Below are 144,179 nucleotides of genomic sequence, written 5' to 3'. Positions count from 1 at the left end.
ACAATCAGCAGGTGACTCCAGACCACTTTAGGAATGTTACCAAAAATAATTACCTCGGAAAGAATGAAGCAGGTTACATGCAAACTATGCTGTGCAATTAAATGTATGAGAGTAAAATAATAATGTATTTCATATTTAGAAGTTACAGTAAAACATTTGACCTGAACCTTTTAGTCAAACAGGATATACCAATAAACAAAATGGATCCATGTTATCCACCAAAGAAACAATTTCTCTCTCTCTTATATAACTATTAGAGGCCCAGAGAGAAGACATCTGATTTATCTTGTGTCTCTTTTAAGGCCCCTGTAAATTGGTAACTGAATTTTGTGGCTCATATTAAGGTGCTCTAAAGTTGGATTTCAGTTGCAGAACATTTACGTGTATTTTAGTATTAATACATTGTTGTATTGGTGTTTTTAAAGCATGTTAAATATACTGAAGCATCAGCAATTCATTCCAAAATATACATCTAATTTACAGCTGCAAACGCCCACTCTCTGCTACTGTGGTTTCCGTCCTCTTGCAGAGCCTTAAAAAGGCTTTGATTTTGTTTGAACAACATGTAAACAGAATCTTTCTGTCGCAGAAATATAAAGCTGTCAAACTTTAACAAAACAACAACATGCCTGACATGGGAAATGACTTTGTGGCAGAGATTAAGAATCTGATTCTTCCAGCTGTGACGCAGATATAAAGCATTGTTGACCACAAGGAGAGACAGACAGATAGAGACTCAGATGGACAGATAGATGGACAGGCTGGCAGGCAGACAGGCAGTTAGACTGTCTGGCTCCAAAGGATGACTGGACACACACACACACACACACACACACACACACACACACACACACACACATACAGACACACACACACACACACACACACACACACACACACACACACAGTAAGACAGGACAGGATCATCCACCTAGTGGACATACTGTTTCTCTGTCACAGCAGGTTTTTGCTGCCATCTTTTGGCACTAACAAGTCATGTAATTGTTTTCATGACATCCATTTGATAAGGAGTAAAAGCAGTATTTGTTGTATAATATTATATATTTATAAAATGTCAGATTCTGTCAGATGTTTCTGTGTATAACATCAGAATGCAACAATTGTGTATAAACACAAGAGAGCATTTAGATGTTCAAACAACACATTTGAGAGCATGCACAATGCTATTGTATGTGCTATGCTATGCTATGCTATTTACCGTGGCTGATGCACTCTTAAGTCAACATCTAAATTTCTAGAGTTGAGTTTGCAACAGATTAACAGTTAACAACAGAATAGAAGCAGTGTCTACACTGATTAAAATACGAATGTATCATTGAAAGACAAATACAAATGTAGACTTACACAAAACCTTGCATTCATTAAAAACAAAGCTTCAATCAATCAATCAATCAAAACCAAACTAACACATCAGCTTCATATAACCATGTCAGTAGGAGCCATTTTAGCATGTGTGCTATTGTTGTCTTGTGTAGTAAATAGTTTGGTGTTTATATTCATAGAATGCTTTAGTTTGACCCCTAGGGGGTGTGTTGTGTTGGTTGGGGTAGTTGGTCACATGATGAGGTCAGGTGTTTATAGGTCATAGGAAGTTAGTTGGGCATAGGTGGAGAGAAGATACATTGTTACAGTAAGCTGTAAACTTAAATGTAAACGCAGGATCACCGCAACAGAAACTGTACAATATCTCAACAAAACGGTAATCATTTTCTGTCTGGTTGATCATTCTGCAATAAACAGGAACATCACCTAAAGTCATTCTGGACATTAGTTTCTTTTTTGGATACGCATCAAGACCTTTCTATAGGCTACACCTATGCAAGTGACTAAGTTAGAACACTGGAACTTTGGATCACTTCAATCTCCCTTATTAGTACCTTTATTCCAAAACAAAGCCCTTTAATGGACATTTTTCCTGTGGGGACTGGATGTCTGGGAGCTGAGACATTCAGAGAGACATCACATCATTCGGAGAGCTTTGTGCAGAAACTCAGGAGGACTTTGCTAGAGCAGTGTTTGCAGATGTGGGGGTCAGGCCCACATAGGGTCCAAAAATATATTCTCATGGGTCAGGTTAATGTTTCTTTTGCTAAACATTATAATTTCCATGATGTTGTATACTTCTTGAAATTGAAAATTTAAGCGGTAAAATCAATCTTTGGTTGAATTACAGACAGCGTTATCCAGACCGTGGCTGAAACTGTGAGTTGCTTAAAGAGGTCACAATCCAAAAAGGTTTTAAACAACAGTATCCAAAAACCATCAGTTCAGGTTTAGTGGAAAGAACGTGCCACTACATTACAATAAGTTTGAAATTATGTGAAATATTTTTAAGATGATTGAGCTTTAATCCGTCCATCTGTTATCTTTACCACTTATCCTGTTAAGGGTCATGTGGGGGCTGGAGCCAATCCCAGCTGATTGGGCGAGAGGCAGGGTGCATCCTGGACTGATCACTAGTCAATCACAGGGCTGACACACAGAAAAAGACAACTTTTCACGCTCACATTCACAACTCTGGAAATGTTAGAGTCTAACGAGCATGTCTTATGGACTGTGGGAGGAAGCCGGATTACCCGGAGAGAACCAACACATGCACGGGGAGAACATGCAAACTCCACACAGAAAGGCCCCCTACGTCTGAACCGGGATCCGAACTCAGAACTCTCTTGCTGTGAGGCGACAGCGCTCACTGCACCACCGTGCAGCCTCAAGCTTTAATGTCATCATAAATTTCAGTTATTCCTGGTAATCCTGATTATCTCTTTACCTCTAAATGGCCAAATATACAGAATACAGAATCGAGTAAAAGGTGGAATAAATTGAGCTGAACTGTACAAATGTGAGTATCTCATTTCCATATTGTTCATAATACACAACTCTCATTTCCAAACAACATTAGCAGATCACATAGATCTCTTTGTTTATGCCCCTCTGATGATCAGCTGCAGCCATTTTTAAAGGCTCATGGAATTTTATAACAACTGCAGCAACAAAAGTGTTCCTCTCGCTCATATTGTTCAAGTGCAGCAATACAATGGTAGCCCAGGGACATTATTTGCATATTGTCAAGGGGTGTGTGAATAGGGCTTAGGAGAATGAGAAATTATATCAGGCACAAAGAAAAGCAATGGTCTGTGACCGAATGCTCGATCTTCTATGCATATGTTATCTGAGATTGAGGGCTTTTGTTGTCATATAAATGCAAATGGAAGACTGGTGTGCAGGGATGTAATGTGCAATTATGGTTCAAATGGGAATTTCATCCGATCTAATCCACTTTAGTGTTCGGTTAAGTATGATGTGCAGTGGACAGGATCATGTACAAATCCCACACAGGAGCATGATTTTATATGTAATCCGTTTAACAAAGCATGATCAGTAAGAAGCAGTGATCAGCACGGTGGTTCGTCTCTTTTAGAATTAACTTCAAAAAAGATTGATGGAGTCTAATAATTACTATGTTAATATGATAGTTTTGAAAATAGCTTTAATTTTGTTCAGTAAAGAAGTCAGTTAGGTCAAACTGCTCCTCTGTCTCAGGTGCAGGGAATTAAATATTCATGCGCAAATGCTTGTAATATAGCAATGTTAACACTGGGTGGCGCAATTTGACAGTATTTTCAAAAGACAACTCATTAGCACAGACAGACGAATATGGTACACCAGGTTCAGATGAGCGCAGCATCAAAGGAAACCTGAATAAATGAATGGAGGAGCTAGGGAATGCAGACGTTTTCACTGTGGGGTGTAATTAACAAATTAATATGCAATCAAGCTCTGTGACATGTTTAAAAATGGTGTGCAGAACCAGTTCATTCTGAGTTTATATCAAAAATGGCAAAGAAGATCTAAATGACTTTAAAGGGTCATTTGCATGCAAATCTATGAGAAACATTTCAGCACATAGGGACGGAAACTGTGGTGATAGGCGCTCATTTGATGACGTGTTGCGCGAAGTGTGAGGAAGAACTGACAAACTGTTCCTCTGTTAACTGAGAACATCAATGCAGGATGTGAGCAGAGTGTGTCAGCAAGAGCGGTCAGTCTACAGTTGCATACTGAAAGATGTGATTGCAGTTCTTTTGCTCCAATGAATGCACATTTAGAACTTCAGTAGTGTATAAACCATAGTTGGAAGAGATGTGGAAAAAAGCGATGGTTAAGCTAGTCTTTCCTAGTCTCGAAAAGTGGATGAGTTTATATGACGGGTACACGAAGAGAACAGTATCAGCCTGAATGCTTGACCCCCATGGTGATGGGATCTGGGGGCTCTGTTATTTTGTATGGGCATTTTGCTGGCATGTTTTGTGGTCACTTGTTGTCTTCTTAGAGGGAGGGGTCATTTCATATCAAAATAAAGTGGTTCTTGAGCAAGAGAACTGTTACTGCGCTTGAATGTGGTTAGTTAAATTGGCCCTTTGCACAACCCCCTCTGCCATCAGTGTACGAATCTCTGTGAAAGGGTCAATGTGACCTGTAGTGTAAAAGCACTTTGAGTATTTTAAAGACTAGATTTACCATTTGTCCATAGTTTGCCAACAACTGAATGTTTAGATCAGTATGATAATTATAGGAAACTTGCGTTATAGTCTTCACAGTCACAGTTTCTCAACCCAGCTCAGCAGCTATGGGAGGTTTTGGAACAATGTGTTAGATAGGGTTCGCCACCATCATCATCAAAATATCAAATCTTTAAAGCTGTTTCGGCAGCACGTGGAGGCCCAACAATTTACTTTCACCTTTAAAATTTGCAACAATTTACAAGGATATGTCAAATTCAAAAGAAGCAGCAAATACTGTAATTCTGTTGCTGGAATCATGAGTCGCAACTTGATTCATTAATGGCCTTTCAAAAGAATCACATCAGTTATGAACATAACATCACAACTGTTAATGGTTTTAATCGAGGCCTGCACAATGTGAGAAAAATCTGCGATGTGTGAGTACGTTGTTCAGTGTTGCGATAACGATAAGAAGTGCAATAAAAAAACATATTAAAGAGTGCATATTAGCTATAACTCTTAGTTTCTATGTCTGTCTGCTGTTCTGTTTAACACAATATCTGTGTTTGCAACACGTCCCTCCTGAATCCATCATAAATACATTTCACCAATAAATTGACACCAATTATTCTGATCTGAGGGTAGCTGAGTCTAGCTTGGGCTTTATCGTCGCATCATCGCACCCAAAGGTTTATTGTGAATGCTCATATTACAATAAAATAAATTGCGTTATATTGTGCAGCCCTAGTTTAACTGATGTCAGCAGGTTTTTCAGGATTCTCTTTGTACTTTATTAGATAGGACAGGGAAGAGTGACAGGAAATATGGGGAGGAGAGAGTGGGGATGACATGCACCAAAGAACTCGCTTCTGTACATGGGGTGCCTGCTCTACCGACTGAGCTAAACCGGCACCTGAATTCAGCCGTTTTAATCTTTATTTGTAAAGTAGCTTGTAACAAAAGCTGTCAAAGAATGTAGTGAGATAAAGTACAATCTTTCCCTCTTAAATGTTTTGAATAGAAGTACAAAAGAAGATACCTAGAATACCTCAAATTTGTAGTGAAGTAGAGTACTTGATTAAATAAACTTAGTTACATCTAGCCATGTCCCTCAGTTACTATACAGGCTTGAGTGCACTCGTCCTCCTGTCAAAGATGATTAAATTACAGACAGGAAGCTTTCATTGACCGTCTCAGCATAATGAAATCTGTGCACATGGACCCAGACTCATCAGTGAACGTGCTGTTGAATCATTTGTCGGAAGGATTTTGTCGGTTGTTCTTTAAGCAGCTGATTCTTATTTGAGCTCTTTCTCTACTACCTCACCAGTTTGTAACTTCAGCTGAATAAACATCCCCGAGTGACTCAGTCCAAGTGCTCCGATACACCATGTGTTGTTAAATGATACCAAATGACAGTCTCATATGTGGCACAGTCTTCTGCCTTCTTGCCTTCTGCACACCACCTCAAACTGAATGACCTCAACTCAATATCCTGTCTGCTATCAATGAGATTATGCAGGCATGCTAACAACAGGAAATTTGCTCTCACAGGGATTGACCAACAGCCGTTTATAGGGACTCGTGACTCAGAGGTAAGTCATGACAGCGGTGCCCCAGACCGCACTGTAAGACAAGCTTGTAGATATAATCAGTCATAGTGGGAGCACCAGGTTATCTGTGGGATTGTCATTTCACTCCATGAGTCACTGCTCAACGGGAGATAAACTGGAGGTTAAGTTTTCACTGCAGCTACAAAGATTACAGGCAACATGACTCTACAGGGACGAGAATAGACCTACCTGTGCTGTGAGTCATGTGTTTGTGTGACCCGCTCATGTGTTGTAGTATCAGGGAGAAGTCGCATCAGCAGAGTCACACAGAGGTGATGAGCAACACACGTATGACTCTTATGCTGTACCAGGCTGTTACAACAGGAAGTTCACACAGCGCTCACAGGAGGCCGCTTTACTCAAACCCTTCTTGAGTATGATAACAAAGTTGTGGCTGTAATATTTAAGTAATCACCATGTTTTTTGCTCTGGGGAGTCCAAAGATATATAAAAACACATAAGAGTATTCAATTGGAAGATCTTGCTGGTTTTAGCTCACTCTATTTAGATCATTTCTATATAGTTATTTTTAATGACTGCCTGCGGGGGGGTAGGTTTCAGATGAAGCGATCAACTGCACGCTGACTTTATTTACATTTTCCAGGACAAAAATTTGCAAGGAGATAAGAGACACAGCTTTGTCAACAGGATCCGCCAAATCAACACAAACCGAAAGTTCCTCACAGCAGCTTTAATGAGAACTAAAAGGACAAAATAGACAATACTTAGACCTTTGTTGGAAAATGTAACTTACACCAACTTAAAGTGAACACTTAAGTAAATTGATAAACAGAAACATAGAAAATCTTTTAAATTAAAACCATTATTGCATTTTCAATTGGAAAACCCTGGAAACACCAGATATGTCCATGTCATGTATCGTGGTGTTTCGTGTGTTTCCCCAAAAGACAGGCAAGTAGAATGCACCTTTACTTTGAATAAAATTACAGTTTTCTGTAGATTAAACACTGTTTGAAACATTTGGGATACTGTAAGTACAAAACTACATCTTTGGGCAGATTTGCTTTTAGGCATTTTGTGTTAACCTTACTATAAGGGCTAAAACTACACCCTACACTTGGGTTGTCATGACAACAGAATTCCAAACTTCGATACCATACTAGTAAGTACTCGCTCTCTTCACTTCCTGTCTATGTCGCTCGACCAGGAAAATCTGACTGTTGATCTGTTGTTCTTTTTAAAGCTTCGGTACCTTTCTGTTCTATCAAATGTAAAGATAATGGAGATTGTTGGTTGTAAAACACGTAGTATAGAAAATTATCAAACATTTTGACGACCCTACCCTACACCCAACGTTTTCTGAGGTTGTTAAAGATTTATTGACATAAAAAAAACAGTCCTATATTGCAATTATGATCAGGTGACTGATGCTGATTTTCTGATTCCTGAAGATTTTTTTTTGCTTTTGCCTTTATGTGAGAGGACAGCTGAAGTGAGACAGGACATGTGGGGAGTAGAGAGTCAGGGCTGACACACGTGATATGATCAGCAGACCAGGAGTCAAACCTGTGATCAGCGCATGGCGGACTGTGGCCTCTGTACATGGGGCGGCTGCTGCACCACCTGAGCTAAACCAGCGCCCTTGATTTTCCATTTCTAAGTAAGAAATTGTAACATAAAGCTGAAGTATATTTGTTGGTTATTAAGTTATACTGGCATTTCACAAATGTGACCTTCGCTTTCTGAGTATACTGCGTTCCCCAGCCCATCATAATAGGGAAAAAAATCTTGGAAGTTTATATGTCCAAAGATCATGTATGTGCTGTGTAATTTCAACCAATTCTACCTTTTATATTTGTGTTTTGCATTCATGCAGGCTGCCTCTGAGGGTTTTGCTGAGTGACAGGCAATTACAGCTGAAAGGAAAAATAACTTTCTTCCTGTTATTCATAGCAGAGCGAGTTGTGCAACTGCCTGAAGTTTCAAAAGGTTTGTCACTGAGGGCTCATGAACCAAGAATTGTTTCCGCTGCTTAAGTGGATCAACTGACGTAAACAATGGCGACATATAAACACACGTTTACAGAAATAAATCTGCATACATGCATAGGAAACAGGGTGTTTGTGAAGGGAGAGCAAACAAAAGTGAAAGAGAGAAGTGTCATCTATAGAGTAGTGAAGTGAGAAAGGAGGGGTTGACATGTGGAAGAGTGTGTTTTGTGTGTCTGTGTGTGTGTGTGTGTGTGTGTGGATGTGTGGGTACAGGGCGGTTGTGATGTCGGGCCTTCAGTACACCATGTGCTGCAGCAGTCGGAGGAGCTGTCAGGAGCTGTTGAGCGATTGATGGCGTTCTCAGGGAGAATACAGCGTGCCATGTTATTGCCAAGGAGATCAGTGAAAACACTTTTGCACTCGTCTCGCACATAAACGTTCTCACTTGAATTTCACAGGTACAGGTCAAACACACAAACACACACACCTGCAGGCAATTACACCCAAACTATTTACATGGCTTTAAGGAGTTCAGATGTTTGAATCTGCTGCTCAGGAACAAAAGAGGAAGTTGTGGCAACCCAACAGACTTATCTGTGGCTGTATATTATATATTAAACTTTACACTTATTTTTCTGAAAGAATCTCATAATTAACACATAATATTATATTTTTTATAGTGGTGGAATGTAGCTCAATATATTTAGTTGAGAACTGTATTTTACAGGAGTTAATTTGCTTTAAACTTTTGCAACATTACCAAATCTAACACTGTACTTTCTACTCTTCTTCATGTATTCCTTATCTATTGCATTATTGTAAATTAAACAGTGTCACACTATAGCATTAATTATTAACATTATTTCCACCTTCAGCAGCTTCATAACACTGCATACACATAATCGCGTTAGTAATTGCGTTCGTAAGGATAATAAAGTTAGCTATATTATAGAAAATTATATATCCCTTCTGCATAGTTATTTCAGATAGATCGGTTACTTACTTAGTCTCAGGGGGTTAGTTAGATATGATTTTACTCTTGATACACTAAGTACAACTTGCTTGCAGGACTTTAAATGTACATTGCTCAAGTGTTTTTGAATGTGGTACTGCTACTTTAACTTGTGTGAAGTGTCTAAACACTCATACAATCTTTTGTTTCTAAATCGGGAACTTTCCAGAGACACCCAGCAGTGCACATCATGGTTATCTACACTTTCATCTGTAAAACAATGCACACAAAATCTGTTCTTTTCTCTTTTATTTTATAAAGGGGTTTGACATTACATTTTATACAACAAGTGTGATATCATTTTCAAGTGTTGAGATACAACAGATAAATACTATACTTAAGTAAATGTGATGTAGCTACGTTAGACAACTTTAAGGTGATTTGGATTGAATTGAAGTCGGTAGTTTGCTTTATTAATACAGTTGGTCTTTTATTTCTACTAAAGATAGATTTTAAATGTTATGGTCAGCTGGTAAATGTATTTCCTCTTTAAGCTGGCCAAACATCGGTCATCTGCGTCCTTATCACATCCATCCACGCCCTCGGTTTCTATTCTTTGTGACCCTTCTGCTCCACTGGGACACCAGCTGACATCACACACACCCACGCACACACACACACACACACACTCCGGCCTAAGTCCCCTGAGGTTGCAGCCAGCACAATGTCATTATCATCCATCGGATTGCACGTGGTCACTGCCCATTCAGTCCTGCTGGAGTGCCTTTTGTGCTCAGTAATTCTTCTCACAGAAGACCCCCCACTCTCCTCCTCCTCCTCAGTCCCCCAGCGTCCACCCTGTCCTACCTCCAGTCTACTGCGGCCCATCTGTAATCCCATCCCCCCACCCTGCACCCCCATATCCGCCCCGTCTCGCCCTGCACTTCTCCAAAACAAACCAGCTGTCTTGGCCGGTCGTGTCCCCGGGGGCGTAAACAGGTGCCGAGAGAGCGAGCCGCAGGGCCTCAGCATGTGACACATGGCAGCACGCTCCTCCAGCTTCTCCTCCAACCTGCCAACACAGAGAGGAGACAGAGTGGTGTGTTTTACAGCTGGACACTTAATTGTTACCACAGACGAGGAGCTGCTGACGGCTCGTAGCACACAAACAACTGCATATTAACGTTTCTCTCTCTGTCAGTGATGTAACCTTAAAAAAAGTACTGGATTTGTACTTACACTGGGTGCAAGTCTGTGGATTTATATGCAAAACTGGCTAAAATTCCTCAATATTTAACTCAAGCTTACACATCTAAACGTTATTTTTAGAGTGTCTGGATGAGAGTTGTTCCTAAATATTTACCAATATTCTGTTTGTTTAAATATTCATATTTAAAGCACACATCGAGAGTTATTCTAAATGTAACTTAAATAAAAAAAAAAACACTTTACGAGCCATTTTTTGGGGGGAAATTTTCTTTTCTTGTTGGTTAGTCATTTTTGGAACCTTTTTTATAATAACTGAGTTTCGTAAGGGATCTTTTGTGCTTTATTTTTATTTCTGTAATCACTCTTGCTTCATTTTTTATTTTAGTACTTTGTTGAGCAGTTTAAATCTATTTAGCTGTAAGTACGAAGGAAGAACCTTGACATTCCTTCAGCAGATATAAAAATATACATCGCTGTGCAACCAAAATAGATCAAAGGACGGGGACTCTGTCCTGCTGAGGCTCAAGCCAGCAGTATTTTTAGCACAAACTACACACTGTGCTCAGAGAGGGGACTGCTGGCACAGGTCAATGCGGCTGTACACACATACCAAAATGGTAACCACAGGTTGATGCTACTATTTGTGCATGAGTGTGAACTGTCAATGGAGGCACTGATTAAAGGTTTGCACGGGACAGTTGACAGAAGCTCTTTAGGTTTAGACCATTTCTTTAAGAATTTGGTTTAAAAAAAAGAAACGTAACAGCCTTTTTCGGGCCTAAGATTGCAAAGGTTTTTTGTTTTGTCTTGCCCGCTCTGATTCCTTTTTTATTACACTACTTCGATGATTGTACGGCTTCTGAATGGAAGACGAGCAAGTACACCAGCCTCTTTGTTTGGAACATTTACAACTTCAACAACTCTTTCAAGCGCTTGCGAATACGGCACCGAAGTTCTCAAACTGCTTTTGAACGCAATAAAGTTTTTCCTTTTGAAGCCTGAAGAACAAAGACCGCCTCACACCCTAAACTATCACTCTCTGTGGTGAGCTCAGCTGTGCTTACACACTCTATTGTACATCTGGCACTTTGACTCCTTGACACCGTGTGTGTATGGACCAGAGAGCATGTTGTGTGAGAGGGAGGGGTGTATATATATATATGTATGCTTAATGCGTGTGTGCATAAGTTGTGGTTTCAGGGGCTAAACCGCCCTTCGAACCAAACTACCGCCTTGTTGAGTAGGCGTCCATGAGTGTTCGTACCACTAACAAGCTGAGGCAAGTTTGTGGCTCAGCTTGTACGTGTGTGCATGACTTTTATCACCCTCCATCTTACAGCAGCTCCTTATTTTTTTACCCCCGTGTGGAGACAAACAACCCCAGAAGCAATTACTGGAAAGTGTTGTGTTGGAGATGCTGAATGTGAAACCCTCTATAGGTCTCTGTAAAGTAAACAAACAAAGGAATGTTTCATTTTGCAACAGCGCAAACACAACTGCTTGTTGGATAATTAAGAAAGTGTGGGGTTTCCAAAAATAACATGGAAAAGAAAGAATGAGTGTATTTTCCTTTTAAAGTTGAAACCCTTAACTTTATTACCATGTGGAGGGAAATAAGGAGGCAAGAACATCATGGTCCTCTTTGGACTATAATTATGTTACGTGGATAAACTGAAACAGATGGATTTCATTTAGGCAGTTTTAAAGGATGATTTACAAAGAGTCAATAGACATCTTGTAAGATGTTGAAATATAGTATACATAGTATATCCTACACTCAACTGTGCTAACTGTTACATAACTAATCAAATGACATTTGTGCATGTGTTTGACAGGCCCATGAAGTTTTATCAGCTAAACAACAGCAGGGAAAAAGCTGAGGGTTGTGCAATATCAGTGCAGCACATTTGGCCAGCTGCTCAGGCTGGCCTTTCAGAGATCTGCTGTGCAGTCTGACGCTTGAATAGAAACTCTCAGCAGCAGCTCCTGCATTTGCATTTGATGCAGACTTCTAGCAGACTTCAGCCGGCGGTAGCAGCAGCGCGGAGGACTATGAACTCCACAAAACTTTGCTGATCCAAGGTTAGAGCATCTAACAATAAACACGAACACAGCACTTTTATATCGCTGTCTGGATCTTATAGGAGTTAAATAAGTAGTTTGGGTGTCACTTGGGTTAGGTTGCGTTTAACATAGCTTCGGTCTAGAGAAGTGCAGACGGAACTAGGTTTCCTGGCGGAATAGCACTAAATCCATAGCGCAACACACTACCGGTGCACAGTTCACCGCTGAGCTCGAGCTAGACAGAGCGAGTGCGCTAAAACTGGAGGGTTTAACTCCGGGGTGCATCTGTGTGGCGATTAATAATAAACACATTCTCGTCTTTAGCTGAACAACGCTTTCATCTCTACTGTTTGGGCCGTTTGAAGAGCAAGTTGTCCCCGTGTTTTTTGTCCAAACCGACGGACTTCTCGACACTGGAAGGACTTAACTGAACTCAAGATGTCAATTTTGCCTTTCACTCCCCCCATCGTCAAAAGACTTTTGGGCTGGAAGAAGGGAGAGCAGAACGGCCAGGAGGAGAAATGGAGTGAAAAGGCGGTGAAAAGTCTGGTGAAGAAGCTGAAGAAGACGGGACAGCTGGACGAACTGGAGAAAGCCATCACCACCCAGAATATCAACACAAAATGCATCACCATACCGAGGTAAGCAGAGTGCGAGCGCTGCTTTGACGGTGACCGTGAAGGCAGCATCTGAGGTGGATGATTTTTACCAACGTTTGATTAATTACAGCATTGACAGAAAACTCAAACGCATCATAGTCTTTGCTAACTGTGGCACCTTACACGTTTATTATGGCATCAACTACTTGACTGAGAAGTTGACATTTGTACTTCCTGCCTAGCGTCAATATTTCAAACTCCGCTTCCTTTAACGTGTATTATACAATAATACCACGGTGGCTAATGTAATGTCAAAGAGCTAACACTGGTCCAGAAGAGAAGCTAGCTAAACCACAGTCAAACACCTCGTTTGCTAGCTGCCATGCATTCATTTATGCACTTTTTTTCAAGTGAACCTAAACCTTTATGGCAGCTTCTTGTGATCAGAAGTGACAATTAGTTATTTCGTTGAAGCAGTGACATAATAGTGTGTGTATTGACTAGGCTGCAGCGCACATGCAATGCAAAAGCACAAATGGAGTCCAAGTTATATAACTTGGCCTTAATCTGGGACGCTTTCTAGCGCTGTGTTAGTGCGTAGGCGAGGCTGTGGAGCTGTGTCTCTCCGTTCAATGCCTCCATGCTGCCATTTGTCCATCAATACTATATCTAAAAACAAATAATAAACACTGGCATACCAGATTACATTCATGCTAGTTTTAGATATTTAGGTCTGTTATTAGCAACCCCCTTTCTTCCTGGATTAAAGGCTTTGATGAAAAAAGGGTCTCTGAGGGGATGTAAACAATCATCATGTCTGTCATAAGTCTCAGTTATCACAGTGCCTTGTAATATGACAAATGTAGAATTTAAAGCTACTATGAGTCTGGGGGCCCTTAGGCAAGCCTCTTTTAAAGGGACTCTTACCATTTCTTGTTGGTTAGTCATTTAAAGCTGCTTTGAGCAACTTTCGGTTTGTGTTGATTTTGGCGACCCCTGTGGACAAAGCTGTACCTCTTATCTTTTTGCTGATTTTGTGCTGTATAAGCTTAAGTGGTGGTTTTTAACAAATTCTCATCCTGCTTTCTTTAACAGTCATATGTATCACAAATGTAAACAAAAGCAGTGTGCAGTTAATCTCTTCGTCTGACACCTACCCCCCGCCAGCAGTTTCAGGCCTTAAAAATAACTATAAAGAAATAATCAATCTTGCTGCTGATGGTCTGGTTTGCTTTTGTAGGCCATATAGAGTCATCAGAACACATTTTAGACTGTTTCGTAACCAGCGGAAAACTCCTCACAGGAGCTTCAAAGTAGTTTAATTTAAATAGAGTGAGCTAATACCAGTCAGATCTTCCAACTGAATACTCGTATGTGTTTTTTTATACATATTTGGACAACCCAGAGCAAAATATATGACTTTAGATATAATAGGGCACCATCTATAACATAAAGGAATTTCTATCAGTTGTATCAGTCATGCTGTCTTATACATATACTGTGAAACTTTGTATAGGCCGTAGTGCAGAAAAATAAGATGTAGTTATTGAAAATGAAGCTGTTGGATCATTTGTCCTGCAGAGCACACTCTGGCTAAATTGATAACAGTACTGAGACTACATGTTGATGCCAGAGTGAACATTTTAATTGTTTCAGAGGAAGACGACATCATTGCAGTTTGCAACACATCTTCTCTAATGTTTCGGAGAGCAAAAGAATATTATATAATCCATCACTGCTCACTAAATCTTCTTCTTCCATGCCCTCAGATCTGTGTAAAGGACATGTAATGAGAAATTATCGGTTCTCTTGTCAGTATTAACTATGAAAAGCAGGGTATTTTAGGATAACACATTAGCAGAAAAAAACATATTATGCATCCCTAATTTTTAAACATTTCTTTGGGTTGTGTGAAAGTATAAAAGGCATATATAATTGTTGTCTGACTTCACTGAATCAGGATAAAAACTGGCTGATTGATTAGTTAACAATCATAAGATGCAGCCCAAAAGAAAGATATAGAGATGTAGAAAAAACATATAGACCTCTCATGAGAGTGCAAAATAACTTAACAGTCCAACAATCCAGTGCCTTAAAAAAGACAGTAAAATTGAATCAACACCTTTTATAACAGTTTAAAAAAGAATTGACCATAAAAACCATTATGGAAGTAGGACTTTTTGCTGGGCTTTCCCATTAGACTGCATTGCTTTCAGTCAGGGGTAACTGATGATCCATAACACATCTTGTAAGTAGCAAATAAAGGCTAAAACATTTGCTTCTGTTCAAAAATCTCACTTACATGTGTCGGCAATTTAGATTTAACAGCATCCTGTGTGTCAGATGAAAATTGAACCCCACGCAGGGCGCTCCCAAATTCTTGATTGCCACAAGTGTGCATATCACAGCTTGCACAGGCCCGGACCAGTGTTCGCAGTTAAGCCTACCCGGAAAGTTGAATAACGTTTGCCATGATACAGGTTTCATATTTCCCACCACTAATGCAGAGGGGAAGAGGCAGAGTGCATTAAGATGACCCCGGATCAGAGCTGGCTGTCAGTGTGGGCTAACAGTGTCCCTGGAGAGCTGCTGTTTCTATTAATTCCCCCAATGTTCTGGCTCTCTGACAGCAGCTGCCTGCGTGTTCAGGCTTGTCCATGGGGAGGTCCGCTCCTATCTCTCTGACACATGAACTCCCTCACGGGGCTCATCGCAGCTTGTCTCGATGACGCTCTGTTTTGATGCTGAGTGCTGAAGGAAGCAGGCCCTGTGCATTGATTGAAGTAATAGTTGCATTGACTTGTAATGTCACTATATTTTGCCAGATAAGTTAACACAATGGGGATGGAGTCAAGCCTGTGGCGGTATAGGAATTTACTCTGCTGTGATTTAGGGTCAAGCAACAGGGTGGTAAAACCATCTAGTTTTTTATTTTTATTTTTGCAAATTACTTGTCGCATGGAAAAAAGAAATAAAAACGTGAGCATAGCCTGCAGTTGCCTTGTAATCTGTGGTAGATAGAAAGACAGTCCCACAAAAATCACAAGCGGTGTCCATGAGCCCACAGAAATTGGTCTGCCAGAGATAGTGGGAAGCGGACTGCTGTTTTTGACCAGTCTCATGAGTTGCAAGTAAACGGTTACCTTGGCCAAACGAACAGAGAACATACGAATGATTATAGATGATGAAACCAAACAAAAATAAACAAATTGATGTTCAGATGAAGTCGAAACTGTGAGTGTGAATGCTGTTTGGAGCCCTTTTAGAGTGAAGTCTTATAACACATGTGCACCGTCCATTGCCATAAGTACTGCTAAAGAGAACAAAGCTGAGATCTTCAAACTTGCTACTTTTGAAATGTAGATTTTGTCTGAAGCGACTTGTTGTAAGTTTTGTCTCTTTAACCTACTTTTAAACTGTTCAGCTTCATGGGTGGTAAAAAAATGAGATGCTTAGGAGCTTCAGAAAAGCCAGATGTCAAATGTTAAAGGGCTGTGATCTCCCAGGAGGAGAAGCCATGTTATCACAACTGGATAAGTTTGGTGGAGGCACAGTTATCTTTGGGTTTAGGAGTTGTGTGCGTGGTTAAAGTGGGCGTCGTGTGTGTCTGTCCCCGTATGTTTACACTGAAGGTAAAGCCTGCGTCCCAATGATAAAGCATCAGTCACTTACATTTCCATGTGAAGTCAGAAACTAAGGGTTTTTACGGAAGTCAAGTTGCCTATCACTTGGACAGCGCCACTTCTTTACTAGCTTTTTAGGTCACTGTGGTTTTTGCTTTTTTGAGGAGCAGGAAGCAAAGTGCATGTCAAGGCTCCTGTCTAAATTCAGTTCAAGCCTTAGTCACTCTAAAAAGAATGATTGTGGCTTTGTGGTACTGACCTACTAACCCCCCTCTTTTCTCCCATCTCTTCCTATGAGCTGTAAACTTGGTTTAGTCACAAACATTTGTGTGTAAAGTGCGTCACGCTATGAAAGGGAACCAGTTTCCAATGGTTGAGGGGATGGATGTGAAGTGTGGTCGCCTGTGCTGTTTAAACGTAAAAGGATGACTAACGAATGACTTTTACTTGTGTTGTTTGAGGATTTCTCTGTGCATTTGTAAACAGAGGCTAAGTCTGTTTCAGTCATACTTGTGGGTGGGTAAATATCTGCTGCTGCCCAACAGCTAAATATTTTTTCATTAGGACTTTTTTATTTCTGGTGCAAGTTAGGAAGTAGCCACAAAGTCAGGGGAGAAGCGAGGGAGGTTGTTTGGATCGGCCAACAAGACTTTGACACAGGAGACTGTTATTTGTTTCCTGTTTCCAACCAACAGTCAATGTTAGTTTCTTTTAGCTGTGATTCCCTAACCTTAAGGAAGTTGTTTTAACCAAACCACAATGTTTCCCCAACAGAGTTATTTTAACACAAACCGTGACCTTACCCCAAAAGCCAGACTGAGTAAATTTGTGCCTTAACCTGCCCGCACCTCAACCATAGTGGTGTCAGACCAGGACATGGCTTTATCTTTGCAAGTATCTCTGATCTTAGACAGGACCAGAGACGGCTTTACTGGCAAACATTCTACTGCAAGATATCACCAATATTTATCTGACTCTCAGTGTTGTAATGTTAAACCCTCTAAACCTAACCCTCCAGTAATGATGGTGCAACTTTGGCGTATTGCAGGTTTCTCAATCAGTCACTTCCTCATCAAACAATACTAGGTCTTTGAACTCATCGCATACACAAGCCTCTCTTTAGTCTTAAATTTACTTTGACAACCAAACTTAAGTGTTTATCCAAAAGACACAGATCATATGTACTCTGTTAGCGGCTGCTACTTTCATTGAACTGGGCAGACCACCAAATCTTAATTGATATGTGGGGAAACACGGATACTGTGCATTTGTTTCATCTTTAAGTTTAGATTCTGGTGTAATAAGGAGTAGCATTTTTTAATTATAAACAAACACACCCCCTAAATAAATCAAATTATAATCTAAATAGTCAGTGGCCTCAGTACAAATTGTTTCTAAACAAATCATAAGCAGCCTTTTTTACAGAGAAGTATTCTATAAATGGAAATAACACACGCCTTGACAAAAAATAAACCCATCAATGGTAAATCTTGTATGTGAAACAGTGGTTTAAGACCGGCGTTATCTTTAAAGAAATGATCCCAGGTGTGTTGGGTGTATGAGTGTGTTGTGTCTTTTCACAGAGCCTGGGGGAGTGGATTCCTCATTCCTACCTACCTCAACTTTCCCTGAGTTTGGGCCAGTGCTGGGTAGTGCGCTGTCTTGTCTACACACATCCCTCCTGGCAGAAAGACTACAGTCTGATTCACACTACTGCATGTCAGGGCAGGAGAGAGCGAAGGAAGGAGTCCCAAGCAGAGGAATGAAAGATGGGATAAAAACAAGACAGACAGGGAAAAGAAAGATAGGAGGGGGAGGGGGGGGGGGGGGGGGGGGAAGCACAGCATTTTTACAAACATTTCCATTCATAAGTCTTGACTGGAGTCTACACCTGTGTTTCCGTACAAGTCACTGCTTGGCTGCGTTGTTGAGACGTTGCAGACAATTAGTTTTAAGTTGAGAGGATTTCTCTTGTTGATTCAGACAGCTCATAAAATATTGTTCCAAAACAGGTGCTCCATAATCATAAGGAGGTGTCTTTGTGAAGAGATAGAAATCAAGAAGAGGAGCAGAAACTTAACAGTTTACGTGAGCAATCTGAAAGTAGCCTTCTGGTTGTCCTCTAACAGACTGTGTCCTACACCTGACTTGATTAAAACGTGGTCTGGATTGGACCTGGACCCAAAGCAGAAAACTTGTGTTTTAGGGCTGGGTGTAAAACCTCAATTAATTATTGGCACATTTTTTTGCACAAAGAGATCAAAAGGTGGCATACATCAACTTTCATCAACATCTTGATCTTCACTTATTCTTTGATCACAGGGTTCCCGTGGGTCCTTAAAAAGTCTTTAAAGGTCATAAATTAAAATCAGGGAAATTAAGGTCGTAAATTGTCTTAAATTGACCGTAAATTTGCTGTAGGTATCACATTTGCAGATTGGTGCATTTAAGGCTAATTGTAAACTTGTCCCACATTGGTCTGAGAGGTCAAACAGTATCGATACAGTTGAACTAAGATGTCGAGACGCAGGTTTAAGCGAAAAAATGGTTGGAAGAAGAGAGGTTTTAGAGGTGGTTGGTGCGAGCAAGTGACGACGACGCAAGGTGCAATTTAAGCCAAAAGACTGGTCAGGGAACATGGAGGTAAAAATATATTTGTTGAGGTCTTTGAAAGGTCTTAAAAAGCATTGAATTTGATTTTCTACATGTTACATGAACCCTGGATCAAATCGTTTACAGTAACCTGGGTATCATTAAGACAAGCCCAACTAGGGTGGTAAATTAAGCCCAACACACAAGTGCAAGTTTTTTTATCAGCCTGGTTCCTGCTCCTGCTCTCCAGGGCTGAGAGAGAGACAGAGGAAGAATGAGAGAAAGTTTGCAAGAGATAAAGAGGGAAAACAGAGAGATGAAGTAGAGTTGGGGATTCCCAGTGTTGTGTCTGGTACTGGAGGGGATGGCATGTTATTATAGTGCCAGCATGTTTTATAATTGAGCATGACATGTAGTGATGGGCGGAACAATAATGAAAAAAAAAGAGTCCAAGCAAACAGGTGAGAAAAGTGAATGTGGAAGAGAAAGGTAAACCAGAAAGCCAAAAGGTTAGACGGAGGAAGACGAGACAGAATATTTGGCAAGATGCAGAGTGTTTATCTCGGCTTATCAGAGGGAGACGGTGGTTAGTTTGGTCTGCATGCAAGAAAATAAAAGCTAATCGCTGAGATAAAAGTGGTTTGTTTTCCAGCCAGACAGCAGCTCAGCATCAACAGAAAGTGTGTCTGCCTACCTTAAATACACACAGACGCACACACTGCAGCTTCTGTGTTGGGAAGACGGCATACTACACCTGCTTAAATGCCGCACCTTCCTACACATTAGGTCTGTACCCAACTGAGAATTTAAAAATTCTGAATTTGCTGTTCAATATAAAGCTTCCACTATTCATTCCTTATTTTGTATAGTCAGCGCCATACGAGACTCAAAAAACAGCCTCCACAAGTCTCATGTTTTACCTGTAAGATGCACCTTTCAGAGTTCTCCAGAAGCTTTGGCCGGACATCGAAACATTTCAGGCCGACTACTTTCTTCGTGTTTCATTAAGTCACATCACTGTTGCTTTTAAGGGTATTTTAACTGGATGAAGGGTTTTAGTCATTGGACGTCTGGATCTAGATGTTATAAGAGAAACAAGCTGAGCTAACTTTAGCAGCACCTCGGCTCACAGTCCCCAGAGAGACAAGTATTTTACACTGGTTGAGACCGGTTTTGTAAAATCTACAGCCTTTAATGTTTTTGCTCCTGCAAAGAAGTGCAAAGATTCGACCGACACAATGGAAGTCACCTCTGGTTTTTCTCAACTGATGACTTGAATCATAAACTTTTAGGGGGTGGCCCTAGCACACATCCTGTCATATAGTATGGTACAGATTTGTAGAGTATAGTTGCAGCACAGGTTTGTGAAGCCTGCCTTGTTTCTGAGTCGTGTACTGTGTGTGTCTTAGTGCTTGTTTGTTCCTTGATTAATGCCATCACGTCTCTGTAATCAGTTGTTAGTCATCATATCTGACATGCTGTTGTTTTCTCACTGTGCTCAAAGCTGGTAGAATGACACCACAGGTGAAATGCTGAGACAAGACATTTGCTTCTGCTTAAATGAGAGCGGACATGTTTGGTGGAAAGTAGATCCAACGAAGGACTGAAGGTGATCATTATACACCCACAGAGGTTTGCGTTTAACCAACACCTGCCCAGGTTAAATCCCGGTTTGGGCTTCATTATTAAAGTCAAGCCAAAGATGATGGTCAACGCTGTCAGGGCAAATCAGTTACTGTTGTAATGCACCAAACATATAGTTGAATATGAACACCAGTTAGCATCGGCAGCATAGTGTTGACACAGTCCTATACATGATATATATATGTAGATGTACTGGAAAGTCCCAAAAATGTACAGAAAGTTTGCTGATTCTCCCACCTTTATCATAATTCTTCTTTAGTGTGCTCATAAGTCTACCATCACCTTATAGACACACACACTGTCTCTCACTCACTTAGGTAGTTTTCATGTCAAGTATCACACCTGCGTCATCTGAGACAGCATTGTTCGACAGGGACGGGGAAGAAGACAGGTCACCCAGAGTTCATGTGTGCTGTCTGTCTGCGGGTAGTTTGCTTCTCTAATAATGGTAATAAGTTGCCCTCAGCAGTTCAGTTCAGGATTCCTGTCATTGTTTGATTAGCTCGACAGGACGAGGAAACTGCTGTGAGTCAAGGCGCAGACATACACTAGTGTGTGTGTGTGTTTGCTTGTAGAATACAGTACCTGTGTTATGGTGTTTACCTTGTTGTAACCAGAGAGGTTTGACCTTAACAATGAGTCACAGCTCAGTAACTTAACTTGGAAGCTACTGCTGGGTTACAATTAGATATAATGGTTTATTGTTTTAAGTGGAATCATACAGCATTATTATCAGAATATTGTGATATGATAATTTTATTACAGGTTTTTCTGATGTTTAAATGAATGAAAGCCATCATTTGAAAGGGTTGAAATCACTACTGTGCTGTGGCTCAGTGATGGAGTTGGTCGTCTCCCAATCTGAAGGTTGGGGTTCGATTTCTGACTGCTACAGTCACATGTCAAAGTGTCCTTGGGCAAGACCATTGACTGTATAGATGGACGACACGTCTCCATCTGCTCTCATTGTACGGAATGTTTGCCAAAATAGCCCCTGTGATAGGTTCTGCCATCTTGGGATGGTGACGTCAGAGTCTGCGCAGTAGAGATCGGCGGGTGACACCGCAGTAGCCACTTCCGCTAACCAAAACAGACACTTAACTTACCAAAAAACACCAAGGATCACACACGCAGGCATATTTAACAGCAGAACAGCTTCTTTGTGTTGGTCTGAGGTTAACGTTCACAGATATGTAAACTTCAATGACTGTAGTGATTGTTTTAGTTATGTTTCCTCTCATTGTTCCTCCTCTACTCTGCTAATTTGGAACAGATCGGCTGCAGGAGCAACAGAGCTGTCAATCATGATTTTTAACAGCATCAAATAACTTATTTAAAATAAACACTTGGATGTAAATCAGCATGATAAGAACTAATAATAATGACAGAAAACATGTTTGAGAAACATTTATTTGCCGTGTATTTTGATTTTATAGTTTGACTCATGTCCCACCTGTTAACATGGAGGAGGCGGGCTTTATGACCTATACTGCAGCCAGTCAGCAGGGGGCGCTCGAAATGTTTTGGCTTCGCTTTTAGGGAACTGTCATGTCGTCCATCTTTTTAAACAGTCTATGGGCAAGATACTGAACCCAAAATTGCTCCTGAAGGGATAATCATTGGTGTGTGAATGTCCATAGATCCTGATTGGAGATTGGCACATTGTTCAGTTTCCTTCTTGATTGTTTCAGCACATTCATAATAATTACCTTTTTTGCACGTTATTATTGTCACTAAAACACGGTGTCAGGTTTCAATGCTTTTTAATACAGTGTTGCATTAAGCACTTACATCTGAACCCCCCCAGAATATATGATAATGAAGTTAATCATTAACGTGCCAGTTTGACGAATAGCTTAAACTTACGACTATTGTCAACCTGGAAAATCTTAAGTCAGGGCAGAGGAATGGTTTATGTAAGCCTTGTTGTCTTTATACTTTGGAAGTGTACCTACAAATACATGTAAAAAAATGTGACTACGTTATTCAGGAAGCTCCTTTACAGGGAAATGGTGAAGCCAATATCAAATGGATTTTATGTCATCATACTGTGTGTGTGTGTGTGTGCGCGTGTGTGGTTAGTCAGCTCAGAGGAATGCTCTCTCTGCCTGCCGGGGCCTTGAGGAGGGCGTGGGCTGCTGTTTGGTTTTCTGCTTGTGTTAGTAGTGGAGGGGGTTAAAGAGACAGCTCTGTCCTGGCCGTCTCACTATCTGCGGGGGAGTGAGCGTGCACGTTTCTCAGGCACACACACACACACACAGTCATACACACGCAGACACGTTCACCAGACAACAAGCCTGCCTTTGTGCTCCTCTGGCCACCACCACAACTGCTGCTACTGGTGCTGGACTACAGCTGGTCTGTGTGGGAAAACAGCCTGACATGAAGGAGCAGAGGTTTAAAAGGAGAGGGGGAAGATTACTTCAAAGAAATACAGGAAGAGAGCGATAGATGGCTGAGGAGGAGGGCAAAAGTGAGTGGATGATGTTAAAGATGGACAGACGACATAAAGGTCCAGGTGTGAGTAAAAAAAGGAGATGAGAGCAAGACTTCAAAGTAGAAGAACCAGAAACATAAGTCTGCAGACAGTTTACCCTCAGGGGCGCCTAATATAGCAACTCAAGAGACAGGGTTTTGACCTCTGCAACCTCACCTGAGTTTGTAATGATCTTTGTTTAGCATTTCAGTGTTGTTGATGTCAGAATATTACTCCTTATACTCCTTATATGTGAAGTACTAGTGATCTTCAACATAGGCTCATTTTGCCTGGACTGACGGGAGCCCTGGGGTGCTCTGGTTTTCTCCCAGCATCCAGAAACATGCAGGTCAGTTGTTGGCGTGGTTGCCTAAGTCACGACATGTCAACTCCTTTATATCAGCAGCAGGTTAAAAAAAAATATCAAAGGATACCCAGTCGTTATCCTGGTTTTACTCCTCCTCAGCCTAAGTGCATGTTGGGATTTGCTAAACACAGATGAATAGATAAATTGATATGTTTTGAAGATGGAGCTATGTATTTATGCATGGCAAATATCCTCTACTGTCTTGAGTAGCAATTGAGGGAAACTTTTATGCTTGTCCACAGAACATAAGTTGGTGAAGGTTGGAAAATCTGAGGCAGCATATCGTTTTAGTCTTTGTTGGTCTGCCAACAGTGTACAGTGTGTACTTTCTTTGTTTTCAGTTCTCTGGTTTTTATTGTATCATTTTTTGTACATCAAATACTGTATGACAGTAATCATTTTGCACAGCCTATTTTGTTTTCCTCTTGCCACATCTGACATTACATAGCTTTATTTTTTGGCCTGTATAACACAGACCTTTAACCATCAGCTCAGAAAAAGAATCAATCAACAATCAACCACTGACCTGAGCTGTGAAACAGTCCATGACGTAATTTTGTAGGCCAACCAGCAAGTTAAAACAACGTCACGTGGATTTTGATGATTTAGGATTTTCAAAGCGTAAATGCAGTCAGCTGAAGTGAAAAACAATACACAACCGACCTATGACCTCAGAATCACCACACTTATGTCCAAATGTCTTTAGACTCATTTAGTTCCTTGTCAGAAACTGCCTTTTTTTGAGACACGTATCCTAAAAGCTTAACAGGCATTTTTATCAGGTATCTAACCAAAACCCTAGTGATTCTCGGTTTTAGGACTCCCATATTTCTGTGGTCAAAGTGACTGAGCAAAAGAGGTTAAAACTAGGCTGCAAAAGTGACAGGAATGATCTATTATTAATCGCCACATCAGAAGTTAAAGTGATTAATGAAGCTGAGTTGATTGTAGCCACTCGAACACCTGCCTACGTTCTGCCCTGCTGTGGGAAAGAAAAGCCCAACTAGTCTGTGGAAAAAAGTTATTGATGACTTGCATCTGGAATATTTTCTACCATTCATCATTTTGATTCAGAAAGAGACACGCAGGCTGCTCAGCTCATTGACTGTTAGCTGTAAAACTAATAGCTCGCGGTCCTCCATCGTCCCCCACTTCTTTGAGTGCAGACTATGTTATTTGTCGTCTAGCCTCGCCGGTCGCCTGTCTGCTGGTTTCTCATTTCACATCAGGCCCTCCTCCACTGGTCCCAGTACACTCCAGTCCTATGATATCACCTGTGGGCCACAGTCAGACTGGCTTTTCTCTCACACTCTATTCTTGGTTCTCTTTCTTCACCCCCCCACCCCCCCCCCACCCCCCTTCTTTTGTAAGAAAAGGAGAAATCTGATGGCTTTTCCAGAGAGAGTGGGAGGTGTGTGTGTGTGAGTGGAATATGTTCTGCTGTGTGAGCTGCTCCGCTGCTGGAGTCTCCTCCAAGCAGAGATTGGTGCTGCTGCTGGCCCACAATGATGAAATTTGTAACTGTAAAAGTCTAAATATGAAATGATGAGTTCAACCCATGTGAAAATAAAGATTAAAGCCCCTTTCACACATGTACTGCAGTCCTGAAAATTTCCCGACATTGTCCCGGTGGGCTGCATGTGTGAACGCAAACAGCCGAATTTGTCACCCTGATTTTATGCTGACCTTTTCCTTCCAGCGTCCTGGTAATATGTCCACAAGAAGTCGAAGGTGAGCTGATGTGTGAACGTCAATAGTTAGGAACATTCACCAAAAGCGAGTGGGCAGGGTGATATCGCTTATATGATGCGACCGGTGCGAGAGGCATATAACCGGGTGATTAAAAACATCCGAGGTTTAAGAAGAGATTAATTGACAAAAAGACATTAACAAAGATGTCTGCAAACTGGACAGATGACGAGATTCAGGAGCTTCTGGATGTGAAGGCCTATGCCGAACTTGTTCACTACTTGCAGGGACTGTAGCATATGTTTTACGTCATGTCCTTCATCATGAGACCTCACCGTCTGACCAGGAAAAACCCACGGTGTGAGGGACGTGTGTGAAAGGGACATTCTGGAAAATGTCAGGGGCAGAGTGTCTTGAAATTTCCTGGAAGTTGTCAGGAGTGCTTGTGTGAAAAGAGCTTCACCTACACTCGCCTAATCTCTGTGACTTGAGGATCCTTTTCAGTCAAACCAACACCTGACAAGGTTAATTTACTAAATAGTATGTCACCGTTTTCTTTAATGATTATGACATAATAAGGGAGAAAAGCTGTTGAAAAGTGGCACTTGCCTGGTGCGCAATGCTAGGTATCCCAGCATGCTTTGAACAGCGAATCAGCTGCTTGTAATACACAATGAATGGCATGAGTTCACGTTCAGTGGGTCCACACCGTTACGGCTAAGGTTGCATTGTGTGCCCTTTGCACTAAGGACCAAGGAACCTTTTGTTACACCAGTAGATGACATTGTCACGCCAATTTAGTGCCTGCTAAATGTTGTGTAGGTTATTAACAGTTGGACAACAGTAGCTACTAACTAGCATACCCAGCTATGATTTGGAGTATCAGCCACTGGTCAGGAACCCCTCTAGATGAACACAAGAATCAGTGCACATCTGGCATTGTGGTCGTCCACCTGACCAGGGCTTTACCGAGGGGAGTTTAATTTAATGTTATTGTTGTTTAAATAACATTGAACCACCAGCGAGAGAAGAGAAAGAGAGCTTGTAAAGGATTTGGTATTGTAATTATGTAATGTCAGTAATTCTGTGTGCAGATCCTTTGAACTATGGCACAACAAAGGATTAACCTGACAACAGTCGTACGAACAGGTCTTGCGTTGGCGGAAAATGCTTCATTAAAACATGATGCAGGTGTTCTGAAAGCTGCAGATGAAACTGTTTTAATGGAAATTAATTCAACGATAATGTCAGCTATAAAACTTTGTTTAAAAGAACTCCTAGAAATCATTGAACTTTACAGACGCAGTTTCAAACCCCAAACTTCACAGCATCTCCTTCTCCAGAATTAGTGAAAGATTTGTCTCTTCGCATGTTGTTGTTGGAGGACAGCAGCCGTCTGCTGCACGTCACTGGTCTGCAGCCCTGTTGGTCGTGGCTCGACAGACTGGCCGCAGACTTTATGAAAGGCACAAAGACCATTTCAGCCCCACACACTCCCGCCCCCATTGGGACGGAGGGCAGTGGGACAGTGGGACAGACGGAGGAGAGGGAAGAGGGGGGCTTAGGGGCCAGGTCACAGACACTCTGAGCTTCCCTGAGCTGTTGAGACAGTCTGCTAGACCCTATTGTCCAGCAGCACCCTCCTTTCTTTATCCATCACCCACTTTGTCCTCCCTGCTCTGTGCTTTTGTGGGACGGATTGCAACGGGAGGTCCTGATGTTTACATGCACTTGCAGACACTTAAAATATCCCCTAACCATTTGTATCAATGTTTTAATTAAAGTCAGAGTTTAGCCACTTAAAAATTAAACTTAATGACCAACACAGGAGGACAAAGTAAAAAGCATTTAGCTTCTCACAGTGAGCTTTAACTGAGATTCTCTTGAGTTTAAAGCTTGGCAGAGTTGTAAAAAGTCCATGTCAGAAGGTCTGAGCCCACAGTGAGAGTGTGTGTTTGCGTGTGTGTCTGTGTGTGCGTTCAACACTGTCCAACCATCGGCAGTCTGAAAACACACACAGTGTATATGTTTGTGTCTCACTGAGCGTAACAGGGCATGTCCCAGGGTGTTTGTTTTGCCCCCTCCCCTTCTACCCAGCTCAGCGAAGCTCAATCTGCTCTGTCTGAGTCTGTTTTATGAGTCAGCCAAGCACACACACACACACACACACACACACGCACACACACACACACACACACACACACACACACGTATCTAAAAAGTGCATATCTACACATCTGTAGATGTATCCCTCTTGTTTCTACATGTCTACAACATGTGTGAATCTCGTGGAAGCAATCTTCCTCTTGCTCATACCTTTCTGTGTGTGTGTGTGTGTGTGTGTGTGTGTGCGAGCGAACATATTGCACTCCCGTTCCATTCACACACAAACAAAGCTGGTTGGGCGTAAAGGTCAGGTTCAGCCTTAGCTCCGGGTCATGGAGCTCAATGAAGTTGACACAATTTCCCCTGTGGCAAAAAATCCATACCAATTTGTCCCTTTCATTTTCGGACATCAATTTTACTCTGACTCTCTCTCGACGTAACAACTTCACTTCTTTGGCTTTTGTTGTCACTGTGAAAAGAAATCAGAATGGCCTAAAGATAACACCAGCAAGTTTTAACTAGCCCAACTTGTTGTCTCTGTAGATGGATATAAAAAATGATGCAGGTTTAGAGATTTGGACTCATATTTGGGCTGCAAAGCATTTTGGCTTAAACTGAGTTTTAGAATGGAGTTTTCTGTCTTCATAAACTTTAGTGCCAGGAAGATTAGCAATTGATTGTTTGGTTGTTTGGGATTTATTTTGATAATTTATCCATGTGACAAAAAATGTTTGTGGTGTTGGAATGTTTGTCGCACAAAACAAGCAATTCGATGACAATAATGACATTTCAGTGACAATTTTTTATAGACCAAAAGATCCAGTGATTAATTGAGATAATAATTTGCATGTTTTGTTGATGATAAAAAAGTAACTTATTTGCAGACATTATTATTTTCCACTTTAAGTCATTGTGATGTATCACATACGAACCTGTCCAAATGGTGTAAAAACTGGGATAAAAATGACATTCACATTTATTGCGATGTTTTATGAGACGTAATGTGCTTAAACAAGCCCCATTGTTCATTTAGTCAATCAAAGAAAAATTAAACAACAATTTGATGATAATGAAACTATTGATTCACTTTTAAAATCAGAACATTTGCATAAACTTCTCCAACACAAAAATGGGTTCCTTTTTCTGTTTCAAGACACTTTAAAGATGACTAGACATTGTACAGGAGAATATGACACTGGAAAAGGTGATAGGATTGACATTTTACAGACATAATGACCGGATATATTACATAATATATTTCAGAATTTAACTGGAAGATTAATTGATAATATATGATATAAACCACAGAGTACCCTCCTCGAATACCTTGAACACACCATTATCTAGTGACACATGCTGGAGTGGGCCTTCTCAAGCCTGAAATTGCAATACATTTTCAAGGTTTTGAAGAGGCTGAGTGGTGTCTGTAAATATAATCAGTCTCATCTCTGGGGCTGTAAGGAGGAGCTGAAAGTAGGAAACTGCTGGCCTGAATTCTTGGAAGCCTTCAGGTCCCGCCCATGTCCTTCAGATATTCACTTTGGAAACGCACAAACACACACTCTCTGTCGCCCAGCAGGGACTCTGGGGTCATAGTGCTCCCCCCTTTTGCCTCCCCCCTGCTACATAGCTGAAGCGCTCCGAATCACAGTAGAGTGTTGTGCATTAGCTGAGGTTGTGTGTTTAGACAGAGCTGCCGGCCCTTCTTCTAAACAACAGGCTGAGGCTTGACGGAGGTGCAGGAGTGGTTTTTAGTGTCATGGAGGTGTTTCTCATTAAAGTCTCATTCATCATGTGTTCTCATAAATCTCCCCCGTAAAGCGAGTGATTCAGGTTGAGAGGGATAAAGTGTGTGTGTCTGGACCTGTTGTTGTGTTTGATGTGCACAGTGTTTTGACTGTTGCTGTTTGTTTTTCTGCAGGTAAACGGAAGTTATGATATAATACGCAAAATTCCTTAAAGAAAACTATTAGATCTGTGTTATCTGCTGTGTTCTTACACAACTTTATTCCCAGAAATTCCAATATTCCCAAGTTCAAACCCACAGAAATCTGTACTTTTATTTGAGGTGATGATTCGTCAGTGAGTAAAGATGGAAACCATGAATGGTTTAGTTAGCTAACCTTACTTTTAGAGATGTTCCAATACCATTCCTTCTTCTACATAACAATTTCTTACATGTACTGAGTACTGAGTAGATCTGAGTCCAGTACGATAAAAAATGTACATCTTAGTGTTTAACAGCTCTACTCCTATACTAATTAAGCTAACACTCTTCCTACCCCTTGCAGCAGAAGCCTTGCATACTGTACAAATTGTCCTTTAACTGGTTTGATTTACCTGTGTAAAATGTTGCCTCATTTTTTATATTTGAATAACTCGGGCTAACGTTTAATTCTCTGCCAGCACTGTACTTTTGTTGTTTTATATTGTCATGTTATAAACTACCTGAAATCACCACTATAAAACAGTAGTTTCCAGCTGCAGCTGTTTGCAGCACAGTGAAACTTGCTTTGTTTTCTACTTTTTTGGCAAGAAAGAATTTCTTTCTGGTGAAACAACTTGATTTTTGTCATGGGAAATAGCTAATATATATGATTAATAGGATATACATGATGCTAGTACACCGGTTTAGCTCCTCGGTTAAATAACGCATCCCATACAGAGGCTGTAGTCATCGATGTGGTGGCCCCGGGTTTGACTCTTTCACCCTTTCTTCCCCTGTTTCCAACACTATCCACTTTCCTCTCTTTATCTCAATAAAGGAACAAAAGGCCAAAAAGTAAATACATTTAGAATACACTTGCTGAATATGCTGAATTTTAGGTGGTATCTGGGGTGTTTTCACACTGCTTTAAGTATTGGAACAACTCCAGTAAAGTGAATGAAACTGTAAGTCGCCCAGACACAAACTATCTGCTGAATAACAATGTTGTTTTCCCCTCATTTCACTGAGCAGCAGTGTATGGTACACATTTATATCAGCCTTTCATAAGTCTTTTCTTTTTCATGTTTTTATGGAGAAGTTGGGCTGGTCTGTAAATCGTTGCGTTAATGCACTTACATACATACCACTGACACATTGTGCAGCATGTACTGTATATAAGTGACTCATGAGGGTGAGATACGGCTTCAAATTGTTTGCAGTTTTAGTCATATTCATGGTTTCTGGTTGAGTGAAGATCCCATCGTGTGCTGTATTGCACATGTGCAGTTCAGCTTATGAGTGTGACTCATACCAAACTTTTACTGTAAACGTTTAAAAAAAAAAAGAAAAGAAAAGAAATGACTGACTGGAAGCGGCTTCACAAAGAAAAGGACACTAAGTGCTTCGGGACATTAAATAGCCTGTAAAGCCACTATAGTTGTGCACGTCTGTGTCAGCCCACGCAGAGTCTAGCCCCGCCAAACACCCACTCAGCAGCAGCAGGGACCCAGCACACAAACCTCTGACATCAGATCAGCCCCGCCTGATACATCTACAGTAAGAGTAAGGGAACACCTTACCCCCGCTAAATACTACCTCTTTGGTAATTACAATGCACTGCTTTTGTGGATACAGTCGGAGAGGTCTTGTTGCAGCCATATGGTTATTTCTGATTTCATAAATATGTTGTTTCCTTCAGTTTGAGTCTACATGTGATCACTGTTCCTCTTGGCCAATGCAGTTTTCATGTGCTCCCCTCGTGCCATCATCATCATTTCCCTATAAATCACATGTGTGTAGCTGCCTGTGATTTTTTTAGTTACTTCAAAGCTATTAACTCTCTTTATGTCTGAGTATTTCTTTTACTTTGTCCAACCGTTGTAAAGAAAGTTGCAAGGTTAGTGCACAAGTTAAATAGCAGTTTGTTTTAATGGACTTCTGATAAGCTTTTTAAGTGACTTTCAAGGCTTTTGGCAGAGGAACAGGCCTGAGCTGCTGCAGCATCAGTCACACAGTGCAAAATTGCTCCATGTGGTAACAGGAAACAGCACCAATAAATCATAACAATATACGTCAAACACCGGAAAACTGCAATAGAAAAGGAGAACCAAGTACTGTAGACTTTTATGAACCCTAAATCAGAGACATAAAAGGCACAAATGTTAGCTTAACATCACTCCAAGCTACAATAGAGCCTTAAACTGTTGACTTGGTTACATAATCGCACAAGGTGTTCCTGTTTATTTGTCTTCTCTGTGTATGTATCCAGGTTGTACTCGTGGGAGCAGCTAAATCTCTCAGTATAGTCGAATGTTTTCTCTCAACACTAAGGTGAAAAGCAGAGGAGGTTTTCTGTTTGTGCTTGATTTAAAAGCATCAAGACTCTGAATTCTTTGATCCCACATTATTGTGTCTGTGTGGCTGTGGTATCATGAGGAATCCCTCGCAATATTACACTGGTCTTAGTTCTGATACAACAGATTTATCTCTATGTGTATGATTATCTTACTCACTTCCTGGTGGTTTGTTAACAGTGATAATAAAACTGCTTGATGTTGCCATGGCTAACTCTGATTGGACAACAGGCAGCACATGTTTTCTTCTTCATTCTGACATGTATGGAGTCATTTTTTTTGACTGACCATGATTGCATTTCATGTTCGGGGGACAGCTTGGCTACTAACCTTCAGTTCTGTATGAGTGTGTTCTGACTGAAAGCAAGGCAAATTTTTCAAGCGCACGATTACATACAAAGTCAATGCAAAGACCAGCAACCTGAGTGGATCACTCAAATTTACAGTAATTTGCGTCATTCATGATAAAAGAATTCGATGTAATCTAGAAACCACACATAAACTGGAGATATAATTGCGTTTAACTACGTGTTTGTGTGCGCATGATGGCTGCCAGGCCGCGTTCCCTGTGTCTGCTTGGAGCGTCGGCTGTGCACGTCCTCAAACATAAACACTGTGTGTGCGAGATGCAGTATGCACATGAACGGAAGGGGCAGTGTAGAGGCAGAGGTTATAGACCAAGTCCGCAAATATCCACGTCTGTACGGTGTTTCATTGCCACTGCACAGCAACAAACATGCCTGTCAAAATAGCTGTCGATAGATAAGTTCCATTTTAGACGTAGACGTGGAAACCTGCAAAACCAAATGGAAAAGAGTCCGGGAACGTTACGTCCGTGCACGGAGGAAGATGTTGGAGAAATGGAGTGAACGGTGCCCGCAGTGTGCTCTGTCCACCGAACACGCAAAAGCTGCCGCTGTCTCTGCCGTGATCTCAAAGTTAACATGATAGTAATCTCCTCTAGTGTCGCCATGTCTGTTGTTTACATTCCGCCCATACAGTAGTTGCATACGGCCTGAGGTCTCTGGTGTGCCCTCAGAGGTATCCTCTAGACGTGTCTAGTGCATACCCCCATTCAACTGAGTCATCTATGATTCTGTGAGTGCCGGAGCTTCTACCGTTCACCCGAAACGCTGTTTTAAAACAAAGTTTGGAGTTGTGCGCGCTACTGCTGATGTATTCATGTGTAGTGCATAGCCATTATGCTCATGACCCAGACAGTTGTGTACATGAACGCAAGGTTAAAAAGCAAGTGTATCTCCAGCCATAGAAGTCATGGAATTGCATCAGATCCGACCTCCATTTAAAGAACAAGCATTTTAAAGTTGTTTGCTTTTTGTTTGCTTGTTGTCTTGCGAACAGACCTGACACAACATACCTCTTTACTTTATACATACTTGCACCAGAATATAGTTATTGTGACATCCTTCTGACCAGTTTGTTATGTATACCACAGGAAATCTGTTAACCATGGGTCCATACTACTGTTGTAATCCAGATTGCAGCAGCTGTGTAACTCGCTAGTTCCAGTAAAATTGCCACTCATTGGAGACAGATGGACAACCGCCCTGCAGCAGAAAAGTCATATCTGTAAAGGGGAAAAATTAGCGGCTCCTGTTCAACCAACTCCTCAGAGGAGTAACGCTAGGTAAAGATTTGAACTGCTTTTGGTGTAAACAAACCTAAATATGGGCTACTTGACCAAATAAGGTGTAGAGCCACAAATAAAGGCTGCTTTCTTGGCAACTTGATTCTATGTAACAGCACTTAGCTGCCAGCAAAGGGACTCCCCTTGAACCTGTTGCTGTTTATCTGATTGAGATTTATCATATTGAGAATCTTATGACATAAGTATGTAAAGTGCAGGAACGTTTTTCGAAACTGTAATGACTCATTCTTATCTGAGCTTTTGGCGGCAGATTGTTGTTATGAATCAGCTCTTACTCATCTAATATAAAGCTGTTTTTCAGATTTGAATCTTCTCCATCTTTCCCTCCTTTAACGATACTCTACTGTATGCTTGTGTGCACATTAAGTACTCAGACACCCTTTACAAATTCAAGACACCCCCCCTCCCACCGACACACACCCACCTCAGCCCCTTTTAAAGCACACAGGCGGCGAATGAAAGCTTTCGCCATGAAAAATTAAAACGGCACTCTCTGCTTGCTGCATGTACAATGGTTGACCCACATGGGACACCACTGAGCGCTCAGTAGTTAGACAGCACACTGCCTTGTTTTTATTTGGGGACAGACGTTTGTCTTTATGAAGGGCTTTAGCTCATGACTCTGACCCTTACTCTTTATTTGTGTTTGAGAGTGAGCCACTGTAGAGATAGGAGGGACATATGGGGTTGTTGCCTCTTGCATAAGATGATTAGTGTTTTTTTCTCTCTTTCATGGGTCATTGTGCTCGGAGATTACAGGCTACGTCCCCGTTTTGACAATCTGCAGTGTTAAACTACCGCTCGGTTATATCCGGCCGCCTGTGTCATCATCCTGCCAGCGGTATTGTTTACCAGATGAGTGCAGATGTTATACAACACAATGAAATTCCTGTTATACATATTGTAATCTTATTCTGGGTTGTTTATTATTAGACATCAGCTCATAGCCGGTGCACGCACAGCTGTGGCCCTCATCAGCAGAAGGTCGTAGACTTAAACGCTACAGCAAGTGGCTGTTGTTTTGGAGAACGGAAATGTGTCTTGTGTATTATGATATGAAGTTGTAAACTAGAAGATCTCAGTTTCGTTCTCTTTGGCAGCACCTAAGGTGATAAACGGTAATTGCGGGAGCACACTTCCCAGATATCCAGACAGTGCTGCATGTGTGACGTCCACGGTTGGCTCCGGTTGTAACTATTGATTTTCCTCGCTGACGGTCGCTTTCCTTTTTAGACTGTTTGCTTCATCTGAGCGTCGAGTTTGTTTCTTTTTCTTCGGATTTTCACTTGTTTTTGAAGTTGTATCTGTAGTCATCCATCTTTTCTTTGTTTGTTCAGCCATAGTAGATTACTGTTTACTCGCAACACTCACATGAAAAGCAGCCGCTTAGCTCCGCCTACCCTCTCTGGCAGACAAACCACTGCTGGGTGATGGAAAACGTGTCACTAACTGGCCGCCGCTTGTGATTTCTTCCGTGAAAGTTGCACCAGACACCCAGTCTTTAGCACTGCAAATGCAAAGGCTTTCATCAATCACCATTATGTTAACCTCATTTGGCGATAGACAGAGACTTAACAGACATTTATTCAAATGAAAATCTTTGAGATTATCACTTCAAAGTTCTGGACGGTGAAAAAACAGGTTGTATTACCCCAAAATGTCTGTCCAAAGTTTTAGTTGTGGAATTTTTCAAGCATAATTTTCTACTGTGAAACAACGCAGTTATCTTAAAGTCACAATATGACAGGACCAGTCAAAAAGAGGGAGACAATTATCACACAAATAACTGTTAAGTACACCCTCAAAATGAGACGAACAAAGTCCTCACACAAGGGATAGGGAAGGCAGATTTGTCCATTACTTCAAAACCTACAAGAGAAAAAAATAGTACATCGATTAATTAAGACAAGAATAATAGAATTAAATACTGCCACGATTATGAATTAGATGGTCTAGTATCAAGTCAAGTCAAAACTGTAAACAGACAAGTGTTGTACAACATGTTACACACAAAAGGCCAACCGAACATTACTTTTGTCCTCACTGAAAACACATGCAGATTACTGACGAACCTCTCTGCTGCTTCTTCCTCTCTCCTGTCTGCAGGTCTCTGGATGGCCGTCTGCAGGTCTCCCACAGAAAAGGTCTCCCACACGTCATCTACTGCCGTCTGTGGCGCTGGCCCGACCTGCAGTCCCACCATGAGCTGCGGGCGGTGGAGCTGTGCGAGTACGCCTTCCACACGAAGAAGGATGAAGTGTGTGTCAACCCGTACCACTACCAGAGAGTAGAGACGCCAGGTACGACAGCTGGGAGTGTTTATCTCTAATGGTTTGATGAAAGATTAAGATTTCTCTTGAGGGTTTATTCTGTTTATCCTGTGATTTATTGCACTTATCTTTCTTATTTTATTGCTTTATTGCATCATTTTAGTTCTTACAGTGTTGCTTATAATGTCCAGACAGGAAACTATTACTATTGTTATGTTTTAAGAAGGTGCTTGTGGTGTGTGTGTTTCTTCCATCATACAGTACTCCCACCAGTGCTGGTGCCCAGACACACAGAAATCCCCAGCGAGTTCCCTCCTCTGGATGACTACAGCCATTCAATCCCAGAAAACACCAACTTCCCCGCTGGCATTGAGCCCCAGAGCAACTACATACCAGGTACCGGTATTCTCCCTAACATGACTCCCACTCACATACACCAAATGTTATTATCCACAGAGTCCAAGTGATGAGAGTTGCTCTAGATTGCTGCTTTGTTTCTGTGCAGCTTAGTATTCGATTCTACAGATCCAAAGACTAATCAATTAGTTGTGAAGTATTAGATTAACTGCAAGCTATTTAGATGATCTATAACTGAGTACATTTCTAACAAAAATATTAATTCTCTGATTCCAGCTGCTTCGATGTCATCATTTTCCCGTTGCTTTACTGGACAAAACATCTGAGGAATTAATCTCAGTTGTCATCATGAATCCCTAATGATACTCCTTACCATCCAGGGTTAAATACAGATCAGATGCTTTTTTTAATAGCCCCTTTTACACTGCCAGTTCAAGGCTGGATTATTACGCCTCTGTTACATTCCGTCTTCTTTGTAAAGCTGCTTTCCCACTGGTAAAAAAAAGCCGCTAACACCAGTCTTTTTTGCTTAATGGGAAAGGTTACAATCGGCATTCAGACCCGGGTTATTATCGCCTCGGCTCCGATCGGCATTGATGGGAACACAAAACTTGTGTCGACACGCTCATCTCCTACCCCTCTCCTGCGCGATGCTATGCTCCGTCTGTAACTTCTGCCGAGTTTGATACAGAGACTGAATGAGTAATAGATACAATAAAGACCTAACCACTGAACATCTTCATGGTTTACTAACCCTGCCTCCTGTGACTTTAGGCGATGATGCAGCAGAAAAGACAGGAGTATACTCCGCTGGCAATGGGAAAATAGACAATAGGCATCTATTAGTGGGCTTTCCCGGGTCTGAAAAACCCACATCAACGTGCTAAATTTGGTGGGAAAGTGGTGTTAAACGCACAGAGGCGGAATGGTGGGGCGAAGTCGTTCAACCTTTGAGCCGGCATCGGAGGTAGTAACAGAGGCATAACAGAGGCGAAATGGAACAGTTTGTTTACACCTCCCGCACGTTTTGCTTCTGCAACGCTGGAACACTATGCAAAAACACACACTGGGGCGGCTTTACGCCGGCATTGCTTGGTCTAATGTAAATGGCAATGGCTGCATGACGGCCGAGCTTTGTTATGGCGCTGAGGCAGAACTGCAGTGTAAAAAGGGCCAATGAAACCTGACCTGATCTAAAATAACAAGTAAATGAGAGAGCTTTTTCTGTTTGTGATGTGTTTGTATATGTAATGCCTGTAATTCTCACCAGATCTATCTTGGGAAACTTTGCCACTGTGCCACAAATGTGATGAATTGCTGTGTGTGTGTTTGTGTGTGTTTTTGCATACAGAAACGCCTCCACCAGGCTACCTCAGTGAGGATGGAGAGACCAGCGATCACCAGATGACCCACAGCATGGACACAAGCTCCCCTAACCTGTCACCTAACCCTGTCTCACCCACACACAGCAACTTAGGTAAGGACTGTGTGTCTGTGTGTGTGCTCAAGTGTGTGTTTGTGTACTTTCTGTCTGCCTTCCTTCACTTACAGACAAACGTTTCTATAGTGTGTCTCCCCAGTGGGAATTCTCTGTTTGATTTCACTCCAGTTTTGTAAGAGGACACCAGGTGATGAAAGAAGTCTTTGTCTTCCTTCCTCATGTGAGCTGTTGAACAGGCCAACCCAGCATTCAGCCCACACTCACATCAATGACAATATCCTACGTTTATTCTATCAGGATGGAGACACGCCAGGGGGCTTGGCCGGAAAGCCACTGGTGAATAACAAAAATCACACCAGTTTCATTTGGCAGCTCCGTTTCTGGACTTCAAAGCCAAGGACAAAATGTTGAAGTTGTTAGAGAGCGGCCGTGTTGAGGGGAAAAAGAGCAAATTACCAGAACCAGTTAAAGTTACTGAAAATTATCATGGATGAGCCTGTAATTTGAGCGCTTTGGCTCCAGCGTCCCACCAGTGAGGGTTGAGTTTCCACATTTGTACGGTGAAAGCTTCTGGGAAACAGCGTATGGGTTTGACATTTTGTGACGCAAGCTCAGCCGAATGTTTTCTTTGGCTGTATTTTTTTCCCCCTACGTCCACCTCGGCCCCTTTTAGTCCCCCATTTTGCCCCTTCCTTAGTTCTGTTTCTTCTACTTTATTCCTTCTATTGGCCTCTATTTCTCTGATTTGCTCCCAGTTCCTATCCTGTTAACCTTGATTCCTGTTCCTGTTATATTATTTCAAGAATTAAATTTCATTAAGATCTGCGTACTTTACTTTCTGGTTTGATGAAACCAAGCTGTATCTCTCCTCTCTCTCTTTCAGACCTTCAACCTGTGACATACTGCGAGCCGGCCTTCTGGTGCTCTATTTCCTACTACGAGTTAAACCAGCGAGTAGGAGAGACCTTCCACGCCTCACAGCCCTCGCTGACAGTGGACGGCTTCACGGATCCCTCCAACTCTGAGCGTTTCTGCCTGGGCCTGTTGTCCAACGTCAACCGCAACGCAGCTGTGGAATTAACACGCAGACATATCGGTAAAACTGCATTCATATATGCTCTGTACAGATGATAATTCATTTAAATTTGCAGGCTGCTTTTTCATACTAATTAGGACTTTACTCTGCATGTGTAATTACTGCCTAATCTGAAGAGATGTTCTGTCTGTGTTTGTTAAAGGCCGTGGTGTGCGGCTCTATTACATCGGAGGAGAGGTGTTTGCCGAGTGTCTGAGCGACAGCGCCATCTTTGTCCAGAGCCCCAACTGTAACCAACGCTACGGCTGGCACCCTGCCACAGTCTGCAAGATCCCTCCAGGTGTGTGTCAGACAGCTGACAGAGACAGGGGAGAAAGTAGGGAAGGAGAGAATAGAGAGTGAGACAAAAAGGGAGAAAGAAAGAGTGAAGTAGATTGTCAGGAAAAACAAAAGGCAAAACTGGAACTGGAGAGTAGCTGCACAGTGTATCACAGGGTTTGTCCACGACTAAATAAAGACTCTGAACCCCAACATTTCAATTGCAGATTCCTACATACATCTATCTTTCATGTATTCATAAAGAAAATCCCTGATGAGGTTGTGTTGTCCCTAACTTTCACATCCAACTGCAGCCTTTGGGGCAGGAATACAAAATTGCTAAAGTAGATGTCTAACTGATGACTTTCTGCGGCCACTTTCTACGTCCGTGGCAAAGCTGACGGCATTGAAAGACTTTATTAGCAAGCCAAGTTGTGATTAACAACATTCGTTATTTCTTTTAAGTGGATGATTCAGAACAAATTGACTTTGGCTGCGTCATCACGACTGAACAGCCGAGGCCACATCAGGCCCATCAGTAACCTTCATCACTTGTCCAGGAACGTGCTCCTTCATTTAAGAGTGGTCTTGCTAAAAAGACACATTGTTCCTGCCCACAATAGTTCATTTAATTTTACCACATGATTTGTAGAATTGAAAGTAGTGTTACGAGTTTCCCCTGAACTAAACACAGCTTTAAGTCTTATTGGAGGTTTGTTGTAATAAGTAAACGTGTACACAACCACTGTTGCACTGTTGTGTAAGCCACCAGCCCCTTCTCTGACATGCACTTCTTTATGTAAATTATAATAATGATAATTTTATTTATATAGTGCTTTTCAAAAACAAGTTACAAAATGCTTTACTATTAAAATAAGGCAAATAGTAAAAGCAAACAAATGAATACCGGTAAGATCCCATACATCAATAAAAATATGTTAAAAAAGTCAAACAAAGCCAAAGGTTAAGAAAAAGCCTGACGATAAAAGTGAGTTTAAGAACAAATTTCAAAGAGGATACTGAGTTTGCCTGTCTGAGATCTCCAGGCAGGGAGTTCCACAGCTGTTGGGCCCGAACTGCCAAGTCCCGGTCACCTTTTGTGACCAGTGGAGATTTAGGAACCAAATGTGATGGCAGAACATGTCGTCACATGCTGGATTCATGTCTGAATAAGAGCTTGAGTCAGTTTCAGATAAAAGTCATGACTGCCATCTCATGAGGTCAGATCTCGTAAAATGTCTGTGTCGTGTCGTAAGAGAAAAAAGGTATCAAAATCCATGCATCAGAACCGTATGTAGGGATACCTTTTTATTCCTCGTGGATCTTTTTCTTGTCAAAAAACGTGAGCCTCTGTTAAACAAAATGCAGCTTGACTACAGACAGTTCATTCTCTGATTCGGATGTTATATGCTTGTAAGTAAGTAATCAAATATAGGCTTTAATCGGGGGTGTGGTCAAATTATGTCTTCATTATGTCAGAGCAAAGCTTCTTTACAAATGCGTAGTACTCCCAATGATCTGTAAACGACTTTGAAGTGTACAATTGTTAGAGTTCCCCTTTCAGCCAAACAACCAGAGAAGCTGTCCCCAGTTTTATGTGCATTTCTAAATATAGTAAAACAAAGGTGATGTGACCTGTTGTTGTGACCTGACCTTAGTGTCTTGGTTGTTTCCTCCAGGATGTAACCTGAAGATCTTCAACAACCAGGAATTTGCTGCCCTGCTGGCCCAGTCCGTTAATCAGGGGTTTGAAGCTGTGTACCAGCTCACCCGCATGTGCACCATCAGAATGAGCTTCGTCAAAGGCTGGGGAGCCGAGTACAGGTGAGCTGCAGAAACTGATTTAGGTTTGTGTTTATGATAACCTCTTGATCATTTCTTCAAGGGTAATCCCCAACTGCAAGACAGCTGAGCTTCTTATCAGATTATAAAACCCACAACCAACTTTTCAGTGACATAATAAGTTGCCTTTGTTCAAAGATGAAGTCCTTAGTGATCCTTTATGCAAACGCAGACAATAGAAACAAACTGTCTGTGAATCCCATCCCACAATCCAGCCGCCCCCGCTCCCAGGCATCTGCTCACACTCTGGTGAATCCGGTGTATGACGTCGCTCAGCCCTCATCAACAGGCCCCAGTAGGCACGCCAGACTATTTTTAAAGAAGCACACATGTGTTTTGTCAAAAAAGAGATGTCAGACTTTCCCTCTTCCCTCGCCTCCCTGTTTTCCACACCGTCTGACTCACTGATAGTGAGGAAGGAGGAGACGGAGTGAAAGGGGGGCAGATGATTGGCTGGAAGTTGGCTCTGAACAAGAGGCTTCCCCAAGGGGGAAACCTTTGTGCAATGAGCGAGTGCCTCACAGTCCTGTCCAGACCAAACTCTGACATGTGGAGACACTTAAACACAGGATTCAGGTTACTGGACCAGCCAGGCCCTCCTCCACGTCTACCTCCACCCACACCTTACTCGCTCAGTCTTTTCCCATGCTAGTGAGTTGTTGTTTTAACTCTTTCTCCCCTTTTACCTGCTCTTTTTTAAATTCACTAAGAAAACAGGCAAACAAGATGATAACAGATGGATATAAATATGAATGAAAACATCTTCTAAAACTGTTGTTATTGCATCTTAATTCATTGAATTACGTAACTTAAACTAAATGTTTAAGTTTTGCAATGAACACAAAGAAAAAAGAGCCTTTATTCCTTCTTAAAGCTGCTGCTCTGTCAGCACAACTCTCAAAAATACAAAGCAGAGCCCTGGGACAAAATGACAGGGTTATCATGCGGGGTTATCACGCAGGGTAAAGCTCACTGGAACCAGAATTATTTTGGAAATCTAACCCCACATACAAACTCAATTTTCTAATTTAGTAACTGCAGTGTATTCTGCCGCTGATGTTGGCCTTCCACCAGACACTTTAGGCATAAGAAGCATCACTTAACTCCACTTAGACTCACACGTTATATTATTTTAAACACGTCTGCGTCTCCTCTGCTCTCCTCTTTGGGTAAAGCAGTCGGGGATTTCGAAAGAAGGCTGTAATCAGGGAAGAGCCACAGGATGTGGAGATCAGGAGGTCTAAAAAAAAAAGGTTTATTTATACTGCCTCTGCAAAAGATTTTCTTTTTAAGAATCGAGAAGAAATCTGTGTTCATCTAAAGCTTTGTGGCACAAAGGTCACACATGTAACACGTGCGTTTATGAAACACAATTTCCTACTTTCACTTGCAGTGTGTAACCTATAATATGGCATCTATTCTTGAGCATGCAACTCCGAGGCTTTCAGATAACCTCATCACCACATAAAACAAATTATAGTTGCCATGGATTACAGATTAGATCCGAGGATTTTCTGTCCTAAGTGAAAAATTGACATCAAGAATAGAAAAGAAAGGGCAACTTTGTTTAAACGGGTAATTTGATGTGTTTAAGTGAAACTCAAACCTGCATTTATCCAGTTCTACTTGCTTTGTTTTCTTTTCTGAGACCAGCTTTGTGTGTCCGCCTCACATGGGGTCTATAATGACAGAAGAGTTGTTTGACTTTGCATAAAGTTGACTTTGTAAGTTTACTCTGACTCTATACGGCTTCCTCTGTGTGCTTGACACTCCTTTCTGCTCTCCCCATGTCTCTCCCAGGCGACAGACGGTGACCAGCACCCCCTGCTGGATCGAGCTGCACCTGAACGGCCCCCTGCAGTGGCTCGACAAGGTGCTCACACAAATGGGCTCCCCGAGCATCCGCTGCTCCAGCGTCTCTTAGGAAAACCCTTCATCTACCCACTTCCTGTCAGTGACTGAATAAACACACAGACTGTATACAGACAAGAACGGCTCCACAAGTACAGAAAGATGAACACACACTCACCCCCCCCTCATCCAGCCAATCCTCAGTCTGCATCTTTGTCCTTCCTCCCCACCAGCTGTCGGTAGCACTTTTATATACATGTTGTTTGTGGCAAAAGGGGGCAAGTGCAGTAAAGCAGTAACACGTTTCTCCAGAGTCATTTTGATGCAGCTTTTTAATCTTTGGCATCAAAGTGACAGAAAGGCTGCGGCCAAGGGAGGAGTTTGTTTTCAATTAAGAGATTCTTTTCTTATTTTTCATGATTTCTACATTTTTGTACAGATGTTAAAGTGAACAATGGATTCAAAAAAAAAAGAATAACAATGTTTCTGAGCATTTACAGCAATTTTTAAAAACATATGTACGATAATGTTAAATGCATTTCATTTCACTTTGTGTCTGTTTTTGGGCATTTAATAGGTTATGAAGACATTTATAAATGTGACACAGCGAGACAGAACTTAGTAACTTAAATATTCAACCACCATGTGTAGACGATGTGTGACGGAGTATACTGTTTCATGCAGCCTATGCTACTCCAACAAGGGAAACAACATGATGTTAAACTCTTCATTTGAGTTACAAACAAAAATCAGAAACAAATAATAAAGCGAGGAATCAGTCAAACTTTAGATAAAAGTTTCCCCCCTCTGATGGCTGAAAAGCTCACACAGAGTTGAACTGTGGGCCACATCACAAAGCAGTCTGATGCTTCAGGATACAGCAGAGCAGACAGGAGTTCCACCTCTTAAAACCCATCGATGAGTACTTAAAGATAGTGGCATTCATCAAATGTCATGAGGATGATGATGCACTTTTGTAAAATGTTGACATTGTAGTAAAGAGGTGTTGGCAAAGTACACTCAGGTGCAGCTGCACGTCACAGCTGCAGTAGTTCTTGTCGGAGTGTGATGTGAAATATATCCTGCAATAATTTCAGGAAGCTTTGCCAATATGCAAAATAACTGCAGAATTGTATAGTGATAGGTATTGTATATAACAGGCCTTTACGCAGAACTGTAAAACATCTCACATACTGAACTATTCTGCAAACGTTCAGTGAGAATACTGAACACGATATGTAGGAGGAATACTTGTGTGCAGCATGCTGTGTAACGAGAGCAGGAAGATGCCTTTGCTTTTTTAATTTTCTCTCTCAGCAGTCCATAACATTGCTCTTATTTTTAGCCATCAGTGATATTGACTTTTTGCACACTCAGGACGTCAACAAACAGATGAATTATGTACAGAAACCAGTGAAAACAACAGATGCATGTCTCTCGAGAATTTAAAGTGTATTTTGATACCAATTGTTTTTTGTAGGACAATAAGGTGATGACGTGTTGAAGATGTCTGCTCCAAGTGTTTTTGCATGACATGACAGAGGATACTGCTCGCAGGTGTCAGGATACAAACCGTGTATTTTTCTACCTGTGATGACGAGGCAGTGTGAGTACAAAGGGAAATGTTTAGAGGCATGTAAATAACAGTTGCTTCATCTAAAGTCCCTATTTTTTTAGGTCTATGTACTTGTAGTACATACAATACATGTGTTGGAATGTGACCGTCAACCTTTATAATGTTGATGGTTTTTTTAAACAAGAACAAAAAAGAAGCAGAACAAAAAAAGTTGACTACATGTTTGAAAAGCTAATGCTGGAGTAGAAAAGCAGAGTTTTAGCTCCGGTCCCGTTTTCTTTAAGCCACCCACTGTGCTGGAAGTGTACGGATTTCCTTTTATAACACTAGACAAAGACACAGTGGGAGGACACGGACAACACGTACTTACAATAACCCAGCTTTGATGTTAATGCCAGCCCAGTGGTGCTAATCTTTAACATTTTAGGGACTCAAGAGAGCTGCAAAGCCATAAGAATTTAACTCTTACAGCTGGTAGGTTTTGATCTCTCTTAATTTCAACCTTTTAAACCTTCAAACAATAGTGTAAGATTGTTTCAGAAACAGTAGCATCTACTAATCTGAGACATGTGCGCTCTTTGACGAGCTTCTAGTGTTCTTGAATGCAGCAGCCCTGATCCTAATGGGCTCTTTAAACCCGTGGTCGATGTTATTACCCAGTTGGGAATATTTTGCAAGCAAATTTGTCATTTTTATACACTCTTCATGTTATAGTGCTCGTGCTTTTTCCCTCTTTGTTAAATTTGTTCATTGTAACCGTTTCTAGTAGTTGTGATTCATGTTTTTGTGCTCTGAATTGGTCTTTTTAGATGTCTTGTAAAAACAAAAATATACCCTCTATTTTCTCTGCCTATAAAAAAAGTTGATGTGATGCTTTATATTTTTGTTTATTACTGTTGGTTTATGAATAAAATATATATCTTGTGGTGGTATCAGGTGCGAGATATCGATATAGCGGAATATGGAATAATTCAATATCAAAAATCAGATGTAGTAACTTAATTTTAGAGCTTAACAAGTTTTGCTAGCATGACATGTATTTAACTGAAGTTATCACAGGCCACTCTGGAGTTTTTTTCACTCCTCTGTTCGGGGATTTCCTCGTCTGTGCCGGATAATTTGGCCCTGTCCTCAGAAGCAGACAGAAAGCGTAATTACAGACCGAGCAGACACTCTCTTGTTTCTTCACTAATTTCTACTTAACACGCCAATGCAAACCAAACCCATTTGTGCTGTCACAGAGGCATGACATGGCTTTGAAAATGAATGCAGGCTTTTGTTCTGACGCCCTTAAGGTAAAGACGTTCTGAACAACCTGCTGGGCACTTTGAAACTTTTGGCAGTTAGTGTTGAAGGGAGAGGGAGGCAGGACCACAGCCAAACAAAGTGTTATTCTGCTGGTTTTCGATTCATGCAAAATCAGTACAGTAGTTCTTCCATTGTAGACCTGACTGCCTCCTTTGTGTGATGGCATCAAAGGCTGAAGCAGCAGCAGCTTCTACACTCAGCTTTACATTGCGTCTCCAGCACAGTCTCTGCTGTCAGAGCTGAGTTCTGTCTGAGCTTCACTCCAGACAACACAAACATTAAATAATTAACTACGGGTTTGCTTGAGAGTCTAATATGAATCATTGATTGAGACTGTATATGTATGTCTGCTTCACATGGGCACACATCATATCTGGAGCTGCTCTCATTGAAATAGTTACGAGTTTGATTTACTTCCCAAAATATAAGTTATAATTTTACAGTATCATATTTTGTCAGAAAATTGGATTAACTAATAGTGTGTTTTGGAATAATTTTTCAAGCAGTTGTTTAAAGTCATTGAAGCTGTTAAAACGTGGGCACCCTTACCTTTTATAAGACAGATTTTATGAGTTGCACTGAGGCTATAAAAACATTAAGAGGGATACAAGTTATATCGTAAACATGTACCTGAAGTACAGTGACATGTACTTATTGGAAAGTAATGCTGTTTTTAATACTTAGTACTTAGTTTCAGTCCAACCTTTATGAAGCATTGGATAGATCAGGAATGGACTGCACTTATATAGTGCTTTTACACTACATGTCATGACATTCACCCTTTCACACTCACATTCATACAGTGGCAAAGGCTGCTATGTAAAGTGCCAATTGGGGTTCTTGCCCAAGGACACTTCCACATGTGGACTGCAGCAGTCTACCTCTGAGGCCACAGCCGCCCCATGTGATCAGGATGGTTTTAAGAGATATCAGGTGCTTTTTAGAGAAACTGGGGAGTGGTCCTGTCTGAGTGAGCTGCACTCAAAATCATCTATAAATCATCATAAACTTGTACGATTTACTACAGACAGACAAGCTCCAGACACAAACATTTTAAAATGGGTCAAGAGTAGAGTGGTGGGGCACACGTTCAGGTGCATTATTCCCTATTATCTTAACTCAGAACTTTTAAATATTATAACTCATTATTTGTTAGATTCTTTATAACTGCTCATATGATCATATAAAAATGAAACCATAGCAGCATTAATATGTAAAAATCAGTTTCTACTAGTCTACTAATTATTGTTTGAACTGTGGTATCAAACAAGACCCCCCACTTATCTCATGGCACAGAGGAGCTGCACCCAAAATTAAAAGGGTTTCTGTACTGCCCTTTATCGGTTCAGTTAAATATCAATGCTCACATACTTCTGTATTAATAGTAGAAGTCACCCAGAAGACTGTTTAATGTAGTGATGACTTTGAGCTGTTTTAGCTCAACACTGCCACCTGCTGGCTACAGAGATGACTGCTACAAAAATCAGACTTCGATTCATGAGTATTGTATTTGTACACAACAAGAAACAGGAAAATAGAAACAGACATGCAGCTAAAAGGGGCAAGAAAGCCAAACAAAGATAAGTCAAAATAAACAGAACTATTATGTACAGCTCAGAGGGTATGTATATAGGCTATCTACGGTAGGCCTATAAAAAGAAACCAACAATAAACAATGTCTATAAAAAGTTAACTTGTAACATAAGGAATTCCACTTTAATGTTGCCATGTGTTCAAATTCTTATCTATATATTTGGCCCTTTATTTGATATGATAGTGAGCACTAGACAGGTGACTGAGAAAGTAAAGGAGAGGAGGGATGACATGCAACAATTTTTGACCACAATCTAACAGAAGACATTGTGACTGTAGGACTGCAGTGCAAACGACCTGTTCACCAGGACATCGCAGCATTTTTTATGTTCATGAAAGACTATTACTTGTGTTAGGGATGCACTGTAGTGGATAATTGCTGATATCGTATATGTCCATATATTTCAATTTATGCTGCTAACACTGATTTATATGCATATAATATGCATATATAGTAATACAGAGATTATTAAACACAATTGGTCCACGACAGAGTGTCTCCTGCACTTATCACTTGTCTCTGTGGGTCTGTTTGAGCCCACGTGATTACAGGTAATAGTGATTAAATGAACATGACTGTGAGGGGGTGGAATGAAAGGGCTCCGTGCATTGACAAGAAAGAGGAAGCATGGCTCACGTCATCTGTTGAATTGATACGACTTAGCGTTGACGTGTTGGCACAAAGATGAACAGATGAAAGCCGTCAGCTCCGTCTCCATGTGAAGGTCACTCTGCAGCAGGTGTGACAGCGAGACCATTTGTTGGTACACAAATCTATCTCTGCAAAGGTCACTCTTTGTTTCATCACTCCCTCTCTCTTTCTCTTTGTGTGTCTCTCTCTTTCTTTGTCACATCTCCACTCTCTTCCTGCTCTCTGTTTACTTCTCTGGCTCCAGCCTGAGTTATTTTCATGAGGACTGCCTGTCATTGGTTGGTCTGTCAGGCAGAGAAAAGCTCACACTGCAGCATTATCAGCATTCAGTAGCCACCAACCTGCTTGCACGTCCACGGGTGGATAAGTTACAGCTGTCTCTGGACAGCAGCAGGTACCCGGCCCTGCATGCCAACAGAGATGGGCACCCACTTCTCCAACTGGCTGCCGTTGGCCCTCTGCCTATATGTCACCCACTCACTCACACACACACACACACACACACACACACACATATGGCAGCCACTACACTAGCCAACACTCATCCTCCCTTGTCAGCTTCACCACCCGTGCAGGAGAAGAAACTGTCACACTGTCTTCACTTTTGTTCCAACAACATTCATAAACACCTGGCCAACACTTATGTTCAGTGAAAAAAGACATGCATATAGAATATTCAAATTTAAGATGGTTGTGAGGGAATGTTTGCTGTAGCAGGGAACAAGTGGGAGAGTTTAATTTTGCAGCTCGAAGCAATTTTCTGCTTCTAGATGCAGTTTTTTTTTTTCTGTCAATATGTCTCAGTTTCTCTCCCTTCCACAACCAAGCACTGCACCTGAAACTGTTTAACTGTGAAGTGGAAGGCTTACGTTGTTAATTATAATAAAGATTAAAGCAAGAACAGGTCAACATTAAACCCCAAAGAGAAATGGAGAGAATAGTCACAGGAGCAATCGAGAGAGCGAGGAAGGAAAGTGGTGGGAAAAAGAGGCAGTGAGGGAAACATATTTACTGACATCCATGGGCTGTCACCGCTCTGATTAATGGAGGTTGGATTCCCTGCCTGGTGAAAAGGTGTTGTTGGGGTGTAGAGAAAGCCCAGGCGCTGACCTAGAACTAATAGCATTCGACTTGAACAAGCTGTCCAACCTGAGAGAGTGTGCTCGGGCTGCCGGTACAGCTGGAGAGGAGAGGAAATAAGAAAAGTTAGAAATGGGAGAGAAGGTAAGACGGTTCACAATCCAACATTCAAACTTTGAACTGAAGCCACACGGTGTCCAAAATCACTTTGTTCACTCACAAGTATCTACATAATACACCTCTAATAGTTTACAAAAGTAGTTACCAATATGTTCAAGACATTTGAATCAATCATTTTGCACCATAATTGACAGGTGTTGTGTCACATAACTGTAGCTAGTTCTTTAAGTTAATCATTGTGTGATTCAGGCCATACAAGGACACAACGCTAATTTCATTAGTATGGTTTGTTTGAATTTGGCTACAGACCTGCAAAACTTTCAGCAAAAAGGAGGGTATGGGAATTAAAAAAGTAATTGCTTTTAAAGTCAGTTAAGTACTATACAGTATTACTCTATGATTAAATGTATAAAGTGTAATTAATTTATGTATAATCCTTTTTCATCTTTAATAGCTGAACCCAGGACCTGTCAAACATCTGTTTAATGCACAAAAAAACAAGTCCAGAACAACGCTAGTGGCTCTTTAAGACTGTAGACTAAGACTTAGACACAGCGGTGCTTTGAGCTAAATGCTAATTCAAACATGCTAACATGCTCAAAATAACAAAGCTAAAATGTTGCCGTTTAGCTGTCAGTATTTTTATCAAGTTAATCATCTTAGATTAGCATTTTAGCATGCTAACAATTGTAATGAGTAGTGCTAAAAAGACAGTACAGTTGAAGTTGATGTTTATATCATTACTTTGCTAACATGCTCATAAACGCAATGCTCACATGTTGCTTTTTAGCAGGTAGTATTTTAATCAATACTATCTTAAATTAGCTTTTTAGCATGCTAACAATTGTAAAGAGTAGCGCTAAAAAGACTACAGTTGAAGCTGATGTTTATATCATTACTTTGCTAACATGCTCATAAACACAATGCTAACATGTTGCAGTTTAGCAGGTAGTAGTTTTTATCAAGTTCACCATCTTAAATCAGTGTGTTAGCATGCTAACATTCGCTAACAAGTGCTAAAAACAAAGTACAGTTGAAGCTGATGTTTATATCATTACTTTTGCTGCTGTTTTTGAAACAAATGTATTTTACGAGTGAAACGTGACTTGATAATCAGACTTTTCATTAAAGGTCTTACAGTTTGTCCTGAAAGGAGCATGAATGACTGTTCACTAAGTCATGCTAATGCTTTAAATAGTTCAGGTAGGCTATAATTTATTTAGGATCAAGGTGGTGGTTTCAGAAAAAGTCCATATTAGATAACTTGTACTGGAAATGTTAAGATATCTTGTATTAAGAGATTAGGTGAGAAGTCATTACTATAACACAATGTACAAAAACAGAATTATGGGGGCACAACATTGGCTCCTGATCCAGGTCAAGCTTTATGGAAAGAAAAAAGCAAAACATCCTCACATAAAGAAAGGAACCACTGGAGAAAGATTGCAATGAGTAAGTCCATGTTAAGCTACATGTTGGTTTTGCTTTCTTAAAGGCTCAGTCCATTCAGGCAAACAGCTCAACTCAAACTAAAATAAACCCACCACTATTGCCAATAGCCCCTGCTCACGTTTCCCTGCAAAAACCCACAAAAAACAGTCTTGCTTGAAATAATCTGCAGTGTATTTGCCAGGAACATCATCCTGTCGAGGTTGTTTTTGCTGAGGGCAACAGCAAGCCCAACAGCTGGGACATAATGAAGCTTTCAGGCACTTGTTCTCCCCTCGTGTAGTGCCAGCCCCTGTCTGCTTCCACCAGATGTTCCACGTTTCCCTCCAAAACGCTCTGCTGCCAAAATGAGGACCATAGCTAGCAAAGCAGGAACCAGCTAGCTCTGATTCATGATTATAGGGTGATAGTTGGGTTAATTGCTTGTTTCGTGGTTATTGGCGTGGCCTTGTCACTTGTTTGTCAGCTATTGTGAAGCTGAGAAAATCAGTTTGACAGTAACGAGAGCTGCTGTTATCAGTCGCTCTGGTCCGTAGTCAGTTGGGAGTAGATAAACATAGTGTTATTGATTAATTTGAAAAGATCAGAGTAGCTGTTATTGTGAATAGTTGTGTTGTCATCATGTGTCCTCAAAGCAGGGTGTCAACTGGCACAGGTAACACTGTCAAAGGATGCAGCATTATGTGTGTGACTCATCACTGATCACAAGCTGCTGAACCAGCCAACTTTACAGAGTAGGAAGATTCAGCAAAGCTGACGTTGATATCGCTACACACTTACCATAACAGACTACAGCAGGCGTTGGTTAAACTCTACTACATGTCACATGATGGTGGAGAGTGATTGTACATTTTTGATGGCACAAAAGCTTAAAAACAAGTTGCATAAGCAAACGACACCCAAAATATGACCTCTTAAAATTTTACACAACACATTTTGAATTACATGCAGCTGTCAGTATCATCTGCATTTTTGTGCATTGCATTGTGGGACAGCAGCCATTTACCAAGCTCATGTCAACACACTGCACACCAGTGTATGCAAAGGCATCTTTATCTTAAGTGAAGTATAGTTTGAAAAGTAATGCCCTGCATTTAGCCTGTAAGCATCACTTTAATGGTGCAGCTGGTAAAGGTGGGGCTAATTAGGCTGCTGGGTATTGTAATCTATACATTATTTACATCATAAGTAATCAGTTGATTTATATTTTGTATAAAAGTGTTAAATCTGCAAAGTAATTAAAGCTTTAGAATAAATGTAGTGGAGTAAATTGTATATTTGCCTTAAAAATATTCAAATAAGGTAGAGGTATAAAGCTAGATATAAAGTAGGCTAATTTAGGCTGAAATGGAAATACTCAATTAAAGTACAAGTACCCTACATTTTTACTCAAGTAACCTTCAGTGGGTAGGCTTACTTAAGTCAATGTAACACACTGAAACTCGTTATATCCCAGCACTGCTTAGAACCTAAAACTTAGTCGCCTAAAGCTATTACGTTAATTTGGGAGAACATAGTAATAATTCACCAAGAGTGTAAACATACATGTTCAATGGTGGCATCTGTGTTTTTGTTACATGTAGTTTGATGACCTGACACAATTCCCGACACAACTCCGTCTAAATTCAACTTTAGAAGAGGTTTAATTAACATAAATGAACACATCTGTGCGGGGCTTAACGGCAGGTATCCATAGCAACAACAGTTCCTACAGCTGCAACTTGCTAACAGTTAAGCTAACCTGCACTGGTGAAACGGATAGACACGACTTGAATAGACCTCAGTCAAACTTTCAGAAGTCTTTGGACGCACCTGCTCTTTTGACCTTTGGTAAGTTGCCATATATAACTGCTTATTTCGATGTGTCTCGATGTAGAAACCACTTTTTTGCCTCAACTTCTTCCATTACCAGTTATGCTAACTTAAGTTACGAAGGTTTATTTTCTGAAACAGCTAACATTAGCTAACCTGTTTCTAGGAAATGTCTTCTAATATTGCTTTTAGAGCATTTCCATTCCTTAAAACTAGCATTCAGCTGTATTCTGCTTGTGTGTGTGTGTGTTAAATGTGTTTTAATTTAATTTACTTTAGTTTTTCCAACTTTAGTTTTAAAGATAAATTATCAGCAATTTAACTTGGTACCTTTCCCCAGAAGATAGCCTGCCTGTACAAACCTGAATCGGCCAGAGCTTTTTAAATATTCTGATAAAGTGTGTTCTTCAAAGTAGGGCAACAACAACATAGACATTTATTTTTTTATTTTAGCATTACAGCAGTTCTTTGTGTCTTTATCATACCAGGTAGGCCAACAATGTTAAAGTCTAAACTGTCATCTGTTTTGAAAAGCTGATCTCTTTTAATTAGGGTTTACACTTTGTGTGTTTGTGTGTCATGTTGTGATGCATTTTCAGTTAATTACATCCTCTAATCTACCCCTTGCCAGTGGAATCATCTTGCAGGCTAACTAAATTAATTGGAGCTAGATGTTTTTACATATGTAATTAATTCAAATCATATCATGTATGCTTCGCTCAGTTTGTGTTAAACAGAAGAGAGACATAGGCAAATCCTGTTTTTTTGCAGGGCAAATGAAGAAATCTCTATGGGCTATCCTGTCACTGATCAATGCACATTGAGATGTTTAACATCTGGCAAGCTACTGGAAATTGGCTTCTATTGCAACATTGCATTGCTATCATCCTCCCGTCATTAGCTTTCACCATTGCCCCGGGGTTCATAATGTCGTTAGCTTACATAGAGAAGCAGTAAAGTGATGTTACATGACGTTTCTCACCTCCTTTTATTGGAGTAGCCTGCCATGAAGCCTGTCTGTCCTATTCCATGGGCACCACAGGGAAATAAGACATGATGAGAGCAGAGGCTTGATGACAAGACAATATCTTATGTCAAACATAATTTAAATTGGGTATTAGGAAAATAAAAACCATCTTACAAGCTAGCAGGAAAAAAATTCTAGCAGTGGTTTAATTTTACGTGCTCATGGAAAATTGGCTATAAGAATTAAGTGCTGAGCCAGTTGGACTACACAAGCGTTTTAGCGATTTTCAGCCTCTCTTTTGCAAAAAGATCTTAATCGGCTGCATTTTCTTCTAACATCTATATGTAGAACAAAATCGCACCATTGCTGCACTGGTTTAATTGAATGTGCAGTCAAAATGATTAGCCACAATGACTGAAATTATGTAGTAGTAATTACAAACAGATGGGAGGCTTTATTTGCACTTAAGGCGACTGTGTGCAAGGGAAATGCAGTGTGAACAAGAATAATTAAGAAGTTAAAGTCCTGTTTTTTCCAAGTTGTGTTTAAATAATCAACACTATGATGTAAATTTGTTTTAAATTAGCTATATAGTTATAGGAATGCTTTGCCAGGGGCAGCCATCACCTTCAAGCCTTGAGGTTGTGAAGAGGCAGATACTTTTTAATTTATTTATTGAGACCTGTTTGTTTCTTTTCTGGAGGGAAGCAGCGTGAGAAGGCTGCGCTGCCTCATGCTGAGATGTTTCACAACACCCCAGGGCTCATTGGGGAGACTGTAACACATCAAGTGAGTCTAACAGTACTTTCTGCTTTAGTACTGCTTTTCCCTTGATAAACACAATACCAAGGATACCATTTCATTTGTTCCTTAAAAGGTTAGATTGAATGCAGTCATTTCCCCACCAGAGTTAGTTGACTCCACCAGGAGTGACGAGATGAATAAAAGGGGTCAAAAGATTCAGGGATAAATAAAGAAACATATTACACAAAATAAATGTACTTTTTTTCTGGCATGTTCCTTTTTTCACTATACTCTGTGATGTTGAGTCGTAAGTAGCCATTGCTTCTTTTTACAAGCCTTTAGGAAAAACTGAAGATTTAAATTTGTCATTAATTTTCATTAGCAGAAATAAACAGTGAATATTGATTCATGATCGCCTCTGAACAAGGTCAATTTGTCAAACTGTCAAAAACGTAAAGTCAAGGCATTGTATGAAAAAATGTTGTGCACATTCATGGTCCCCAGAAGATGTTTGCTAATTACTTTTGAGGCTTATTTGCACCAGCTTTTTGAATCAAAGGGCAATAACTGCTCCTTCCCCACTCAGATTTATGCTGCCAGTTCAAAGATCAAACATTTACTGCCGAAGTCCAACTACAAGTTTATTCTAAAATCTTATGAGCACAGTATTATAAAACTAACTGGCCATATTACGCTTTTTATCTCTTATGGAATTGCTTTTTCCTTTTCCACACACAGGACAATACTAGCTCCAAGTAGGGATACTTCAGTCCGATAAAGATAACAGATCATTGCAATAATGGCTGAGATAGATGGATCTGATTCTTTGACAATGAGGCCAATTTTAGGCCTATTTATTTAACTCTGTATCCACGTACTACATCAGGTGTCAGCAGCGCTCTACATCAAGTACTACATGTTCTACGGCTACTTGCAGACACAAAATGTGTTAATAGCACTGCGAAATATATCGTAATAAGTGATGATTTTAAAGCATGTTTAAAGTAGTTTATTTTATTATGATATAATGTTGAGGCTACATTTTGTTCTCATTTAATGCAGTTGTGCAGTTGGTTTCTTACCAATTTGTCGCTGCAGTATTTTAAAGGTTTACACTTACACAATTTAATTCCTGTGTTTTGCCAATTTGCTGCAGACAGTTATTTAATTTAACAATTCAGTAAATATAGATCTATTTAATCATTTGTATTTTGTCAGTAAAGTAAGTCAACGATCCTGATGTCTTAATGTGGCCACATACACACAGTGTGACCTAGTCTCTTTCACACAGTGAGGAATACAGCTTATTAATTGAACAGTGGTATCAGTATCTGACTGACAAAGTTGGATAGGTGCATCCCTGTCTCCAAGTGTCTGACAATATATAGTGCTTTAGTGCTCAACCTATTAATGAGAACAGTCAAAAACTTTCTGAACTTAAAGCAGGCCACTCGGGTTATATTATAACTTTTCCCTGGATCAATATATGTCATCAGTGGTAGATCAGAGTCTTGAGAAAATACGTTTTCCAAATACTTCAATTTCCTGGTTATGCAGAACGACTACAAAGGCCCCATCAGTCCACTACAAGCTGATTTGTTGCAGTTAACTCAGTGTACAACAGAGGTCACTAGAAGCTGCTCTTGCATGAAGTTGGCACGTCCTCTCCATCACAGCAGCCGTGTCACACCGAGTGCCGTGGACCAAAGTTACCCCAAAAATGCTGTAGTTGTGAAAGTCTTTCTTTAAGCTATTATTAACAAACAGCTTGTATCTTATTTCCGCCCTATCTGATTCAGCAAACCTGCAAGCACAGGCGTGCTTTATTTATGCTGCTGGATTTTATGCATGACAGTTTTGCTGAGGGGAAAAAAAGTTCCTCCTCCCTGTCTTCCCCATGTTTCCCTCATTGATTTTGGCGCTGCTTTGATGTGAATCTGCGCCAGAAGTGTCACTTAGATAAATCACTGTTAGTCCAAGCTGGCATAGCTCTGCACTGGTGACAGAAGGGAGAATTCCACGCGGATCAAATAAATACAGATGTGAAGTAATTAGTTGTATTCCCAAGGAGCCTATTGTGGGCATGTTAAAGATGCCAGGGATCAGCTGGCTTTCCCACTAGCAGCTTTTATCAATTTAAACAGGAGCAGAAACTAGGTGGGTCATAACCCATGTGGCTTTTACTGAGTCACGTGCTCCACATGCAGGCCTGGAAATTAGACAAGGTGAAATGTCTGCAGTGCCTGAAAATGTAATTAGGAGCTGACTTTTGTGATCAACAATAAACTGGTCTCTTCTTTCTCAGACACTTTGCAATTTGGGTTTCGGTAAATAACTGTATCTGTAAAGTCGTGCTCCACCAAAGTTGCTAAAACTGGCTTTATTTTGTGCCTAGCCGTGACTTCAGGGTGGTTCAACCACATCTTTTCATATTTCTTCATTTGTTTTTGCAGGCGATGACATGTCACATAATTAATTAGTTTTTTATTTAACCTTGCTCCAAACAACGTGAGAGCAAATTCTTATTTAAAAAGTCACCCTCCAAACGGAGTCTTAATTAGTGGAACTGACATAAAGGAGAAAACACATAATAACAGGAAGCAAAGCAAAGGAGAAGCAGGTACAGAAACAAATGAACTTTGTACAGAGACGATACCTACAGCTCTTTTCTTTAATGTAATATCAAACAGCTCATTAAATGTATTTTCCTGCTTTCCTACCTTGACAAGAAATAAAGCAATGTTCTTATGGTCCTTTACTAATAGAGTTTATACTAAATGCTGTTGCTTTAGTGCAATGCAACATTCTGAGAAGCACATTTACAAGAATTTATGTAAATTGCGCTTTGATCTTCACTCCAAGCAAAAACACATTTAAAAAAAAAAATTGCTGCTTTAAGTGCATCATCTTATAACAAAAGGAGTGTACGTTTGCCACATAATACTGCCATTACGATTAATGCCACTTCCTTGTGAAATTGAAACCTCTTTTTTTCTGCTCTCGCAATTATATCCCCCTTCAGGAGGGGACGTATTTATGCCCAGCAGTTAGCAATGCATTGATTTAATACGTTTCTAATCAGGACATACAGCTTCAGGGCCTGAAATGTTAATTTTTCCTGCTGCTTACAAAGTAGCCTTTGATTTTCTGTCACGGCAGTAATTACAGTGTTTTGCCACTAGATAGGGAGAGAGCTTTGTCTCATCTAATTATGAGGTAATCATTGCTGGAGTGCCAACATGTTGTTTTCACCTTTTGTTAATACTATTTTTATTTTGTCTTACAGCTTCTGGCTATTACCTTCCCTTCTAATTCACAGTGTGACATTGTTAACATCGTGTGTGTGTTGGAGAGTGTGTGTCTGGGTGTATATTTGGAGAGTAGTAGCCTAGTGACTGTAATTGTTGTGGTATGGGTGCTGTTAATTACTGGAGTAAACGGTTGAATCACGGCCAGGGCCCTTTGTGGTTGCAGAGTGGCGGGCAGCAGCAGAGAGAGACAGAGGGCTGGAAAATTGTTTTTACCATCTGGGGACCGGGGGAGTGAGAAGGGGAAGCAGAGAGGAGAAAGGGGGAACAGCGGCAGACTGAAAGGCCCAATTGGTGGCCAGAGCCTAAGGGTTCGGGGGTCCATATGGAAGGCAACACTTTGCCTTGCGCTTTATTGCACACCTTGCTGTTTTAATCAATGGCAAGCCTGTTCACAGAGCCTAGAGCAGCAGTGGTTGTTTCTCATTGTCTCACTGCTACTTCCACTTTTCCTGCTCCACTACACCCCAACACCTCTTACCAAATCTCTGAAGAGCTGTGCAGCACTTTCCGGCCTCTCTGGAAGCCGCAGAAGTGGATGTGCTGCGGTGAAAACGTTTGCGCTGTGTGCGAGGTAACAGCTCCTGTTTTGTAATGATGATTTGATACGCTTTTGGCTCCTGCCTGCGCCGTTCTAATTTCCAAGCAAAGCGGGGATAAGAACGTAGACGCCCGCTGTGTTCAGAGTCGTTTCTTAAAATGGGGGACACCATTCCATCTGAATTCCATTTGAGTGTTGAAAGTAATGCGATTAGGCGACAAAAGGCGTGTTAACACCGAGACGCCGAGATGTGTGCTAATAACACCATAAAAGTGCCAGCCAGCAGTGGTCTGACTCCCTCTTAACCCCACCCCGTTTGGAGGCAGTTGTGGTAATCAGACGGGGCACCGTGTTGAGGAGGGCCTGGCTATGTGAGAGTGTTTGATTTTATCACAGAACTCTTGCTGCAACATCAATATTTCATTAAATTAGACTCATTTTGTTCAGAGCGGGTAAAGCTACCTGTTTTAAATGGACGACCTGCTGTTTTAATTTCATGGCATGGGAAACATCTCAGACAAGTAACAGAACAGCAATCAGACAGTAGAGCGTTATACTGCTTGCATCTGGTGATGCATAATGACGATAAAAGACAAATATATTGTTTATTATTGTTGTTGTTTTCATGGATCTAGGGCAATTCAATAAGTGAGCACATAAGATGTTGTAAAACACTTGAATCCAACCATGATTAATCTCTTTCCGTTAAATCTGATTTTATATTTTTCAAACCTTTCTTTTCTCCTGATGTGGCTCGAGCCATCAACAACCTTACTTCACCTGACTGTCCTGTTCTGACTCTATGGACTCACGGGAGACGTCTGTATGTACGTATAACAGATAACAGAGACAGTGGAGAAACAAAGACGGAAGGGAGATATGCAAAAAAACTAAATAACAATTGTTTTACTATAAAATAGAAATTGAAAAATATCAGTTTTTGGACTGCACCAGTCTGCACGGTCTCTGCTCGGCGTAAACTGACACTGTAGCTGTTGTTTGGCTCGTTGTATCGCAGCCTTTGCCATTACTTGGATTTGTGATTAAATTTAGCAAAGTGCTGCCGATAGCCGAATTGTCCAGCCACTCTCAATTACCGTCTAGGGAGGGTACCTGAGAAAGCTTAACACAGCAATTAACAACTTAATTAAGTGCCACAGCCATTGTGGCACTTCTGGAGCCATGCAACAAGGGCCGTATTGATTGCAGGGGATTGCCAGTTGGTCTCCAATTGATCGCCCAATTGATTGGCTTGGATAGGCATTCCTCAATGACTCAGGGAAGAAGTTGGTGTATGTGTGTTTTGTCTCAGAGGAAGAAGCCGTCACGCAGTCGTGTGACACACTGATAATGACCTGCCAGACTGGCTGCATGGCCTCTCCCAATCCCCCTGAAGTGTGACACGCATGTCTGGTGTCAATCACTCAATCACTCTCTGTCACACACATGAAAACACACACACACACACCCATACACACACAAAAACAGAGGCCCCAGGACGGAGCTTGAATCCTAAGTAACATCTGCAGTGTATTCATGCTAAATACATCTGACAATGGATGTGGTTATAAACGGACACATACACACAACAGATTGGTAGATTAGTAGATACAAAGGTATAAACTGACCATGAGAATCCAAAATATTAATAATAATTTACTACAAAAATTATTCCTAACTGTTTTTTTTTTACTTGTCAGGTTTGATCAGTAGATGTTTACAAAGAAGTCACAAAAAGAATAAAAACCCACACATTAACCCATGAAGACATATAAAATTACAAAGCACAAACAGGAAAGCACACAGATGCACCCACCAGCCTACACACACACACACGTACACAAACATGCACACTGATCCCGTGCTCCCCAGGGAGCAGTTAGGATGCAAGGCAGGGCAGGATGTAGGAGGGGAGTGAAGTGGTGGTAAGACGTCAAATAAACTGTCATCTCTTATTGTGTCAATGAAGTAATTCCCTTTTAAAGGCTTGACCTTTCACCCTGCAGGAGCTCGGCCAATTGCACAGAGCATCGGAGGAGCCAGGAGGTGATAACAAATGACTCAGCTGAGGGGGGAGGGAGCTACGTCGGACTCACCCCGGAGCAGCTACACCACTTCACCAGGTAGAGGACATGTCCGAATCAATTACAAATAGCCCACACTTTCTCAATCAGTTGTTTAGCTTTGTACCAGCATTTGAAATGTATTATAATTAACATCTACTGATTAATAAATGCAAAATGTTATGAAGAATTAAATAATTTTTTTAAAGCGCCGTTTTTTTCTCTAGACTAACATGTCCCAAAATAACGCTACCTTTCAATTAAACTGCATTACACTCCCAGACTTAGCAGTTCCTTATGTTACCACTAGGGGGTAGTATTCTCTGGACAGACTTGGTTGTCTAAGTCTAACATCTTCACACTGGACTATTCCACTATTACCAATGTGTTTTTGGCTATTACTTTTGCAACTTCCTGCACATTCATTCAGTGTCAAGCTTCAAGACAGTATAATGACCCTGGAATTGAGAATTCATGGAAAAAAATTAATACGGGTGTGTGTGTGTGTGTGTGTGTGGTTTCAGAGTGTTTGACAGGCTCAACTCTCAGTGCACCTGCTGTGGTTCTGAGGTGGTCAACTTATGACCTGTAATTACATTGTTACTTTGCTCTCAAACCTCACCGGAGCAGGTTGGTCTCGGACACTTCAATTACCTCCTTTCAATCCCTCTGTTGCTCTCTCATGCCCAACAAAATCATAATGATTGTCCAGGGAAAAGACTGGTTCAAATTTTACTACATGTACTGCAAATGTTGCAAAAAGACCGCAATTAGAGGAGACAATTTCACAAAATACAAAGAAATAAGATTAAACCCAATATGGTTTTAGTCTGCAAATTGTTATTATTTTATGTGAATTGCATACTTAATAACAGGCATGAAAAATTACACCTCATGCATGCCCACAGACAGGCTTTTAAGTGTTTGCACCTAATTCAATATGCAGACATTTTAATACTTAAACAAGGGAAGCTTGAGAAAATAGCACAGCAAGGCCAGCAACAATAACCGACGCATACTCTTTGAAATGGTCTGCATCAATTTGCATTCAAACTTGTTATAAAATAGAGAAGAGCAAAAGATCTATCTATTGGGGCGCATTTGAAGGTTGGGTCCAGGTCGCATATATTTGCCATTGTGTAGCTCTGTCACATTGTGGTGTAACGGAGCCTCAGCTGCAGGATTGCAGTTTTTAATGAAAAAGTGGGGGCCGGCACATCCAGGTAAGACCCCTGGAGGTTGTATTTCCAGGGCTTTGTTATGTTCCACAATGAGGCAGTGCGGACACACACACATGCATGCACGTTCACAGAGACACACACACACACACACATACAAATTTAACCAGACATTGATAGCTGATAATACACACATGTATTTCCCTAAAAACAGGCACGTGTTGGATCTTTGACATTTTAAGAGAATCTGGGACAGGCATTATATATTAAATGTCTCAAAACGTCCATCATGTGTGAGAGGAAACATCTGAGATTATTACATTTCCAACAAATGCAACTTTGTAAATGGAAGAAAATCTTATTATGTTGGTTATAATATTAAAAAGGCAGCCAGACAGTTTGGAGTTCTTCGTGGGCCTATTGTGGGTTTCAAGGCTGTTTCACTTTAAGTTCAGAAGCCACAGAAAATGTTCTGAGTTTTTTTTTCCTAATTTATAACTTTTGTATCAGTAGCGAATGATGACCTTTCATGAGCTTAAGTGGTGAGACCCATTAGACATTACACTAGATTTAAACACAGGTCTTTGAGTAATATTGTTAATGTGTAACACTGTGTTATCAAGCTTTTCAAGAAATTTAAGAGTGACATTTATTTAAGCATCAGGCTGTGCACAGGGCTGTAACACAATCACTTAGAAGAACGTAATCATAAGAGAGAGGGGGGTGAGGGATCTAATGATGGGGGATAGCTACAGGTAGAGGCTTATACTGTATGTATATCATCAGCAGTGTCCAGCAGGCTATATTTTACCCTAAACACCTTCAGAGAGCTCCTCAGTCAGAGACAATAATTCAATCTAAACTCACCTACTCGCCTCACGCTTAACTGACACTATGGCTTACTGTCGCCAACATCATGTCAACCAATAATTTTCAATCACACCGTCAATCTCAGAACAGGACAGCTGACCATCCCGGGTTGAAATTGTTTGCTCAGCAGTTCAGAAACTGCCCTGTGACACCCACAGACTCTGATGAGTGAGTGAACCCATGGCATCCATAAAGGGCCTGCTCAAAAATTCCAAAACTACATATAAATGGCAGATGTTTCAGTTGTGTACTCTCTGTTGTGTTTTATAATTAAGGACGTTAAAATCTGCACGCTTGTCTCTAAGCAGCTGTTAATTACGCTGCTGGTCTCCCGACAAGAGCAAGTACTAACAGCGAGATGGTTAGTTCGGCTAAATCTAAATATTGACATCATTTTTTTTGGCTTTTAGTCGGCTAAACTCCGCTTTTTGGTTCAATGAATAAATTGTATCAAATAATGTCACACATAACTGTAGCTCCTGTCCTTGATCCCTCTGTAATCCACTGTTTACACATGTACAAGTCTTTGATAACTCATAAATATTACATAAGGATCCTTTTTTTTTAAACTCTGCCCTGAGAGATTCATCACTTCATGCGGACGGTGTATCTTAAATAAGCTCTCTTCTGTTCTGCAGATGCTTCAGAGGGAATCGTAAGCATAACATTGCCGTGCAGCCACTATTGTTTATTGCGAGCAGAAGGTCAGACGGCAGACAGAAGGATGAAGATTTGAGTTCGGGAGAATCTCATCTGACAGAAAGGACCAACACACACCAACCCCACAACAACTTTCCACTGACTCACCACAGTATCAGGTATGTCGTGTGCCATAAATTACCAAACATACAGAGGTGCTAATGGCCTACTTTATTAACCACAACCTGTCAATCATTTGTTATCCAAGCCCCATCACAATAACATCCTATTATGAAATGTTATTTAGAGTCCTTGTCGCTGCAAGGAAATATGTATTTAAAGAACACTGTAAAATTGAGTAACTATCTGGTTTTCAGGAATGTACCGATGAGCATTTTATGCTATGATTACCTTGGTGGAAATGAAGAATACATTCAGTATTATATAGATATTTGTTCAAATGCAGATACCTTGCATTTAACTTATAAATTAAAAATTTGGATTGTTTAGCATCAACAAAATATTTTCAGAATTCAGCGTCACCATAAAAACTTGATGTCGCAATTTTAGTAATAATAATAGACTTAACACGTTTTTTTCAAAGCAACTTTTAAAATGCTGATTAAAAGACCTCAAAAGCACAAAAAGAAAGCATAAAATAATAGTATTTAATTCATGATATTATTTCTTTTCTTTGTTACTTTCACTGCTCCCTTCATTGTCTCGGGCTTTATATGACATGCGAGCACTGACCATGATGAGTTCTTTCACACACCAAAGGTCAGAGGCATCGCTTACAGAAAGAGAAGGACCCCCACAAACACTCACTAAGTCATTCAGCTCATTCCTTATCAATTATTGACATGAAGTTGTCAGTTGAAAAGCCGGCCAGACTTTCCGTTGATCTGTTTGATGAATATTTCAGCTGACAAACAGGCCACCTGACACTCTGCACCAAAGCAATGTGTGGTTAGAGAGAGGTCGCTCATCTGGGCCACAGTCATGCACATATGCGTGCACATGTATATATAGTTACAGTGTTGTTACTTTGCTGTACTAAATGTTTTAATTACTGTTGTTTACATTGATATCACCTTTGTCTAGGTTTGTTAGCCCTTTGCTGTCCCAGTTTTGACTACAACCAACTGAAAACACACATTTAACCGCAGGCGAAGAAAGTAATATTTCATGCTATATGCGTACGTTAATCAACATTTAGCTGATGAAAATGTACCTGTGTTAGCGTGTTGGCAGTCCCTTTGTCTGGTGCTGTTAGGCATGCTAGAATAATAAAAAATAATGTACTGAAAAATGTGCCAAATGGTATTAAGTTACTTATGTAAATTAAAGTATAAAAAGGAGAAAGCTAACTAGCTCCTTGATCTCATCCAGCCCAATTTGAGATGTCAGCACTCCACATGTCACTCTATGATTCGGCCAGATTGTTTTTTCTTAGCAAAAACTTTTTTGAAATCTTCCAGTAATGGATCCGTCTGTTCCAGGACGGTCAAACGTTTGCAGAGAGCAAAGCCAATGTTAAAGACCCCTTCAGTGAAAAATAAGTGTTTAACCTTGTAAACATCTCCATGTGGTGTTCTTCATGCGCTACAAGACATATCAGGGACAACATAAGCAGTCATCTTCACGGCTGGGCCTGTCTGCTTTTAAACTGCAGTGTACCAAGGACAGGCCTAACAACACGTTTTCAGATTGGCAGGTTTGAGACGTCACAAACCTAAGGAGCCAATCCCGTTAATGGACGGGGTGGCGCTATGCATATCATTATGTGTAACCTATGGCAACCACTTCGGCGATGCACAAGCCAGCTTTAACCGTCATCGTCATTTGTGCAAACTCACTACTAACATTAACGTTACTACTAATAATTACTAAATTTCAAGCTAGCTGAGTTTCAACAAGTTGCCACTAAACGACGGCAGAGACGTGTTTTGTTTTCACGACGGAGGGGGCGGTTGTACATTTGCATAGTGGGTGGAGACTATGCAGATTCAGGAATGTTTATTGAGGGAGAAAGAGGAGATGCCTTGGGAGGATTTTTACAAGGTAATTAAACGTATTTTGCAGAAAGAACATATCAGACACAATTTATTATTTCAAGCAGAACATTTTATATGTCTAAAAACATGACAGGAGCTGGTCTTTCAATCAGATAATTCCACAGACTTCAACAGCCACTGCAGCAGCCTGCACAACAAACTTAACTAACATGTCTCACCCCGTGAAATCAAGAAAATACGTTTGAAGGTTTAACATTTCACCTAAGGTTTCCAAATGTTTTAACAGACGTAGCGTACCGAGTGTTGGGATCAGAAAATGAATGCATCAGGAATCCTCAACACCGCAGACACCTAAAATTGGTACATTTTGAACAATCAGATTCCTGGGCTGAAACTCTTTTTGTTCTGCACGTTCATGACAAAAAAAAGGCACACGATCCATTTCAGTTGAAGTAAAACATTTTATGGCTTTAAGAATTCACTGTATCACGTGACCACCATGTAAACACACCTTGCATTCAATAAAGCCACTTGACCACAGCGTGACAGAAGAGCCAATAGAGCCCGGGTGAAATGGCGATGTGTTATTTATGTCAGACTCGGTTCAAAAGCAGCCTCTATGGAGAAGACACACCTCATAAATTTTTCTATGGCCCCTATGAGCAGGTCAGGAAGGCGCCAATATTTCCTCTTTATTAGAAACAACAGAAACAACATGCAGCCATAAAGGGGAGCTCAGAGGTGAATCTGAAACACGGGGAACGGCAGGAAAAGCATGCTGCTCCGATAGCTGAGAGGTAGTCACACAATCCATTTCCTGACCTACCTGCTTGTCCATGTAGTGGTGCATTTTCCTCATAACTCTCACACCAGTGGCTCTCAAACTCTCCATGCTTCATCACAGGTCAACTTGGAGATGAACTTTAAAGGAAGATGTAACAAATGATCGCAGCCTCTCCAGCAATTCATATCCACTGAAGTGCCATAACCCTCTACATATCCTGACCTCAATTTGGAGTCCGCGTGTTGAAGGCCCATCTGAGGGAGATGGTATCGATCTGAGCAGGGACTCTGGCAGCATCAATAAACAACAGGCTTCAGGCTTCAAGGCTGAGGAGACACATCTCTATTTCAGCCGGAGGGTTCGCATCTGGATACCCGAGTTGGGACGTGGCCCTGGACAGATGGTGGGACATGTTTTTGTTGTGAACTCGCAGCAGGTTCAGCCCCTCTGTGAGACCAAAGCCAGTGTTAACTTCCCTACTGTTGGTTCTATCAAGGTAAATAAGACCTTAAACCACAAGCACACACATTTTTACTTGGAATAATTACCATTAATGTTAAAGGGCATTGTAAATGGAAAGCTACCAAGTAACAGTCAATATCCCTGAGAACGATCAATGCTTAACCACAAGACAAATAGTATTTCAAGATCTTCTATATCAGCATTACAGTGAAGGAAGACAGTGTTCGGCTCATTAATCAATAAACACAACAAGCCAACCAATACATTTGACATAGACTAATGAAATAATAATCATCAGAGAATGAGCAAACACAGGCTGCATTTGGACACTTAATTACACGCAAAAAGCCATAAATAGAAAAGTAAAACTATAGCACATAAACAATGGGCGATCTCTCCGGACAATTTTGTTGCTGTCTTGTTTACTTGCTTTTCCCTCTTTGCTGAGAAAGTTAAATAAGTGTGCCTCATATATTTAGAGTCAAACTGAGCTCACTTTGCGCTAAGCAGCTTGTCAATAGCGAGAGAAGAGGTACAAGGCAAGAGAGGCGGTCTGATGAAATGGCTTTTAATTACCAGACAGTGAATGCTGGCCTTCCTTTTCCACTTTCTCCTCCCAGCTAAGTCAGGAGTTTGATTTCTGATAATGAGGATTGCTGACTGAGCTTCATCCTAGTTGCCCCTAAAGCAGAAGGACCTAACGTCAAGTCCTGGGAGAGCATGTTTGACAAAGTGCCATATAGATCCTCTGCTTTTCATCAGAGGGCAGTGCTGGTGGAGGCATTAATCAGAGCGCTTGATAGCCCGGCTTTGTTTTCCCCTTTACTCTCCTGTAACAATTAGGCAGGGTAATAATTTCAGGCATTACATGGAAATCAATGGGTCTTTAACCCAGCTGTTACAGGTACAGGTGTAAGTGATTAGATACATGTAGATGCAGGTCGATGGCATGAACTTCTAACCTCTAGGTGTGTGCAATATGTGTGTGTGTTTAAGACAGAGGATAGACAAGCTGATAGATAGATAGATAGATAGATAGAGTACTATACAATTTTGAGGTATTTGTACTTTAGTATTTAAATTTAAATACTGCTTGATCGTTCAACTCCACTACAGTTCAGAGCAAATACTACTTATTACTCCAATTCATTCATTCAATTTAATTAGTGGTTACTTTGCAGGTAATGATTAAAAATATGTCGTAAATAAAATATGATACATTTATAAATTAAGATGATGAAGTAGTTAAAATTGGGCTACACAAACAAGCTGCTAAGAAAACTAGCCCTAACCTCTTGAACGAGATGGTAACAACTGATAAAGAAGTTCAGCCTCAGGCCAACCAGCAGAAGAGACTTTTGTTTTAGCAGCCAGTGAAACCCAACCTACTGCGAGGGCTGGCACTGCCCGCGTCTCATTGATATTGTTTTCAAGTAGCCCTTGTCCAGACGGAACAAGCTTTAACAAGTTCTTATCATTACACAGAACCCCAGTCAACAGCGTTGGGTATCAGCTCTGTGAGCAGAGCGCTGTAAATTAACCGAGACAGAGACTTCATTTTGCCCAGAGATCAATGTCTTGTTCTTGGAAGTGCAATCAGAGAGACTGATGCGGCTCCTCAATCATAAGGCCGTAATCAACAACAGTTTTAAGTGCTCCTTTGTTTTACATTTAATTATTCGCTAATGACTCATGCCGAGTGAAAACCTTTAAATACTAAAGCTGTGTTAAAGTAGAGTGAATAAGGCAGATACCTTCTTGAAAAGCAGTTTTCATGAGGACATGTGCTCCTGTGTACACCTACTTTCTAAAAGCAAGAAAAACACAGTATACGTATGTGTGTATGTCTTTGCTTCACTTCACATGGTCACAGCATTTCATGTTTAAATTCTATAAGGTCCTATCTGTCTGTTACATTTTGTCCAACTTTCTCTCTGTTCAAGGCTACAGAGCATATTTTAAAAAACCTATGAAGCGCGTCTCCAGGAGACCTTTTACTGCATGAACATACAAACTGGACAGAAAGTAGGTTGTTTAGGGTGTATATGGGTGAGCTTTGTCATGATAGAAAGAAGTTTTGCTAACTTTTAACTGTTGGAAAATGCAAAAAACTAATGGCATGCAGGAGGGTAGGAAGTAGCCACAATAATGTCTATGGGAGCAAAACTTCATTTCTGAGAGAAGCAGCCTTGACTGGAGGGAAAAGAGTTTGAAGGTATACAGGGAGTGAACACCTTCTCATCTGTGTGCACATTGCAAACTAACCTTTGTCTGCTGTCTCCTACTCTGTGCATTGACGAAACATGATAATAGTGTCAGAAATTTTTGTCTCGCTCCTCATTGTCAGAGTGGAATTGCAAAATTGCCACAGCAATTGAATTGTAAATATGGATGAGGAGCCTTGTAAATTTATATCTCTACAGCTGTGTATTTATGTGGACATGAGGACCATTCATTCAATATCCAAATATTGATTGAACATTCATTATAATGACTTAAGGTCAATTCTAAAAAGAATATGCACTCTTAAGATTCCTACCTATTATGCCCCTAGAAAATGCTATGAATGCTCAAAATTGTACTCCTATCAAACTTGATCTCACATCAATGTCATGTACAGCGAAAGCAGTCTCAGGCAACAATGACAACAATATCTTTTGATGGAGAATTAAATAGTTCCAATTCAGTATAAAGGACAGTTGTACAAACACACACACACACACACACACACACACACACACACACACACACACACACACACACACACACTGTGTGTTACTCAGTGTTGCCTTCTGCACTTTTCTTTACAAAGCTTTTCAAACACTCTGATCCAAAGCACATTCATAACTAGAACGACATCTGGGTTTTGTCAGGGGGGAATAATGACAATGACACAAAATAAAACGATTCAAGTATTTTGTATCAGATTCTTCACAATCGAATATTTGAAATACATTCACTCTTCATTTATTTGAATAAAACCTTAAATCATCGTGGTCATTTAATTTCAAAGGTACCTTCCCTTGGAAGTTTAGTTTTGATAGGAAGCAGTGCTGACATGATTGGAAACTTTGTGATTCTCCTTTTTTCATGCAAAAGGAGAAATAGCCAGACTCTCATAAGATAATTATTTTACATAGGAATTAAAAATGCTCTTAAACATATTTTGCAAATATGTGCTTTTTTAACGTTTGGACTTGAATGCATACCAGTTCTACTGGTTTAGCGACACAATAGCTTAGATTTACTGCATGTATTATATATGATTTATTTTGGCGTAGTAGGTAAAACTTAATGTGGGAAATTTCACCGTCGAATACCGTTATTTACCCAACATACAGTAGGAGCTTCAAATCTTGAGTGGTCACAGAGATTGCTGTCTTTTATTTTGAAATGCCGTGAGCGGATGTTGATTCGGAAATGCTGTTGGATGAGTTGTGATTTCCTCTGAGCTAGCTGCATAGCTAAATACTTCCGATAAAACTCAATAAAACATTGCCCCAGAGAGCATTTGAACACAACTGTACAGCTAAAGCTAAACCTTTCATGCGGTTAACGTTAACGGTTAAGGTTTTAAAATCTCCGCTTCACTTATCACAAGTGTCTGGACTGGGCAGGATGCTAGCATGTGTCGTTAGCAAACAACTGCAGGAAATTAGCTTGTTAGCATAGACAGCAAAGCAAGTGTTATTATGAGGCTTATTTTTTCTTCTTTATGCTCATACTCGATTTAAACAACCTCTGCACGATGGACACCGAGGCAATAGTTATCCGAATAAAAACGCCGGCAGGGGACATGGACTCGTCCGTCGACTGTCCATCTCTTCTGAACTTCAATGACTTGCTGGTAAGTTCAAAATACAAGAGAGCGAAGCTAACTGTTAGCAGTTTTCAGTTCCAAACAGCTGTACAGTGACAATACATACATATAGTTACGCTTTTCCTACTGAATATGTATGATCCCAACTAAAGTAAACGAGCTAAACTGTTCTGTTTCTTCAACATTGTGACCCCTCTTTACATTTTAATAATAGTGAATCTAATAACGTCTGTCTCTAACGTTATCCCCTTAAGGTAACAACCCCTCTACATTCGTCTACAGTTAGGAACGTTTGCTCTTTTTTGGTCCTTGTAATCAACTCTGTAAAACCTTACAGGTCGCCATCAGAGATGTCATGCCTGAAGCCACTGTCACAGCCTTTGAATGTGAGTGTTTCTTTCTTTCTTACTCATATTTCTTTACAACTGAAATTATGACACTATAAACACTTGTTTTTTTAGCCTTGTTGACAACTTGAAGAATACATCACATCAATAGTATACATCTATATTATATATCAGAGCCCTTTCTCAGCTCATGACTTTCTTAAAGTTCACATACTGCGGACCACCTGACTGACCTGTACTGTTGAAACTGAGTGTCTTCGGTTCACCTGTCTGGGAGGGTTAAAAATAGTTTTGGGGTCAAGACAACCCAAACTGAGACCAAGTCATGACCAAGATCAGAATGTATCGAGACCGAGATAAAAACACAAGACACAGGGTCAAGACCAAGACAGGGTGAGACTAAGACAGCACATTCCTATATATGATGAGCCTGTGAGTCAAGTTATTGGTTACATTTGAAGCAGGAGGTTTTGCACACGCAATTAAGTGATGTCCCTTGATGTTGTGGTCTTCACCGGTCTTATAATAACATCCTAAGTCCTCTTTGTCTTAGACCAAGAAGAGACAACATGCATTTGATTCTTTGACAAGACCTTCTAAAAGAGGGCATGAGACAGTTTGTACATCCTCAGTTCATTTCCTGGCCTGTTCTACTTGTGTCTCTGTACCTTCCACCGCTTGAGCTGCAGATGAATGAAGAGACACAAGGAGAGAAGTCCATGCAACAACATTAAACAAGATGAGGCGTCAGTTTACATGGGGCATAGCTGCATACTATGTCTATTGTTTGCTACAGCCTACTGCTCTTGTTAGGATCAGTGTCAGATGGGCATGATAATGTTCGTAACAAGTAATGTATTTACTTTTAATTAAATTCACAATGTCGCATAATAATGTGATAAGCCTGTACAGATGATCTGGGTCACTGGCAGGAGGACAGAAGAACATTCAGAAAAGAGAAATGAGAAGAGCAGAGAGAAATGAAGACATGAACAGCTTCTCTATTTTTCTCAAGTAGGCTGTTTCGTACAAAAACCATAGTCCTGTACTGGCTTAATATATTTAGTTGAGACACTGTCGAGAAAAATCCCTACTACTATTACTATAGGTAACCTTGTTTTCTTTTCTTTCTTCAAGGAACAAATATAAATAATACAGAAACTGCTTACTATGCGCAACAGTATGAGCGCCTTTTGTGTTGCCTTAAATATTTCTTGCACTGTTGATTTTGTTTCTCAAAAGAAATAATCATAGGAAGTGGCAAATGAGTTTTATTTGTTTTTTTTCTTATGAAAATCATAGATTATCTTCTCTCTTTATATTCCAAAATTTCTTTTCATTCTTTTCCTTAAAAAAGATGTGCACTGTTAGAAAATAGCAACAAAGCATGACTTTGTTTTGAAGTTTCATAACATGTAATAAATTGCAAGGAACGTTTTGTTAAAAGCTCACCTTTAACTTTCTTTCTTTGCAGAATTACTTTTTTTTATTCTAGCTTGCTGTGTCTGTATATATTTTCTTTCTTTTTTTTTTTTAAAGATTATTTTTCTGGCTTTTTGCCTTTGTTAGATAAGACAGCTGAAGAGAGACAGGAAATGTGGGGAGTAGAGAGTGGGGGGTGACATGCACCAAATGATCGACAGACTGAGAGTTGAACCTGCGATCAGTGCGTCGAGGACTGTGGCCTCTGTATATTGGGCGCCTGCTCTACCGACTGAGCTAAACCAGCGCCCCGTCTGTATATATTTTCTATATCGTCAATACAATACAATAAAATAGGCCGAATTTGTTTGTCCTTCTTGTGATGTTGATAGCTGTTATGTATGTTATGTTATGTAAACATTTTACGATCCAAGTTTTAAGATGCTTCTGTGTTTTATAGATGAAGACGAGGTGGGAGACAGAATCACTGTCAGAAGTGACGAAGAACTCAAAGCCATGTTGTCCTATGTGAGTATGAAAATTAAATTGTATTTATTAACTTAATGTCATACATCCATCCAGTTTCTGTCTACAATGTTTGCACAATATCCACTTTATTTGGACATATTGAAACAGAGACCCCTCCTCTGTTATCCATTCAAGGGATTCTGACGTATTTTTCATTAAATTTCAGCCTTTGTGCAGTTTTCCAGATCCAAATCAAGGGTCCAAAAATATATAGTTTTGTATGAATTACACATTGTGAAGCCATCATAGATATATTTGTGATGGTATACAAACAGATAACTTGGACTTGACTGGAGAGAGTAATAACGACCTGGGAACGAGCCATTCACCTCTTTTTATTTGACAGAAATCTAATGCAGGGAAATCTTACAAGCACATGAAGCACACGAAACTAAACTAAACCTTAGTTTTTAGCCGTCTAAGTGGCATAGAATGGTTCAAGGTATAAAAAACAATTTTTTTAGTGAACAATTTGAGATTCTTTTTATGTTCTACATCTCTTTGCTGCAGTAGCCGACTCCAAAATTACAGGTAACTTGAGCCTTATTTAGTGGTGTTCAAAAGGCCCATGACAGGGCTGTCTGTTGGACAAAGTGTTTGAACAGTTAAAGGCATAATGAGAAGAATTTTCCTAATGGGGTGTTGACTGTATCCGCAGTGACTGTGGTCTCTACCTGTGTTTTGTTTTGTTGTGTTAAGGACCTTTCTGGGCATCAATCTTTGGGCAGAGGTATGTCGCCTCCAGCCCACAGGTCAGGCCTCAAAAACATAGCATTCAGGATAATTTGCTGTCACTGTATCTCTCCTCTCAGAGAGGCAACAGCCGGGAAGATGAACATGCTTGGAGAGAAAAAAGGTGGACGCTGATGACAAGCTAGACTTGACAGATTTTGACCTCTACATTGACATTGTATTTATCTGCAATTCTGCAAACGCTAAAAGATTTTGAAACCACGTAGCCTCGTCCAGTTGTATTTAACACAAGATTTAAAAAAAACGCTTATTGGTTGTTTCAGCAACGCACATACGCGCACACATACGCACACACATACACACACATACGCACGCACGCACACACACACAAACTTGCACTACCCATTCAGCTCCCCCACCCAGTGTAGTACATTTTCATATTCCCCCATACTTACTGTTCATGCCACGGACAGTAAGAGTAATGGCGTGTAATGGGTTTCTCTATGAGGTACACTGAAAGCTAAATGAACTGTCAATTTTTATTATTTATTATTCAGTACTTAAAGTTTTGCCTCATTAAAGAGCGGGCCCCCTGGGCAGCAGAATTGTTCAAAATCTACTTTCATCTGTGGATGTCTTTTACCCCCCATCAGCTCACAATGATGCTGCAAGAGCCACAGGCACAATTTACACTCCTTGTTTTTTGTCCATTTTTATCATGCATTCAATTGTGGTTGCTTTTTAATCATTAAGTAGCAAAGGGTAGCAGGGTGATTAAGCAAAAGGAGACAGCTGTTGTGCCGATGAGCGTTAAAACGTGGACAGAAAATTACTGACCTCAGCCAGCTTAATTTTTCACACATACGGCGCACATGTTTTGAGGTTCTGCTGAGATTTTGCCTTGCTGTCCTGTGTGACCTGCTAGCCTCATTTTTGACGAATATCTTTGTAATCAGTACCTAAAATATAAATGTACTATTATTTGGCAGAGCAGGCTACAATAAACCTATGTAATTTTTCAACTCTAAATGCATAATGGCAGCTTATTTTCATCGTCCTTTATTCAGCTGATCTGATGTATTCTTGACCCTGACCTTCACCTTACTCTACCTAGCACAAATATTTAATATCCGTTACACTGCTTCATCCACAAATCTCAAAACTCAATTCTACTTTGAATTTTTGATAAACAAATCCAGGAGTCCTTTAATGGATTTCTTCTCCTCATGGGAAAGCCAAGTGTGCAGAATGTAGCTGAACATGTAAAAAATACTGGGCTCACTAACGTCGCATTTACACCAGTACTTGAAATGTGTTACGCAGGGGTTATGCATTTCCGCAGTCATTTGCATTTGTATGCAGAGGACTTTTTTCTTGTTGTGGTTGTTGCTGTGGTTGTCATTTGGCCCCTGTAGAAACCCCAGTGGAGTTTTGCCTCTGTGTAGCTAATTCCAGGTGAGCAGACAGCCATTATGGGAAATTAATAGGAATTAGGGGAAACCAGCATGTCAGGTGAAAGGTGGGATAATTCATTAGAGTCTCTCTTGGCTGCCGCATGTGTGTATGTGTTTTCTGTGTGTATGTTTATGATGATACATTCATAACAAGAATTTTAAATATGCCGCCACAACGCAGTGTTTTTCTTATTCAAGACCTCTGCTTTAACTTTGCCATGTAAAACAAAACTCCTTGTTGCTAAGAAAAATTAATGCTTAAATTCAGCAGTTAATTAACATCAGTCTGCAGAGGGCATTTATTGTGAAAAAGTATCCCCCATCACTGAGAACATTGATTGCTACATGCTCCTGTGAGACACACCAGTCTTGCAGGCATCTCTAATCATTGTTCGACACCTTGAAAGACAGACACTCCTGTTCAAAGTTAAAGACTGGCCTGTGTCAGGTGCTAAAAAAAACATGTGACCTCATCCGTTCCTCACTCAGCTCCCCCTGGAGGTAGAAGCTCTAATTCCACCATTCTTACTCCCATTTCCCCTTAGTCTGCTAATGATGATGAGACCCACTCTGTGCTCTCGCTCTCCCACTTGTCCCTTAAGGCTGAGCGATGGTATTTGGGATCGGACACTGTTTAGTTATTGGCCAACAATGGAGAATGTCTTTTAATAACACACCTACTACAGATTAGGTGGTAATTGCAGCCTTAATCAATAAGCTAGCTGAGCGGAAAATTAAAGGTACATGAAGCCCGACCCCCCCACACCCAGAAACACACACAACACGTTTTTTGGTATTAGGCCCATTGTTCAGATGTGGCCTAGTGAGAACGCTGGAGGGCGAAGGCAGAGGGCTGGGAGCGAGGAGGGATCTGACAGTGATAAATAGGCCTTTTAATAACAGCTGTGCCACTTGGGCAGCCATTCTGATCCATTCCCATCCAAGCCAGTCCCATCGCCGTCCCTCCCTCTCCCACAATGAGAGAGCAAATTTACATATCGCTCTGATGACTTGGTAATTCACACTGGATTTTAAAAGAAACGCATGTACATGCGGACTACATAAAGACATGCATCTTCTGAAGTGTGTGTTGTTGATAACATCTTGCTTTATTTTCTGTTGATTTAAAGCTTCAAAAAGGTAGGGACATAAACGAACCACACACACACACACCCACACACACACACACACACACACACACACACACACACACACACACACACCTCACAGTTTAACAGATGGTTTGGTTAACTGAAACATCAATTATTGCATTGCCTTGGCAGGCGTGTGAGAGGCTCCAGAGTGTGTGTGCACGTGTTAGTCCTGTAGGATATGAGTGTTTGGTGAGCTGTTGACCTGGAGGAGAAAAGGGTTAATGCTACACTCCTTCAGAACAAGCCCTCAGGGCATTGGTCCTCATCGGCAACAGATTTCAGCACAGCATGCTCACATTTGTGGGAACACTGTGGATTAATTCTGACGTCATTTAAATAAACATCTTTGTGTGTGTGATACTCTTAACATTTTTTAACCAAGATTTTTCTTGGATCTGCGCTTGTGAAGTTGTAATGTGTTGGGGTTTTTTTGTACAGATTTTAAGTATTTCTTAATTTAAAACGTAGCTTGGATGACTTTTCAACATATATTTGAGTTCCAGCATTTATAATGATGACTTGAACCACGATTTTTCTCATCTATTTGTGACTGTTTCCCCCTTTAGTACTGCAACACAATGAATGAACAACGCATGAATGGACTGCTACCGGACCCTCTGCAGATTTTTCCACGAGGTAAGGAGTAACACGTTTAAAGTTTACCATGGAGTGGAGATGCTGAGAGGTATAGTACACCTTTTATAATTATTGTACTGACAAATAATGATTCACACCGGGATTTGGACATTTTTTTTTACCAGTTAACCGACACTCTTAACAGTTAATTGGATTGGATAGAAGTCTTCTTTAGAAAGAACAGCCTCAGACCAGCAACAAGCCCTCCATCATGCGCGCTCATTGTGACGCACACTCTCCCTAATACTTGCAGAAACACACACACACCAAGAGGCAAATGTGTTATTATCCTCAGACATACCTACCTGTGGCACAGACAATCGTGCACACAGATATGAATACACTGACCAGTGTCTATTTTAGGCACGCACGTGAGCATACAGCCATGTGATCCAGCAGCAACATAAGTAAATAAACATTTACAGCCGACCTTTCTTTGATGGTCAGCACACAGAACTTTAATAAATATAAGATCCTGTCCGGACATGACGGCGTGTCTTGAGTTATGAATAATTAATGAGTTACGCTGCTGTGTCTCGTGCGTAAATGTTGAGTTTAGTTTCTGCTCAAAAACAGTCAATACGTTAACAACTGGCTATGGAAACTTAAAATAAGAAGGCCAGGCCTACACCAGTCCTTCTTATGTAGGAGACAGTTTGTCTGCTGGTTTTGGTGAGGAAATGGCAACATGTCGAAATGCTGTGGGGTTAGTCTGGTGCACAGTCTGTTGACTGTGAGACCCGCCACAGAGGATACCCGCTCAGACGGTACCGATGTTCCAGGAGCAGAGATATGCAACAAAGCTTTGTTTTTTCATTTCTTTAACTGTTTAACTGCTCGTTTCATTTTGCAAAATATATATGTACATTTAAAGAAAGACAAAAAAATGTATTTAACGGTTTAACTGGTAGTATTAACCAGTTAAAATTCTTAACGGTCGGTTAACGATTAACCGGGTTCAAGTGCACATCCCTACACTTAACAAACTTTTACAAAATTCTGCTGAAATGTAGGTGAATTGCTCGTGCGGTGTTGAAACAATAAGAAAATAACATCATTGGGTAGAAGTAACAATGCAGCCTCTGGACAACATTAAAATTCATTGGCTCACTCTGTTATTGTGTTGACAGTCATTTATAAATCTGCATTTATTTAGCTCCAAGGACATTGAAACTGCAAGCTTGCGTTCAGGCTAAGCCTCGTCCAGATCTCATTCAGCATTGTGTAGTTTCTTCCTGAGCTGGTTTTTCACTTTGAGTGTTTTATTCATATCTTCATATTGTTTTCTCACCAGTTAAAATACATAATCTCCACCGGGCCCCGAGGGCAAAGTGACGAAACATTTTATTGTCTCCATCTTTCTATCTCCTTCTCTTTTCTCTTACTCTGTGATTCAGTTTTCCCTTTCTTCCTTCCTACCTACCACCAGCTGTCTCAAGAGCCCAACATCTCAATCACTCTCTTCTCTACAACTAATTTCAGAGTAACCCTCATTTCATTTCATCTTTTTTTTTTCCTTTATAAAGAACTGATTCCTTTTCAGCACATTTGTAAATGGCCCACTGATGTGTTCTACAATCTAGTCAATTACTGTTTCAGCCGGCAAGACTCCAGGGATCCGGAACATACATGGCCTGAAGGTACCTATCTCAATAATTGTTTCAGCTGCCTTACACAGAGAGCGAGGGGAAGGGAGGGAGGGAAGTTCAGGCAAATGGATTGGTAACGCTGTGTTCCACTTATTGAAATGTCAATTGAAGTCAAGGCTCTCCTTTTCTTTCACTCATTTTCTTGCTCCCCTTGTCTATGTTTATGTATGGGGTTGGCTGGCTGTGGCTCTCTCTCTCCTTCTCCGTCTCCCTGTGTTCTTGTTTCTTACGCTGGGAACGTCATTTAAGAGCGAGGTGTTATAGCTGAAACCTTGATCCCTCCCTCCAGAGTATTATGATCCTCTCGTTCCATATCATAGAAAGAACTTCAGCGTTGGTTAGTTTACAAACTAAGTCAATAAGAAGATGTTCTTGCTCAACCGTGAAATTGTCATTACAAGCCGCCCTCTGCCATTTACAAACGGTCTTCCACAGACCTCCCTGTTTTATGTATGGCATATGTTCTATTGAGGCTCACTGCTAATTACCATGGGTTAAATGACTTGACACGTCCTTCATCTCTCCAGATGATCCATAATATATCCATCTCCATTTCAATGATAACATTACCCCCTACCAAATACTCAAAGCGCTTTATTTAATGTATCCTCGAAGGAGCTTTGGTAACAACTACTGAACTGTATCAGTTTTTTTTAAAGGTCAAGGGTCTGTTTTGAGAAAATGATGTTTTCTGAAAACCTCTCGTCCTTCGGTAATCTTTCCCCTCTTTTCTCCCGTTTTAATATAAAAGTAATTGGCTGAGGGGAGTCTTGTGCACTGTTTAAATTAGGTCTTCCTGGGCACTAATTAAAGAGAGAATCCCTGTGCTTTGGTGGACCCAACACGGCGGCCTTTTGACCTCAATTAAATTAGTTATTTTTAGTATCCCCTTTTCAGGGTCTTGTCTCCTCTTTTGTGCGCAATATCTGGGTTGAATACGGAGGACTTTGGAGTAAACAGACAAGCAGATGAAGCGATTTAAAGGCCGATGTCCCAAGTGTCTTAACTTTATTCTCTACTAGCCTTTGCCCACATCTGTTTTATCTGTTGCATTTCTAGTGTTAAGATATATTGCTGACTGTCATGCAAATATATGTTCTCCTCTCCTTTCTTTTCCTTTCTGCTGTCTATCATCTTTTCCCCTCCTCTGTGTGGACACCTCTGTCTTTCCTCTCCTCCTGCCTCCCTCCTCTCCCCCGAAAGCCAATTAACCTTCAGGCTGAACTGAGAGCTTGTGTTTTGTTCTTGTTCATTAGGGGGTCTGGCCATATGTCTGTCTGTCTGCCTGTCTTTTGGCCTTGACCACTTAGTGTGTGTTGGTGTGTGTGTGTGTGTGTGTGTCCTTTTACATTTGTGTGTATGTGTTTGCACACCTTCAGGTTAATACCAGACCTAACCCAGCCAATGACTGCACTCAAGTTGTCCCGGACTCCATAGCCAACAACAGGTGAGCTTGCTGGGCCGTAAGGCACATGTTAAACTACCTGGAATAAACTTCAGGTGGATGTTTGAGAAGGAGGATGTCTGTGATACTAACACAAGTGCAACTGTGCTGTGCTTCTTCCTCCAGCTTAAAGAAATCATCTGCTGAGCTGAAGAGGATCTTGACAAATGGGCAGGTGAGCTTGTGTTTTGGGTTTAAGTAGAATTCGACTGCTATTATCTCTTTGCTCCTTCCCTCACACCTGGTTTCACCTGATTAGAGCTCATTCTTACAAGTGGGTGTCTCATCTATTGATTTTCTGTGCTGCCAACTGTGGGCATGTTATACAGAGTGTATTTAGTTATTGTCTCTTCAATGTGCTGCACTGGGAGCAGAGGGGTAAAACACACACACACACACACTCTTATACACACACAGACAAAGTGGCTGGCGTGTCAGGGAGACAATTAAGCCGTGGCCTTTCAGGTTTCTGCTGTAACACTGTGAACTAATAGAGCTGTTCCTTCTCCTCGATCTCTCCATCTATCTCCTCTTATTCTCTTTACCTCCCTCATCTCACATGTTAGCAAACGAAGTGAGGTGAATGTGGGGGCGGGGGGCATGCTTAGATGTTAGAAGTGTTACCCGTCTCTTTCAGTCAGTACAAAATCAATTTTGGCAGCATCACACTGATATCATATCAGCCATTGTACAAGCAGCTATTTGTCCGCACATGCTGGCTGAGTGACAGGGCCCTGCAACATCATTGAATGCTACACACACAAACGGACTATTGATACATGACTTTAAGGCTCAGCTGCAGCCAGAATATTCACTGGAGATTGTGTATTATGGACATTTTGGATGCAAATTGAAATAAGTTGTTTAAATCAAGGGATTTTCAGGACACTAGCATTGCAGTTTCACATTTCCAGATTTATCATTATGACTTATTAGGGCTGTCAATATTTGCCAAAGAGGACACATAGGTTCAAACTATTCCAGTATCTATTTTTGTGCAATATGTCTATAAGAGCGCACACCAATACGAGACACAAACTTATGTGCAAAGATATATTTATTTAAACATAATCAAGCCTCTTAAAAGATCAACGTTGGCTTCCTACATCTTGCAAAATAAACACATAAAATAATTATAGTAGAACGGACATTCAGGACGGGTAGCCTATTTATTTAAACATAAACATACCTATACCAGTCTGTTATGCTGGGGTTTGAGAATCTCTCTTTCTCTGGCTGATCTCGGATTTGAATTCTCCGCCCCCAATTCCCACACAGCACACGGTTGTTGTATTAGCTTGTTTCAGTTATACCCTTTTCCCTCTGAAATTAGTGCGGTGATGCAGGTTTTTCAATCCGATTGTCTCTTTTCCCATTGCCAGTGGAGTATACTCCTGTCGGTCTCTTTTCTGCTGCGTCACCGTCTGACGTCACAAATGCGCCCGAAACAGGGTTAGTAAACAGTGAAGATGTTACGGTGGTTAGGTCTTTATTTTATCTATTCTACTGGTTTTTGGACCAGTGGGCAGGCGGCTCTAGACTAAAGTTAATTATTAACGTATAAAGTGATGTGTGCATTCTAAGATGCTCCGTAACCAAGAGAGTGCGCACACAGACATAGGAGAACACGTGAGCTCTTGCAAGGCAACCTCAGTCGTGCTGATTGTTTTCACATCGAATATTAATTTTAATAACTGAATATACATTTTTTACTACAATTCGGTTATAAATTCGAATTTAGAATATGGCTTATATAACATTTTTAAGGTTTCTCTTATAGTAGTCTATCATAGTAATATGTTTATCAGAAGTTTGAATGTACTAAGTTTAAAATATTGAAAAAATATATGTGTGGCAGTTTTTCTCAACAGCAGCATAAAAAGATCAGATTCAAACATGATAGAGCTCGTTAATCTTAAAGTGTTTATTCCCTCTCTGAAACTCAAGGCCAGGACCAACAGTGCATAATACTTTGTGGTTGACTATTGGAATAAATGTACAGGGACATTTCAATTAAGTTAAAGTATTCCAAACTTGTATGAGGGTAGGAACGTTGTTTAATCCTTATTACATTGTAGCACTTTATTTAAAGAGCTGAATTTGTGAAGTCGGTGTTGAAGTGTGCTCTAAGTGAATGAGAAGTACATGACTACCTGAGTGCTCTGTTGAGAGGAGTTTCATTGACTTACTAGAAGACTGATCATTTAAAAATTCATAAGCACAAAAGACTCAGATATGCAATGTTAGCTCAGGTCACAAAATGGTAAATGTTACATGGACTGTACTTCTATAGTCTTTGTGACCACTCAAAGCTGCTTTTACACTACATATCACATTCACCCATTCACACACACATTCAGACACTGATTTCAGAGGCTGCGACCTAAAGTGCCCAACTGTCAATCAGTTATCACATTCATACCCGTTGGTGGGAGCATTTTGGGGTTCAGTGTCTTGCCCAAGGACACTTCAACATGTAGACTGAGGGAGCTGGGGTTTGAACCTCCGACCTTCTGATTGAAAGACGACCGACTCTACCACCGAGCCACAGCCTTGGAACTTTTTTTTTTATCAAAGTAGAGCGGAACAACAAGAGCAACGAATCATCATTAAACTCTACATCTTTCACTCCCACGCTCACGCAGGCACAGTGTCCTTTCATAAATTGGACAGCAAATGTTGTATTGATCTCCTCCTCCTGTCCCCTCTCTTTACTCTCCTCATGTTGCTGAACTTGGAGTGACCTGAATGCTTGTCTTGTTTATAGCCTCCAGTGACAATGTAGTACCCCCCTCCCCTCCACACATACACTTTTTTCACTCTCTCACTCTCATGTTTGCTCTCTCCTGCTCACTTATGTAGTTACACATATCATCCAGTGGTTGCATGTCTTCTCATGTTATACCATCTAAGTAACTATATTGTGTGTGTTTGTTGCTCTGCAGATAAATGCCCAAGATATCCACTATCAGGAGCAGCTTGGCCATGGAAACGGAGGCACAGTTTACAAGTAAGTGTTTGCTGGCTCCCACATTGATTCACCAACATAACAAGGCCACAGCACAATATCAGACAGTGACACTGAAGAGATACCTGCTCAAGCAAAAGAGCTAGACTGAAAGATGTTGAAGTGTCCAGACAGAGCAAATGTTAGAGAAGAATTTCTCCAATAATGTCCCGATGAGAGAATGGATTCCTGACTTTTCGTATTTTCTTTCTGCTCTTTTTTTATGGCACATCAGTCTAGAGGGTTCTGTAAAGGCTGCACTATTGTCCACCACCCTTCCTCTGTTCCTTCATGTGTCCATTTATCTCCCAGTGTTTGCTGTGACATCTATCAGGCTGGTTTGTGTCTGTACCTGCATTTATTTATTCCAGGTTGAAGGTTGCCAACATATATGATATTGATTTGGGGCCGTAAGGTATGACAGCAATTGACCTAATCTGTCTATAGTGTAGCACATTACCTGCCACTATAGAAGAGCTCCATCCTCTCAGGCTAGACAAATGTATTACTGCCCCGCTAACGTTATGACAAGGTTGGCATTTGTGTCGCTCCTTCTATCCTCCTTTTCCCCACCTTATGTTCCCCCCTTCCCATCAATCTTTAGCTATTGAGCTGTTTTATTGAGATTGAAGTATTGATCACTGCTCAGACTAACCTTGACTTGACAGAGTGGTCTGCCTCACACCTTCCCCAGAAAAACCCAGTAAATTTCCAATCTAGCAAATCCACAATCTTTTTTTTTTATATTCACCCCTTTTCTTTCCAACCACCTTTTACTGTTTTATGACTTTGAGATGGTTTCATTAAGAGCCAATCTCTCATCGTTGTACGAGAGAAAGATTGCTGATAAGTTTGGCACTAGAAATGGTTACACTGCAGTAGGGAAGGCCAATATTGCAAGCCCAACAACTTCTCAGTCAATTTAGCCCAGTGAAAAATCCATATGCTTTGGTGTTGAAATTTTTATGGTTGGATGGAGAAGATAAAACATACATATAAAAAAGCAGCCTGGTTCTTTAAGCTATTTGTTGTGGATTGATTTGTTTCATTTCTATTTTATCTCAGATAAATCTTGTTCAGTTATCTAGCAGAGAAGCCCAGGAATACTTGTAGACGGCTAGAACACATGATGTATCCCAAATTCATAATGCATAATAATTAAACTTTACATAATAGGTGGTATGTTTTCTTTGTAACACTGTCAAAATCCCATCAAAACAGTACGGGATCTAACAACAGCTTAGTTCTTTTAAGTGTCTTAGTAAGTCATAAAAGAGGCAGCACACACAAGACCCGAAAACTGCTCAAATACATGGAATGCAGTCATTTTTAATATTATCAATTACAATTTTGCTTTTCATGCTATGACATGCCAAAAGTCTTTCTCACAAATTTGCAACATCCAGAGGAAATTAAGTTCCTTCTCACAGCTTTAAAACGAACTATTGAATGATGGGAATGCATCTTCCCAAGTCATCTTGATGTCACATGGTGCACACATTGCGTTATCACGCTGTTTTATTTATGTTGACCTTTTTGTGCACTACTGCATTGTCTATTGCAAAAACTGTACTATACAGATTAGTATATATCATATGGTGCATACAATATTAAGCTACCAAATCCAAGACGAATCAAACTTAAGCCCCTTTTACACTGCCAGTTCAAGGCTGGATCTGTTACGTTACGAGCAGGTATTGGAGGTAGTAACAGAGGCGAAACGGCTTCAGTGTAAATAGTGGAGCCGGCAGGACGGAACAAAGCTATAAGTATGTATTTGTTTACACCTCACGCATGTTTTGCTTCCACAACGCCGGAACGCTGTGTAAAAAACACGATGACGGCAGAGCTTCGTTACGGCTCCCGCTGTGGCGGAAACGGAGTGTAAAATGAGCTTTAAATGTCAAGAGAGTCATATCATTACATTCATTACACAATTACATTCATCCTTCCATAAATGTCCCAGTTGAAGTCAACATCCCCCCCCCCCCCCCCCCCCCCGCTTAGGACAGCTTGTGCAATTCTTTCTGTGCATCAACAGATGCTTATTAGCATCATAAAGCCTGCCTATCAGTCAATGTCCAAGCCTCTTAAGTCCATATCCTTGTCCGTGTTTTTGCTGTCAAAACTCCTACAGCTGCATCCTTCCTGGACTATTGATCCATCTCTGCTTAGTCAGCACTACCTTAGTAAGCCCAAGCTGCGTTCTGAGCAGCCTCTTTATCTGCAAAAGTTTAGAAGGAGGTCCACTCTGACTCCAACTGACCAATCTCCAACATGGTACTGGGGAAACAGGGTGGTGACGAAAGCTTATTATTCTGTTAAGAGCCCTAAATAGGACGTTGCCAGCAAATCTAAACTACTAAGCTCTGCCCAGCCATTTCTGATTTAATGACTTTTCTGAAAAGCAAAACCTTTTTGTAAAAAACCCTAATTTAGCTTTATAAGTCAACTATACCAAACTATTTGCGGTATGAAGCAGAAAATTAACTGTAATAAAAACACAGTAAGCATACGCATTAGGGCCTGGACAGGTTTCCTGTGTGCTTAGAAACCAATTCTCCGGTCTCCTCTGCCTCTACCCTTTGGTCCAGCTTATATTAGGCTTATCACGTGTAAAAAGCACTACAAAAGGCTCTCCACCTTTTAACCTCTTAGCCCATTTATGACCCAGAGCCATTTAGACTCAATTGGATGTTACCAACACCTCAGCTCTCCACAGCCACTCGCTGACCTAGCCATCCATCAATGTCGGCCCTTGTTTTTTATTACACACTCTCTCAGAGGTCCATCTTGTCCACCAATCTAACTCACTCTCTGGCTTATAAATACAATAACAAGGACAAACAGGCCATTTTCGTGACTCATGGATCCTGCAGTGCAATTAAAACCTGCACATTTGCCTGGTTGTTACTGTGGTGACATCTACTTAGACACCCACAGCTGTTCCTTTTAGTCTCGAGGCCCATTTTCTCCATTGATTTTGTTATTTAACTCATTGATTGGACTGTATATTGAAGGGATAATCATCTTTGGTTAATTGGTGGTAACCTATAGTGGCAGATGACATCAGCTAGATTTAAGTACAGTACAACCTTGATTTAAAACTACTAAGCAAGCCAATAGCAGTTAGTATTGATATTCACTATCTATAATATGGACTGTTAAATATTAAATACAAACTAGGATTGCATGATATTGGATTTTTTGCCAATATCTGATATTTTCCAACCCTTTTTGCCGATTGCCGATTTCAATACTGATATATTAGGCACGTTTTTTTCCACCTAATTGCAGAGAACATCAAGTCTCCCCTGTAGTGGAATTGATATCATGTCTACTCTCATTGTAGTGGCCCACAGGCAGATGCAGAAATAACATAATACAGTGCCTTTTAAAATGTACACGTTCACTGGACAATATAAGATAACTACTTAAACTTAGGTTATGTACAAAATGCCATATTTTATTTGTATGTAACATTTTATTTCAAATAAAACTATAATATTCATACAACTCAGACAGGCTTGGATGATGAGATTTGACCCCATGACCAATGCAGAGCAACCATTACAAACAGCAACCTTGCTGTCCGTTTCGGAAACTTTGAAAAACTGCAGAAACCGCAGATATCTTGCACCCTTCTTCACGCTTGATGGAAGGGGAGGGGTGCAGACAGTGTGCATGCACACTTATGAAGAGTTAATGTCGTAGCATTACATCAAGCTTTTTTAGGGATCATTAAGCATTTAGGCATAATTAAAGCATTGTTTTATTGGTGGAAAATATCGGCAGAAAAATGATTCAAACCACGATCTGCAGATGCCGATAACGTGCCGATAATATCGTGCTTCCCTAATATAAATTAAAAATTAAGGCCTGGGGCGCTGGTTTAGCTCAGTTGGTAGAGCGGGCGCCCCATGTACAGAGGCCACAGTCCTCGTTGCACTGATCGCAGGTTCGATTCCCGGTCTGCCGATCATTTGGTGCATGTCATCCCCCACTCTCTATTCCCAACATTTCCTGTCTATCTTCAGCTGTCCTATAAATAAAGGCAAAAAAATAAATAAATGAAGGCCTAGATTGTGTCGATGGAGCTAAATACTGGCACTAGTGTGTTTTTAAAATAGTTTGTAAATCTCTTGTTTATGGGCAGACTGTATTGTAGACAATTAGGTTAAATTATTAAGAGTTAAGAGCCTGAAAATTTGTAATCTTAAGCCTGGTTGGAAAAAAACACTTACAGATTTTCAAAGCTGCCTCAAGCTAATTTATTTTGTGATGATTGTGATATGAAATGATTGTTTGAGTATATGATATCCACTGGAGGTTAGTTTGACACAATAATTTTCCTATTTATTCATCTTAATTGGGTCATGTTTGAAACTGTGAAACCTACAATACAGACATAAAACACGCAAACTTCTTCTGTGACACCAATGCATGTAGGTGACGCTAGAAATACATTAGCAGATCTTATTGTTCTTTCCTGTTGGTGGCAACATCCACATCTGCCGCCCTTCACTGTTGCAGCTTATTACAGTAAAGTTAATGCCACATAGCTACTGTTCTGTACACCATTTTCTATGTGCTGTTTGACTGGAGAAGAGCAAAAAGGGTGTAGAGCAATTTTACAAGAAACAGCAAACCAATCAACTAGCAGTGTTGTAATTTCTTTCTCAGCCACAAGAGGCATGATCTCAAAAGTTATGTCAAATTCACATAATAAAGGACTAGTGACTATTGCTTATTTAGCATGTTAGGATATAAATAAAACAGCTTCTATATTTGTTATTAGACTTTCTCTGCCTCGCTGTGACTTATGTGCTGAATATTTAGCAGGTTTTCATGTATGTCTGTGTCTTACTCCATGTCTGTCTGTGAGCGTCTGCCTTTCTGAGTCAGTTAGGAAAGAGGTGAAAGAGTCAGGAAGGTATAAAGGCAGCCCATGTGATCACCCACGTGGCGGTGTAAAAGTACCACGTTAGCCCTGATCCATGAGGCCAGTCTCGCTAACCCACGGCCCCAACTTCAGAGACATAGAGAGAGGCCCTATGAATACTGCATGATGGAGCTTTTATTACAGAGCGAGCTGGAGTGTAAATAAGATCCAGGCAATGGGGCACGTTTACTGGGGTCAGATCAGGTGGAAGTGGCGGGGGGTGGGGTGGGGTTGGCGGGGGGCTATGTAACCTTGTCCCCATGTCTCCCGCTGTCACAGGCCTGTCACTGTAACTCATACAGGGATGCTCGGCCCTGAGGCGGTCAAGGACAGTCTGAGTATAAAGCTTTAACCAAGCAGTAGTCACAGCACGTCTGCAGCCCTAAAACATGCCCTGAACACACAGATTTTTAAACTATTGTAAAACTAAATTTGACCTACAGTTTGTTAGTCATTTAATTTTTACCTTATTAAAATATACGTGAATATATCCATTAATATCTGAACTGTAGTGCTTAACTTTATATCTTATATAAAAGAAACAAACCCATGAAGAAAACACGCAAGTTTAATAAGAGATTTGAGAGCACACTGACATGCTGACAAAACTTGTGCACATGGTATCCCACGTACACAAAGCTCCCCTTCATGTGTTAAAGTTGTAGTAAAACCATGAAGTTTGGCGTGTTGAAGGTGTGTTTTAATCTCTTTTCAGGCTGCCTCACACAACACAACCTGCCCAGTCAGTACTTAACATGTCTACCCCTGCGATCTTGCCTCAATTAACATCTTCATCTTAATTACAAGGCGGCAGTCATGCTTAACTGATATTGATTGTAGCTTAAAGGAAGACCGAGACATCAAAATGGAAACAAGGCCATCAGCCTTATGTGCAAAGAGCTCTTTTCCAGATAGCATCCTAAACATTCACCGAAACTCTTAGGGCAAAATGAAATAACACAGTTTGCTCAAATCAGAAGAAAGCTTGAGGTTTGGTCTGAAAACATAAAACTTAATTAGTATCTTTGGCCCCCTTTTTGTTTATCTTTTAAGTGTAAACTCTTGGTCTAAGCTACTTGATGGCTGACAAAACTTGGACATGGAAAGGTTATAGAAGCAGGTGTAAAACACAGTTGAATACGTCAGATTTCTTTGCTTTCTCTGGAAGTGTTAAAGTCTTACTCAATCTTTTCAACACGTTATTTATTGATTATTTGGTTATTTGTTATTATAATTATTTAGTTAAATGAATGTAAAAGTTATTTCCCTTATCACTGAAATGTACGCCGTTTGCTTTGACTTCTGCAGTTATAAGACTGTTGTAAATGACACAAACACAGCATTGCAAAGCTACATTCAGGGAGCAGTGTTAGTTTTAACTGTAGGTAAATACCTGATGTGGCACTAATAGGTCCCTTTAATTAAAGGCCTTGGCCAGTTTTGAGGTGTCTGGCCGAAGAGCAATGTGATACTCCAATCTAAGACACATTAATCACACCTTGCACCATACACATTCTCTCTGGTAGACCTGCTGACAGGTGAGCAGCCAGGTATCGCATTCACTAAGCCTGCTTGTAAGCTAACCGGCCTGTGTGACGTACTCTGCCCCCACCTCATCCTACTCACCTGACAGCTGTTGGACAGAGTTTGTCCTTGAGGATTGTGTGTTGAGAGGTCTAGAGGTAGTGTCACCGGTGCCGTAAACTAACCTTCAAGGGGCTGTAACTAAAGCCGATGTTTGGCATTAAGGAGTTTGATAATTAAATCATTACAGAGACGGTCTGTGGCTGCTGCTTTACGTGCAACTCAAAACTCTGTCTGGAACAACCAGCGATAGGGATGACTGGATCTGGTTTTGGGTGGTGACCTCTGACCTTTTTAAAGAATCAACAGAGGCATTTTGTTGTGCTCAGAACTCAGAGGCCCGGGAGTTTTTATTTTTATTTTTTTTAAGTATCCTTACCTATCAGTTGAGCTTCAGCAAGTTAAGAACTTTATTAGTGTATGACATTTAGTTTTTGCTTTGAAAAACAGCCTATTAGTTTTATTAAGCACATCAGGACACTGACATTACTTCTGTCACCTTGAGTGCGAACTGGGATCCCATTGGCTACAGTCTGACGACTATATAGCCTCTGGGGACAATGGTGAACATACCGGGCGTGTAGCCGGCGGTTAGTGATAAACGTCTTCCTTTTCCGCGTGCTGCATTGTTTACAGAAAAAGAAATTTTTCCTGTGATTTCCATGTAATTACGGGTCTTACCTTTGCTGAAACTTCAGCATCATGATGCAGAAGATTAAATTGAAGCTTTGTCAGGTCTGTCCTCAAGAGGAGAAGAAAACAACTTCGGACTGTCAGCTGAACTTGCTGCAGATGTCTGTTTAAGAGATTAATAAGAAGCAAAATCGTTGTCAGGTGATGCTGTTGGGAGCTGGGGTGGCATTACGGCGCACAATGTTCCGCCTGCTTTTGCTCTCCACATTGACTGTTTTCCCTGCATACACTGCAGCCTGCTGATACGTGATTGGTCAATATAAAAAAAAGAAACAATTTGAAAACCAATACACTAGAGTTCAGGATGCCTTTTAAATGAGAGTAAACATAATATCAAAACTGCTTTCTCCACTTATTTCATATTATTCTCTGTTTTGTCTCTTTAGAGCATACCATCTTCTTGGCAAGAAGGTTTTAGCTGTCAAGGTAAGAACTCTAGTCCAATCCATCAGAAAATCCAAAGTACTTGTAAGTGTTTTGTTTATTCAATTCAATATGTTCTATCACAGGTCATTCCCCTGGATATCACAGTGGAATTACAGAAGCAGATCATGTCAGAATTAGAAATTCTCTACAAGGTGAGTTTTGATTGATTACATCTGTTCCTCTTATCAAAGCTTTCATCTCGTCTTCACTGACTGCTGCTGTACTACCGGATCCTCATTGTAAATAAACCACAAGTCTAACTAAAGAAGTGTCATTTATCGCCTCTGGTCTTACACTGTAAGCGGAGGTGAGATCAGTGATACATGGATGCACGTGTAACATAAACACAGACTAGCCATGTGAGTTTACTGATCACCGTCTGTGACTTTTTTCCATGAGTAAGAGGAGGGTTCTCTGTTGTGCCTTGAATGCACAGGCCAAAATGTGAGCATGGAAACTCACTTAAACTGAGCACGAGCGTCTTATTAAACTGAAGATGAAGAAATTAATAGTGTTGCCAAAGGGAACATAAACTAACCTGGGCTCAGTATATTCATGTGTTGCTTCATGGTCTTATTTTCCTAAGCTAGCGTTCTTTCCATGAAGTAGGGCTGCACGATTCTGGACAAAAATGAGAATCAGGATTTTCTTACTTAGAATTGAGATCACGATTCTCTCACGATTTTTTTACTCAATAGAAATGTTTATTGCACTCATTTTCCTGATACAGAAAGGAATGCAACAAAAAATATAAAGGTGTCTGATATAGGACTTTAACTTTAGACAACAGAACAGGACTGCTCCTGTTTTAAGTGCTTAACTGAAACGCTTCAAGAATCTGAAACTGAACATGAAAACAATAGAATAGAATAAAACTTTATTAATCCTGAAGGAAATTCTTGTGCCAGGTTGCTCCAAGGTTACAGTACAAACACGAGAAATACAAAATAACTAAAATATAAGTCAAACAAACAATATGAAGTGTATAGAGGTTAAATGCAGAGAGACGGTGCCTAAGAAAATAACAATAGTACAATAAGATATTTACAAAATAAAGCCTAGTAAAAAGTAATGGTGGCAGTTACATTGACAGTTGTACTTGCAGTGAAAATAAGAAGTAATGAAAACCTTATATTAGATAAATACGTAATAGTGCGTGGTGATAAAAGAGTTATATTGTACAGGATAGTGAAAGGTAAGTAATTTGCACATAGTGATATATAAAGGGCAGTATTGCACATAATAAAGCACTTATAAATAAAGCCTCTGCTATTAAGGAAGATATTGCACATGATAATGAACATAATATAACCTGATATTGAAAGTGTTATTGTACATGATATTAGAAGTTGTATTATAGCTGTATTGGAGAAGTTGCACGTGATAAAAGGGCAGGGTTGTTGTCAGGGTAACATCGTTAAAATCCCCACAGATCACGATGAAGGTGGTGCAGGGTGATGTTAGCTCATCTTATTAACCAGTGATCTTACGTTTCCCATAATGATAGAGGGAAGGTACGGTCGGTTTCTCCTCTTCTGTAGCCATCGCCTACCGGCTCTGCAGCCTCGGTATTTCCTCCTTAGCTCCTCAGGGATTACAGGTCTACCGCTGGCCACGCTGCTATGTCGGAGTCCCATCAGCTGATCCCTGCTGTAAACAATGGAGCCCTGGCTCGCCTCTGCCAGGAAGGGAATCAGGGCCAATAAAAGTATCCTAAACACAACAAAACAAGAAGGAATGTACCGAGCCACATCTTTCTACTAGCCAAAAAACATATCTTATTTCTCATCGCGTTCTCACCACCATGAGTGGGGTTTCCTTCTGGATTAATTTTGTTGTTGTACTTGCCCTTAGTAAGGACAGTAAGGCAATGTAAAGTTTCCAAACTCAACTTTTCTTACACTGTCATTCGCTGGTGTCTCCAACTCGCTCTCACATGGGATTGTTTTCCTTTTTGCCAGTTACTGCCGCTCTGCATCAAGTGGTGTACCGCCGCGTTGTCATTTGTTGAGGGAGAAAGGGGGAGCGCTTGTTTTGATGCAGCTGATGTCCCGACTGAAAATGCGGCAGAATCGCTCTCATTTAGAAATGAGATTGCGTAGAAGTTTGAATCGCGATTTTAATTTTTCGCGATTAATCGTGCAGCCCTACTGTGAAGTGCGTTTGTAAATAATTCATAAATAAAAGTTTATTTTCCACAAATACTTTCAATCACTGACCATCAGTTAATTCCTGATCACGTAGGCACTTTTTGTTTTAAACTTTAAAAAAAAATGTTATGAGTAAGTTCGATTTCGGTAGTATACAACTGGAGAAATGATAAGAAATGTGTGCTGCCACCACATGAATGTGATGTGCACTTTCTCTCATACAGTGCATTACTGTCCTGCGATGACGCAGACATTTTTCAGCACACTTCTTTCATATTTAGCTGTCAGTGTCAGAATGTGAAAAAAAAGAAATTCTGTCCTACACTTACTTCAACATGAGGCTAAAAAATGAACTCATTGTTTTAAATCAAGCATCAATTTTGTAGTGCTATCTACTGATCATGTCTCATCTTGATTTCAGTGCGATTCACCCTACATCATCACTTTCTTCAGTGCCTTCTTTGTAGAGAACCGGATATCCATATGCACAGAATATATGGACGGTGAGTGTCTCCATGGCTAAAGCCAGTAGATGATGTGTTTTGTCTTTAGTAGCCACAGCTGTGTGGAAGAGGCTTTGGGGAGCTGTCCTCTCTCTGTCTGCTGTGTATCCATTTACACTTCTGCAGATCAAGAGAACGTCTTACTGCTGTGAGCTGCTTAGCATGCCTTGTGTGCTAAAAGCTACAAGGGTGTGATAAATCTTGACTTAAGTGCATTTGTAGGTGTGTTTGCATGTGTGTCTAGTTTGGTGTGAGATGAGGGACTGTCTATGTTTTTTAGGTGTGTGTGTTTGTCCAAGTGTGTGTTAATGCAGTGAATCCCCTGTTTCACACATTTGCTCGCTTGTCAGCAAGTCTGTCAAACCTCTCAGCGCTCTTTACTTCATGGAACTTTTCTGTGACCAGTCATTGCAAGTTGACTTGATTATTGTCGCTTGATGGCAGCTTGATAACATCAATTATTTTGTCATCTTGTTTTATTGATTTGACAAATTATTGTAAACAATTCAAGTGTCAGGAAGTAGAATTATAACAATAAGGGAATGTGGGAATATAATTGTCTCTCAATCAATCAATCAAATTTTTATTTGTATAGCGCCAAATCATAACCAAAGTTATCTCAAGACACTTTACAAAAAGAGCAGGCCTAGACCAACTCTTTGTTATGTTATTTAGAGAGAGACCCAACATGAATCACCATGAGCAGCACTTAGCAACATTCGGCACAATGGCAAGGAAAAACTTCCTTTCAACAGGCAGAAACAGACTTGTGTTGAACAGCCATCTGCCTCGACTGGAAGGGCCGAAAAGTGGGATAGAGGGAGATGCAGGATAGAGACAGGCAAACAGAGCAACAACAACACATATGTCCTTGTTACAACAACACATATGTCCTTGTTACATGATCAACAACAACAACAACAACAGATAATACATACTTATGGTTACAATGCCAATAATAATGGTACAAAAGTGTAAAAATTAGCTATTACTATTACTGTTTAATAGACTTTGGGTCTGCCAAAAAGGCCATAGGACCATTAGTAAATGTTTCATGCTAGATCACGTTCTGACTTGATATGTCTTTTGCAGGCGGTTCTCTAGACGTGTACAAAAGGATTCCAGAGCACGTGCTGGGGAGGATTGCAGTATCTGTAAGTCTTCACAACGTACTCAAAATATCCCTGTTATTGGTTTGATTAAAGACGGAAGAGCATTTCAATCAAGAGGTGTTCTGGTGTTTTGAGAAACATTTATTTAAGTTTGAAAGGATTGTCCTTGTGTTCCTGGAAGTCACTTGAGTGACCTGTTTTTTGTTTGTTAAATACAGAGCAGGTCTAAAGATGTCATTCATTTGGTTAATGAAATAAATTACAACCACAGGTGTGAATTTTTCAATTAGCTTCTGTTTGGTAAAGTGATGGACAAAGTCAGTGTTGTTTTGCCCTGTTTTTTTCCCCTCATCTGCTCTCACATAATACGAGCATTGTGATAGAAATGGCCTTGATGTTGATAAATGCATCTATTTTCCACACTCATTACCCTTCGCCTGTCTTCACCTCCCTTCACTCTCCCCCCTTTAGCTTTGTCCATAATCAAACAATGACAGCTTCTTAGTCAGTGTTAATTCTAATTCACAGCTTTCCCTCCTTTCCACTGTCACAGTTGTTAATTATCACAGAAGGAAAAGCACCCAAGAGGGTGTGAGCGAAGCTGCTCACTGCAGTTGTTACACTCGCGCCACCACCTTTGAGGCAGCAGGACTTCAGAGAGCTTTTGTGCGTCTTTAATTTATCTCAGAGGTTGTCTGCTATAGTGATGGATGACAGGAGCCCAGAGGCTACAATCAGCTTTCACATCACATAAATGAAAACATCACAGCAAAGAGGAATAAACATTGGAAAATAAGTAATACTTAAGCAACAAATGTAATGATTATTTGGCTGGTGCTTTAATCGAGCCACACAGACAGAGTCACAAAGGAGCAAAAACAAGTGACTACAATCTTCAGTCTACCAGTCTCCTACCAGTCGGTTGTTCATGTAACAGCTCCAAGGAAGAGGCAGCAAGGAGGCATCCTTGCTAACAAACTTTGCTTTCTTTCAGTGATCTTGCTTGTTTGTCTTCAGTCTTATTATTTAGGTGACTGACTATCCAAAGTTTGTGACAATACCTGAGGACTGGAGCAATGATTGACTGGCAAATTAAGCACTTTAAGGGCCTGTGTCCACTAATGCTAGCTTTTTTTGTGCTGGCAGCACCCACAACCTCAATTTTAGAGCGCTTCTCACCAGCGCTTACTGTTGCTAGGTTAAGAAAATTGTCACGCAACACTTCCACTTCCCTTGGTGGTGACCATTAGGTCGGTTTTAAATTGCTCTGTACGTTTAATATTTGCTTTTATTTAAGAACATTTTACAAAGAAAACGTAAAAACAATGGAAAGGAATCGTGTCCTGGCATTAGCAGCAACAATAGACCTGGAAATTGTACCCTCGTAAAATGAAATTATTAGTTTACTCCTCCTCTAATTTGAAGAAGTCCCGCCCCTTCTTGGTTTTGATTGGTTGAACTACATTCAACTGAATTGGTTTTGTATAGAAAATAGGTGCTGCCAGTAGAAAAAGTGGACACAGTTAGTGGACACAGGCCCTAAATGTGCATCGCGACTCACCCTTCGCCATCACCAATCTCTGGTACAAAGTCTGCAGTCAATTTTAGGATAATTTTCCGTGACATTGAGACATTGAGATAAAGCTCTACTAGGGACAGGTTGTCCCCAGACCTGGGTTGAGCGACCAGGAACACCTGCACTTAGAAGATAAATATTGGAAAATATAATTGTCTGAAAATTGGAGGCCCACACACTGAGGTGGAAACATTATAGAAACAACTTCATGCATAAATAAATTTAGAGAGATGGTAGGGTCACCTAAATGGACACCCTCTAGGCCTGGGCAGCTTTAAATAATGAATTCCCAAAAAGTTGTTGAAATCTAATGCTTACAGTGTTCATCGCAGACCTTCATTGTCCAGAATTCTGTCCTCCAGGCCCTTTCCTTCATAGCAACTTCACCAGATGTCCACAATCAGCACAGTTTAAAATCTCTTTCCAGATATAACAAGCATGTCAGAGTAGCAAACATCTGTGAAGGCTCAATTTTGTCAAACGACCAAAATCTGCATTATTACTCCTAAGGTTCTAATATTGGCATGTTTGGGTCAACTGCAGTTAACTAATCTAAAATTACGTAGTTGATTTATTATTCAGCCACATTAAGCAGTGATTTTTGGCTAAATGAATCTTTTTTCTCTTCTGTGTCTGTAGGTAGTCAAAGGCCTGACGTATCTGTGGAGCCTGAAGATACTTCACAGAGGTGAGTAAGGTTGTGCACGGCCTCTGCGTTATTAAAAAAAGAGCAGAGTTGATAAAGACAGCACACAGAGTGCTGATGTTGCAGTTTTTCAAGCAGTTTGTCTCCACAGACGTCAAGCCCTCCAATATGCTGGTGAACACCCGGGGACAAGTCAAGCTCTGTGACTTTGGTGTCAGCACACAGGTACACTGATTTGTTTGTGGTAGCATGATAAAGAGAGAGAGCGGGAGAGAGAGAGAGGGAAAGTATGGAAGAGAGAAGAAGAAAAAACAATTGTCTATAGCTGCATCATCACAGCCCTGTGTAATCTGTGCATGTGTGTGTGCTTGCAAAGATCTGTGTGCATATGGTCAACCTGTCAATCACTGCATTCATTTTCAACTCAAAACATCAGCGCTCTCCCGAGGGTCTTCCTCTCACATTAACTCCCCCCCCCACCTCCATTGTTCTGCAGCCTCCAAAAAAAATCACTTGTTATAATTATGACCCGCACACACAACAGCAAAGCCTCATTGATATGTATTCAGTGGATGTGGGGAAAGCGTGGGTGGCAGACAATGGCCCAGTCATTGTGTGGCTGTGTGTGTGTCTGTGTGTGTGTGTGTGTTTGTAATGTAATCATCAGGGACAGACCTTCAACGTTCCCCAAAACATCAACCCCGAGGACTCTGTCCCTCCTTTTACAACACACACACACACACACACACACACTCACACGTTCCCTTCTGTGGCAAATTGTTATTCATTTTTAACCTCCACTTCCCAGGAAGCTCCAAGGTGAATTTTACACCCTGTTTGTGTTACACCTTAACACACATTGACTTGTCCTCTGTCTTTGTAACTCCATTTTTCTGTTTACCTTTCCTTCACACACACACACACACACACACACACACACACACACACACACACAGACACAGACACACACACACACACACACACACACACACACACTCTCCCTCCCCCCCCGACACAGTAGAGCATACTCAAAAAAACACAGCCACAAGGGAGGAGACACTCATTATCACAGTCCTGTCATTGATGGCATGTGCCATTGTATCCACACACACACACAGACACACTAATGTCTCCTTGTCTTACTCCTGATCCCTTGTGCGATGGGTTGAGCGCATCCCAAAATATCCACCTGACATATCAATATATTTAGATAATGCTCCCGTCCCTTTTTATCCCCTAATATAGGACAATCAAGTAATGACTCCTAACATGTATTTATTTGGGTTAAGGTGGGGTGTTAATGGTCGGTTTATTTATCTTAATTAATCTTAATATGCTGCATAATTATAATCTTATCCACTGTTAATTAATGTATTTTGCAGTTGGTGAATTCTATTGCCAAAACTTATGTGGGAACTAATGCATACATGGCGGTGAGTACACCCTTAAGTTCTGCCTCTTAAGCTCATAAAATGATTTAAAATTGTCGTAGTGAAGAGATGACTGTAAATGTTTGTTTTTATGATGTGGTTTTTTTTTGTCCCATACAGCCAGAGAGGATATCCGGAGAACAGTATGGTATCCACGCAGATGTCTGGAGTGTGGGAATCTCTTTTATGGAGGTACGACAATGTCTAAATGTTTCAATGCTCTGTACAACTGATATTCATACACAAAGAGAAGTGTGGGAAGTAGGGAGATGACACTAAATACCAACAAAAATGGTCCACTTAGAGTTTTTGTTGATACACATACGGTCGTACACATTAAAGAAGAAATTCACCCCTGTAAAAAGCCACTGTCAGTCAAAACTGGTGTTCTCTGTAATCGTTAGAAGCAATAATATTGGAAATTGATACCAAAGCTGTGGAGAAAGTTGTGGTTTCGTCCATTCTAGATTCCTACCTCTGAAAGGAACAGACCAGCGAGGGCGTGGTTACATAGGGAAAGTATAAGTCTGCGTGAAAAGTCTGGTAAAACATAGAGTTCTACCAAATATATCTACAAACAAAACAGAAAGAGAATCATGGTGTTCACCTGCGTTGTACCAGAGTGTAAGGAAGAGGAAAAGAGACGCTGGAGTGAAATACTCCTGTTTTCCAGTCAAGGACATGGATCGCTGCAGGCGACGGCTCAGAGCGGTACAGAATTTGAAATACTATGGGAGTATACCAGTGGATCGTCTAAAAAATCCTCAGGTCTGCAGTTTACATTTCAAACCTGGCGATTCTGAACGAGACATGACGTCGGAGGCGGGCGTCCTAGATTGAGGAAGTGTAGTTTAGTAAGGTCCCTGGCCTCCGCCAGATGACGTGTTTTACGTAGTCTGACGGAGGATTTCCAGGGCCCATTGGAGGAGCGGATAGCGTCCTCCAAAGGCACAGTGTGAAATTGCATTTTTTTTGTACCATAATGGCATTAGCTCCCCATAACAGCATGATAGGACTGAGGGTGAAAACCGGCAAACTGTCCCTTTCAATAGAATAGATTTCTATTAAATTTTGACTGGCTGTAGCTAAATTGTCCATATGAACGCCCCCTCGTGTGGTATTCATGACCTCTTAAGTGTAGATCAAGTGTATCAGATTTGACTGCTTTGTGGAGGTCATGAAAGTTCATTTTTTTGTAACTTTAGTCTTTGGAATATCTAGAAAGTAAGATGTGTAAGATGTGTTAGGAAATAGTTAATATTCCCCACATCTTCATCTTTTGCCTCTGTTGTTATCCCTTTGTATTTCCTGCATTTTGTTTCCTCACTCACCAGTGCCTCTTAGCGTCCATGTCGCAGTCTTGTAGCAGTTTTTTCAACTTAACCACATGAACCCCAAGCATATTGTGTGCGTGACTTCCCTATTTGTATCCACAAGCCAACAAGTTTCATGTGAAGGCAGAAATTGACTGAACAGTGTTAGTGCATGGATGTTTGTGTGACCGTGTGTACCAGCATCTCTGTTCCTCTCTTCCAATAGGGAGGCCTTGACTGACACCTTACGATTACAAATAACATTTTAATTTCAGTATCACCCTCCCTGCTCTCTTGTCCTCCCACTGACGCTATTGATTCTCCATCTGTTTCCGTCCACAGCTCTCCCTCTGCAGTATAACAAATGATTTGGGCTTCTGCCTCTCCATTGTTTGTCAATAATGTTTAATATCATTACAATAATAACAATAATGGATGATATCACAGGGAAGGGGTCCTGTCAGAATTATTGACATGATCTCATTGTGATAAAGATAAAGTTTTTAGCAGAGGACCCCCTGTCCTGTCCTCTTTATTTGTAGCTGTTGATGTGCACATTAAGCTAAATGAATCATCTTTGCGCTGCTGCTCTATTTGGATTGATCTTTAGCCAACTAGTTGGTCTATTTATGTTCAAGGGAAAACCGTGGTGGTTTTGACGTTTTAATAACTTAATGCTGCCAATACGCTGGGCAGCTGCCCTTGACCAGGATGAAAAATGCCCACCCCAAGTGAATTGCCAAATGTCAGGGAGAGCTGTCACCCAACCCCCCAGCCAAAATAACACACGTACACACATCTCATACAACCGTCCCACAATCCCCTCATCCTTCTCTTTTATCCCTCTATTTTGTTCTCTGCAGGTGGTAATCGTGGGGGGGTTATTAACTAATAGCTGATGTTGTTTGATGAGGAAGTGTAATCAGCAGGCGGCACTAAGCTTACCTCAAAGACAGAAAGTCTCAAGTTCTGCACGCTTCAGCGGCCTTCGCAAAGATTTTACTTCTGGGTCTAACATTGAATTCCAGGTCATTAAGACAATGGCAATGGGTGTGCTTTTATGGATTTGTACATACCTGTGTATACAATATATTAAATGGAGTCAAACCTAGCATACATACAAAATGTGTCTTTTATAAAGAATAATTTGTCTGAGCGATGCTTTACCTCTGAGGCCATCGTTTCTTCTTCCTTTATCATTGACTGCATTATATTGTCATGGAGATCTACTGTCCACACACACACACACACACTAACACAGTAAGGGAGGTTTGGTAAAATACGAGGCACAGCCTAAAATATAAAGTTACTCAGATTGCAACATATAAGCATTATGAATGGTTGGTCGAAGGGTTTTTAGACATAACCAAGATTCCCAGTACTCACTAAACCTGTTCCAATGTTTTTTTGTTATTTCAAGTGTCTCAAGAAGAATCTTTTTTCTTTACACAGTTGGCGTTAGGCATGTTCCCGTATCCACAGGTGAGTTATTTAAACTTTTATTGTATTTGTATTTTAGGCTAACAGTTCAATTTCTGTCGGTCTCCACTTCACAGTTCTCATAGGTTTTAAAAGAAGTTACCCATGCGCTGAGGTTTTTCTTTCTTTTGTTTGTGTTTTTGTGAACAGTTATTATTATCAAACTGATGTCTAAAAAACAGTGCATCCTATATCATAGAAGACTGCATTGTGGCCTGCATGGTCTGAGCTCTCTGACGGCCCTTTTGAATTAATCGGATTAATATATTATTTAAGTGATTATGTCTTCTCTCTTTATTCTCTACAGAAAATTATATATATATATATATATATATAATTATTTTTTAATGATTTTAATTGATTGAATGATTCCTATACGTCAGCAATAAAATCGGCTCTTTATAAGATTAAGATGTCTGTTAACCTTAGAATATAATTACCCATTATCTATATCACATTCTAGATTTGTTGTTGTATTGATATACAACTGTAAAGGTAGAAATCTTCTGTTTGGATTCATTTTTTTAACCTCATTACACTAAGTTAAAATCCTGCTCAAATGTAATTGCCGAACACAGAAGTGACTTCCCAATCCCATCAAGTCTTAATTAGCCCTTTTAAGATGGGTTTATCTCACTAATCCCTAGCTGAGCAATCTAAATCTGGTTACCTCAGGTTACCTCCTGGCCGTCCTCCTTTACGAAATGTAGAGGCACGCATTTTATCGAATGAAGAGTTTGTTCTTAGAACTACACTGTGATTGTGTGGGAAATTATGCATTAAAAACCTTCAGTATGGTGTTTAATTTTGACTTTAACAAGTCACCCACAGACACAAGATACAACTTTTTATGTAGTTACAGTTTGACTGCTCCATCAGTTCGATGAAACTTGCAGTTGATTAGTGTGATGCAACCACTGCATAATATGCCCTCAGACTGTGTAAGTAACTGTTTGGTTTCAGGACAGCAACGAGCCTTCCTGGCAAAAAGTGGTCCAGTCTATGAAACATGGATGGTTGGATGTCATACAAACTTTTAAATCTCAGTACCTCTGCAAGATCACAAGTGTTTTGGATGTTCATATTAGTTACAACCGACTGGATTTCTCTCAGAACATAATATTTAAAAAATAGGTCAACATCTTCAAATGTCTTCAGCACCTCGTTCCTCGGTGAACTGCCATCTGTGAAACTACATTTGTGATGTAACTGTTCCCTTATTTTCTGAGATGATCATACATTCTTGAGCCATTATGTAAAAGCATATACAAACCTTTGTGCAAGGGAGCAAAGGTGTGTTTATACAGCACTTAAATTGTACAGTGATGTAAATGTCACACAATGATCTATCTGTTAGTCTACGTGTGTGTGACGACAGCCTGGGGCGTGTCTGATTTTAGAGTGCTGCTCCTTCATTCATTTAATGCTTCTATTATCATGTTAATTGTGAGTGTATTTTTGCAAATGGATGGCAATTTACTCTACAATCAGCGATATAAATAGGGTAGACAAAATATAAGAAACACCTCTCAGTTTATAGTTTAGGCTCTCCACTGTTACGCAGCTCTCCTCATCTCAGTGTTAATTTTCCCCTAACTCCATATGGTACTGCAGACAGTTCACCTGCAGGCTGTAGCAGAGCGGTGTGGCGAGAGCGCTCGGATCCAGCTCGTCAGGCGCAGCCAGCCAAAGTCCTCGGGCCTTAGCTGTCATTTTTGCAGACGCTGGCACAGCTGTCTGTGCAAAACCCCCTGCTACACTTCACAGAGAACATTTTAGTGCAGACTGAGGGAGAAGTTGGAAAAGATGAGAGAGAGATTGGAAGAGTTGTCCACTGTAGCAGTGTCTCACAGAATGACACCATTCCCTAAAGGGGCTCTGTTGACTTTCTTTATCTGCTGTATGTCACCCACATTTTACATTTTTTCACAACAGCACTTGAAGGAGGTTTGTTACTGAAGTAGAATATTAAAACATTGGTAACGTTACTGAATGACATTGGCACAAGCCAGCTGCACTTTCAGAATAATAGCTTAAGATCTATATTAAACAGGGGAGGTATCGCAACAGTAAGTGCATTTACAGGGGGGAGATGAGGGGAGAGATTGTCTACTAATAATGATTTAAAAAAAGAAGAAAATGTTAAAATAAGTTGCCAATTATACTTTGGTGGCCTTTAAAATATCCAGGCATCCCTCCTAAGTGATGTTTATGTGTTGGAAACAGTGAAGTTACGGTTGGAGTTGAATTAGTTTCTGACACATCCATGATTTTCACTTTTAATAAGAGAAATTAAGCAATTTTGTGTTTTTTTGTTCACCTTTTTCATTATGAGGAAGTGCGTGGGTGTGCCTTGCCAGTTGCTTTCATTTGTGGAAGTTTAGTTTATCTCATTCATCCTTTTGTGTGTTTGTATTGCCGCACAGTGAAATCATCACCTCATGTTTGTCATGACTAGAGAGGCTCTCTGTAATTCCACTTCACCACATGTCGGGATTCATTTGCGTCCTTTGTCAGGAGTTAATGGAGTTTTTGCACGGCTCGCTCTGAAAGTCTTTGAAGACACCAGACCTGATGTGATGTGTATACAGCCGCCAGCAATATTGCTTCTGATTGATTTGTTGTCTTTTTGTTTGCTCTATAGCTGTTTTTGTTTCTCTTGATTTTTGTCACATTTTCACAAATTTGAATGAGTTTCTGGATGATATATCATTTCAGTTCTTTTGTGTTTATGTTTCAGGAGCTTTCATTACACATCAACGCATCCATCAAAACAGCAGAGATGCTTTCACTTTGTTTGTTTTTTTCCTCTCAGATTAAATGAAATGGAAATAGTTTTGCGGCACTATGTACAGTATGTGTGTTGTAAAAAGGCTTTTCTTTAATTTCACAGCTCCAAACTTTTGTTAGTTAACATTATATTTACTCTATTAGGCTCCCCTTTAGGCTTTAGATTATTTAAGAAATGATGTGAAATATTGGCTCGTCCTTTTGAATCATGAGTATTTAAAGCTAAACTACATTTGTCACTTTGTTTTGGCATGCTAATAATTGTCACCCAAACATTTCCCGTTCTTCATGATATTGTTTTTGGCTTCACTATGCAGCTAGTAAATGATAAATTGTTACAAATATGTAATGGGGACAACTGTCACTTATCAAACAGGTGATGAAATCTACACCTTCCTGTTGTATAACTAAGTTTGGATGAATTGAAGCTTTTGGCTGGAGATGAAATGTTGTCTCTTTGCGGGAGATCAGAGAAGAGCTACAGTCGTTGGATGTTTTTTAACAGCTTATAATTTAAGTCTAACACATCTGAAGCTAACAATAAAGAAACAAACAGATATCCGACGGGGGAGGGAAACGGCCATCTGATCTTTTAAAAGTCATTTGACATCAAAAATTAAAATTGAGACTTTTAATTTTCACTCTGATATCTTTCAGATAACGACTAAAGGTTGTTGTGGCTGATGAACAATAACATGTTCATCAACCACAACACCGCTCGGCGGCTTAGGAAAAACAAGAAGCTGCTGTTTTCTGCAACTACAGTTGTCATTTAGTTAGACACACATAGACACAATTCAATAATGTGTGCTTTCATACATAGTCCTAAACAGACTCCATAGACACTATTCTTCTTAGGTCATGTGTCAGAAGTAGTTTGAAAAATGTATTACGGGAGATGTTTTTTTTATGTGTAAATGTTGTATTAAACAATGCTCACCCTTAGGATGAACATGCAGATAATGATACGTTACCTGTCAGCCCACAGTGATGAGACTCTGTAAGGAGCGAAAGATAAGGAGGGATTACCAAACCTCTCTCTCTGATATGTGGTCAAGCTACCTAGTACAAGAAGAATAAGTGCTCAATTATGCTTGAATAAGTTCGTCTCCCACTATCCAATTTCAACCCCTGGAGCAGCACGCAATTTTGTCCTAGTAATTATTTCTGAACAAATTAGTTTTCCATAGTTGCCTTTAATGTGTCTGAATCAGGCAAAACTGGGTATAGAGGCAGTTTAGGAGCCTCTTGGTATTTGCAGAGTGTGAAAACCTGTATTTAATTGAGTGAATCAATAAGTGCTCTAATGCACTGTCAAAAGACTTGGAGAAATGAGCAATTTATTTACCAAACATTATTAGACTTTTAGCTGAGCCGAGGTTTCAGGCCTTGTATCATTTAGATTTTATGATGCACTTATACCTTTTTAAAATCTTAAACCAATTTTAATGATAAAATAAGTCTTAAAGGTTTCATTGGAAAACAATATTTTTAGATATTATCTAAATGTCAAGTGTGTAGATCTCCAAAATCAAGTTTCCTTTCTAGCTCATATTTTAAGAACTTATCTATGTTTTAGATGAAACCATAGAAGCCTTAAGTCAAATAGTAAGTGATTTAAATGTGTTGTTAACCCTCATTCCCAAGCACAATACTTGTCGAAAATCTGCTCCCATATCCCCTTTTCCTGTTATGCCTAGGCCAAAAATGATCACCCTGTTGTTGTTACACATCTAAGAAGCATGTAGCATGTAGCATGTAGCGAACTGTTCATTATCCATGTTGCACCTGTGAAATTGACACATTGAGCGTGCTTATTAAAGAGCTTGCTCATACTGTTTGTAACAGTTATGCGACATCCCACCACATCAGGATAACCTGCAGGGCAGGAATAAAGTACTACTCTGAAAATAAGCATTAGTGGATTTTACCCCCATTCTCCACAAATGAGAGCGAGGCCATTAACATTTGTGTGTTTTCATTATGTAAATGGTGTTAACGCATACTCACAAATTGCCAACAGGAAAGCAATAATTTTCTCCTAGTGATCATAATGTGTCCAAGTGCATCATCTTGATTATGACACGCTAATTACATATTGCCTCGTCCCGTCTTCTCTGTCTTGCCCTACAGATTCAGAAAAACCAAGGATCTTTAATGGTAAGTTTTATTGCATTAGAATAGGAGAAAAGAAAATAGGTCTCCCACTCTATAGTCTGTTACTCTTGGTTGGCTTTCTCATTTGAAAAAAAAAAACCCACTCAAATTGCATTTTTGCAATGAAATATTAGATCATGCTTAAACTGCTCGTATTACATTAGGTGCCATTATAGAATAATAAAAAACATTCAGGAGCTGAAGGATGGCTTTGCCTGAGCTCGCTGCGTTTGATTAATCTAAGTAGATACTTTTTATCACACTATTGATTTTCCTTATTGCCAGGAAATTCCATGAAGGCTAACATGTTTTTTTTTTCATCTGTGTCTCTCCACTTCCAGCCTCTCCAGTTACTGCAATGCATCGTTGATGAGGTGAGTCGTCGTCTTATGTGCTTTTGCATCTAAAGTCAGTCCTAATGGCCTGGAAAGCTTATATTTTGTTTCCTAATGAAGCAAACCACTCAGGCGGCTTTGCTCCCCACTCACTCAGCCCTTCACCCTATGCAACTGCCTCAGGCAATACACATATGCACACGCACATTACTGCAGAGGTTGGACCTGTCATGAGTGACACACACGCCGCAACACAGCTCTGATTTCTGTATACGACGGTGCCAATACCAAAGCAGATTGAAAATATGTTTAACGCAGGTATTCTCACAGCTGCACTGGGGGTTTGTTTCTTTAGCAAATAGGCAAAAACACAACTTCTAATGGTGCATGAGCAATGAGGACCAGAGAAGGTGCTTAGCCATTTACAAAGTGACATTATTTTTGTTATTAAACTGTATACACGCAAAATACTGAAAAAACAACTGTCAGAGCATTACAAAAACAAAAGTATCATTAAAAAAAAAGTAGACATGCATAACATCATATTGTTAATTATCTGACATAACCATCAACTTAGGTGCTTATAAGTGCTTTATTTTATATATTAAATCTAACCGGCCCCTGAATCTCAATTTTCTTTCATTCTTCTCTACGTTCTAACAATTTCACAGATTAAACTTATAATTAATGTTACCGTTGTAAATAACCCCAAATTTGGACAAATCTCATGATAAATCAGTTATAATATAGTCTCATTATAGAGTAGAAAGAGTAGATATTAGGTTTAAGTGAAATCTTACACTTAAATGCTCTTGTGTCCCTCTCTTTGTTCCTAGCACACACAGTCTATCAGTAGAGAAATGGAAAAATAAGGCTACAATGCAGCACTACCCAACCTCAGCCGAGTTTTGGGTTTCTAAATTTATAAACACACATCTTTTTGTGTCTTTGTACATGAATGCGTAAGCTAACACTGCCTACATTTTCATCAAAATAAGCCATCGCCAGCTTTCTTTTTTCCCTTCTCGTCAGCACACTAAAAGCAAAAATACCACAACGCCTCTCTAGCCTAAACCAGCCCCCCAAACCTCATCACCAGCCATATCACACATTAAATATACAATGTCACTTGTCCTTAACAGCCTATAGATAGGCCTTAATTAATAATTAAATGCTTTTGGTTGTAATGGATTGACCCGGGCTGAACTGTTCATTAGTCAGCTAGACGGAGGCATCACTCAAACTATTTTTTTTCTGTGCCTGTTCCTGTTCCTCCCCTCAAGGCAAGAGAACATTTTTTCATGTCCCCAGCGAGCCAGTACTGTCCCAGCTAATGCAGTGCTTTAGAGGATAAGACAAGAGTAAAAGCAGTTTTTGGAAAGATGATGTTGCTAAGAGAGAGTTTAGAGGTTCAGTGTGCAGTAAATTACCCAGAGACGGGCTTTACCTTAGTGTTCCTAGTTTGTTGCCAGTTCAGGATCTAGTACACTGCAACCCGCCTGTCAGTCACTTTGATGCTATTTCTTTATGCACTTGTGCACAGATGTCATGCCTGTCAGAAATCTAAAGGAGGTGTTTAACAAGGACCATTTTATCCATTGTAAATAGCTCTTTGTCCAGTGGCTGTTGTCCTCTTCGCCTTCAGCACACAGTAGTGCACTCAATTCTCAAGAAACATGGCCTTAGCCCTCTGGATTAAAGTTAAAGTAAGCTTTTATTGAAAGGTATAGAGGAAGTTGTTTATTTTTCTGCTTAATGGTAATTAATTGATAACTGATTAATAATTACATTCTTTACAAAACAGTACTTGGCATCAGGAGACTGCTCTACAGTGGTTTAACTTTTGGCAGTGAGGCCTTTTCTGTGTCCTTTTCTTACCCGCGGTGTTCCCCAAGGCTATGTCCTTGGCCCTTTGATGTTCTGTGTATACACCCTGCCCCAGTGTTATTAACACAAAAGTCAGTACAGTTGTGTTGCGTGTTGGACTTCCCAAAAACTATCTCCAGTTAAATTAAAATAAAAAATGTAAACCACTTTCTATGATGCTCCAAATGACATCCTCATTTCACATCACTCACAAAGACACCTTGTGTCTCTGCAGCAAGAAACCAGGGTGTAATATTTGACAGTGACATTTTTATTTGAAAAACAAGATACGAAAGTTGTTCAATAATGTTTTCATCAAGTAAGGAGCATCTGTTATGTATTATATTTACTGCATTTAGATTATTATTATTTCTTAATAAAAGTTTAGCAAAAAATACCAAAGGCTTTTAGGTGGTATAAAAAAACATCCCCAAAACACAGCCCTGTCTTTGCTCCCTTCATTGTTTACCACTAAGTTTCAGACTTTATTTTAGGATTTAAGATTGAACTGTATCTTTTAAAGCTTGTTATGGTTAAGCTTCTAGATATATTGCTGAATTGCTATTCCTTTTATTTTTCTATTACTGTTAATTGTTTGATTTTGATATAGAGCAATGTGTCAGATTAAGAGGCGTTATGGAGCCCTATGAGTTGCCTTTATTTCTCCTTTTGTAAATACTCGTAAGAATAAACCTGTAAGGTCCTATGTTTTTAATTTAATGCTTAGGTACATGTAATTGTGCTTAACACACCTTGCTTCAAGATATAGGCAGGTTAGATAAATGATACCTGATTCACTGACATTCAGTAAGTATTGCCCATTAGTACATACTGTAGATGCGATCGAAATACTTTTTATCTTCTGAGGTTGTGGAGCTTTGATATTTCGTACAACTTATCCACTGGGGATTTGAAAGTTGCTTTAATGGCTGAATGAGTAATAGGCTCCTGTAAGTGGATCATTAATATTATTGTAGCCATAAGTATGTGTGCGATGGGGGGTGGAGTGTGACTGTCTGCCTCTCTTTTTCTGTCTAACATAAACACACAGCGGGGCATGGCTAAGAAAGACTTAACAAAAAGATTTGAACCTCCTGAAGCTCAAAATTAAGACTAAATACATTTGGGGCTAAATATTAATATAAACTATTAAGACAGACAGATTAACCCGTATAAAAATGATCGTAATGTTCACCTGAGTCAATCAAAAACTAATGTGGCTCCACAAAGGAGTAGTAGTCTGTCACAGATTATGTAAAAAATGTTTTGTTTCAAGGAGGTCGGCCTTGAAAATCATCACAATTACTTGGATAAAATGTAATAGAAACTTCCACTTTTGTAGCAACCAACTGGAGAAATAATATTGGTTGTTAATAAAAGAGCCAAGGCTCCTTTTGCTTGGCTCCTTTTGTTGCTGAATAGTTTGATACAGCCAAGATGTGATTAAGATTTTAGACAGGTCCCAGCGTCCAAGTTACAAAAAACATATTTGCTCTCTCACCTAGAGGTATTTAGACATGTCTATTATCCAGAAAAGCCACATTAGATTCTAGTTACCAATTTTTTAATCGGTTTTGGTAAGCTTTGTTCATTTAGAGCAGTATTTAAAGACTTGTTTTTCAGTGATTTAATTAACAATGAGGTTGTAGCGAGGCCAAAGTGTGTTGCCACTGCTTTTTAGGTATGTTTCATTTATTTTCATTTAACTCTACTTAATTTAAGTGTATGCAACTGAAGTTACCTAATTAGAAATGATTCAGTGTATCTTCTAAAATTGGTGCTAGTGTTGCTAATACCTACATGCTCATGTTATTGAGCCTGGGTCTTGTTTCTCTGTAGTTGCTCCTACCATCTGTCTGCTGTCCACCCTCATTAATGTGCCTCTCTCCTCCATTTGTTGAATAGCAAGTGGCTCCACTAATAAAGAACTCCCACTTTATTTTCAAGCCTGTAATTACTGATCTAATTTTGCCTAATAATTGCTTCATGGCAATCACATGTATATTTACTTGTACCCTTGTACCCTCGGAGTGTGTGTTCTGTCTCATAGTGGAGCCCGTTGACAACCAGAGGAATAATTCACTCAGACTAGCCACTTTCATCAGCCTGCTTGTCTTTTGTGCCATCGCCTGCTGCCACATCAAAGCTGCAGCGGTGTTCCTCTCAGCTGGAGACATGAATACATGCATAAATGTGTGTGTGTCTGCAAAAAGGTGCATGTGCATGCAAATATGTGGGGGAAATGCAGAGAAAGATTTTGTATCAGATTTAGCCTACACAACCCATAAATGAGTTGTGTAGTCAACACTTTTTTGTACAAACTGCGCAATCCAGTTTGTGTGTGTGTACACCATAGTACAGTGGTTGCAAATTATTTGGTACTCTCCCTCTAAACGGAGTGTACACCCAGGCTTGTGGTGTGCAGTGCTCAAGGGCATTTGTTTGTGCATGCCTGTGTGTGTATGTGCATGGGCTATGATATATTGCTCATCCAAGCGGCGGCAGCACTGTGAAGTGCAGTGAGATTAGAAGGGAACCCATTCCTTTGTTAATTTAAATGGGTTCATGCATCATGCTTTGCGGGAGCCTGCCGATCAGAGCATTAAGGAATGGCGAACACTGCCCAGAGGTGTTTTTAATGGCACAGCAGGGCTTCAGATGTAAAGAGGTGTAATTCCCTGCATTTGAATAATCGCCCGGTTGTGGACCCAGGCTTTATGATGTTTGTGCACATAGGAGTATTGTTGTCCATATCTGTGTTGATATCATTGCATGTCATTGTGCATGTTTTACATTTTGTAAGACTTGCACCTACGATTTACCGACTGGTCAGCTTACTTTTGATCTTTTCTGATAGCTTGTATGTGAGTTAAACATTCTTGGGTATCGCATTAGCTGGTGTATTTTGACATTTAAATGCACTACATATTTAATATTATGCAACATATGTTTAAATGACTGACTAAAACCCTGTTAAATAATCATTCAAACTCACTATCTCATCTTATTTATACAACCTGCCTGTTTTGTTTTAGTGTCATTTTTATGTTTATTTGTACTATATTGAGAAAGTAATCACACAAACACACATTTCAACACTAGAAAGTTTAATTTACTAATCATGTAGCTTTTCAAACACATTTTTTCTACTTTCTATTTTACTTTAGGATATATTGATATTAAATATATATTTAAATATGAAAAGCTTTTCATGCCAACAGCCAAAGGTGGAGAAAGAAGCAGAGTGAGAGTTGTGAAATGGATGGAGTAATGACGTGAGGGGCAGTAAAAGAGGGTCAGTCTGGAGCAGCTGTTCTACATGACACACTTCATTAAACCTCTATTGACAACATGAAGCTAGCCTGACACACACACACACACACACACACACACACACACACACAAACATATTCACGTATTTTTTAGCAGCAATTTTCTGATTTTTATATTAAAAGCAGGTTTAATTCAGATTTGGTCAACACTTACTTCTCATGAGTGAAAAGAACTTTGGTCTTTCTGTAAAAGAAATGCATTATCAATAGGAAAATTTACAGTTCAGTCATGAAACATAAGCGTTTTTAAGGTTTTAGGAAAACAAAAAAGAAATAATTTAACTCGCATAAATTTATATTAAATCACAAATCACCCCCAGGCCCCCCGTGACCTTGCATATGTATTCACCATCTCAATACGGAAAGTTCCAAGCTAAACATAAGGAACATACTGAAAAACTGCACTAATGAAGTAACACAACTCTTTGCCTGCAAAAAACGTGGCTTTGACGCAATGAAGCAGACTGCATAAGCTTTCTCACAGACCAGCGCTAAGATTGAGAAAGTGGGTCTTTGTCCTCTCCTGAGTGAGAAAACCACAAAGTTTAAAAAAGGAATAATATTTAAGAAAAGTCTGATTCATAAAAATCACCACTATTCAGAAACGTAGCCTTCATCTCAATGAGTTTATTTAGCTTTCACTATTTTAATTACCCCACTTTCTTTATCCAGGTGCACCTTCAGGGATCTCTTGAGATTTGGTATTTGAAAGCCTTTAAGGCCGACTCTCTCTAAACACTGCGACACACACACACACACTCACACTTTCTCCCTCCACAGCATTGTTCTGTAAGTAAAGATGATACATACATCCAACGTTTCCCTACTAAGCCTTTTTGTTGTCATTATGCATTTTATCTGCCAAACTCAGAAAACATTCTGTATGTCCGTGTTGCTCCACAACTGTCCGCTGTGGATTTGCTGCAAGGAAAAAGAGTCGGGTGAAAGGCAGGAAGAGAAAATGAGGCCTTCAGTTCAAGGATGTTTAAATAAGCATGATTGAAAGATCTTCTTTATTCATCACTCAGTTATCATCACTTTGGTGTGTCTTTTAATGCTGAATATATTTCATTTTATTAAGGGGATATATACAAGATTTAGTGACAAATGGGATGTTATTTTTTAGCTTTTTTTCCATTTACAAAACACTGCCTTACGCAGTGGCAAAGTAGGCCTTTCTTTCTCGGCTAGAAGCATCCATCAGTGAGAAGTGCATCTTTACTCAGTCAAAGATAGTCACAGATTTATTTTTACCGATTCACACTGGCAGATGCAGCATAATGGCATAATGGAAACAACACACCGTGTATCTTTGTTTACAATAAACACAAAGCCCACCACACGTTCAGGGTATCTTCATCATGTTCAGCTTCAAAACAATCTTCAAAATCTGTTTTTCTTTTAATACAGCCGAGCCTCGCAAAAAGCATATGTAGTTAAGTATGACAGAGAGGGAGAAAGTTGATCGAGGTTCTACCAAGCTTGTTCCAAGTTTATATTGGGTTTATATGATATTAAATATATTTAAACTATGACTTACCTAATTGTGGTTTAATTATGTCTTTAAATTGTCGTCTTGTGTTTTGTTTCTCTTCACAGGACCCTCCAGTTCTTCCTGTCGGCCAATTCAGTGAAAAGTTTGTTCACTTCATCACTCAGTGGTGAGTCAGCTACTGTTGTTTAAAGCTCCTGTGAGGAGTTTTTTGTTGGTTATGAAACGGACGGAAATTAATTCTGATTACTCAGTATGTCCTACAAAAGCAAACCAGACCATCAGCAACAAGATTGTACATTTCTATATAGTTATTTTTAGGGATGCACGATATTATCGGCACGTTATCAGTATCGGCCGATATTGACTTAAAAATTAACTATCAGATATCGGCCAACACGCTGATATCCGCCGATATAATTAACCGATAAAATAATAGAAGCCAAAATGTCCGTGGTGTGGAAGTTTTTCAAAGTGTCTGAAATAGAAATCAAAACTGCTATTTGCAATGACTGCTCAGCTTCAGTGATGAGAGGAGGAGCCAAGGCAAAGTCTTTCAACACTACAAACTTGATTAACCATCTCAAGACCCGTCACCCCGACCGTTGTAACAAATGTGATAAGAGTATCACCATTATACTGTACGCTAATTCCAATACAGAAGAGAGTTGATGATCGCTGCAATTAGGTGTGTTTGAAAAAAATATTGGTATCGGTAATCGACAAAATCAGCAAAGAGATAAGAGGTACGGCTTTGTCCACAGGGGGCGCCAAAATTAAGACAAACCGAAAGTTCCTCACAGCAGCTTTAATATCCCTTTATTCTAGAAAGAAAGAGACGATTTTAATCAGAAACCCCACATTTGAAATTTAATCTTCTTTCAGTGACTGTTGACTGTGTGTAGTTTCTTTGTTTGTGATTCTAGTTTGCCAAACATATTAAGCCAGTACAGAGTTAACCATCAGAGCCGCACAGAGCCAGACTGAACAATTACAGAGACCACAAGCTACACTGGAGTTTGAAGAACCGAATTATTGTCGATGAATCAATGGGACTAAGTGCATTTGCCTGTTTGTATTAATACATTGCGGTTGTAATGGTTTTACTTATCATATTTTTCCAGGAGTAATTGATTTACCTAATGCAGCTGGACAAAGACAATGTTTGCCCTGTCTTTGCCTTTGATTCATTAGCCTCTTGTAACCTTTACAGTTAAACTAACATCTACACCCAAACCACATGCAAGCTGTGTGGGTGTGTGTGTGTTTGTGTGTGTGTGCATGCAACACTCACTAGTTGGCTTTACCAGCTGTTGTTTATCCCCATGCCTCCTTTATTTACTCAAACAAGGCACCTCTCTCTCAGGACACAATGAGGTACTGCTGCCCTGCGCTGCTCTGGTGCAGAGCTGGCACTATCGTCTCCCATGCTGTTCTTAGAGGCTCAGGGCCCATTCATTGTGATACATTAACTAGTTGCATACAACATTTCAGACACACCCACTGCTATTAAAATCCCTAATAGAGGTCATTTTGACAGATTGTGTATGTCAACATACTATGGAGGACAGCTACAGAAACATGCACATAGCGCCACTAAACCGATGTTGGAACTGCTTTAGTGTTTGTGTTATGACTGATGAGAAATATAAATTGAAATAAGGAATATTAATTAACTGACTCTTTGAAATAAATGTTCTGTTCTGTGTTTATTGTGTATCAAGATCTCTCCTACCGTTCCTGTGGCATGAAAGTTCATGTTTCAAGCCTCCTCTTTAATCTTCATGTATAATTGAAAATTATGCCGTTCAAATTAAAGTTGGTACAAAAACAAATCTCTTGCACACTCTTACAGTCTGAATAGTGTCTGCGTATTGACTGGTCGTTGTTTTATTTTCTTCAGTATGCGGCGGCAACCCAAAGAGAGGCCTGCCCCCAATAACCTCATGGTAAGTTAAACCAAGCCTTCCATTAAACAGTTCCAAGGACTAAGAAATATAAGTTTTAGATAACTGCACACAGAGTAATCATATTCATGCATTCCACTAAAAATTCAATTAAACATTATTTAATTATCTCTGTAGTTTTTGAAGTATACAATTGTATTTTTTGCAATGATTGAGGTGTTTTGGGTCAAGGACCCTTGAAGTTCTAACGCTGTGTGGGAACAACAGTAATGAACTTTATGCTACCAATGAAAGGTGTAAGAGAGAGGTCAGCAAGGAAAACCTTGAGGAAGGATTAAAACATACTTCAGCGATAATTCGTTCAATTCACGGCATTGGAGCCAGCCTGAATGAATCAGGCCTAGCTGTTGTACAAGAGTCAAATAATTCTAGTTTACAAAAATTGTGTTTTACAGCCTAATGAAAATTTGAGCGAGGGACAAAGGGAAATTATTTTAAGTGCTTGTGTTTGGATATGTGTGTCTGACTTGTAATAATGTGTTCCACTGTAGACTCAACATTCAACATCTCCCTGTATCCAAATTAATTAATTCCAGTGAAAAACTGAAAGTTTGCTCCTAAAATGACCTCATAACTCATCTGCAAATAAGAAACAGGGAGAGAGCCTTGCTGTTTTCTAATGTTATTAAATGTACATTACTAGGGCAGCTTTACTATTTATTGTACATCACCCTTTGTCGTCATTTTACAAGTACAAGCAAGATGATTAATATTCAAATGTGTAGGCAGGTTTCTGGTACAGTTGTCATTTTTGCTCTGAACTAGTACACAAGGCCCCAGCAGTTTGCAGAACTGCCTTTTAAGAGTTGCAACACGCTCCGGTTTCTGTGTTAGGACCAAGGACAGCGACAGTGAGGTCCGCAGGGAGAGGAGGGGTAAAGGTTTGTGTTGTGGGGACGGAGGGCTGGAGGGTGTAAATGCAGAGCTGCTGACAGATTGTATGTTCTCAGTCTCACACCAGGAAGGAGGAGTAAAGGGAAGCGTTGTCTAGACACTCACTGGGAATTCTTGCCTCTAGATAAAAGTGTTTCTCTTGAGGGAGAGACCCCGCAGTGCAGCTTCGGGTAAATTTGTAAAGTCTTTTTCTATTGGAGAGAATGTTGCTTTAAATCAAATCACACATCTTTCCCACTATTTGAAGGAGAATATGTTTACTCGCCCCAACTGAATTATGATCTCTTTTTACAGCGTGTTGTTGTGGTTTCACAATCAAAGCTTCCTTGCAACAACAATGGTTACTTTTAAAAGTATAAATAAAAATGGTAATTTCCCAGATATCCAGACAGTGTTGCACGTGTGACGTCCACGGTTGGCTCCGGTTGTAACTTGATTTTCTTCACTGATGGTTGCTTTCCTTTTTAGACTGTTTGCTTCATCTGAGCGTCCAATTTGTTTATTTTTCTTTGGATTTTCACTTATTTTTGAAGTTGTATCTGTAGTCATCGATCTTTTCTTTGTTTGTTCAGCCATAGTAGATTACTGTTTACTCGCAACTCTTGCAGAGAGCGGAAAAGCAGCCGCTTAGCTCCGCCTACCCTCTCTGGCAGACCAACCACTGCTGGGTGATGGAAAACGCGTCACTAACTGGGCGCTGATTGTGATTTTTTCTGCAAATGTCACACCAGACACCCAGTCTGTAATACTGCAAATGCAAAGGCTTTCATCAGTGGGCCATAGGCTCAATCACCATTGGGTTACCTCAGTCAGCGATAGATAGTGAACAAACAGTTGTGTAAATTGAATTCTTCCAGATTATCACTTTAAAGTTGTTTAAATCAACACATTTAAGGACATAGTGTGTCTGTGTTTTGTTTTATTTTTAAACCTCTCCTGTAACAGTTTCTTTTTTGTCACTCTCCTCCACAGTCGTCTTTGCCCCACTTTCTTCAAATTCAGTGTGATCCCTGTGTTCTTCCCAGTTCTCTCTCTTTTTTCCTTCTCCCACTTTCTCTCCATCCACCTTTCCTTTACCTATATTTTTGCCCTCCTGTAGGCCCTTCATTTCTTCCTCTGCCTCGATGAACTGAGATGTAAGGTCATGGATGCCTGCCTCTGTGGCTCTCGCCTGCTGATTGTCTTTCTCTCTCCTCCTTCTCATTCCCTCTTTCCTCCCCACCTCTCACTCTACCTCCCCGTCCTCCCAGCCTCCTGAGTACATTAAAACTCTTTACCTATTCTATCTGTATGTTAATGCACCGTGCCACCGTTCCCCTTGTCTCCTCTCTCTCTCTCTGCTGTACAGAAAGTGCCACCATTTGCTCTCCGTGTTTTATCCCTGCAACTCATTTCTCCTGGAAGATAATGCGGGAAATCACACAATAGTGCAGACACTGAGCAAATAATGTTGTTTTATGACCATTCAAGCTCCCATAGTAGCTCTAGTTTGCTCATCAGGTTTCAGCATGTGGTTTCTCTAATCACTGGTATAGCTTTTATTGACGTTATTTTCACTGGGATTTTGTCCTATTAGAGGTGCTTTAAAGGGCTGCTGTTTGATTGCATCCCTGCTCTTGATGGGTTCAGTCCCTGAAGCTTTTCACAGTGTGCTGCAACTACTTGTTGTGGATGCTTTGCTCATATTGATATTTTATCATATTTGTTTCAACTTCTTAAATGTTTTTTTCCCAACTAATGCAGACGGTAAAAGGAAAACCTTTTTCTCAGGTTATTTCTATGCTCCGAGTAGTGGTCTTTAGTGCTCTAAAATGTTGTATTGTATTGTAGTGTTTATTTACCTGGGAAATGTGTTGTTGAGATCAGACTGAATCCAATAATGTTTAAGTATATATAAACCAGATCCGACCTGTTGCACGTCAGAGAGGAGAGACCTCGTATGGTTTTGCATCTTCTTACCTAGCATAAGTTAAATAATGCTTCGTCATTTTCATCATCACTTATTTTCTTATTGTTGTTACATCTGAATCTTTACAGTCGACCACATGTAATACCTGTCTGTTCAAACCAATGACTGTATATGTAGATGGACGATGCATCTACGTCTGCTCTCATTGTAAAAAATTGAAGCCAAAATAGCCCCTGTGACGGGTGCTGCCATCTTACGCTGGTAATGTTTTCTTGGAGTCAGAGACTGCGCAGTAGAGATCGGTGGGTGAAGCCGCCATAGCCTAATCAAAACACAAATTACCTACAGACCAGCAAAGACCCCGTACGCCGCCGTATTGACACAGCAGATTAGCTTCTTGTGTTGGTCTGACGCAGACGTTCACAGATATGTAAACTTCAATGACTGTGGTGATTGTTTTAGTTACGTGTCCTCTCATCGTTCCTCCTCTACTCTGCTAATGTGGAACAGATCAGCTGCAGGAGCCGGATTGGTCAACAGAGCTGTCAATCATACTTTTGACAGCAAATAACTGAAAAATGAACACTTGGACGTAAATCAGAATGCTAATAACTAACTATAATGACAGAAACCAAAATGTATTCAGTGTGCATTTTGATTTTATAGTTCGACTCATGTCCCATCTGTTAACATGAGTGAGGCGGGCTTTAGGACCCTGCAGCCAGTCAGCAGGGGACGGTCTAAATGTTGTGGCTTCTTGGCTTTTAGGGAGCGGCCATGTCCATCTGTTTATACAGTCTATGGTTCAAACATTTCTCCACAGCCCGACTAACAATCAAAAAACGACTGGTTTAGTCTTAAAATGAAGCAAAACAACATGAAACAGACAAAAAGTAATTCTGTTTTCACCACATTCCACCACAGAAAAACAATTCTTCAAATACATGAATTTGCACATGTTATAATGTTTATGATGGTATATAAGTAATGATGGATTTTCAAATTTCAGATAATAAATAAATAAATACTTTACAAATGACCCATTATTGTGGCCTCCCTGTGTGTTTAGAGAGATGCACAGTTTACAACAAGCAAATCAGTGGCTTGTAATTCTATACCGTACCATAAATCCTTAACAGTGATGGAAACCCAGAGTTGATCTAAGATCCTAAATGATTTATAGCTCGACTCATAATCTTTAATTTTGATGGATGCTGTTTACTAATCGAGATGAAATAACCAAGGAGCAAAATACTTCACGATTCTGAGACAAAATCTTTCTTAACATTTCTTCCTTCATTTGTAGAGTTACATGATGAGGCATCAGAGAGCGGGCTTGTGTGTGTGTTTTTCCTTCTTATACTATGCATCTTTCATTGTGGACACCCTATCCTGTCATCATTAGCTAATGATGTTGCTCAGATGACGAGACTGTCCACTGGATCGCTCCCAGGACGTTCTTGGTGACGACCTGTCCTGTCTGAGGTTTCTTGATTTTGGATCTTTCTCCTCCCTTTCTCCTTCAACACAAAGCAACACTTTCTGACCTCTTTTGTTTTATTGCAGGAAAAAATATATATTTTTTGTGAACCATTACATTTAACCTCATGAAAGCTAAATTGTAGAACCAAATGAAAAGTGGTGTAAGAATAATTTGTCTCAGTGTGTGGGCTTGTTTTTGCATGTTTGTTTTGTGTGTATGGGAGCTAAAAAGGCCAAACTGATGATCCTGCACCCTCATATTCTTTGATTGTGATTTGATGGACATTTCATTTCTCCCTCCCCCCTCTCCCTCACCGTCCCTCGTTCCCTAAACGGCAGCCTTCACACAGCCTTTTAGCACCCTTGTCAATGCAGCCGTCCTATTCTGCTTTTCTATTCATAGGCGCACACACACACAAATTTCGTAGCCCCCTTACAACCCCGGAGACACCAGATGAGCCCCTCGTTTTCCACAAAGGAACCCCTCCTGTCTCTGACCGTCCTCAAATCTAGTTTGAGTTACACACACACACACACACACACACACACACACACACACACACACACAGGAGTGGCAAGTTTTAACCATTTATGAATATCAAAAGAAGTGTTTTCATTAACAATCGCTCTGACTGTTTAACATTAATCTCCACTTCTAACGTTATAAAAAAATAAAATGTTTGCACTGATGCTTATTTGCATAAAAAGGGGACGTTTTGCCCCAAATACCTGCAGACAGCTCAGGAGCTAAGATGCTCTAAATTGCATGGCAGTGCAGTCTGCTTTGATGACCGGTTTCTTTTTGTTTCATCTCAGTTTTCCTCACAGTATTTATGCTGGATCAAAAAAGTAGCGGATCAATTCACTTGTTCACTTTCTTTCCAGTTTCTGAGTTTTCTTTTTTGGTAATGTTTCATGTGCGTGAGTTGTAGTTATCATCATGTCTTAAACTTTGGAAGAAGTTAAAGTGTTCGGGGAATAGGTGTTTGAATGTTTACCTCTCCACATGTGCAAAAAGGATTTTCACATGTGTTGCTTGTGTATTGCACCTCTTTGGGCTTTTTGTGTCTTGTCAGACGTCAGGCGAAATCACTGGCGTCTCCTCCTCCCTAAACTTTTCTGTCAGCACCTTCGCTGCAAAATGTTTTCACGTTTCACCCTCGGGTCTTCTTTGACATAAACCCCATTCACACTTTCTGGGACTACAGTTTAGTCCTGCTGTGGGACCGTTCTGTCACGTCATTTTAAATGAAGGTCAGAGTCAAAATTACACATCTCTCCTGAAAACACACGTTGACATCCTGTTCTGCCTACATTCGCTTTTCTCTCCGTAACCAGCCATAAGGATTTATACGCTAAGAAACCAGCTTCAGCATGATCGCTCTTATCACCCGGTAGTGTTTGGTGGTGCACACAAGCCAGTAGCTCCACAGCTATGAGTTTCAACTGAAGACATTTTGCTCACCTAGTTTAGGACAGAAGTTGGTCACAAGAGTTTTTGTGTGACTTAAGTGACTTACTTATGGAGGCCGTGCATGGGAGTCAGGACTGGTGTTAGCTTTTCCATCCAGAGAAGACGGCAGGCTGTTGTGATGCGAGGACCACTTATTTTAAGTTCCCTGGCTCTCTTACCCATCTGTGACGTTCACAAGCGAGTGGCGAGTTACCTACTTTCCACAAGCTCCCTTTGCTTTTTTTAAGACCTAACTCTGGTCAGCTGCCACCGCAAATACAAGCTCACCCTCTGGGAAACATTGTGGTTAACTATCTAACAAGCCAGCTAATGAATTAGCCCCGGGCCTAGACTTCATTGCTTTAAAAACGTACCGTTTACCAACCCATCTCTACTCTCCATATCACCCTCCATTGACTGAATACATGGTAGCTAAGTCGACTTCTATATACAGTCTATGTCTGTGGGTTTAGGCTCACATTTGGCGTTATGCGCCTTGAACGCTTGAAAGTGGAAAGTTGGAAATTTGAACTGGGAAATTACAACCTTGTCTGACTGATGACTATTTCCATTTTTAATGGTTACTTACATTTAGAGCGTATATCTTGAGAAGGCAGCACATAAGCATTAGATAAGTGCGCCATCAAGTTTAGAGAAGAAACATAATTGTAACACTCCTGAAATAAGTCCCTTACATGCTCTGTGCACTAACTACCTGCACATACTGTTGATTCAGACAGACACCAACTAAAGCCAGCCAGTTTCCAGAGGGAGCTAGTGATTAGCATGCTAATCTGTAAAGACCTAGTTGTTCTATCTACCTCTTCACCCTTCTCTCTTCACTCTTCACTCTCACGCACACACACACACACATTGGCAAACACGCCGTGTTTCCTCCAACACTGTTGTAATGAGGTGATGACCAGTCTCTTGTTATAATTGCCTCAAACTCCATTTAATTTCTTCTGAGCGTATTAATCATACATTGAGTTATTTAAAATCGCATAAATTAATCTTAGATTAAACAGACCCTTCAAAGGCTTCAAACAATTAAAGAGTTAGGTAGAATTTCCCCTGGGTTTAGGTCATTTCTATGTGAGCAGAGCAGTTGCAGGTGATTATCCCATTTTGATGTGGCCAGACGGTGATTAATGTAACTTTTAAATGAGTCCCTCCCCCAGCTCACCTCTGTCCACGCACTGCTTCAGCAGCAAGTCAAAACACCTTCAATGACCTCACTAAGGAGTGCTCTTTCACTCTGTATTTATAACTCTACCTTAAAGCTTTCATACAAGTTTCAAGTAATTAAATTATTATGTGAGTATGCGTGTGTATGTGTGTGTGCGTGTGCAACACAGTCAGAGGATGTATTCCAAATATACTCAATACCAGGATGTGTGTGTGCATCTGTGTGCGTCTGCATCAGGGCAGGACTCTTAATATAGTTTAATATAGTCATGAGTGTGCAGCTAACAGTCTAAAGCAGTCCTTACCAAGGGGTCTTGTATGTTGGGTGGTGAGTTACCTTTGAGTTAACAGTTTAACTGCTTGCTAAAATGTGTGACCAGTACCTAATAGAACCTTTTGTGGTACCTAACTGTCTCTGTAATTCAACAAATGGAGTTTCAGTAGTAAAATATAAACTAGACTGATTGTCTCAATTTCGACCTTCTTATTTATTTCAAACATTTTATTCTTTTTTTAAAGAATTTTACATACCACACCTCCCTCTCCCCTCCAAAACCTGTCCCTTTGACCTTCAGCCCTTTACCCTCATACTCTGTACCCATAAAAGTATAGAGTTTGATATCCAACTGGAGTTAGGTTGTGGAATCGCAAGATAAACCTCAGGGATGGAGAGAAAACAGCAGATTGTGTTTATTTTTTGGACTTTTTAAAATCTTACCTCTTTCCCTGTGAGAACTGTAATAGTTATCCTCTTTGTGACTCTTAAAAAGAAGTCCAAGTACACAGTACTTTGCATTGAAGTTCCCAAATTCAAATGGTTCAGTCCTACACACATGCTTGATACTCGTAATATGTTGCCAAATTTGCCACTGTAGACAATTTCAGAAGTATGTGACCATAAGGAAATCAGCACAGACAACTAAGTTTAACTTCGATATATTAAAGGAGGTCCATAAGATGTTCAGGAGTTTTGAGTGTACGTATAGCATGACTGAAATCTCATGTGTTTTCCAAGTTGTCAGTGGATTGCAGATGTTAAATTTAAATTTTCCTAATCACTAAGGACAGTTTTCAACTTGTTGTCCATAGTTTGGACCATGCATACAGTAATTGACAGAACAATCTAATCACAAGGTCCATTTAGTTCTGTTCTGTTCTGCAGCTTTCCATCTAATTACACCATCAAATTAAGATTTGTCTAGTTCTACTTTCTGTCTCGTCTTCACTTCCTCTTGTATAACAGTTTTCTCTTTTTATCACTTTCTTTAATTTCAGTACAATCTACATGCATAGAGAAAGACTGGTCAGGACTAATGCACAGTTTTAATTCAGTAGTGTGTGTTTTGCCTGACTCTATCATGGAGTTTCTGCAGTGTCTTGGCATGTGTGCATGTGTGTGATGGAGAGTGTCCAGGTCAGATTCCAGCAGATGTCTCTGACCTGTCAGGGTTAATTTCGGGAGCAGAGGAGGATTTTAAAAACATCACTCAGGACTTCCTTTTTTATTTCTGTATCACACCTCTCTACTGAGGCAAGGAAGAATGATTGATGAGATGGGTATTCAGCACATTGGAGCACCCAGGAGCGTCCACTCCAGCCGTCTCATACTGACACACACACACATACTCGCACTGATATGAGAGTAATTAACCTCAGACTGTGTTAACCCCAGCTGCCCATTAGAAGGACAACAGGATTGATGGGGCTCCCCCCAGTCTTTCACAATCTCTACAGTTTGTGCAGGATTAGAGCACAAAGCAATGTTGCTACCTCTTTCCTTTAAAATATAAAAAGTCCTACATAAGGAGGAAAGGAAGTCTACAAGAAGCCAAAAAAGTTGACTTCCGTAAATTTAAATAAACCAAAAAAGGAAAAGCCACTAACTTCTGCTTTCATGCGACTTTATTTTTATATATATTACATCCTCTTCAGTTTAACATATATCCCAGTGTACGCACAAATAGACAAGGATGATCCCAGGAGGAAGAAAGTGGACCATCACCACCAATCTGTCCTACTTTGTTCCTCATCTTACATCCTCTGCACCAGTTTGGATGTTGCTGCGGGGTACTTAACGTCCTGCCACCCCAGAAAAAACAGCTGACAACAACACGACTCACTTTGAAATCACTTCCTGCTTCAGATCTCAACCAATCCAGAAACGTCTCTCTCAAAGTGGGAAATGTTTTAGTATTTACAACATTAGTTTTTTCCTAATAACTTAGTTGGAGTCCTGTGAAGCACAGTAAAATATTCGTTAAAGGTGGTTTTGAGTGTATTGGACATGTGGGTCCGATTTTCTGACAAAAGCACATATTAACATTTCTTACAATGATATACAGTACAGTGAGTGGAACATTATTGTTCTCTGGTGGACACATTTTGTAATAGTGGGATCGTTACTAAATGACTGGGAATCGCAGGGTAACTCACCAAAAGATACAATACGCTATACGTGGCCCACGATAACGATAACATCACGATACAGTCATTCTGCGATAACTGATATCTTGCAAGACAATCGTATAATGATACATCACGATGTCTGATTAACTGAAGAATACAAAATGCCCCTAAAAAGGTGAAGTGCAGAATTAATGTATTTATTCACTGCAACTGGGTGTCAGTTTCACAGATTTTGACACAAATTGAGAAACGATGTGGTGAAGGATATCGCTATTTGGCGCCAACGATACAATAATCACACCAGTCAGTGACTGGACCAGTCGTGACTTCTCACTAACTCTGATGAGCATAGTGGAGGGTTGAGGAGCCAATGAGAAGCCTGTCATTCTCCTCATAAGTTAATTATTTACTGTTTTTAAACATGTCTTTGATTACTCTGCTTTGCACTTTGTAATCATACATACAGATAGCAATGTATCTCTGATAATCTTTAACAGCCAGACAGATTTAGCAGTTGCTCTTCTATGAAAACATTAAATAGCCAAGCATTGTCCTTTTCTTTTCTGAAACAATGGCGAAAGTTGTCAGTACAGATAAAGCTTGATTTTACAAATCGTATTCCTAACAGATCAGTTAACCTTAGATCTGCATTTTGAGGAGGGTCCCACGTGTTGAAAAATTGATCTGCAAATAGGCTCCAGAACGATCGTTTAGATTTTTGATGAGTCAGTCTTTTGTTTTAGTCACACAGTTCGTTCGCTGCAGTCAAACATTTGAATATAAACAGCACTATTTTGATATAACTGGAGAATAACCATATTTTCTACATGTTGTCTCTAAACCTGTAGTAATAGCTGTGACTGCTGCGATTTAAAAATTCACTTCAGAACAGACAACATAATTTACAAATCTTCCAGCCATCTGACCCTTAATATTCCTTTTTTTCTGTCCAATCGTAGTAAAATAACAAAAAAAAGAAACACTCCTTTCTCTCTTTTTAACAGCGCTGTGAAGGACACAGACATCTTTTTTCAATAAACTCTAAAATTTTCACAGACCAGGGTTTAGAGTTAATACAGCGTACAGCATAAATACACAATCTCTGTCTAGCTCAAGTTACAACTCAACTCCTATTAACAGCGACAGTCTTTTGTTGTTAAGGACAGATTTTGTTGAAATCAGTGTTGACAAGTTCATTTAAACTGGCCGACCGCAGCATTAATGATCTAATTGGACATCGAGACACCACAAATAAAACTCGCGGTCAGTCTCAGTTGAAGTGTCTCATTTACAACCTCCTCCCCTCTCACCTCTGACCCCGCTGTGACCTCTGTGACCTCTGGCTCTCGTCCCCCCAGATGAGGCTGGTGATTGGGACTGTTGTCATTGAGATATCAAATGTGGCATCTCTGATTTAGTCGTGCTGCAGTAACAAGTGAACACTGACAGCATCTAACAGATTTGACGGGGGCTCCAATCGACAGAGACGGAGAGTGTGTGTGTTTGTTTTGCTCAGCTTTCATCACATTGAAACACTTTTCTAAAGTAATATTTAAAGGCCTGACAGAGGTGGTTTGTGTTTTATTACAAGCTGATTTAACAACCTGTGATGATTTACACAGATCATCAAAGATATTCCTTAAAATGCCCTGACGAGCCATTACTTAAACGTTTAGCATTTAAAACCAAATCTGTTGGACATAAATATTTAAGAGCTTCTAATGATGTTCCTGTTTTTGTTTATTTGTATTTTATTATTATTTCTTGATTCATGATTAAGAATACTTATTCAAGTTGAACTAAACCGAACGCTTCACATAAATGTGTAATAATGTTTGTGGCTCCAATCTGTTGGATAATAAAAATAATATTGCAGAATAGGTTTAAACATTTTTAGTACGCTGTTAGGATGTCATTTATTCGTTTTTTATGAGGAAGTTCATCGCTTGTGTTTTTACACCCACCTCAGTCATTTTCCTGCTATTGATGACAATGATTCTGAAGGTCATGTGTGGAGCAGAAGTAGTGTAGAAGCATCGTAGGACCCTGGTAACAGTCGAAACGTGCAGCAGGTTGTAGTTCAAAGTGCAAAAGTGTTTAATATGAATGAAACCTGAGAAGTTGTTTGATTAATAGTTAAAATGTATGTTTTTTTTCCCCCAGTGCAGTTTGAGATTGAATCCATTGACTTTTAAATTAAAGAAAAAACAACTATTAAATATTGCATCCAAATCGATCTCGCATGCCATCGGCTATAGTGTGTTGACGATATAGCCTCTACGGTGATCATGCCGTGCTTGTAGCTAGCGGTTAGCATAAACAGCTTCTGGTCAAGACTTCCTTTTCCGCGTGCTGCTTGTTTACAGAAAAGAAACCGTTTTTTATGTGATTGACTTTAATTAACGGGTCTTACCTTTACTGAAATTTGAACATCATGATGCAGATTAGTAAAAAGTAAAAATGAAGCTTTGTCAGGTCCGTCCTCAAGTGGGACGTGGATTTTAGGGACTTTGTCACATCTTCTGGTTTCCATTTGTAGTACGCTTGTAGTCCGAGTAACATTGACCAATCATATATCAGCAGGCTGCGGCGTATACAGGAAAAACAGTCCGTGTGGAGAGCAAAAGCAGGCGGAACGTAATGCGCAGTAATGCCATCCCGGCTCCCGTCAGCATACACACCATGTACTAGTGGCTTACAAGCATGCATGTAGAAACGTAATGGCTCTATGTAAGCTATGATAAAGCATGCCTTAGTCTGTGGGACTATACTGGACAACTTCTTAGCCAGTCAGTAAAAGTTTCCCAACTCCTCCTTATAACTACTGCTTAATCATGGTAAGTAAAGAACTCAGTATGTGCCTCACAGGGTAGTGGAACCAATATACAGAGTAAAGCATATCAACATAACTAAACTCAGCTCATTATTCAGTTTTAGCAATATGAACAAAAATTACACCGTCAATATTATTTTAAATGATCTGATTTAACACTTGTCTGTTTCTCTTGTTTTGCAGGATCATTCCTTCATCATACAGTTCAATGATGGAAACACAGAGGTGGTGTCCATGTGGGTGTGTCGCTGTCTGGAGGAGAGGCGAGCTCAGCAGGCTCAGGGACACGTCTGACGTCCTCCCGCCGCCCGCACGCGACGGACCCGGACGTTTGATCCTAAACTTTGAACTCTTCAGAAAGGCTTCAGGGTCAAGTACATCCATACGCACTGTACCAGTGGACAAGAATCACTAGATGTTAAATATCATATGTGGGTAATTCTCACATATTAATGTTTCATGTGCCCTGACATTGAGAAGCTCACATCCTTTGAACTCTGCTTCTAGAATGAGCAGAGACATCAGCACTTTCTTTCTAACGTGGGACTCTCATCAGCCGCTTTGTTACGTTTTTCGGGATTATACAGAAATGCAGCGAAAGGTCTGCAGGACAAAGACAAAGCATAAGACTGCAATATGCCTGCAGAGTTGTTCTCTGTTTCTCAGATGGTATCTGAAATAACCGTCTTGTGCTTTACTTTGGACGGCCTCTTGTGAATGTTAAGGTTTTTGCCTGTGAGTAGCTGCCCATGTGTGTGCCTGTTTTCACAGTGCTATCATTTATTACTGAGGTTGTCACTGTAATAGGAAAACTTCCCTGAAAAATTGTACCATTATTTGTGTCCAGTTTTTGACTCATCTGTGTTGACTGGACACAAAGTCTTTTCTGAGGCCTGCAGAAGCTCTTTTTATTCCTGCTCACTGGGCTTTCTTTCAGTTAGTACATTTTTCAACTCGGTTGCACATCTATTATTTATGTTTGCACAGACACACTGACCACAACTTTTGGAAAGGAGACCATTTGTAATTAAGTTATTGTTTTTATGCTCTCTTACCTGTAGATCCTTTAAGATATGTTATATAACATACACGCATGACCCTTTTTTTATTGCATTGCCAAATGAGATCAGATTTTAAACAGGACTGCGGAGGGAAAACATGAACGCTGTTCACTTGACACCAAAGACCACGGACGACCCAAATGGATTTCTCCATTTTTAAAATTAATCGCTCCTACAGACTCGCTGTGTGCAGTTGTTGAAATGTGTAGAGCGCAAGTGCAATTAAATGCCACACGAATGTAACAGCAGGACATCAGCGCAACAGAAAGGCATAACGTTTATTGTACATGTGATGAAGAGTTTCTTCAGTACACTCTTTAATGTGCTTTGTTCCTCATGTCATTTATCATTTGGTAACTCTCCAAGCTTTTCTTCTGTATTTTTTCATAAGCAAGTCTACAGAGGTCACAGAAGTCTTTCATCAATCTGATTGTCAAGCTTCTTATTTTTAGAATGGGCTATTTGTTTAGCTTTTACGCTACTTACCTTCTTTTAGAGTTAAAATGAAAGAAATGCTGGATGTGCAGTGAAATCCTCAGCTGTGTCCCAGGTCCATAATGCATACTGACTATCAGTATTAAGTGCATATATGTATGCATATTGAATTTGGCAGATTCTTTTTATTTGATAGAAACTGTTGTCCTACATTTTAATATGTGGAAAAATATTGCAGGCAGTTGTGTTGAGGCTTCGGAAACATCTTAAAAACAGTGAATCAAATCTGATGAAAATCTTTAAGTACTGATTTCTTAACCCAGCTTTTCCCTAAAACTACAAACCACAGTTTCAAAGTAATAATCTTGAAGATATTCTTTTAAATACATGTTTCTTAAGTCACCATATCTAGCGCCGAAAGAGGTAAAACAATGGTGATTGAGCCTATGGCCTACTGATGAAAGCCTTTGCATTTGCAGTATATAGTACTATTACAGACTGGGCAACATTCGAGGAAAAAATCACAAACGGCGTCCAGTTAGTGATGTGTTTTCCATCACCCAGCTGTGTTTGGTCTGCCAGAGAGGGTAGGCGGAGCTAAGCGGCTGCTTTTCCGGTCTCTGCAAGTGTTGCGAGTAAACAGTAATCTACTATGGCTGAACAAACAAAGAAAAGATCGATGACTACAGATACAACTTCAAAAATAAGTGAAAATCCAAAGAAAAAGAAACAAACTCGACGCTCAGATGAAGGCAAACAGTCTAAAAAGGAAAGCGACCGTCAGCCAGGAAAATCAAGAGTTACAACCGGAGCCAACCGTGGACGTCACACATGCAGCACTGTCTGGATATCTTGGAAGCGTGCTCCTGCAATTACCATTTATCGCCATAGGTGCCGCCAAAGAGAACGAACCTGAGATCTTCAAGATTATCACTTTAAGTACAAGTATGTCTTGTGCCCTAACTGCAAAATATTTAAACATTGAAGTTACACACTGCATTGTATCAGTACAGTCCATAGGATTGGAGTTTGACACAGCACCCTGTGGTATCTGCTCTTTATTGTAGTGCGATTGGTCAAAGTAGTTTACCAGGTTAGGATGTGAGAGTGAAACTTTTAAACAAGCTCTCTGCTGGTTGCGCACAAAACTAATCGTGACATGATCTGTTTATGATTTGTGATCCCAGATACAAACATAACAGGGGCTTTAGCGTCATGATTCCTCCTGTGTGAACATGTTTCATTAGTGCCATTGTTTTCCTCAGAGAAACTGAGGAACAGCCTTTTTACTTTTATATTTATGGATATAATATGACTTTGGGAAGGATGTCTGTGCAAGATGCCAAATATATTACTCTGAAAAATGGTAAATAAATGAAAATATAAAGTTGTCCCAGTAACTGAAACACATCAACATGGATTTTCCAAGAGTTGCACAATGAATGGAGTATGTACTCTGCATTAAACCACATATGTTGTTAGTTATATTCGTCTGTCCTTTTGAAAGAGTCATTATACCAAACTGTTGATACATCTGTGAATAACCCACCTGAATATAAGTTGGCCTTAAAAGTAACAGAAGCTATAAATACTAGTAGATCATTGTGAAATAAGAGTATGTTGTGGCCACTGATGAAAACTCTGCAAATGTTCATGTTTATTCTTTTAACTGAAATGAAACCAAAAAAAGAAAACATTTCATTTTTCTGTACAGATGTTCTAAAAAGTTAGAAACATCTCTTAGGATTTGAAAATGTACTCCTTGACTGTGATATTTAAATATGCATCTGCAGTGGAAATATTTATTATTTTTTTACTTTTCAGCCTGTTTACATCAGAGATCACTGCTCGTGTCTCTCACCCTTTTATTTTCCTGGTTTGTTACGTCACATGAAGTCAGTGATGGGACTCAGCAGTAATGTTAGTGCTGTGGTATCACTGGCTGATTTTTCTGTAATTATCTGTGTCGGCACATATTCCAGCCATAATCGAATAAAGTATTTAAACATATTAATTTGGGTAAGTTTGAGATTCTGTTATTACTTTAACGTCTAAACATCACGCAGTAAATTCAATCTCCTTCTCAATCAACATGTTGATTATTTTATTTTGAAAGGGAAACTGACTTCACTGCTTTTACAAAGACAAACAATGAATCTGCATGAAACATCTGCGGCGATGAAGAGAGGAATCCTCAAGGTAATGACTCAAACATTTACAATACACAGAGATTGTACCCTAAAACGGAATCCTCTGTGCAGACTGAATGCTAAACACTTTTGTACATTCAGAAGACAGAGATTTCTGTAACCGTCTGACTTTTATTGAAAGCACTAACTTCATTTATCAGCTTGAATTTTAGGAACAGTGTGGCCTCTCGAGAGAAGTGCGTCCCCTTCAAGAGCTGTTCACTTCCTGCAGATGACAGACGATAAACTGATCGTCAAGGTACAACTATTGTAATCTAATACAACAGCAATGTAATAGATGAAACCATTCAAAGATGCTGTTGGGCTGTCATATTGCAATATACAAAGCTAAAATAAATGTTTTAAATACTGTATTTTAGGCCAGTTTAAACCTCCTGTGAGGAGTTTTTTGCTTGTTATGAAACCAACTGAAATTAATTCTGATGACTCAATATGACCTACAAAAGAAAACCTGACCATCAGCGACACGATCGATTATTTCTATATACATATTTTTAATGCCTGAAACAGCTGGCGAGGGGGTAGGTGTCAGACAAAGCGATTAACTGCACGCTGCCTTTGTTTACATTTTCCAGGGCAAAATTTTAAAGTGGGTGATACACATGACTGTTAAAGAAAGCAGGATGAGACTTTTTGAAAACACCACTTAAGCATGAACAGGACAAAATCTGCAAAGAGACCACAGGGGGTGCCAAAATCAACACAAACCAAAAGTTCCTCACAGCAGCTTTAAAATGTAAAAAAATATCATCTTTGAGTTTAATAGATTCAGTCTTTTAAAATGTAAATATATACAGTACAGTTACTAATTTTGTAGAGTTTATAGTGTGGTCTTGCATGAATGGAAAAATTAGAACTAATTGTCGACGGTGAGTCAGCTGCAATAACACAATAAAACAAAAACTGATGGTTCTTTGTATAATCTACCCTCATTGATATAATTGGCTAAACTAAAAACATCTGATCGTCCAGTTTAATCAGCACCTCTCAAATAGTTAAAACAAATCTGAACGTTATAACCGTCATGGAGTGAGGATTTATGAGAAGTTGGGTTAGACTGTATTAGTTTCAGGTAGGTACCTTTATAAACCAGCAGCTTGGTGTAGAACAAACAGCCAGCTCGACGGTCTTATTATAAAAGTTAAGATAACATTAGTGACACCTTCAGCACACGGCCCCAGCTCGCTCGATTTGCATATCTTGGCATAAATGACCCAAACCTGTAAACACCTTTCTACCCAAGTTCAGTTTCAATTTGCATTTTATAATTAATCATAGTCAACCTTTAATTAACATCAGCCTTATTCTTGGATGTTAATTTGTGCATTAACCTGTGAAAAGTAGTTCAAAGAACACAAATACAGTAAGATGATGTATAATGAGAAGCTTTTGTGGATGAATGCATCGAGAACATCCTGTATTTTCTTTCTCCACAGGTTTATACACTCAAATCTGAAATGTCTAATATTGCTCTCTACCTGAACGTGAACCACGCCAAACCTTCAGCTCCTGATGTTGAACTTCATTACCTCTAAAATGGTAAGTTCATACATGTACCCGTCAGTCAGAGTTTATGAAAGTAGTAAGAGTAAAACGTTGATAGTACAACTTAACAACTTAAAATGCAGAACTTTGTTTATAATGCAAAATATAATATATTTTAATGAATTCTTCAGACACCAAAATGAGCCATAATTTCAGGGAGATACATTCACCAACTCTTTCAATGTTAAGAATGTCTGGATACTGGGGCGCTGGTTTAGCTCAGTGGGTAGAGCAGATGCACCATATGAGGAGGCACAGGCCTCGATGCAGCGGCCGCAGACTCGACCCCCGCCCTCGGCCCTTTGCTGCATGTCATCCCCCACTCTGTTCTCCCAATACTTCCTGTCTCTCTTCAGCTGCCCTATTAATAACGGCAAAATGGCCCAAAAAATTATCTTACAAAAAAAAAAGAGTGTCTGAATATGAACCATGATGTATGTGTCTAATCTGCTGATTATGTCTGCATGCTAATATGCTAAATCATTGCAGACTATGGTGCACTCTACACCTGCTTGGGATCAGAAAGTTAACTGTCATGTTAGCAAGCTACCTTTAGTATTTACCTCGAAGCACTGATGTGCCACACAAAGCAACTAACATGACTGTAGACTTTACCACAATGGTGATTGAGCCTATGGCCCACTGATGAAAGCCTTTGCATTTGCAGTATTACAGACTGGGTGTCTGTGGCAACATTCACGGAAAAATCACAGTTAGTGACGCGTTTTCCATCACCCAGCGGTGGTTGGTCTGCCAGAGAGGGTAGGGGGAGCTACGTGGCTGCTTTTCCGGTCTCTGCAAGTGTTGCGAGTAGACTGTAATCTACTATGGCTGAACAAACAAAGAAAAGATGGATGACGACAGATACAACTTCAACAATAAGTGAAAATCCAAAGAAGAAGAAACAAATTTGACGCTCAGATGAAGGCAAACAGTTTGAAAAGGAAAGCGACCGTCAGCGAGGAAAATCAAGAGTTACAACCGGAGCCAACCGTGGACGTCACACATGCAGCACTGTCTGGATATCTTGGAAGTGTGCTCCCGCAATAACAGTTTATCACCATAGGTGCCGCGAAAGAGAACAAAACTGAAATCTTTGAGGTCACTAATTAATTTGCTTTTGTCATCACCATCTGCTCGCCGTCACAGTTTTGTTGTTATTTACTGTGCGTCATCTTAAATCAGAAACCTTGTGTGATTTATACAGATTTCTGTCTGAACGCAGATACCCTTTTTTTTTTCAGGAAGTCCTCTGTGCTAATAATTCAGCGTGTAACACAGCAGAGCCATGAAGCCATTTCAGGACCCTGACACACCTGAGCAACATGTGGTCAGTCAGTAATGTGCTGTATTGTGTGTGTTATCAGCCCTGTAAAAGCAACCTCTGAAATCAAGTGTTCGTCCCTCTACTTTCTCAGGTTGTTTTTTACTTATATGATCATACAGAAATTCCTCCCTCCTTTTATTTGATCTTTAAATGAAAGCCTGGTGCAGCCAAATAATTTCTGTGATTGCTGTTACCTTCACTTCACTCCCCCTGCTGTGACGGATACTTTCCTTCTCTTTGACCCCTTTTGCTCTGCTATCTGAGCACCAATTATCCTTCTGAGGGACACCAATGGCAGTAATACAACAAATACTCGCTATGAGCCAGAATACTGCTTGTCCTTGTGAGATCTTTTTTGAATGAAGACAAAAATATCCAGAGGGGAAGAAAGCTGCTGCTGTACTGTATGAACCTCGTGCCACCAATGTCACAGAAACAGTTTGTTCGGTTAGAAAGTTGATGATTGGTCAATAAGAGCAGGGTTGACTCTTTAGTGCACACAACAGCATCTGCTGAAACCTTCACCGGGTCTGAAGCCAGGCAGGAAATCATTTTGCTTTTGTCACATTTACTCTAGTGTCTTTAAAAAAACTAACACCTGCTGCCAGATTAGTTCGACGGTTTCCTAAAGTATCTACCTAAAAACTGCTGCTGTCCAACAATTTAAAGCACTTTAGAAGCTTTAATAGCACTTGAGGAAAGATCTGAACATTTACATATCCTTTTCAAACTGACAGTCCTAAAGTCCTCGTGTCCCACACCTGGCCAGGTGGAGTTTTCTGTGAAATCATCTCTGCTAATTGTTCACCTCCTACCAACATGCAACCAACCTTTAAAACAGCTGAATGTTTTGCATTCATCAGGTCTACCTGCGAACGCCGCTGTCTAAGCAGAGATTCAATTCAGTTCTCGAAGGTTTTTTTTTTTGTGCTTCCAAGAGCAAAATCACAGCTCCTCTGTACGACGAGTATTTGGGCCTGAATAAAGTTGAATAAAATTTCAAGCATAAGGTTGTTACATTACGAGAATAAAGTTGTAATTTTTGGCTGTTGTCAGGCTTTATGTTATTATAAAGGCATTTTAGAAAGGCAGCAAGAATCCTGCGTTACAATCAGAAACGTGGAGCTTCTTGTGAAGTTCTGCTTGTAAATGATCGCACAGGAGGCTTAATACAACTTTAGCCGGAGCTACATTTATTGAACCCACCTGGTAGTATGGAAGCGTAGCATACATGTACCTCGCGGGAACATGCAAAATCTCCTAGTCTAGGTTTGGCTGAAGGCTGTGTTACCGTATAACATGTAGTAATGCGCAAGCACATTCAACGGCTTGATATTTAGAAAAGCTTTCCCAGATATGAAATGCTTAAACTTTTGGCACATCTGCACCACATGTAAGAACCAGGACTCAATAACTAAATGATCATAGTCATTTTAACGCAGGTGGCTGGCTGCTCTTCTGATACTCCTTTAATAAGGCTAACAATCGCCTAAAATTACGACTTTATTCTCGTTATCTCTGATTTTTTTTCTTTAATGTGGCCCTGATACTCCGTCGTACCTCTCTGCCATATGTATCACGATAAACTATGTGCAACAACAACAGGTTAACCTGCTTGCAGTAACTTTGCTAACATTCTGGTATCTCAGTGGTACAATGTTAACCATGTTTGCCATCTTACATCAGTATCAATGTTAGCTAACATATAACTAATATCTATAGCTAAAAGAACATCTGAGGCTGATGGGAAGTCATTAGTAATCAAGGTATTTGATAAGAAACCCAAAACCCAGTTGATGAAGCCAGAGCACTACACTCGGGGCGGCTATGGCTCGGTGGTAGTCGGTCGTCTTTCAATCGGAAGGTCGGCGGTTCGATCCCCAAGACACTGAACCCGAAGTCACCGGGTATGAATGTGATATCTGACAGTTGACAGTTGGGCATTTTACGTAGCAGCCTCTGCCATCAGTGTGTGAATGGGTGAATGTGACATGTAGTGTAAAAGCAGCTTTGAGTGGTCGCAAAGACTAGAAAAGCGCTATATAAGTACAGTCCATTTACCATTTACCATATACTACAGTTCATCTTGAGCAGGACATGAATGTTGTGTCAATCCGTCTAATGATTGTTGTGACATTTAACCAAAAGCCCCAGCTAGCATCGCTATAAAAACTACTCCATGCTCAGCAAATGTTTGTCTCCCTTCATGTTGTAGCAGTTTTTTTGCAAAGGAAGGAGTGGGCTTCACCAGACATTCATTTGACTTATAAGATGAACTCTAATGACTTTGGTGGTTCTCCTATTTTTCCTCCAGCAGGTTCCTACTTGTGCTTCAGAGGGAAATGTGTCCACTGTCCCGTCACTGCTGCTCTGCATGGAAACACTGTCTGACGCAAAGAGGTAACTTTGTACTAAACAGTATGAGGAAGGGATTTCTTTACAGGATGTATGAAGGGGAGGGGAATGTTCTCTACATACTGGCTGGTGAGAATGGTTGTCAGATGGGCTTGAAATATGGCAACCTAGCCGTTAATAGTGACCCACACTTTGGTTTAAATGTAATAACTGGGATACACACTTGCAATATAAGGCTGGTAACCAATATTTCTTTACTCTTAGCATCTTTTGTTGAGTCAAGATGAAGGATAATTTGATACCTGACCGTGTGTAAACGGGTCAGTTAGACCAAAATAGAGAAATTAATTGAATACTTAAATTAATAATATATTTGAATGTTTTTTCCTGCAGTTAGAGGTATGGTTGGGACATGCAGGCTTGTCAAACCCCTTTATAACATATTGAGGAAGATCATCATTGTTGTTAAATATGACATAGATAGATATGACACATAACTTACCTGCCAATCACACGGTTTGAGCTAACAAACCTGCAGCCTGCTGGGAGCTCAGATGATGCTCAGTCAGAGCTGCAGTGCTGTGACAGCTCAGCCTGCTACAAATGATTCCTGCTGCATGTAAATTGTGTCAGCAGATGATCCATGGCTGTGCTCGGTGTGACCTATAGTGATAATATGTCTGCAATGAGGATCTGGACGCTCCATGATCTCATCTGGCGGGCCCCTGTGCGGGATATTGACCGCGCTTTGTTTGGAGATGCGTCTTCATTTCTGCCAGCCCGGGACCTTCATATTCCCAAATTCCCAGGGAGCATTGCGTCTCCGCTTTGTATCCGCCGATGACCTTTTTCCCACCGCAGTCCGACTTGATTAGCACATCAGGCGGGACAATGAGTGTCCGCCCTGTACACAGCCATTACCCACATCCCTTTATCAATGTCCTGTAATTAAAATGTCACCGTTTAATTTTCGAGCCATCGCTCTCCTCTCGGCGGAATCTTTCCTCCAATAAAAAGTGCAATCGAAATGCTCTTTTCACTGGAAACAAAAAAAAAGGATGCGGAGAAAGCGTTTAGGTGAGGCGAGCAGAGAGGATCAATAGGCCCTTTAGTCCGCGAGGAGGATTGATCGCTCTCTAAAATGGGATTTATAGGGGTCATGCTTTTATAGGCTGCTGATACAACTGTTAATTATAAAACATTTGGCCTCAATCGCTGCTCTTATTAAAGCTGTCCTGATTGAGCGGGCTTGATTTATCTCTCTGTATGACAATATGCAAGTGTTAGGAAATAAAACATTAAAGGATAAGATGCAGCAAATATGATGCAGCTGCACTGGCACGTGCGGGCTCCGGACCTCAATCAATGATCGGTGGCATCAAAGCACATTCCTGCTGCTTGTTTTACAGTTGGAGGTGTTATTGTGTCGCTTTAGAGCCTCTTTTTAACATGTTCTCCTTTTTTACCATCGAGTTCTGACGAAGCCAATAGACACATATCCTCCCCTTTATTTACAGGCGGTGTGTTTGCATTGGACAATAACGTGACAGTCGATGAGATAAGAGGTTTGAACTTGATCTCAAGATGCGGATAAGACAATCAATCAATAAATAGATCAATTTATGCAGGGAGAAAAGCACCATCTGTCATGTTTGCTGACTTTTATAATAATGATATAGGATTTTTAAGTGGTAAACCAAGACACGTTATACTTGTGTAACACCTTTAAAGAGCTTTAGGCGCAGAGGTGCACTAAAATTAAAAAAATAATAAAAAGAAGGATTTAAGTTTGTTAAGATTAAAGCAGCCTGTAAAATATCCCAAATAAGTATCACAGGGAGCAGTAAAAAGGAAAATCTCCATTTTGTGATGTTTTTCAACCCAAATTTAAGGATTAAATTCTTATTTTCTAAAAGGGAAAGTCTGTTAACATTTACGCACATGTCATGGCAGTCTCTGCAGCAGAAACGCGTAAAACTACACCTTGTTAATTATAAATCAAACGCCACATAAACGTTTTTTATTTTACATTTAAAAAAAATAAAAGTCCCCTGCACTTTGGTGTTAAATGATCAGGTATGCTTCACCTGCTGAGTTGGGACTCCTGATGACTTAAACCTCACCCGCCTGAACGTTTCAGGTTAAAGGTTTGTTTAAACAATTGAGCGCATATGAATGAGGAGCGGGTCATTTGTGTCCAGCAGTAATAATAAAGAGCTCGCCTAAAATTACCGCTGAAATGTCTAATTAAAACCCCCGCGCTGCTGATCCACGCGCGTCAGCTCACGTTTCCCCCGGAATAAGCAGCGACAAAGGCTTGCATTCAGGTCGGCGGTGTAAATAATTAAAAAGAGAGGAATAATTACAGTATAAAATTGTAATTATTGGCGGGGGCTGCAGGGGAAGCCTCTGATGCTGAAAGAGGAGAGGATCGGGTTCAGCATCAATATTGCAGGGAGGTAAAACTGGCGAGCTCAGGCTGCACACACACACACACACACGCACACACACACAGAGGGGCTGCTGATGCTTCATATACGCTTCATACACACTCTCCTCGCACTCACACCAGCCCGAGTGTGTTGTGGTTAGTTTATCTGCTGTCACTTATAAAACGTCATAAAACCAGTTGTTTGGTTTCTCTGGCTACCCTCCTTGACGTTCCCAATATATTTGTTAGCTTGTTCTTAAATTACTAACTATTTTAGCAGCCATTAGCATTAGCATTTCCCCCCTCACATGCTCTGTATCAGTTTGAAGACAGGGCCGGACAGAGAACTTCTTGGCCCCACGGGGAAATGTTGCCCCTGAGCCACCCCCCACCTAACACCAAATATGCCTTTGCTGGGGACTATTTTCAGCGGAGGATTAATACACTATTTCTGGCAGCAGTTGGCTAAACAAGGAACATGTCAACCACCATGAGGAGGTACCTTATTTTTGTGATTTTAATAGTTAAATGACGAAAAAAGAGCTGTTGATTTACACACTAACTGTCACTGGCCTTGTTGTCTTATTTTTACATAATGTACCTCAGAGTGCACATTGTGTCCTTAAAGCACACCTTGGACACAGGTGTGTAGGACAGTAAAAAAGGCTGAGTCACACTTTCAGGACTCACATTTCCGTCACAGACCTTCATACAGAATCAGGCTTTTCTGATGTTGTTTGATGGTAATTCTTTGCAGCCTGAGGTATAAATTATAGATGTTATTTAATTCCTCATTACAACTCAAACGTTACGTATGTCATGACTAATACGACCGAGATACACGATCTGCTCATCTCATCTCTATGTTTCTTTCACACTTGAAACAGGCCATGAAGGACGGCAGGTGTGTGTCAAAACTTCCACGCGATGAATGATTCTCTGTTCTCCAGCGACGCAGCTGAAAGATCCAGAACACAACATTTATTAATACTTGTTAATCGTGCATTTTTAACACCTCTAAGATAAAAGATTAACATCTTTTATAAGGATTCCTCATGAGTATTCAGTGAGTCACTTTATATTTAAATACACCTGTCAGTTCTCTTCTATCATTTAGATATCGGCTGACATGTAAAGACTTTGATATATCTGTAATGAGCTAATATCGGCCTGATTTATCGGTCTACTTTCAGTCAACGCTCAGGATGGAAGAGGAGAAGATTTCTTTCAGGACAATTTTTGCTCCGACAGAATATTTATAAAGGATCCACCTGCTGCAGGTATCGACGTTTCTAACTGTGCTGGACATTATCGTGGTTAAACGATCAGCTATCGATCCGCGTATTAATAATAAATTAAGGGGTTAAAGGCAGCCAATCGGTGTGACTGCCACCATTTACATCACTGACATTTAGATTTTTAAATATTTATTTACAGATTATTGAACGTGCTTTCTCTTTATGTGTGTGTGTGTGTGTGTGTGTGTTAGTTTAGACAGTCTGGCCTGAGGCATCAGCGTCATCAGCTCATCCCACAATCCTCTGTTTTCTTACATGGAACATTTTAAAGCGCCTCCAAACTGATTTTACGCACCAACAAAAAGCCTTCAAATCCAAGACGTCTTTGTTTCAGTGTTACCTCCCTCTTTGTATTTTTTTACTTCTCTGTCTTCGCTCCGGCCTCGGATTGATTCGCATGGCGGCTGTGGAAGCCTAACAGATGGTCGTGTAACTTGATAAATGCGCGCGGGCCTTTTGTCATTCTTCTTGCCCTCCAAAGTGCCACGCGCCCCTGCCTCTTGTTTCTCAGCTCGCTCCCGCTGCGGTGGAAATAATACAGCATGTGAATTATTCCAACTGAAGTGATGCTTAAAACACATTGTGCATGATCAGATAGGCCGGTAGTATTGGTTTCCAATATGGGGTCCGGGGGCCCCCTAGAGGGTCCTTGACAGGGTCCAGGGGGTCACAATTATCACTGTTTTATATATTAATATATTTTGGCGTCTTTACGCAGATATCTATAAGACTATTTCTTTATGCTCTTCTCTTAATTATATTAAATTACACATATATTCATAAACATGAGTCCGAAGGTCGAAATGTTCACCCATTTGGGGTCAGCGGGGGTCTAATTGTGCGTGATATTTTCTCTGTTTCTGATTTTTGAGTCAGAGCTGCAAAACTGTGAATTATCAAAACGGGTGTGTATTCACTCAGCACGTCTTTGGGTGAGAGAGAGAGAGAGGGGGGGGGGAGAGCTATTACACATCAGCATGACAGGAGGGTGAGAGAGTGTGTGGGAGACGGAGGGAGGGAGAGAGAGAGAGGGAGAGAGAGAGAGAGAGAGAGAGAGAGAGAGAGAGAGAGGTGCCATGTGCTTCCTGTCTACCCGCCATTCACCTCCCAGGGATCCAGCGCGATGGAGGTCCTGTCTGCTGCTGCTGCACCCAAATAATCTGAAATAAAGACTCCAGCTCAGAGTTTGTACCGTCAGAGCGCCTTCTCTGTGGCACCGTCCCTCTCTGGACTCAGTGGGCCTGCATTTACATCTTTTTATTCATATTAATCATCATTTTGCCCCCAAAATCCTGTTGGAGTGTGACGTTTTCAAGGAGAGAAAGGTATGTCTTTTAATTATCATTTCCCAAGAAATCTTGATTATTTTGCATTTGTTTCCTTATTTTCTGCATTTAAATTTGTTTTATTACTCGTAAAATGTGGCTCAATTAATCGCTTAAAAATAGTAGTATTCATGTCAGCTGTTTAAGGATTATTCGGGTTGTTTTACGCATATTTTAGCGGCCTCGTAAAGCCGCTGACATGATGCAAAAAGTAAGTACGCGCAGGTGAAGGTGAGACTGGCCTGCTTCGCTATAATATCGAGCAACTGGCCGAGGTTAATCTGCGCAGAAGCTTTAATTATATATAGGGCTAGTCTTTTATTAACAAAGCGAAGACGCGCTCGTGGATCTGTGTAATTACCAGGAAAGCAGCTTACGGTTGTTCTTTTCCTCTCTGCTAAGCGCATTGGCGCAGCTCAGGCTGCATTTTCCTTCTGTCCTTATCCGCGCCTAAGGATCTTATGTGACTCTTAAGCAGTTGCCCCGTAAGTGCTGAGCCGATTTTGGAGATAAGAGGAGCAGCAGATCCACCTTCGCATAGGATTACCTGAGAGACGAGGCCGCGCACGCGGAGGAATGAAGAGATACGAGAAATAATTAACGAGACATCTGATTGATTTCACTTTTTAAAATAAACTCCTGGGTGAGCCAGGTGACAGTTAAAGTCCATCATCATTTTTAAATGTTTTATTATCATTCATATTATTGTTGATTTGATCGTTAATATGTAATTCATATTAATTGTATTAAGTGATCAATTTAAAGCATAAAGAGGCCCACGAGCATGCAGCTGCTTAATATGAATGACCAATATATTCATATAGAGATAATAACGTAATTAAATGTGTTGTTATTATTATATCATCTCTGCTTAACAGATTTTATATGGACAGAAAAATATCACTTTCCTCGTATCAGCACTATTTATTGTTTTATTATTTACACTTAAATGTAGAATTTGACCTACATATTTTTTTATTTGTATTTCAGCATTCATCATTTTTTTAATCATAATCTAATTAATTTTAAAATGATGCAGTGAAAATATAGTAGCTTTTGCACACTGTCGAACACCCTCCGGCTCACTCCTGCTGTGTTTTTGACTGACAGGCTTCCAGGGATGGAGTCGACGCCCGGACAGCTTCGAGACGCGGGACGAGACGCCAGCTCATCCCCCGGTTCAAAGCAGGACGCACAGACCTTCTCCAGCCCGAACCCCCTCAGACCGAACCAAGTGAGCGAGACCTCCCTGTACGGGGTGCCCATCGTATGTCTGGTCATAGACGGGAAGGAGAGACTGTGCCTCGCGCAGATTTCTAACACCCTGCTGAAGAACTACAGCTACAACGAGATCCACAACCGCAGGGTCGCTTTGGGCATCACCTGTGTGCAGTGCACCCCCGTCCAGCTAGAGCTCCTGCGGCGCGCGGGGGCCATGCCTATCTCCTCCAGGCGATGCGGCATGATCACCAAGCGGGAGGCCGAGCGGCTCTGCAAGTCCTTCCTGGGAGCGCACAGCCCCCCGAAGCTACCAGAGAATTTTGCATTCGATGTTACTCATGAGTGCGCGTGGGGCTGCAGGGGCAGCTTCATACCTGCCAGATACAACAGCTCAAGAGCAAAGTGCATCAAGTGCAGCTTTTGCAACATGTATTTCTCCCCAAATAAATTCATTTTCCACTCCCACCGCACCACAGAGTCCAAGTACCTGCAGCCGGACGCGGCCAACTTCAACTCGTGGAGACGTCACCTAAAACTGACGGACAAAAAGGCTGAGGACATAAACCACGCATGGGAGGATGTAAAGGCCATGTTCAACGGGGGGAGCAGAAAGAGGACTCTGCCCATGAGCAGCTCAGGAATGTCCTCATCGATGAAATCTCAGGCCTCGTCCAGTTTGGCCCAAACCAGCTCCCCTGAGATCCCCCACAAAACTTTACGCTGCGACGACGATCAGGGGAGTAATAACCTGAGTTTGGCAAGCGGCGCGCGGACCTACCCAGTCATCCCAGTGCCCAGCAAGAGCTTTGGCATGCTCCAGAAAATCCCCCCGCCTCTGTTCCCCCATCACCCCTACGGCTTCCCGAGCTACGGCCTGTGTCCGAAGAAGAGCGACGGATTGCCTGACGCGAGCAAAACCAATGTGTCTGGTGTGTTTTGGCCTGGCGCGAAGGACACCCTCTACCCCGCGTTCCCCATGTTCTGGCCTACAGCTGGCGGCCTCCCTATGCCGCCCTACCCGGGATCTCCACCCAAACCTCCTCCAGAGCTGCCAGGCGTCCGGCAGAGCGAGCTAGACTTATCTGACCAAAGCGACCGGGGAACACACACACCCAAAGACTCCAACCATCACCCTCTCCATCAGCAGGAAGGAGGAGACCGCTGCTCCAGCTCCCAGTCCTCCTCCACCAGGAACGACGAGGACAAGTCCGGGGACGAGGCCCCCCAGAGGAAAATCAGCTACATCTCGGCCTTTAGACCCGTGGTCAAAGACGCGGAGACCATCGCCAAACTCTACGGCAACCGGGATGGCTACGGCGTGCGCCCTGCAGGCTACCTGTCCCCGGATTTTATCAGCGAGAGCTCCAGTTACAGATCGATCTCACCGGACCGGGACAGCGTGGTGGACGACGACGAAGACCCGGACGTGGACGTGGAGTCAAACCGAGGGCAAGATGAGGATGAACCGATCCAGATCTCGCCGGGAGGAGACCACCGTGACTCCCCTGTGCCGGACCGGGTCTCCTCTGGTGCTGAGGAGAGCCAGGAGCAGCCTGAAGCCTCCAGCCCCGCAGCAGCATCACCGGACTCCGTGCACACCGGGTCATCAGAGGAGGACAGACGGATGCGTAATGGCTCTCCTCTTCATGAAGTAAGATTAGATTAAATGAAAGTTTAATGATCCCCGTGGGGGGAAGCGGAATTGTCGCAGTAGTGGAGAACATGATGAGCGTTTATAGAGGAGAGGAGGCCGATGAAAATGTCATCAAGATCAATTGGCTTGGAATAAAAACAAATCCAGATTAGGATATTTGATCGGCGTGTTATCTACATATGAATAAGAACAATGGTTAATATGCATGTCTGGAGAAGCTGCCCTGTCCACGTGCCTTTGAGCAAGGCAGCAAGGCAGAGTTTACCAAAATATCAGTGACAGAGAATTTTACAGAAGAGATCAATAACGAGCTTATTTATTCTGTACTTATTTATCCACATGTTCTGCCTTTTATCCGGGTTATTAAATTACAAATGTACCCTGATGTGTTTCTTTAATTTGTTCATATAAAACGCCTCTCTGTGTATCTGTTTATTTATTAGATATTTTACCACCAAATTGTTGTTTTTGAATTAAAAATAAATTATTTTAGTCGTCATTTCGACGTCTTCACAAAAGACTGCCGAGCTCTTGGTTTTTTGGCGAATAAAAAGGCCTCAATTAGGTGAAGAACCGCAGTAAATGACGTGTAATTGGAGTGCGTTATTAAACACGAGGCTTGCTTTTCTTTTACAGGTGTACGCTCATGGAAAGGACGGCCACGTGCTCCTGAACGAGCCTCCGTCGTTTGGCTCCAAACAATCGAGCAGATCCAACGGTAATTATTGAACCAATTTATGATTTGCTTATTAATGCAAATTAAGGGTTTATTTTTGGTCCCTTTTATCTGAAAATGTTTCTTTTTGTTCAGGTGTTCATCACGTGTCTGAAACACAGAACCAGCGCAGCCTAACGTCCTATCAGGAGCCAAAGGACAGACAAGGTGTGTAATCATTCTATTTTAAATTAAAACATCTACCAGCTTTATGTCTTTTAAAAGCATTACTTATTTTCTCCTTATTCTAAATCTTAGTCTCATATTTGCTCGTTTTTACGCTAAATAATGCGTTTTGTTGTGTTTGTGCAGCTGATGGAGCTTTACGCATCGACATCAGCGTGCACGAGAGAGACCTGGAGAACATGGCCAAAGGTAAGAGGCTGTTTTCAGGATCAAAGGGAAACAAAAGAGAGACTAAATGTAGCAGGTGATATTAATTATTATCAGCAATTAGTCCTGTGCAGATAATTTGGGTTCACGTTGTACCAGCCAACAAACATATATTTACACAGCAGCTCAAAGGGCTCTGGTCACCACGTTTAATTAACACAAATATATTTTTTAATGTAGGAAATTAAATTTAATTAAACCGAGATAATTATTTGCTAACCAGCTATTTTAAAAACCCATTTAAACGCGGCCTTTTAATTATTAAAAAGAATGTGTATTATATTAATGTTAAACATTGAATTCCAGCTCATTTTACATGCAGCTAAACGCCCTCGGCCTGCTAACGATGACGTGCCAAAACCTTAATGTGAATTTACATTTTAGTGGGCCTAAAGTGTTTCCATAGTTGTTAACCACTTAATCACGAGATGTGGGAGTTTTGACTTATTATTGTAA

At 40.4% G+C, this 144,179-nt stretch overlaps 3 protein-coding genes across 3 annotated transcripts in view; all 3 read left to right on the top strand.

The window, feature by feature from the left end:
- The first annotated feature begins 12,550 nt into the window (after positions 1 to 12,550).
- Positions 12,551 to 44,979, top strand: smad3a (SMAD family member 3a). The gene is made up of 8 exons (XM_069680700.1): positions 12,551 to 12,957; positions 35,469 to 35,662; positions 35,894 to 36,028; positions 37,341 to 37,466; positions 38,314 to 38,526; positions 38,669 to 38,806; positions 40,464 to 40,608; positions 42,427 to 44,979. The coding sequence occupies exons 1-8, from the start codon at positions 12,755 to 12,757 to the stop codon at positions 42,548 to 42,550; spliced, it is 1,278 nt and encodes a 425-aa protein (XP_069536801.1). The 5' UTR covers positions 12,551 to 12,754; the 3' UTR covers positions 42,551 to 44,979.
- A 24,086-nt stretch (positions 44,980 to 69,065) lies between these two features.
- Positions 69,066 to 126,956, top strand: map2k5 (mitogen-activated protein kinase kinase 5). Its single transcript, XM_069657240.1, has 22 exons — positions 69,066 to 69,488; positions 69,799 to 69,847; positions 71,691 to 71,758; positions 75,626 to 75,695; positions 77,295 to 77,335; positions 78,724 to 78,791; positions 78,915 to 78,963; positions 81,734 to 81,798; positions 89,401 to 89,440; positions 89,524 to 89,592; positions 92,012 to 92,093; positions 93,186 to 93,247; positions 95,421 to 95,469; positions 95,579 to 95,652; positions 96,810 to 96,860; positions 96,978 to 97,049; positions 99,623 to 99,652; positions 104,573 to 104,599; positions 104,938 to 104,970; positions 111,729 to 111,790; positions 113,525 to 113,570; positions 125,937 to 126,956. The coding sequence occupies exons 1-22, from the start codon at positions 69,357 to 69,359 to the stop codon at positions 126,045 to 126,047; spliced, it is 1,350 nt and encodes a 449-aa protein (XP_069513341.1). The 5' UTR covers positions 69,066 to 69,356; the 3' UTR covers positions 126,048 to 126,956.
- Positions 126,957 to 140,860: 13,904 nt separating this feature from the next.
- LOC138592368 (SKI family transcriptional corepressor 1 homolog-B-like) overlaps positions 140,861 to 144,179 on the top strand; it is a 6,781-nt gene continuing 3,462 nt past the window's right edge. The window contains exons 1-4 of the mRNA XM_069663159.1: positions 140,861 to 142,612; positions 143,252 to 143,333; positions 143,427 to 143,498; positions 143,643 to 143,705. Of these exons, the coding sequence (XP_069519260.1) occupies positions 140,861 to 142,612; positions 143,252 to 143,333; positions 143,427 to 143,498; positions 143,643 to 143,705 (1,969 nt within the window). The remainder of the gene's footprint in view (positions 142,613 to 143,251; positions 143,334 to 143,426; positions 143,499 to 143,642; positions 143,706 to 144,179) is intronic.

This window comes from Semicossyphus pulcher, unplaced genomic scaffold (assembly GCF_022749685.1).
Source record: "Semicossyphus pulcher isolate SPU_LCO1_2020_fin unplaced genomic scaffold, fSemPul1.0.p SCAF_1, whole genome shotgun sequence".
In the NCBI taxonomy this organism is placed as follows: Eukaryota; Metazoa; Chordata; class Actinopteri; order Labriformes; family Labridae; genus Semicossyphus; species Semicossyphus pulcher.
This window is presented reverse-complemented; position numbering and strand designations above follow the sequence as displayed.

Bases quoted from the DNA above. Each gene is read 5' to 3' on its own strand.
- smad3a (XM_069680700.1), top strand. From the start codon at position 12,755: ATGTCAATTTTGCCTTTCACTCCCCCCATCGTCAAAAGACTTTTGGGC. The intron at 36,029-37,340 runs GTACCGGTATTC...TTTTGCATACAG, and splicing joins CCAGAGCAACTACATACCAG to AAACGCCTCCACCAGGCTAC. The intron at 40,609-42,426 runs GTGAGCTGCAGA...TGTCTCTCCCAG, and splicing joins GGCTGGGGAGCCGAGTACAG to GCGACAGACGGTGACCAGCA.
- map2k5 (XM_069657240.1), top strand. From the start codon at position 69,357: ATGCTCATACTCGATTTAAACAACCTCTGCACGATGGACACCGAGGCA. The intron at 96,861-96,977 runs GTGAGTACACCC...TGTCCCATACAG, and splicing joins GAACTAATGCATACATGGCG to CCAGAGAGGATATCCGGAGA. The intron at 99,653-104,572 runs GTGAGTTATTTA...CTTGCCCTACAG, and splicing joins GCATGTTCCCGTATCCACAG to ATTCAGAAAAACCAAGGATC.